Below are 144,179 nucleotides of genomic sequence, written 5' to 3' on the forward strand. Positions count from 1 at the left end.
AAATGGTCTCAATAAAACCTGACCATTTTAACCTCGGTGAGCATAGGACTTATTGTGGGACAGTTGTATTACACTGCATTAGATTTAGTTAGGTGTACCTAATAAACTGCCAACTGAGAGTAAAGTGCATACAAGCAGCTTGATGTTTTCATTAACATAACCAACTCTTCACGTGGCTGACATTTGTGTGTGTTGCCGTAGACTGACCCAAACCTGTGAGCACCTTCGCTATCACTAGTTCATTTACAATTTGCATTTCATAATTAATCTTAGTCAACCTTTAATTAACACCGGCCTTGTTCTTGGTTATTAATTTGTGCATTAACCTGTGGAAAGTAGTTCACAAAGTCCTCAAATGCTGTCCGGTACGAAGACAGTGCTGTTTTTTTCTTCTAAAGCACCAAGAACTTACTGTGTTTTTTGTTTTGTTTTTTCCACTGGCTTATACACTCCAATAGGAATAGGTTTATTATAACTCTGCACACCCAGGGTCACTCCCAAACCCCCAGCTCCTGATGAAGAATGTTGTTACCTCCAATAAAAAAATAAGTGCATACATTTACCAGTCAATTAGAGTTTATTAGAGGTGCTGCAGTAAAACACTGACATCTTGATAATACGATTTTAACCTCATCGACCAAACACGCAATTCATCCCTTTCAGCAGCTTCACATGCTGAACTAGACCTCACAGCAATTTCCTGATGAGCCTGTGATTGTAATACAAAGATGCTTTACTACTAAATTATTTGTGTTTATAATGCAATATTTTTTGATAAATTCCACAACTGCCAAAATGAGCCAGTTCAGTAGTTTGAGGTTAATGTATTCATTAAAATATTTCAGTGTCAAAAATGAAGAGAAATAAAGACTGATGAATGTGGATCATCTTAATTTGTCTGGAAATATGCAGTAATAAAGCCCAGAGCTTAGATAAAATCTCTATAATTTCTGCCTTTTATTTCTGTGGTATTTCCTTCTTTATGTAGAGTTACTGAAGTCCAGTGTGTCTAGATAATGACGTGTGTTGATTTATGCAAAAACCTTTTATTTAATTCTCATGTAAAAAATTATTATTATATTATTTCATACCTTGTGTTTTCAAGACCTTCTTTTTCAGAGAGACGCTAAGACCCAGCAATCACCAAGTGACAGTGGCAACAGCCTGAATCCTGGCTCCAGGGATGGCGATGTCTGACTGTCGGTCAGTTCACCACTTTGGTCCAGACTGAGATATTTTGCAACTACACAGTGGAGTATAATGACAGTTTGTGCACACATTCATGTCCCTCAGGATGATTCATACTCCCTTTTGTGATCCCCTTTTCTCTGGACAGAATCGCATCTGCTGTTCCCCGCTGCTTCCAGTCTTATTCTAAGCTAGACTAAACCCTTGCAGACTTCAGAGTATACCACTCTCTGATAAGGTTTGTAAGCTGTAACTAATGGATTTATTAATGCTTAAAAGAGCTATTTGTTTAAATTTGTAATACTGCCAGTAACAGCAAGTCAAAAATAAGCCCTTTTCTCCCTTTACTTCGTTCTTTCTTCAGGGTTTGGTAAACACTCTTGTGTATTCAGGTGTAAAATACACTCATTGGCTCATCAAACATAATCAGTGATTAATTCACAGGGAGCTTGAGAGGCCTTTTTTGTTGTTTCTTACTTTAATTTTAATTTAATTAAATAAAATGTTTTTTAGTCTGCCTTTTTCTCAAATAGTCTCTCAAACCTCTCTTTTGTGTCGTTATAATTACCAATAAACAAGCCAATGTCAAGATCACAAAATAATTTTCTCTCTCATCTCTCATCATAGAATTAAGCAAACAAATATATTTACCCATGTCTGCTCTTGGTTTCTGTATAGACTTGAAGCCTTCAGCTTTATTATGTTACTTAATGTTGGACATACTTTGTTCTTCAGTCGAAGACCTTGTACAATGTTATTTCTGTCTGAATGCAGCTACTCATCTATTGACAGGCTGCCTCAGTTAATAATTATGTAGCTGTGTGTAACATGAAGGTATTTCAGACCCTGACACACACCTAAGTAGCATGTAGTCAGTCTGTGCTGTATTATATTGTATGTATTATCAACTTTTTGAAAGGCATCTGAGAAAGCAGAGGGACAAATGGTGTGTGGATTCAAAGCTTGTCTATACTTTGATATTGTATGATTATGCAGAAGTTCATTCCCCACTTTATTTGATCTTTAAATGAAAGCATGCTTAAGCAAAATGATCTTGTGATTGAGGTTAACTTCACCAATCCTCCTGCTCTGACAGATATTTTACTTGCTATGTGACCCCTTCTACGCTGCAATGCAATACAACAAATAGTCGCTATGAGCCCAAATACTGCACGTCCTTGTATTTCTGTTTGCCTTTCTTCTTCTTTTTTTAAATTTTCATGACAAGAATCTCTGCAGGTAAAGAGTACCACCTCTTGTGCCACCAACATCCCAGAAAAGTGTTTTCATGTTTGAGAAAGTTGATTAGAGGTTAATAAAGTGCAGACTTTACTCTGTAGTGCACAGTACAGTGTCTGTCAAAACCCTTCGCTGAGCCTCCAGCCAGGCAGATCATTTTTCTTTTCACATTTATTGTGTCTTCAGAAAAAAAAAAAATCTTGGACACCTCCTTGCAGATCCTCGGAAGTTTGGATAGCACTGCAAAACTCCTTATCATGGTCAGTTCAAGAGGGAACAACCCCCTGAATCTGACAATTCGAAAGTCTGAAATGGGAACTAAACAACTGTAGTAATGTAACAAAATGCTAACGTCAGCATGTTAGTGTGATCGCTGCTAACATTCTGGTTTACCATCTTAGCATGCTAGCGTTTGCTAAGAAGCAAGTCACACAAAGTACAGCTGAGGTTTATGGGAATATTACTTGGTTTTCAGGGATTTGGTTGTAGACAAAAGGATGAAAAATCAGGGAATTACAACTTAATGTCTGCTCCAAATGTCATGGCAATCCATCCAATGGTTGTTCAGATATTTCACTTAAAGCTTAAAATGTGGAGGTCATGGTGCTAGAGGAAAAGTCAGTCATTGGGATTCACCCACTGGGGACCATGACTGTCTGAACATTAATTTGTGCAGAACCCCCCCGTTAGTTGTTAAGTAAGGAGTGGACATCACAGCTCCAACAGTCTTGTCACTGTCTTGTATTAGCTGGTCCACTCGTTTGACCCAAACTGAAATATCTTGACAATTGTGTGATGCATTGCCATAAAATTTTTGTTCATGCATTCATGGTCCCCATCAGATGAATCCTAATGACTTAGGTATTTCCCACACTTTCTCCACTTCCTCCAGCAGTTGCAGAGTGAAACATGTCCACAGCTGTTGGTTGGTTTGCCATGAAATCTGATGCAGACATTTGTTATCTCTGGAGACTTTGGTGATCCCCTGACTTCTCCTGTGACTACTGGCCCTCCACCGCAGCTCAGCAAGGAAACACTGCCTGGTGTAAAGAGGTAACTTTGTACTAAACAGGCTATAACTTTGGAAGACACTCACTGCTAACCTTCAGCTACACTTTGACATGTATTTTTACACAAAACTTGGGCTCTAGATTTCATCCCCATCACTTACACTAGTAGCATTAAAAGGGGATTTCTGTACAGGCAGGTATGAACAGGAGGAACAATTACAGCCTTCTCTCTATTTGCATATATGGGCATGAGACTATAATTCTGATCACCAGTACTGTTTTGCTCTCAGTATCTTCTATAGTCCACAGGAATTGAATAGATTAGATTTACTTTGTTTCTCATTAGCACTTTGGATCAAAAAAATTGAGTTAATCTAAAAAAAATTCAGTAGGTTTCCCCTCTAAAAGGTTCAGTTAAAGCACAATTAACAATATAGGCTAGAGGATTAAATTAATATGATATTTTTAAACAATCTTAGCTGTATTTTCTGGTGGGGTATACATGGTGTTTGTAAAAATCATTGCTAAGACATTTAGTAAGGTTCTCATTCAGCTCCTACTGTTAAGTCACGATTGTGTATCACATTATAAAGCTGACATGATAACCTGACTGTTAACACACCTGCCAATCAGATGGGGTTGATTTAACTAACCTGCAGCCCACAGGGAGCAGTGACGATCAGTCAGTCCAGCGGTGTTGTGACAGCTCTGCCTGCTCTGCCTGCCACAAATGTTTTCTGTGGCATGTAAATTGTAGCATCAGATGATCTATGGCTGTGCTTGATGTGACCTATAGCGATAATATGTCTGGAATGAAATTTTTGATGCTCCATGATCTCATCTGGCGGGCCTCTCACCGCGGATATTGACCGCGCATTGTTTGGAGATGCGTCTTCATTTATGACAGTCCGGGACGTTCATATTCCCAAATTCCCACCGAGCTGCGTCTCTGCTTTTGTGTCGGCCGATGACCTTTTTCCACAGCAGTCCGACTTGATTAGCACATCAGGCGGGACAATGAGTGGCCGCCCTGTACACAGCCATTACCCAGATCCCTTTATCAATGTCCTGTAATTAAAATGTCACCGTTTAATTTTCGAGCCATCGTTTTCCTCTCGGCGGAATCTTTCCTCCAATAAAAAGTGCAATCGAAAATGCTCTTTTCACTGGAAACAAAAAAGGGATATGGGGAAAGCGTTTAAGTGAGCCAAGCAGCGAGGGATCAATAGGCCCTTTAGTCCAAGAGGAGGATTGATTGGTCTCTAAAATGGGATTTATAGGGGTCATGGTTTTATAGGGTGCTGATACAACTGTTAATTATAAAACATTTGGCCTCAATTGCTGCTGTTATTAAACCTGCCCTGATTGAAGCGGGCTTGATTTATTTTTCCCACATCATATGACAAAATGCAAGTGTTTGGGAAATAAACCTTTAAACAATACGAAGATTGTATTCCTGCAGGGGAATATGATAATACTTCAGCTTTGGACTCAAATCAACCATGAAGCTTCGTTTTTTAATATGGAAACGGTTTATTGTTTGCTGCACGGGACGTTTATGATTTGACAAAAGCTTACACACATTTTTTTTCTCATTATTTATAGGCTATGTGTTTGCATTGGACAATAATACAATGAGTGATGTGACGGTGATTAAACAAGAGGTTTGTACTTGATCTCCAGTTGCAATCAATCAATAAAAAAATCAAGTGTAAAGACAAAACAGGGATAAAATATATGTTAAAGTGCCTTATCCACATATAAACATCATTACTGCCATGTTGGTAGGGTTTTTACAATTATGATACAGCCAAAATATTTGTAGAATAGGTAAAGCAAGGCAAGTGTATTTGATTAACACCTTTTATACAAAGTGTTTATAACAAGATAGAGAAATTCGAGTAACAAAAAAACTGTTAAAATAGAAAAAACGCCCTGACATTGAGCAGACAGAAAAACTCTTTTACAAGTAAAAGTCATTCAGTCAAATGTTTATTTAAACAAGTGATATGTGCTCAAGTTTCCTCAGAGGGGATATGGAAATAATCTTTTTTATCTTCACTCTGGGGGATTTTCATGCTTTCAAATCAGTTTGAGGCATGAAAATGGAAAAGACGAAATAAAATAAAAGCAGGGAAATGAAAATACTCAGGGTTCATAAGAGGCAGGACAGGAGAACTTCCCATGTGATGTCCTGTAAACTGAATTTATGGGTTTAGTCACATTTTATTATGACTTCAGTCTGTCTCTAGACATTTAGATGTCGATGTCCACACAGTCTTCACTGTTCTGAGACAAAAACGAGTAAAGCTCTACGTCTAAAATGAAAACCAAACGTTTATTAAAAGTTATTTCCAATTAAATAAATCAACCGTCGCATCCACCGCCTCTTAAATAATCCATCAGGCCTGGGTTCACCTGGTGAGTTGGGACTCCTAATGACTTAAACCTGAAGCGCATTAATATTTCAGGTTAAAGGTTTGTTTAAACAATCGAGCGCATATCAATGAGGCCCGGGTAATTTGTATCCAACGGTAACAATAAAGAGCTCGCCTAAAATTACCGCTGAAATGTCTAATTAAAAACTCCTCGCTGCTGATCCAGCCACGTCAGCTCACGTTTCCCCCGGAATAAGCAGCGACAATGGCTGCATTCAAGTCGGCGGTCTAAATAATTAAAAAGAGAGAAATAATTACAGTATAAAATTGTAATTATTGGCGGGGGCTGCAGGGGAAGCCTCTTGATGGTGAAAGAGGAGAGGATGCGCTTAGGATCAGGTTCAGCATCAATATTGCAGGGAGGTAAAACTGGCGAGCTCAGGCTGCACTCAGGTTGGTTGATGATGCCTTATACACACTCATCTCACACTCTTCATACACACTTCACACACTGTCCTCACACACACTCACATCAGCCCGAGTGGATGAAGTGTATCCTGGTTTATTTATCTGCAGTGGTGTCACTTTATGTATGATTAACTGTTCGATTGTTTGGTTTCTCTTGGATTTTTCTACATATTATGTAAACCTCGTGCGTACTTGCAGAGTTTGAGGGCAGGGCCGGTCTGAGATTTTTTGGGGGGGTCCACAATGACGTTTTGCTCACTGGCTCCTCTAAACTCCCCCACCCCCACCCAAACAAATACGCTACTCTCACTGTAACCACCCGAGTATTACTTCTTTAAAGTTTATCACTGGTACGTGCTGCTATTTTCTTAGTGTCAACATATCCCATGAAAAGACCAAAACAGACAATGCTTTAGTTCATCTCTCAATATTTTCAGACTTGCTTTCAGTTTATGTGCAGCACTCTGCTCCAAGCAGGTCACAAATATATAGTTAAAGGTTGTGTGATGTGATGTGTGTGATGTGTGAGTATTTCAGTTCTGACTTGTTGTTAAAGATGTCCCTGTACTGTGTTGCAGATATCTACTGAGCTAGCCCTGTCCCGTCTCATCTCGAAATACCACTTTGTACCTCAAGAGGCGACAGTGAGTCACCAGCTTGCCTTCAATCCGTCATGAGAGGGTGAAGAATTGGAGCTGCCCTGGGGCAAGAAGCCACGTTCAGCAGCAAAGGAAAGAATATGAGTCAACATTGGCATCGTTTTCTATCACTGGAGGCAGATTGGTGAGTAAAGGCATGCAGCTGAACTCACAGTATTTCTTCTAGACTGGTAAGTAAACAGCTGTTAATGCTAACAATGGCTATGTAGCGATAGCAAAAATGCAAATTTAGCACCTTTAATGTTTAGAAAAAGCTTAGTGATTCCCTAAAACAGCTGGGCACTTAAGTTTTTAGCAAATGTCACTCAAACAGTAGTAAATACTGAATCTGATGAGGAGTATTTACAGCAGGGGATTAATACACATTTTGTGCGCTGTGAGTCTTTACAGCAGTAGGATAAGCTAAATGAACTATGTTCAAGAAGGAATATGTCACCCAGTGCAACGTGTAGCTAACTGATGTGTTTTTAATGGCTTCTGGGCACACACCTATAGAAGAACAAACAATTTATCAGGCAAAGTGGGAGAAGAACAAAGTCATACAAAAGAAGTGAACTCCAGCACACTTTCAGCTCTATTGTCACAGACCTTCAGCAGGCATTAGGCATTTCCGATGGTGATACTGTCTCAAGGTTTGACGACCCCTTTGATTGTTTGATGCCGTCTGTGGCTTGAGTTTGAACATATTATTTCATATGATGAGACTGATGCCTGACAATGGTCGATGGCCAAAACATTACTTTGAGTAAATAAGGTTCTGACAGTACTTTTTAAATTTTTATTCATATATTCTAACTTTCACAATAGAAACACTAAAACGCACATGGGGCAGGAAGTGTACATAAAAACATGCTTCACCAAGATCCATGTGATATCAAGGGATGGCGCCACTTTCAAGGATGTTTTGCATGTCATGTCTACACGTTTTAAGCTTTCCACGTCATTTAACACTGTTAAGTCCCACACATCATTTTTAAGATCACAGTTTGGGTTAAAATAAGTATATTAGAGAATGTCCATTGTCATGGTTAAAAGAAATAACTTTGACTGTCAGTTTGAAACAGGAAACAAACAGCGGTCTCTTGTGTTTACGATTTATGATTTATCCATTGCGACCTCCACCCTGCACAGACTTTGTCACTTTGTAACAATGTCACCTGTCTTGCTTGGTTCCCGTCATAATTACTATGGCCACTAGAGGGCGCGGTAGTTAAGACAGGAGCAGACGTCGTGTAAAAATTAAACGTAGCTGTAGGTCGTAATAAACTGCTTGCACAAACAATGTTTCTGGAATTTGGTTGTTTATCAATTGACATGAACACTGACACCAATATATCTGCAATAAACTGATATCAGCCCAGTTGATTCATTAGTCTGGCTCTAAACAACATTCAGTGAAAGGGTGAAGAAGAGGCAAAGCTGGATTACCAAACAGCCAACTCCCCAGGTGCACCAGAAGCCCCAGGTTCAGTCCATATCCTTTGTGTTTACATGATTTGACTGAATTTGAAGTTAAACATGAACTATGACAGGTCGTCCATCTTGTAGCCTTGTCTGCTTCAAAATTTAGTTTTAAGACCTGATTTGTTTTGGTATATGGTTGTTTTATCAAATTACTTTAGTTCTTCTCTGTCTCGCGTAATTAACACAGAGATATCTTTGGCAGTATTATACCATCACATACAAACTGTAAGTAATACATCTGACAGTTATTTTTTTTGATTGATTGTTAGGTGTAAAAAATGTCAGAGAATAATGATTTTAAAAAATTTCCTTAAACCCGAATGATTATATATCCATTTTTTGGCAATTCTATCAAAGTTGTGATCTATTTTTATGTCAGTCACCTCATTTATTAATCATCTTATCATTTTATCTTTGGAGCTCTGGTTTGTCTCTGGGTATAAATGTCATTGTACATTATAGTTGAACTGTTATCTATTGTGGGGGCCCAATTACACATTTTTGTTGCGAGGCCCTCCAGGACTTTAATCCGGCCATGAAGAGAGGGAGAAGATTTCTTTTAAGTGGGAGCTTGTAAACTGATTGAGTGAAAAGGAAAGGCTGGGGTCCTATTTGAAGGTGTGACTGTCCATCAGACTCTTACCAATTCATGGTTCTGTAGCGTCTATGTATAAGTGTGACTGCTTTTTACCTTCTCCTCCCTCCTCCTCACTTTGCATCACAGATTTCCTCCTGTTCATTTCCAAACAGTGTGTGTTTCTGTCGTCCACCTGCTGCAGGTATCGACACTTCTATGTCTACAGGACAGACGGGACATTATAGCTTGGTTAAGCCATCGATCTGGTTATTAATAATAAATTAAGGTCTTCCAGGCAACCAATGGGCTTGACTATCACTGCTTACACCCCTGTTTTTTTCTCTTTTTTCCCTTTTGCATTTACAGATTATTGGGCTCTCTCTGTGCCTGTGTGTGTGCCTGCGTGGGTGCGTGTGTGTGTGGCCTGAGGCATCATCATCAGCTCATCCCAGATTTACTTGCATTTTCAGGCGTCTGAGCAGAAAACAATTTAAAATGCCTCAAAATTATCTAAAGTACAAACAAAAGCCCCCAAATCCAAACCGTCTCCTTTTCCCCTTTTAGCTTTTTCTCTTTCTTTTGTCCTTTATTTCTTCCTTTCTTACTTCTCTTTTTAACGCTGAGGCCTCAGATTGATTTGCGTGGCCGGTGTGGAAGCCTAACAGATGGTCGTGTAACTTGATAAATGAGCTCGGGCCTTTTGTCATTCTTGTTGCCCTCCAAAGTGCCACTCGCTCTGCCTCTGTTTGTCAGTTCGCTCCTGCTGCGGTGGAAATAATCCTTAATACACATTGTGCATGATCAGTTAGACCAGTAGTGGTTCCCAATGTGGGGTCCCGGGGCCCCCTAGAGGGTCCATCCTTGACCAGGTCCAGGAGCGGGGTCACATTTACTATCACTGTTATAATTTCACTCTAAATATTTTTGTTATCTTTTGTCAGATTTTTTTGATTATGTTTTGCTGCTTTTCTTAATTCTATGTAAAAACAAATGGATCAAAATGGTTCTCCATTTGGGGTGAGCATGCGCCTAATTGGGCGTGATATTTTTGTTTCTGATCATGTTTGTGCGTCAAAGCTGCATAATTGTAAATTAAAACCGGTGTGTAGTAGCTCCGCACGTCGTTGTGAGTGTGTGTGTGTGAGAGAGAGAGAGAGAGAGAGAGAGAGAGAGGGCGAGGGAGGGGGGAGAGGGAGACAGAGAGAGAGAGAGAGAGAGGGAGAGGAAGAGAGAGAGAGATGCCATGTGCTTCCTGTCTACACGCCATTCACCTCCCCGGGCTCCAACAGGATGGAGGTCCTGTCTGCTGCTGCCTGCACTGACATAAACTGAAATAAAGACTCCAGCTCAGAGTTTGTACTCTCAGACCAGTTTGTCTTTGCCATCGTCCCTCTCTGGACTCACCGGGCCTGAATTTACGTCTGTTTATATTTATATTGTTTATCATTTTCTCCATCCGAAATCCCGCTGGAGTGTGTCGTCTTTTTAGGAGAGAAAGGTATGTATTTTTTATTGATAATAATTCAGCAGGAAGTCGTGCTTATTTTTGCTATATTTATTTACTTTTGTCTTTTTTCGCGTGCAAAATTTGATCATAACCTGACGCATATATGTTATCAATCAGTATAAAATAGTTCTAGTTATTCACATCAGTTATTTAGGTGAATCGTCAAAGCGGGCTGTTTACATGTATTTTAGCGGCCTCGGTAATGTCAGTGACTGGAGGCAAAAAGTAAGTATGCGCAGGTGAACGTGAGATAGGCCTCCTTCAACCTAATTTCGAGCAACTGGCTGAGGTTAATCTGCGCAGAAGCTTTAATTATATATAGGGCTAGTCTTTTATTAACAATGCGAAGACGCACGCTTGGATCTGTGTAATTATCGGGAAAGCAGCTTAGAGTTGTTCTTTTCCTCTCTGCTAAGCGCATTGGCGCAGCTCAGGCTGCATTTTCCTTCTGTCCTTATCCGCGCATAAGGATCTTATGTGACTCTTAAGTAGTTGCCCCATAAGTGCTGAGCCGATTTGAAGATAAGAGGAGCAGCGGATCCACCTCCGCGCAGGAACCCGGATAACCTGAGAGTAGAAGGACGAATACACGGAGGAATGAAGTGATACCAGATATGAATAAACAACACGACTGATTTCTCAATATAACCTCCTCTAAAAGCCTGATGTTAGTTATATTCGGCCATCTATTTAAAAATCATATTATTATTATTATTATTATTATTATTATTGAATGAATAGCAACATTAATGGGCATACTTCTATAAATATCACTGCTTAATAATAATAATAATAATAACATAAAAAAATAATTTGAGGTTATTATCTCAATTTGCCTCATTTTTAGAAAAATAATGTTTTCCTAATACGATGTGATTTGACTTAAATATTTTGGAATTACATTATTATATATATTTTTTTTACACATATTATGGGTGTTTTCTTTCTCTGTTGTCTGTAGAAGCAATTTTTATTCCCACAGACTGAATAATTTCACGAAGCTGCAGTTAAAGTACATTGTGCTTTTATGAGGTGTCAAATAGGCCTCCGGTTCACTCCAGTTTTGTGTTTGACTGACAGGCTTCCAGGAATGGAGTCGATGCCCGGACAGCTTCGAGACGCGGGACGAGACGCCAGCTCTTCCCCGAGTTCAAAACCTGACGCACAGAGTTTCTCCGGCCCCAGCTCCCTCAAACCAAACCAAGTGAGTGAGACCTCCCTGTACGGGGTACCCATCGTATCTCTGGTCATAGACGGTAAGGAGAGACTCTGCCTGGCGCAGATTTCCAACACCCTGCTGAAAAACTACAGCTACAACGAGATACACAATCGCCGGGTCGCTCTGGGCATCACCTGTGTGCAGTGCACCCCCGTCCAGCTGGAGCTCCTGCGGCGTGCCGGGGCCATGCCCATCTCCTCCAGGCGCTGCGGCATGATCACCAAACGGGAGGCCGAAAGGCTCTGCAAGTCGTTCCTGGGAGCGCACAGCCCCCCAAAGCTGCCAGAAAATTTCGCATTTGATGTGTCTCATGATTGCGCCTGGGGCTGCAGAGGCAGCTTCATACCCGCCAGGTACAACAGCTCCAGAGCAAAGTGCATCAAGTGCAGCTTATGCAACATGTATTTCTCCCCAAATAAATTCATTTTCCACTCCCATCGCACCCCAGAGTCCAAGTATCTGCAGCCAGACGCGGCCAACTTTAATTCATGGAGACGCCACCTGAAACTGACAGAAAAAAAAACATCTGATGACATAAACCACGCGTGGGAGGATGTAAAGGCCATGTTCAACGGGGGGAGCAGAAAGAGGACTCTGCCCATGAACGGGTCCGGAATTTCCCCGTCTATGAAATCACAGGCCTCGTCCAGCCTGGCCCAAACCAGTTCCCCTGAGATCCCTCTCAAAACTTTGCGGTGCGACGAGGAACAGGGGAATAGCAACCTGAGTTTGGCGGGCGGCGCGCGCAGCTACCCAGTCATCCCAGTGCCGAGCAAGAGCTTTGGCATGCTTCAGAAAATCCCCCCTCCTCTGTTCCCCCACCACCCCTATGGCTTCCCCAGCTATGGGCTGTGTCAGAAAAAGAGCGACGGTGTGCCTGATGCGAACAAAACCAACGTTTCCGGTGTGTTTTGGCCTGGCGCAAAGGAAACCCTCTACCCCGCCTTCCCCATGTTTTGGCCTACACCTGGCGGCCTCCCCATGCCGCCCTACCCGGGCTCTCCACCCAAACCTCCTCCTGAGCTGCCAGGCGTCCGGCAGGGCGAGCTCGACTTATCGGACCAAAGCGACCGAGGCGCAAACACACCCAAAGACACCAACCACCACCCTCACCATCAGCAGGACGGCGGAGAGCGCTGTCCCAGCTCCCACTCCTCCTCCACCAGGAATGACGAGGACAAATCCGGGGACGAGACCTCCCAGAGGAAAATCAGCTACATTTCGGCCTTCAGACCCGTGGTCAAAGACGCAGAGACCATCGCCAAACTCTACGGCAACCGGGACAGCTACGGCGTGCGTCCTGGCTACCTGTCCCCGGATTTTATCAGCGAGAGCTCCAGTTACAGATCGATATCACCGGACAGGGACAGCGTGGTGGACGACGACGACCCGGACGTGGATGTGGAGTCGAACCGGGGACTGGACGAGGAGGAGCCAATCAGGATCTCTCCGGGAGGGGACCACCGTGACTCCCCTGTGCCGGACCGGGTCTCCTCGGGTGCTGAGGAGAGCCAGGAGCAGCCTGACGCCTCCAGCCCCGGAGCAGCAGCAGCAGCAGCAGCATCACCGGAGGACTCAGCGCACACTGGGTCATCATCAGATGAGGACAGACAGATGCGTAATGGCTCTCCTCTTCATGAAGTAAGATTAGATTAAATGAAACTTTAATGATCCCCGTGGGGGAAGTTGAATTGTCGCAGTGGTGGAGAATATGATAAGAGTTTATAGAAGAGAGGAGGCCGATAAAAATGTAATCAAGATCAAGTGGCCTGGAATTAAAAATATCCAGATGTAGATATGTGATCGGCATATTTTACAAATCTTAATAAGTATAAGGGTTGATAGGGGGGCTTAGTGTTTGGAGAAAGTGTCCTGCCGATGTGCCGTTGAGCAAGGCAACAAGGCCGCCGTTTACCTCTGAAAGACCAATCCATTTTAATTTGTACTAATGTATCACAGATTTTGCAGTTTTCAATCAGGGTAATTAAAGAATAACACCCTAATTTATCCCGGTTTATTTTCTGATGTATTCCCAATGAAATGCTTCCCCTGTGTTTCTGCTCACATCAGTGTTTCTAAAAGCAAATCCCTCCACGTTTCTTTTAGGAATCAGCTCCACATCTTCAGGACAAATTGCAGGGGCTCCTGGTTTTTGAAGAACCGAGGCCTCAATTATGTGAAGAACTGCGGTAAATGACATATAATTGGCACGCGTTATTAAACACGATTGTCTGCTTCGCTTTTGCAGGTGTACGCTCATGAAAGGGAAAAGGAGCCATCGTCGTTTGGGTCCAAACAATCGAGCAGCCCTCGCAGATCCAACGGTAATTGTTCAGCCACTTTATGGTATATGGATATTCATGCAAATTGGGGCGTCGTCGTCTCTTTTAACTAAAAATGTTTGCGCATGTTTGCTGTGTTTAGGAGCTCATCACGTGTCTGAGATACAGAACCAGCGCACTGCAGCATCATATCAGGAGCAGAAGGACAGACAAGGTTTTTAATTATTCTTTATTCTTTTTCTTTAATTTGTTTTTTTTGTTTGTTTGTTTGTTTGTTTTTTTAAATCCACATTCTATCTCTTTTAGCTGCTTTCCTGTATTTCTACAGACTCCTTTTACAGCACCACAGTCATATAAATTACTTAATTGTGGGTTAAATAATGTGTCTTATTGTTTTCGTGCAGCCGATGGAGCTTTACGCATCGACATCAGCGTGCATGAAAGAGATCTGGAGAACATGGCGAAAGGTAAGAGGAGGTTTTCAGGATCAAAAGGGAATAAAAGAGAAGAAAAAGTGTAGCAGGTGATATTAATTATCATCAGACATTATTCCCGTTTTGATAATTCGGACAGATGTAGCACCAGCCAACAGATACATGTTTACACAGCAGCTAAACAGCGGACAGGGCCCGGTTACCACATTTAATTAAGACCGATATTTATCTATTATTTTTGAATGTAAGAAATTTAATTGAATTTAATTTAATAGCCACTTAATTTGCCGATAAAGATAAATTTCTAGATTTATAACCCCAAGTTTAACTCGCTCCTTTGTAGAGAATTGTTTATATAAATTGTTAAATTAACAATTATACAAATATTAAACCTTTTTTCCGCCTCATTTCAAATGCAACGAAATGCCCACGGCCGGCCAGAGATGACGTGCCAAAATCTGAATGTGAATTTACATTTTGTGGGCCTAAAGTGTTTCCATAGTTGTTAACCACTTAATCACGAGATGTGGGAGTTTTGACTTATTATTGTAAGAGGAAATCGTTTAGAGGCTATTAATATTTTAAGGAACAGAGCCATAACCCCGAGGCACGGCAGCTAATTATTTTACAACGCTTGGAAAAACCCTGGGACTCCATTATTATCGTCTCAACCTCCAGGCGATGCATGGCAATTACTGTGGCAGCGAGCGAGAGCAAAGCAGTGAAACGGTTGTTATCAAGGATGTAAACGCACCTGAAGTCGGTTTACTGGGCTGACATAAATCTTAATGTGCAGAAATTCAAAATACATCATAGTAAGTGGAATCAAATTGATATGAGGTAGATGAGGATAGAGAAGAAAGATGTTTTTGTTGTTGTCGTTGTTGTTGTTGTTGTTGTTGTTGTTTTGCAATTTTTAAAAATATATTTTTTTGTTGATTTTGGTGTTTTCTTGCATTAAATTCTCATCCCTGCTGCTTATTCAGAAGCACCATGTGTGTTACATGTGGTATGTTCCAGTGTTTCAGGGTGAATAATAATATTTCCTTGCGGCAGATGAAAATAATTTGGTGCTGAAACTGGCACATTTTGGCTTTTTTCTGTTTTACAGAGGAATTGCAGAAGCAGCTTGTGGAGCAAATGGAACTGAGGAAAAAGTTGGAGAGAGAATTCCAGCATTTAAAAGGTAGGACCAATGTGAGTCTGGTTGTATTTTGTGAGTCAGAGTCACAGAGAGACGTGTGCTTGCATCTTTGTTTGGAATCTTAAACCCTCTGCCTGCAGCCTAGATTTTAGGGAGAAGTGTGAGCCATTTTGTCCTTTGAATCCAGGAATGTGTGTTTAAATTTACCTCCACAATGTCAGAGAGTGTCCATCTGATGTGGCCTTCGGTACTCTTCAGATAATTTTCAGGATCAAATGAAGCGTGAGCTGTCCTACAGAGAGGAAATGGTCCAGCAGCTGCAGATTGTTCGAGGTTGGTCTCTTTCTAAACTTTGTGCCTTCATAGATTCTGACTGTAAAGCAGATGTAGATCAATGCTCTTTAAGTTTATGGGAAGAAAAAAAAATCAAGCCACAAAAAAACGTTTAAATAACATGGGCCGTATCAATCAATCTGAACCCACATGCTTCTACACTAAAAAAGAAAGGAAAAGTGACACTTGCATATTGAAATATTGGCGATTTGTGTCCAGCCTTTTTCCTGTAAACTCCATATTTTTTTCCTCCTGCAGCTGAGTAAATTATTAGATATCAAAAGGTGAAACTGAAACCACACTGTTTTGTATGCAAAGGTTATTTTCTCCTAAATCATGCTCTGGAAAATTGAATAGACAGACCATTATGTTGTGCTGTATCAGTTACATGCAGTAGACAGCAACTAATGCCACCCGTTAAAGGATTGGTTTAATGTTACAGTAGTTTAAATACAGGGTTCAAGTACACAGAGGGGTCACTCTAAATACCATAGGGGCAAACGGCATACATTACACTCCTCCGCTTCATATGCTACACAGCAGCTCACTTTTTCTTTTTTTCCTTTTATTTACCTTTTTTATTTTTTTACTATTTTTATTCATTTTTTTTTTTTGATAGACACTTTGTGCAGCGAGTTGGATCAAGAGAGAAAGGCTCGTTATGCAATACAGCAGAAGTTAAAAGGTAATTTTATCTGGTCCAAAAAAGGAACATGAATACATGTGTTTTTTTTGCCTACAAACATAAATATGCAAGTGCTACTTTTTTAAAATTAAACATCTCATGTGATCAGTGTGATCAATGTTTACAGTAAGACACCATTAAAGGATAGGTTCACATTTTTTTCAGTCTTAAAGCAATACTCTCATGCCCAAATGAACATTGAAAGCACTGTTGGTCTCTGTAATTGTTCATACTGGCTCTAAGGAGATCCCTGCTTGAAGTAATTTCAGTGTAAGTGATGGGAAAATCCACAGTCCTAGTTCTGCGCAAAAAATTCTAAGTTCAGCCAAAGCTAAATTTAGGCTTCAGCAGTGTGAAGCCTTTTGAATCAATTGTCTATCTAAGTTTTTTAAGTTTTTTTGGTTACTCACCCTCCACCATGGCTCAGCAAGGAAGGAAACACACTCTGCGTTTTTCAGTTTGCACATAAAAACCCTGATTGTAAACACAGAATATAAAATAGAAAACCTGAACTATCCCAAAAGAGTTTTTATGCTGAGGGGGGAAAGTTGGTCATCAGTTTATCAAGTTTATCATTAAAAGCCAAGTACAGTGGAAACACACTCAATGAATAAATTGTGATATATTTGAAGCCTGTGACTTAAAGTCCACCAAAGAGACAACAAATAGCAGCAGATGAAAACATCACTATGTGTAGCATGATGGGGAGACTGTAACCATTCTGAAATTAATATATGAAACAAACATAATTGCTGTAAATGAAATATATTTTCTACATTGTTTTTACTGTCTGAGGTTTCATTGATGCTCTTTTAATGCATCATCTCATTGCATCCTCTTCCTCTGTGGTGGTTTAATTATGGCACTGAAGAGAGAGTTAGCGTTTATCTCGATTAACCAGCTTCTAAAATTGGCACAATAGTGGTGGATGGAAACACAGTTTGGTGAAACTATATTTGGATGGAAACCTGGTTTATGAAAACACAAAGAGGAAATTCCGTCCATCCATTCATTAGTTACACTACTTATCCTGAGGGCTGGGCTGGAGCCAGCCCCAGCTGAGATTTGGCGAGAGGTGTGTGGAGTACATCCCAGACAGGTCATCAGCTTTTCACAAGGCTCAAAGAGGAAATTTTGTACTAAAGAGGCTCTTAACTTTGAAGATACCTCACATGTGTGGCTCAGACTGCTGAAGTGGATTTTCTCCCCCATCACTTATACTGAAATCATGAGATCTCATATGGACAGAAAGAACAATCAAGGTTGGATTTCTAACAGCACAGGTGCCCCAGATCCCCAGGGGCCCCAAAAAGCCCCAGGTTTATTCCATTTAATTTGACTCTACATCATTCAGCTATATTCAGATTTGTCAGAAATTTGAGGTAGAATTTCAGCTATGACTGGTCCTCCATCCTCCATCTTGTGACCCAGGTCATGTAGATGTTCCCTGTGTCAAAATCTAGTTTTAAGACAATTTAGTTTATGCTTTGATTTTTTTCAGTGTGTCAAGATATTAAAATTTACAGGTAAAGGTCGTATTATTCTCTGATGGAAAAACTCTAAGACTGTAACCAACAATTATTTTCATTATCAATGTATCTGACTGATATTTTCTTTAGTAATCAGTGACTTGTCAAGTGGATTAAATGGCCCGTCATTATTTCTTGAAGCTCCTCTTAATATAGTCAAATTTCTTGTTTTGACAGACCAAAAGTCAAAACCCAAACATGTTGAATTTACTGTCATAGAAAACTGGGAAACTAGCAAGTTTTTAAATTTGGCATTTTTGCTAAAAACAAACAAACAAACAAACAAACAAACAAAAACCCTACTTTTCTGCCAGTGAACATTCTATTAGTCAACTAATCAATCAGTCAGCCGCTGGCTGGTGTCTGGGTGCCACATATAGGTGGGGGCCCAAAATCAAATTTTTGCCCCAGGGCCCCCAAATAGATTAAACCAGCCATGGAAAATGTGAACCTATCCTTTGATAACGTTTAGGGAAAAAAATAACCACCTCACAGCTGATTAATTCAAGAATAATTAATGTGAATGTTACCTGCGTTTGACTGCATGTCCTCACTGATGGACCCGTTCCTCCCCAGAAGCTCATGACGCCCTTCACCATTTCTCCTGCAAGATGCTCACCCCACGTCAGTGTACCGGAGCATGCACCTTCAAACCCCCACTGCTGCCTCCTTAGTGCCCGGCACGACCCTGCACCTGAACCCCAACACAGCCAAAAAAAAGGAAAAAATAAAACACAGACACACACAAACACACACAGGTATGCCTCGAGAGCTCTCATGTATTCACCTCCCACCTGTAACCCAAGGATTACTAACCTGCTGTGTAGATACACTACTGATTTTTAGCACTTGTGTGAATACGTTGAGGCCTTGGAGAAGATTTTTGGCAGCGACGTCCTCTCAAAAAAACAAAAACAAAACCATGAACTCTTGAGTAAAAAAGGTCAGGATTTACTTAAACATGGAATTCATTTTATGTTGTGAATCAAAGAATTGTTAATCTGAAGCTGCAAAGCTGAAACCAAGGAGTCTGTCTGAATCAAAGCCGTCTGCTCTTTAGCTATTCTGAAAAGAAGAAAAAAAAAAACAACACTATATACATATACATATATATATCATGTGACAATGTGCAATGGCTTGTATAATTGTGATATTTAAGTTCAATATGTATCTCATTATTTAGCTTTTGTTGCTTGTTTGAATATCTTGAGTTTTTACATATATTTGTTATATATCTGTCTTTGGTTTAATTTATTATTTAGATTATTTGTAACACTGCATCTGTTGTTAAGCACTTTAAATGGGCAACATTTCTGAATTTGACCATGCCGTCCGATACCAAATTCTTTGATCCAGAACAGAAGGATCTATTTTTGTTTTAAATGGAGCACATTATTGTGAGCACTTACTTCAACAGCCGTTCAGGTTTGACATTGACACAATAAAACACTCTCTCTCTTACTGAGCTGTGTAGTCGCACAGACTTTGAAGTGATAATTAAAAAACAAGTCTTGAGCCATTTATAGATATCATGTACAGTTTAGAGTATTTTAACACAAATCTGATCCCATAATTTTCTCTGTTTCAGGGTTTTTTCTATCATTACATGCATCTGTGAGTCACAGCAGACAAAACCAAAACTTTTTCCTATCATCTGATGGTCTTTTTTATAAAGAGGAAGACTCTGTATGAAATATGTGTAAACTGCCATTCACACAGCTGCATTTCATTTTCTCTCTTTTGTTGAATTTGGTTTGTAATTTAAAAAAAACACAAAGAGGAGTTTTAAAATAAATGAATCCTGGTTTCTGACACAGTCTACCCATAAGTTTGCCATTTATGTATGTACCCATGTCAATATTAATAAAACATGAAAGCCTCTTTCTGCTTTTATAGCCTTCATTTTTTTGTTTCTTTTACTGGGGTGAGCCTGACACCTACTGGCATCCATACAGCATAACTCCTCATGAGATGGATCATATTTCCTCTTATTGTATTTGAGTTCAACATGATCTCTTTCATTAGGCGGCTACATCAGTGCATGACATGTCCAGTCAACTTATAATGTTTGACGTCGACTCAGGGGAGCAGGCTGATCTAATAGTGAAATCTAATTCTTCTGATGGGAGGACTAATAGATATTGATTACATGGCTCTCGGTCCCTGGATGCTTCATACTAAGACAGATACTCGCATAATGTCGCTGACACACAATGAATGTTAATTTTCTGTGAACGTAATTGCCCTCCATGGCAAAGACAGTTCTTTTTGAATGCTAACAAGGCCTGTAAAGCTGAACTGAACTGAAGCACTGTGGTAGTGATTGGCTGCTTTACTGTATTTTTATTTAGATGTTAAACATCACGCAAAACCTGATTTAAGTTGATATGTGTTGACAAGCACGGATGGATTATGTGACAATGGGGCCCTGGGCACAGATGTGCGCTACCACCCCCACACAGATTGAAAGACACACAAAACTACACAGCCATGTGTGTGGTACCATTGTGATAATTTTGAATCTCCTTTTAGTTGATTTTGTAGTCTTTGAAGTCATTTTGCATTTGTAGATATTTTATGTCTGTGTCATTATTTTGCATCTTTTTGTAATAGTTTTTATATCTTTACAGTTGTTTTGCACCTCGTTTTTTCTTTTATGTCTCCTTTTAGTTGTTTTGTATCTCCTTGTAGTCATTTTATGTCTCTTTTTGGTTGCTTTCCTTCTGTTTGCGGTGGTTTTGCATCTTATTGAGGGTATTTTGCTTCACTTTGTAATTTAGAGTCTCTTTGTGGTGGTTCTGTGTCTCTTTCTGTTTATTTTGTGACTTTTTCTGGTTGTTTTGTGTCTCTTTGTGGTTGTCTTGTGTCTCTTTGTGGTTGTCTTGTGTCTCTTTGTGGAGGCTTTCAGCCTCTTTTTAATTGTTTTATGGCCAGCTGACACCTTGAGTCCCTGGGCATGTGCCCTACAGGCCCATTCAGTGATCCATCCATGGTGACAAGTGGAGAGAAATATTTCTTTAACAAGGTGATTTTAGGCTTCTCTAAAACCTTCCAAAGTTAAACTGCAAAGTGAGTTTGTTGTGAGTTTAAGGACAGAAGGCCTGAAAGCTGCTGACTACTGGCATGATAAATTATTTCATTATAATTTCATAATTATTCAACTTTAAAATTTAAAGTAGGACTTAAGGGGCTCATTCAAATTGCGCCCCGTGTTCCCACATTGCTCCATGGTGCATGTACTGTTTATGACACATGGGTAATAAACTACATACATATATCAGAAAATTTATAAATATTACCACAACTTATACTGTTGTTGTTTTGCCTGGTAAACCTTATTTCATACCTTAAGAAATAAAGATATATAAAACAAAGGTAACTGACAAAATAAATAAGTAATTAAAAATTAACAAATAATATGAATTAAAGAGAAGGTGCTGAGCAGAACAATATTTCAAGTGACAAAACAATGAACAAAATACAAATACTTTCTTTACTTGTAGGTCATTTTACATGATGCATACAATACCCCCACTCCCCACACCCCCTTCTTCTTTCTCTCTTTGCAACTTACTGCTTTGTGGCATTATAGGATGTTTATATTTCTTTTCCATCAATGTATTCAACCACCTTTATTTGTTGGACATTTAAATTGCTGGAAGAAGTACACATAGGAACACATAAAAGTCTAGGACTAAAAAATAAAAGTAGAGACATATTGGTACCAAAAGTAAATATTTTATGTATAATTGCCATGTCTGCGGTATTTAATCATAGTTAATTAATTAATTAATTTTAAATTTGTGTAATTTAATCTATAACAATGCATCTTTCTCTATAAACCAATTATATGTTAAAATGAAGAACCAAAATCTGGAGTAACTTAAATAAATGTACTAAAGTTAAAGTTTCTTTCCATGACTGGGATTAGCCACTCTTTATTCATGCATTTTATTCATAAATGGCATGCAAAAAGTGAGGGGGTCTGAATACATTCTGATACCGCTGTATATTGATATATTGATAGCACAATACAGTGCTGTAATAGAGGATTTTATACACTTCGCTCACTCCTAGTATCGTTTGACATGTTCATGGAATAATCTGCTCAGTTTCCACACTGTGTGCATTTAAATGAGCAAACAAACATTAAATCCATGCACTGTAATATCAAACATTTTAAAAGGATAATGTTTTATCTTCCCGTTGGACATATTGTCTCACAGTATTTGCAGTCTGGGCCACTGATTAATCATTTGCTTGTATAAACATGTGTGGTCAGCATACACCTGTCCCATCACTGGTCATCAACAATACAACAGATGGCAGCAATACATAATGATATAATAAAACCTCTGTGATTCTCTCTGTATGAAACAAGCAGCAGAACTAGTTTGTCAATAGATTCTTTGTATGTACCTTGAGGGAACGAACATTTTCTGATAATGGATGTGGGCATAAAGCCTAATGTGTTTGGTGTAATCGAGGATTTTTGTTCAGAATGGAAGATTAAAACCATTACGCTAAGCAAAGATGTGATCACTTGGGAACAAACAGGCTTTGTGCAGGCTGCAGTTTAGGACAAAACACTGAGGTGGCTCTGGAGCTTTCAATTCAGTTCATGTTATTTTGGATTCTTCTTCATTTGAAATGATAGGGCGCCACCTACTGGCCAAGCCAGCACTATATCTTTCACCTGGCTTTAAATTGCCCCTGTCACTATCTTTTGCTTGGGACAGCTTTCTTTCCTGATTATACTCTGTGCTCTCCAACACAGAAATGTTTTCTCATTGGAATAAAAGAGCAAAAGTCCAAGTCTTGACCAAATGACACATAACCACTGAGCATGTCTAGTGCTTGATTTTATTACTGTTTATTTATTTATTTATTCCTTTAGTTTACCCTTACGTCCCATTGAGAAAAAAAAAAAAACACTCACATGAGTGATCTGGCAAAGATAGCAGCCATACAAGCTCACAACATATTACAATGCAATATATCACATATACAATATCTGCTGATGAAATCTGCTGTCAGGAGTTGTGAGAGATTGATTAACAAAGATGAGCTAAAATCAGCTATCAGAGGCTGAAAGATCCTAACACTCAACAGTTCACTGTTTATGATGGATCCTTTTGTTTGACCCTACCCCACACTTTAAGTTCCCAGTTTCTAACACTGTTTTCTGTTGTTAAAGAAATGCACTGTCTCGGCTCAAATTGAGTTTTGTTTTGTCTTTTGCAGTTCCCTCCAGAGCCACAAATCATTAGACAACTGTTTTCACAGGCTGATTAGTTCTCCCCATCGTAAGTAAACTGACCTTGATGTGTGAAATACAAGTTACCACAGAAAAAAGAAAGAAAAACCTCTATGGAGCCAATCAAAATGTACTCAATACTTCTCAGAGTACATACCAGTCGTGATGCTTTCACTCATCTTGTTCTCTGAGCACTGATTCTCCCAGAACTCAGGTCTTCATCAGCAATATGCAGCTTTGAGAAACTCTTTTTATTATTAGGACTGCAGGAGATTATTCAGCTCACCACAAATATTTAGGAAATCAGACTTTTTGATATAGGTATGCCAAAAATTGCTATGACACCCAAACTTTCATGTACAACTATCTCTGCTTTTCCTTTCCAACTCATTTTTGGAAATAATATCAAAAGAAAAATAAGGGCGAGGTTGTTTTTGTATGCTGAGGTGATTTATACTTCCCTAGTCTAAACACAGTTTTTTATATTTTCAAGATTTTAGGGATAACATTAATATAAACAATTGTAACTCAAGTTAAGAGCCAGATGGTATTACATTACATGAAAATATGATTCACACAAGAAAATAAAACATGCTTGTACTATGTGTGTGTGTGTGTGTGTGTGTGTGTGTGATGCTCTGAATGTCATTTCTGGGAATTTCTCAAGGAGAGTCAGACATCAGGGTACAAGTGCAGCAGCTTTTAAACTGTGTGTTGTGCAAGTGTGACACCACCTGAGTCTGGACTGTGAGACTTGTTCTTGTCATAAATTCTGTGGTTAATTAGTTTGTACATCATCCTTCTGCTGAAAGCAATGTCTAAAAGTAACTTTAAGAGCAACTCTAAAGTTTTCAAATGATTGATCACATGCATGCTCAGAGAGGGAATAGTCAATCAGACATACAGATTTGACATATTGTACGTCTTTTTAAAAAAGTCCCCACAGTTTATTCAGTGGTATGTTGTATGAAACATATATAATCACACTTTAAAAAGTTCATTTTATATGTGAATCTCCAGAAGTACTTAACACACGAAATGAACAACAATTTAATTTATTCATAATGAATGAACATATGAACAGGTATGAAACAATAGAAATTTGGAGAAAAAAAGAAAAGAAAAAATGGTGCAAAGCAGTGGTTGTTATAGGCTCTGTTTCTGTACTGCAGCTTTTAACCTACTCTGGACACCTCTGGAGCGCTACAAAATTTAAGAACAAAACAACTTATGTTATCATGCAGCTCTAGGGGCCTTTAGACATGCAATGGGATTGATTGGGGAGATCACAATAGTGAAAAAATATGTACAAAATACCACAAGCCTCTCTATTCAGGAGCAAAATCTCCAATTTATCTACCTCTTGGACATATTGTTTCTTTAGATAATCCACAGAAGTCAGTGGTAGAAGTTTTAATAGGGATTTTTCCAGTAGAAAATAGTTTGACTCAGAACTATCAACAGTGATCTTTGGTTTATCCAAAGTAACCTGGGTGCTGTTTCTCCAATGAGATGCTGCTGTTTGAATTTTAAATATAACTTTTCATTGCTCTGAGCAGCAACAAAGTCCCAACTTCACTGAGTTTGCATAATGGGACACATTTATTGTATCACTTCCTTCTACTTACAGCAAAATGTAAATAATTTTTTGAGAGCAACTCACATGGTTTGAACCTCTGATAAATGTCAGAAAATAAAAGAAAAGAGTGGTTTAACATCCTAATCAAATGCTTAAATGCAAATAACAGACTAAAACTACTCTTTTATTTTGAACTATACTGTTATAGCCAACTGAAGAGACCTCTGGAGCTCAGTTAAATGTATGAGTATTTTTAAGAAGTAGTAGATACATTAAGAAAAAAGCAGATAAAGAAGAAGTTTGATAAATAGATTAATTAACAATAGTTAATTAGTTTATGGTTTGTTTTTACCCACATAACAAACTTTGGTTTGTTAGTGGTGTTAAAAGCAAATAATTTTTACTCTTATCTTTCAAAGGTTTTTACTTTCAGCCGTTTGATAAATATAGACCTTGAATGGAAGATCCATTAAAACCCCAGAGAGTAGACCTCAATTTAAGAGTGAGCGATTATTCACTTATTCTTTTCTGTGCCATTATACATCACTCTGCAGCTGCTGTTTCCTCTCGTTCCTGAACGCACCACGGCCGCTCTGTGCGCGTTCACGCGACGCTCTGCGCGTCCCAGTCATGTGACAACACCACACCACGCCTGCGCAAAGAAATACAAGATGGCGGAGAGTGCGGAACTGAAGGTAAGGCGCAGCCTGAAATCATCTTAAATTTACTCGGTTGCCGAACGTTTAATTGTCAAGTCACACAGCGGCTCAGTGATTTAAGCTTCCGGGGGCTGAGATGGTGTCAGATTTTGTGTTTTATCGCTCAAACGCCGAAGGAACTTTGTTGAATCCTCCAGCGCCAGCGCTTGCAGGAGCATGTTTATGTTGATGTTGGTTTGTGTGAACGGACCGTTTTCTTCAGCACACCCGCTGCTGGCGGGGCGGGATTCACTTTAAAACCATCCTCTGCATCTTGTTTTAACTTGAGGGCAGCGGGGTCACCTCACGGCTTCGCGGTTACCGCCTCTGGTCGCTTTGCTTCTTGAGATTTTCATGAGAAATAACGTTAGCTCCGGGGCGTTTGTCGCGCAAACGGGGCACCAGACTGTCAGTCGGTTTGAATCTGACAGCGGCTTCATGTGTGTTGGTTCATGCTTGAAAACGCGCCTCCCGGACTTGGTTAATCAATATTCTAATCATTATTGTTATTATTATCGTAAAGTTGATATCGATATCAGCACATCGTGTCCGAGCAGAGGCAGAGTCCAGAGTCTGCAGCTAAAGTAACGTTACCTGTTGATAGTCGCATGATAAAAACACGCAGCTTCATGTGAAGGTTAAATCAGCAAGGTGTTGATGTTTTCAGGACTGGGTCACAGAGCCCAGACCCCCAGGTTTAATCTACATCATTTGGGTCAACATAATTAATTACTTGCAAGTTGGTTTAATAATTGCACCATTGAGGAACAAGACTCGAGACCGCTCCATATCCTAAGGAGCTACAGATTCATCCATCTAGATTTATTTTAGCAGTTTGATTTGTCACACAAATGTGTGAAAGTATTCGCCCCACAAAAGTACACTATCAGCTGAGGCTGCTCCTGCATATTATATATTATATAATATTATATATTATATTATATATCTTAGTGCAGGGGGTCTGGATGTACAGGACTTAATGGGGAGGTGGAGGCAAGAGAGCAGTAGGTGGGGGTGCAAAAATGTGCACCCTGATGCCCCCTGTTCCGTTGCATCGTAAACATAGTGTTGGCATGGTAGGCACACTGAAGCCGTATTTTAATTTAACTTTGCAAAGCAGAGAGTTGGAGACTGTGTAGCAATTATTGATCACAGTCTTGGGCTATTTTTAGACCTTTCCCCGGTGTGTTGCTGTGGATCTATACATGCTCCTTTGTGCCAGCTGCTGTTCAGCTACACAGAGCGTAATGAACAGATTTTTAGCCAGACCCTCTGCCGCTTTTGAAAAGCCAGATGTGGTCTTACTATATAACCTACCAGTGCCTGTAGATATTATGGGATTTCTGTGATTAATGACAGATTCTGTTCTTTGTGGAGAGATGGTCACACCTTCTCTAACCTGGCCTGCTCTTTTTTATTTTAATAATGTAATATGTTGAATACTTGGAGGGCAGGGCTGCACCTGATGTTCACTTTCATTGTCAAATAATCTGCAAATTATTTTCAAGATCTGCACGGTGTCAGGAAAAAAATAGATATGCCCCAAAACTCAAGTTGACATCTATAAATTCCTTGTTTAGTCAGAAACCCAAAGAGACATTTGGTTTATTATCACATAAAGAATAACTTTTAACAAAACTAGGTGCTGTTTGATTGTCTGTCATTAGTTGATAAACAGAAAATTTATCTGCAACTACTGTGATCATCAGCTTATCATTAAAGCAGGTTTAAGCTTCTAAAATGTGATGATATGCTGTTCTTCTTCTTTATATCTCATTTTAAAATAAATGTGCTTATGTGTGACGTTTAAACAAGAAATCTGAATCCATCATCTTGGCCTTCAGGAAATTATAGCAGTACATTTCACTATTTTCTGACATTTTATAGCGAAACCAATTAATCAAGAAACTTATCGGTAGATTAATCAACAGTAAAGATAATCATTAGTTGCAGCCCAAGTTTCAACTCTGTTCTTGGAATGTAGATCAAACAAAAAGGTACTCCTCGTTATGTTTTATGAATTCATAGGTTACTAGATCGACTGAATGATAAAAAATAATAATCAATAACATTATCAGCAGTTGTAGCCCTAATCTGGCTGATTTTTGTGGGAGGTTAAAATGAAAAATGGTGGTGATTTCTTGTCTGCACAACCATGAAAGACTTTTATCCCATGTGTGTTAGTGTTAAACTCACGCCCTGGTGTTGACGCTACGCTAATGTACAATTCAAGGAAGCTTTTATAGATACATTGATGGTTTATTTCAGTTTTATAGTCCCAGCATCTGTGTTAGGCACTGTAGACAGAACTGACAAAGTGGCCTGAGGCTTTTGTTTAGAATCCAAACAACTGTGGTTTGGTTTAGCAGTGATTTACGGGTGACTGATTTGGCTCTTGCTAACCTGCTGTAAGTGTTTTTACAGGAGCCTATAACTTATGAATTCCTGTGGGCAAAACTGGCTAAACGAACAAACTAAATGAAGGTAGCAAAGAAACTGACAGAGGCGTGATCTGGACCACACACGGAAAGACGTGGCCTAGAAGTGGGACAACGCTAGAGCTGCAACTAATGATTATTTTCATAGTCAATTTATCGCTTGGTCTATAAAATGTCAGAAAATGGTAGAGAATGCTGGTTAGAATTTTTTAAAGCCCAAGCTGATATTCTCAAATGCCTGTGTTGTCCAATAGATAGGGCCAACTGACAAAAACCATCCAAAATCATTTTTTTACTGTCACACAAATAATCCTCAAAATTAGGAAACTGAAACAAGGGATTTACTTTTTACTTCATCATCAATCATTATTATCAAAAATAAATTGGTTACTGTCAAATTCAGCTTTAGTCTAAAACCCAAAGATATTAAGTTTATAATAATTAAACAGGACAGAAACAGGACCAAATTCTTGTTACTTAATAAACCAAATAACTAAAATGGTTTAAATCAGACTCATTTTGTCTTTTTCTTCTTTGATCGAAAATGTGAAAAAAATCATTTCATATTTGACATTTTTAACATTTGTTAATCTTGCAAATGAAAAAGCTTAATGTCCAGATGAGAATTTTATGAGTTAAACAGAAAATGTTTGAACTAGGTTGAAGTCAGTTTGCCTCAAACCCCAGTTTAAACCTTCACACAAACTATTTTTAGGTTTCTAGAGTAGGACAAGGAGACGTTTTAAGACTTGTCAACCTTTTTCAGGCAGCAGTTGAGACCTTTGACAATCAACAGTGTTAATAGACTGTTTAATTACATTTTGTTGCATTAATGTATGCAAGCAAAGCTCAGGACTTTTGGGAGTCACTGTGCCAAGAAACACAGTTAATACTGATGCTGCAACAATGGATTACTGCTAAAAAAAACCAGACATGTTTATAGGAGCCATGTTCATCTACTCCCCGTCCTTTGCACTTTGTTATGAGAATATACATTGGAAGAGGTATTGAATAATTAAATACGCCCCTGTAACTGTGGCGCATGATTTTTTTAAACTGCTGTTTCACACCTGACATAAAGATGTGTGTTATTTTGATGAATGAATTTGTCTCTTCTGTCCCTATGCACCATGTGGGGCTTTTGTCAGCTGCCATAAGGGGCAGAGAGCACTAAAGTGTCTGTGATATCGAGCACTGGGCTGGATGCAAACATAGAACAGTGACAGCGTGTGGCAGGAGTTATCAGTCCACCACAAAGAGAGAGCTGAGAAGCTGTGGATGCAGAGAATATTAATGAAAAGGAAAGGTACATGACTAAGACAACAGAAACATTACAAAAACATCCAGCTTCAGTAACATGATAGTTTGGTCCTACCTGCTTTATTTTTTTGGTTTCATTATGAATACTTGTCCTCCGAACAACATCAGTAAGTTTAGCCAAAGATTATTTTTATTACACATTTATCTGCTTGTCATTTTCTTTATTAATCGTTTGGTTAATAAAATGTCAGAAAATAGTGAAAAATACCCATCACAGTCTCTGTAACAAAGCCCTAGGTGTCGTCTTTAGATGGCTTGTTTTATTTTAACAGTCCAAAACCCAAAGATTTTCAGTCTGCCAAAAAAAAGCAGCAAATCCTCATGATTTAGAGATGAGCACTGGGGAAACGTTTTTGCTTGAAACAATAAATCGATTATCAAAATAGTTTCTGAATAATTTTTCTGTTGATTGACTTATCATGTCAGCTGTAATATACTGCATATTGGTTTGCATTACTGCATTTTTTTCCTGGTTGCCTCAGGCTGTATATTATTATAGCTACTGAACTGCTGCATAAATCTGTGATGCAGATGCCCCAGACAAAAATCTGTGCATGTGAAAGCCTCTGATGTTGCCAGGCCCCCAAATGTGTCTTGTTGCATTGCATTTTGTTTCACAGGAATCCCAATCTGCCCCAGCTTCTTTGAACTGTCTTCTCTTCTTCTTCGGAGCCGCTGCAGCAGCAACCTGGCAATACAAATAACTGTCTGTGCGCTGGCGGCTTATAGGTGGAGACAGTCTATTTGTAGAGCCTGTGGCTAGGTTAATCCCTAATGATACAGGCCCTCGTCTCTGCTCTCCCTACATCCTTTCAGCACCTACCTATTTTCTCTTATTGTTGTTGTCATTATCGCTGCAGTTAATTTTTGGTTTAAAGAGAATTAGACATTCATGTGGAAATTACCAGTGCATGATAACTGTTCTTATCGGTTGGTGTATTTAAAGCTTGTGTGCATGTACAGATGTTCACGTGTGCTTTCGAGCTCATAGGTGAATAAGAGAGGCATCTCACAGCGACACCTCAGACAGAAAAGTACTGAAAATCTGCTGCCAGATACAGAGATAACAAATATACTTTGTCAGTTCAGGCTGCGTGATATATGTTCTGCATGACCAGCCCAGTCAAAACCAGGGTTTAAAAGCTCCATTACTGTCAGATATTTTGTCCTGTGAGAGCTCATGTCGTCTCTAGTCATTGACTTTTTAAGCTGAGCTTTTCTTAACTCCTGCGGTGATTTTGTTACATGGCCCTGTTGCCGTGGAAACCTGTCACATTTGAGATGGACATCATGGGTAGGTAGCAGTTTGAAACTCAATTGTGTGTTTCCAACTGGAAGAGAAAGGACAGACATTTCATTGGCCTCCCTCTTGGCAGATTTGTAAGGCTTTTTTAGTGGAATATTTGGGAGATTTTGGTGTGAATCAGAAGAGATAATCAAATAAAAAACGTCTTGTGGAAAGCCTGTCATCACAAAATATTTCTTTATCCTTCTGCGGGATTTAGGAGTCTGGTGTTTTTGTCAGACCCTCCCCTTGAAGTTCATAAATCTCTCCACCAGAGGCATGCAGGCTTTGTGCAACATCTGTGCAAAGTTTGGTTATACTGTCACTCTTGTAATTTGTGACTCATAATTCACTTATGATTTGCAGCAATGTGGTGTGAGGTTTTGTGTGTGACATGCTTCAACATCAGCTGCCGTTTTCCAATAAATCTCAAGCCTGAGCTTTCACGTCCCATTACCTTGGTGCAGTCATTGTGTTAGGCATCATGTGGCCAGTAACACCTGATAGCACCTGCACCACAGGTTACACAAATAGAAACAGTAATTTGAAGAGAATTTGGGGCATCTTGGCTGCATACATTTGCAAGTTAATGAGGGGAAACTTCTGCTTTCAAGTACAGATTTCATATTTATGGTTGCTGTTCACTATGTGAAAATAAGTATGGAAACATTTTCCAATTTACAAATAGTCAATCAGACTGGTGGCTCTTGATAAAGTAAACACACGCTATGGCAGTGATTTAAGGTGCTGTATGAGATGTGTATTCTGGGTTGTTTGGCCAGATGCAGCTGTCTTCTAACAGGTAAAAGACACAAGGAAACAACAAGGATTAAGGAGAAATGCTGTCTTATTTTGAGCAACACGTACAACAAATACAACGAACAAATACACATACCACAGGTTTCCTTTTTTAGTTGAAAATTGAATTTATTATCTGGCTCCGCCATTGGATAAAAAGAAAGACATTTGTTCTTTGCATATGCTCAGGTGTTTTTCTTTCTTGGCAAATGGCTTCCTCTATTTTGTCTGCTTAATGTCATATCATGACACCTGCAGCCCCACAGCCTTTTGTCTCAGGTGATAATGAAGTGATTCTGAATCTTGGGGAGAATGAAGTCGGTTGGTAGAGATGTTTCTGTTGAGTCCTGAGCAGTGAGCTTGAAGGGTTAATTGCTAATAATAGAAGTGAACGCATGCCGTAGCCTCTCCAGTGACCTGTAACCTGAGGGACCACAGCTTAAGACACCGATTCACCAAACACTCCTCATTCTTTAGGAAGTAGCTGGCTGTGAGCAGAAATCCCTCAACGTTTTTAAGAAAACAGCTTTGTTTGGTTTGCTTTGAAGGACGAAATGAAAGGAAAATGTTGTGATGGTCCAGTGTGTCACCTGTGGAATCATGGCCTTGTTTGATTGATTCTGCATTTGAGTGTTTATTGTCCCATAAACACATTCTGGGAAGTAATCAGCTCTATGTAATGCCAGCAGGTCTCTGTAGGGAAGCAAACAAAGAGTAGCTGTGGATATCACTAATAGTTATTTTTATTATTTATTCATCAGCCAGTTGGTTGATTATCAGTTTAGTCAGTGAAATGTCAAAAATAATTGCACAAGCCAATCAAAATTAATCAAAACACAGCATGTCTCTCACAATACTGCTAACCTTGAGTAGTTGGTCTGTTTTGCTAGATTAAAAAAGAAAAGGTTTATAGAAAAATATGCCTATAATCAGCACTGGTATGGAAATATTTCAAATAATACCCAGCCATAAATGACAGTGTCAACACTAGCGTTTAATTGTCAAGTCACAATAGATACAGATAAATTCATAGACAGCTACTTAAGTCTTTCCAAAGGTAATAAAGGCATCCAGTAGATTCAATACAGACAGTACAAACTAGTGCAAACCAAATAAGTTAAGTAATAACAACTAAAGTCATAGTGAGGCAAGAGGAACTAATAACAGTCAAATGAAGATATGACTAATGATAAAATAATAAGCAATAATGAGTAATAACAAGCATGCAGAACATGTCATGATGATAAGTTGATTTTGGCTTAAGGTTATAAGAACAGGACTAAAAATATCAGAACAAAAAAAACAGGAATATTTGATCAGCAGACACAGAACATATACTTATGTACACACACTGCAAACATACAGATACTTCCACATAATTTAAAAATGATGTCAACAATGTACGTAATGAATAAATGCAACAGAAAGACTCCAAAAAAAGAAATTTAGTTGACCAAAGCTATAGCTTATCACAAAAAACATTTGTACACACTACACAGTCCAGACAATAATCAAACAATTATTTATGTTTATACATACACATGGCAACAGATACGCTATACATATTTTCACGCTTGGATACTGTATCAGAACATCATATCACAAGATGTAATTTATCATTGGCATAAATTGAGATGGGATATCACACAGTGGCACTCAGTGGCCACTTTATAAGATTGACTTGTATCTGATGCAACGCTGTGCAAATGCTTTGCTGAAGCATCTGTCTTTACAAAGCTCATAAAGTTTAGTTTTTGTTGACATTTTCAGAAATGTGTTAATTCAGTTGTATGTCTATTAGTGATGTCTTGTTGTTTCTGGTTGTTTCTAAATTATAGTTCACCACCACAGGGGGGGACAGAATATTAGAAACACCTCTGAATATAATGCAGTCCAGTACAACACCATCACTATGACCTCAGTGCTGGAGCATATGATTTAATTCATGCTTTTATGACAGTATCTGCAAAACTGCATCATATAAATAGACTTTATGGCAGAGCAGTTGTATACATTAGATTGCAGCTGTGCCTGTATAAAGTGGCCACTTGGTGTAGATAATAATATAAAATGACAGGGTGCACTAGTGATAAGCAGATGAGACATGATAAACTAACCACTTAAATGGGAACCGGACATGAATGTGCCAGTGGAAGTCATGCAAATACAGGTTGAGTGTAGATACGTCGCCATTTACTGTACATTGCTGCATCACGTTGACTGATGTCAGATCTCCATTTCTTTGCAGTTCTATTACCCAAAATGTACCATCATGTTGAAACACCATTTCAGTCAATCATTATTGTCTCAGAGGCAAAGTATTTCCAGGAATGACTTTTATAATTTTCAGTAGAGGTGGTGAAACTGTCGCAGGCTCTGCAGCAGCCTGTCACCTGCTACACAGTTTGTTACTAATCAGACCAACACTGTAATGTCAAAAGAAAAGGTACTGAGCTTTTGTAACATACCTAACAATCAAATATCAATAAATAGAGTAGGCAAAATATTGAGCTCATCTTCATATTCAACTTTTTAAATCTAATATTCATTTAATCGGGCAGTCTCATCAAAATTAAGATCTCTAGTCCAAGAGAGACCTGAGAACAAAAAACAGTCACAAGAACACAAAACAGAATTCAGAACAACTACCATGTGATACACAGAACAATGATGAGTGTGAAGTGTGAAGCATAGTGCATTATTATAACATGCTTGTTAAGGTGACAGTGCCAACATAGACAGTACAATAAATCAGGTAATTAAAAAATATAATAACTACTAATAATAATTTATTATGGTTTTTAATAATTTGATATTTTCAAATGTGACTTAAATCATGACTCTGCAGGTCATTGGGGATTAAAACGTTTTAAATTTAACTCAGAACCAGACCTAACCAAGTATCAGATTTGATGGGTTTGTAGCCATCCCCAGTAAAATGACAACAGGCACCAGTAGAAAACAAGAAAGGTAAAAGAGACTGTAATTTTAATTTAACAACATGGGGAAAGCCACTAAACAAAGCAGTGAGGTGTGATGTGTGTTTTTGTTCATAGCTTTCTCTGCACTGTGTATCATAATTTCGGCAAAAACAAACTGCAGCACATTTTTCCCATCATGCAGCTGTAGTGAGATGTGGAGTGAAGCAGAAATTGAATCGGGAGACTTCATTCAGCACAGACCAGCCTGGTGTACCTCGGCTGCCTTGTTTCTCTGAATGAAGCTCAGGACGAGACCATGGTAACGCAGCTGCAGTTCCCAGGCAGTGCTGAGATGTAGCCCAACATCAGAGAGGCCACTCTAATGATAAAAGTCATCTGTGTTCTCTGCTCTACCAGCAACATGTTTGCTGCACAGCCTGCAGTCTCAAGCCACTGCCTCTACTATTCCCCTTCATCTCTGTGTCTGCCGACCTCCACCAAGTCTCCAGGAATTAAAGGGAGCAGAGGGCGAGTGCAGCCTACCAGTGCCAACCCACTCATTCATTTTCTCACCAGAACAGTGCAGCGGGATTTTGGTGTCTAATGTCGTCCTTCTCAACCTTTTAGCTTCCGTTCCTTCCTTTCTTCAACACAGGAGTGAGGTTTTTGGCAATCTAAATGATGTTTTGCCTCCGCTCAGTTACCATCGCACTTCTTTGTCTGAGTTTTCCTGCCAACTGTCTTTGTCCTCATGTGTGGCGGCAGAACTGTGTTGTTTGGTCGCTGCAAGCAGCAGGTACCTGCACTGCTTTGGCACCAGATTACAAACCCCCCCATGTTGTCACAACTTTGTGCCATTCATCCCTGAAAGAGACGGGTTTCAAATATACTGTCTGCTTGTGGCAAGCTGGGACTAGAGCTCTGTATCCTCAGGTGCGGTGGCACAGCATTTAACATACTAATGATTAAAAGAGAAATCATTCAGAGCTCAGTCCAGCTGGGCTGTGTGAGCTGATCCTGCTTGGGGGAGGAATGGCCGGATCCATATTTTTGTCCCAAACTCAGTCTTTTGTTTGATCCACAATACGCACTGTGCTTCTGATACCACAGAGGCAGGAGGGAGAGAACAACGGGCGGAGGTATTTCAGAGTTAAGCCTGAGTCAGAGAAGCTGGAAGGCTAAGAGGAGGGGGGATGGGAGGACAGAGAGGGGTGGAGGATGGGGAGGGAGCTGGCACTCAGTACAGAGCCCTCTAGCTGAGAGTGGGAGCTTTATATAATGGCCAGGTAGTGTGCATGCTCCCCCCACCCCCCATCCCATCCGCCTACACAACCTCCACACACCCACACACAAATGCACACATCCTGCAGAACCTTTGCAGAAACTGCTCAGCACAACATTATTAGCTTCACCATCTCCTAGTCTCTTGGGACTCAAAAGAACTGCATTACTGTTCACCTCCTCAAAACCAAGTAAAGTGCAGTAGATTTTTTTAGCTCTGCCAGCAAACGTGTGGAGCTCAAAGGGAAAATGTGCTGGGTGTTTAAAGCCGCTACTTTGGTCTTGTTAGGTGTAATGGTCAGCATAGCCTCACGGGGACACTGGCAGATGATTTTGACTTTTACTGTACCCTAGTCAGTCTGACACTGTGGCACAGGTGATGTGTCATTTACCCCAAAACATACTGAGGAGAGAGCAGGAGAGAAACAGTTCAGCGATTTTCTTGTATGTGTCCATGACCAAGTTACTTGTTTCTAACACAGACCAATAAGACAAAATCCTGATAAAAACCTAAAACTGGACTCCATTTTTACTATTTTGGGTTTACTGGAGAGCACTTATTGATCAAAATTTATGAATAGGGGCTTGGTATCATACTTGATACTTTTATGCTATCAATTACAGAGCAGTGAAAACTGCCAAGTACAAGCTGGAATCCAATCAGACAATCAGTGTTGATCTGAGGCTAAGTTTTGTAAATGAAGAAAATGTGTTTATATTCCACAAATAAAGGAACTGCTAAATGTTTTTGTAGTGGTTGCTTCACTCAGGTGTAGTACACTAATGTCAGAAAATTTAAACTATACTCATTCCTACATCTGAACCTACAACATATACAAAGAAAATATTGTTTATAGTTGAAAAATACCAGAAACCGTCTCATGGAGTTACAGTTTGAGTGTTGTAGATAACTAATTACAATTTTAGCCCTATAAAAAAATCAGCATCCTCATATCAGGAAACACAGTGATGGAAACATGGAGGTTTCACCGCACTTTAAGATGACTGTCAACACTTTCTGACTAATCTGTGAAGGTTGAAAAAAATGTAAAATGATGAAATTGGTGAAAGCTGCAAGTTGTCATAACCAAGGTGTGGTCTAGAGACTCCTTTTTCACCACGTTACTGTTCAGTGTCGTCATCAGTGGAAGAAAATATTTATGGTGTACTGTGTCACCTCAGGCAGTGGGAAATAAGCTAGCCTTAATTTATCTCCATATGCGGGCTAAATTTGTACGAGGCCATTTCAATCTTGCAACCAAGGATTTTTTTAAGCAAAAGTGGAGTTCATTATCATTATCCAAAATCTATTCATCCATGATCTCTCTCAGGCCTGTGAAAAGGAAGGTTTTTAGCTTCTTTGCAGGTTTATTCACATGTAGGAGATTGTCATTGTGTGTAAACCATTTGATGCTCATGTGACTGAATGGTACATTTGAGGTTCTGCACATACACCACCAGCCATGCAATCTCTGCGAGGTGAATGATCTCTTGTGTTGTGTGTGTGTGAACATGTTGTCCTTTGCATGCTAACTCTTTGTGTGCCAGATCTGTGGCATGCATGCACTTTGTCTTTGCAACTGTCCTCTGCGTGTGTGCTCAGTTGAACTGAAGCACCTCTCATGATAACCGTGTTATCATTTGTGTGTGTGTGTATATTGTACATACGTGAATTTCCTGTTTGCGTTAGTTTCTGGTAATTTCCCCCTTTAAAATTTTAAAGCAGATTGTGTGAGATTAAATTTAAGATGAATAATAGAAAAATGATATGGTTCATTTCACACCAGAAAAGCACAGGTGTAAACAAAATAAATGATGGCTGGATTGCATTTAGCTGCTTCAGTTTCAGGATAGTTGTATAGGCTGGCTTAATAACAACTGTAAGCAACAGCACATGTACAAAAAAAAATATATTTAATCTTTTTTTAAAATGGGATTCAAATATTTAAAATAATTTTTTTAATATGTATATTTGATATTAATGTACTGCTGTTTCTTACTGACATATAGGTCTGTTTTAATAAGACCTGCAACAGTTACCCAATGAATTGATTAGATTAACAAAATCTAAAAAAAAAAATTACCAGCACCAACTTTGGTGTCCAGTTAATTGTTTTGAGTCATTATTTAGGAAGAATTACCATAGTGTAAATATCTTCTGTGATAGTAAACTTAATATCTCTATATCTCTGTCGGTGGCACAAACCGCAGCATTTGAATATGTCAACTTGGGTTTTGGGAAATTGTTGTTTTTCTCCATTTTCTGACATGACATGATTGTATCACATAATTTCTGCAGATTTGTCATCTGCACACTTACAGTCCACTGAAGTTCACACAACTCATTGTCAGTGTTCAGCTGGCCAGTTTTGGTGAAGCTGTGCCCTCTGCAGATTCAGATTTCTGTTCTTGGCTGACAGGAGTGGAACCTGACCTGGTCTTCTGCTGTTGTAGATGTGCATGGAGATGCTTTTCTGCTCACTACAGTTGTAAAGAGTGGTTATCTGCCTTACCATAGCCTCTCTGTCAGCTCCAACTAGTCTGGCCACTCTCCTCTGACCTCTCTCAACAACAAGGCGTTTCCATCCGAGAGGCTGCTACTCCCTGGTTGTTTTTTTTTGTTTTTTGCACCATTCTGAGTAAACTCTAGAGACTGTTGTGCATTTTAAAAAATCCCACAAGATCAGCAGTTTCAGAAATACTCAAACCAGCCCGTTTGGGACCAACGATCATGCCACAGTCAAGGTCACTGAGATCACTTTTTTCCCCCCCATTCTGACGTTTGAAGTGAACATTAACTTAAGCTCCTGACCTGTATTTGCACAGCTTTTTTCACTGCAGTTCTGCCACGTGATTGGCTGATTGGATAATTGCATGAATAAGCAGGTGTACAGGTGTTCCTAATAAAATGCTCAGTAAGTTATATTTGCAGAGCCAGCATATTGTTTGAGCTCTAGCCAGAAACCTTTTCAGGTGATGTGGAAAAATAAAAAAGCCAATAAACTACTTAGCTCAAAAAAGGGGTAAAAAAAAAAGAACAGAAAATAATAAACAACAGCAGAAAAATAATGAAACCTGTATACTGTCCCTAAAATAACAAGGGAAATAAGATGAATACTGAAAAATAAATCCTAACAGAAGTGAAAGTGAGAGTAGTATCCTTTCTGAGAAACTAGACGCACTTTGCAGTTGTGCGGGCCTGCGTTTCTCCTGACAGATAAAATAGTCCATTGAGGGCGGCTCGGCCACTAGCCAGTTCCAACCTGTCCCTCCTCATCAAACAGGCCTCCGTGCTGCCTGTTTCCTTTCATTATGGTTCCACTGCAGTCGACTGCTCTGAGCTGTAACACAGCAACGCTAACAGGTGTGTGTTTACGGTAGAGGTTAGGGTCATTTGGGGTGCGTGTGTGTGAGTGTTTGTGAGAATGTGAGAGACCGAGCCTGCAGGAGTTGGTTTGCATGTTTCAGTAATCTGTGTGTGCATATGGGTGTTTTAATAACATCTAAGCCTCTGACAGATGCAGTAGTGTCACTCTGAATCTCTCTGTCTCTGTCTCCCTGTGCCTGATAACACATAGGAATGGAAACAAGCTATATTTAGCTTAGTGCTCTGTTTTTAGAATTTAAAATTACTGTAATAGAGTTGTGAAGTGGGAGGTGTTATTTCAGGTGTCCTGGAGTAAAAGTCTGATGAATATTTTGCAAAGACGATGTTGGATTACTGACATTTGGAGTGGACATGAAACTCCCAGTTGAACCATCAGTACAAAATATGAGGAACTGTGTTAGAATATATCTGGTTCTTGATTTAAAAAGTAAAAAGAGAGGCTTAACCACAACTCCCAAGATGCATTTTAGTAAAAACAAAACAAAAAATAAAACAAAAAAACCTTCAATTACTAATCTTATAATGCTGTTGCGTGTGGTGCTAGCAGCAAGTGGATGCTAAACACTTTGTATGGACTAGAGCTGCTACAATTAATCATTCTCTGCTTCCAGCTTCTCAAATATAAGAATCAGCAGCTTTTTCTGCTTTGCTGTAGCAATCCCAAACTGTGGTCAGGTGCATCATGTTTGCTTTAATTATCCTTGAGACGTGTCTAGAACTCGATTGGAGTCCATCTGCTGCAAATTGAATTGATTGCTCATAGTTTAGAAAGGTCCCACACTCAGGTTGACCACTGTGATAAATGATAATTTTAATGTAATGAGGCATGGATCAGGACAAGGGTGTAACACCTTTTCTAAAGCTTTGAGTGGTCCTAGGAATACAGTGGCCCCAATAACTGTGAAATGGAAGATGTTAGAAGCACCAGGACTGGCCATGTAGCTCCACTGAATAACCAGCAGGAAGGGCTTGGACAGAAACCCAACAGAGCTTCAGACGTCCTCCTCAGAGATGGGAGTACCTGCCAGAAGGATGACCATCTCAGCAGCTCTCCATCAATTAGGTCTGAAGATGGCAGATGGCATTTAAAGGACTCTCTGAAAGCATGAGGAAAAATATTTTATGGTTGGTTGAGTCAAAAATCGAACCCTTTGGGCAGAACCCCAAACACTTTGTCTGATGAAAACCAGGCACTGCTTATCACCTGGCTAATAGCATTAGCATGCAGCTAAGCGCAGAGAGGTCCTTGAAGAAGAGTGCTCGGGAGACAGGGGTGACAGTTCACCTTTGATGACCTTGCAGCCAGGAAATGTCTGAGTGGCCTTAGGACAGTCAGAGACTTGGCCCAGTCAAAGCCCAAGTTTAAACCCCATATAACATCTGTAGAGAGATGACGATGGCAGCTGGTACACGCTTATCATTTAATCTGACGGAGCTTCAAAGGATCTGCAGGGAGGAATGGGATGAACTGCCCAGATCCAGGTGTGCAAAGCTTGTAGAGACTTGTCCAAGAAGACTCTTAACTGTAATTGCTGCCAAAGGGTCTGAAGACTCTCTGTAAATGAGGTTTCTCTCACCTTTGTTTTCAATAAATTTGCAAAAATCTTAAAAATGTTCACTTAGTCATTATGCGTTATTGCATCAAATGAGATCTTCAAACAAACAGTTCAGAAAAGACTGGGGAGAGTAAACAAAAAAGCCAGCAGTTTCAGTCAGTTTGGTTTCAGATTCTGGATCAGTTTTGGTTTGATGATTTTGGCAGCTGCAGTGAGATGTTTTCTTCCCAGCTACAGTGACAAACCATTCTGAATTTGTTACAGCTCTGATTTGTGCCGCTGACTTGTTTATTCTCCATAGCAGCAGTAGGTTAGGCCTGTGGATATCTAATTTACAATAATGACACCTCTCTAAAACTGTTTTTTATCATCCTGATGGTCGTAACATAAAGATAGAAAATGGCTGTGTGTCTAGTTTCTCCCAGTGTCTGTCACCATCGAATGCTTTATCAGCTTGGATGTGCTTTTACTTATTTAGAAAATATGTTGTATAAATTATAAAGTGCTTAGCACTATTTATTTTTTCATAGTAAAAAGTTTCCAACAGTGCAGTGTTAGCAGCTTGACCAGTACAGAAATCATCTTGATAATGTGCCCATCTAAGCTGCCCCCCCCTCCCATCCTCCCTCATCCTCCCTCCTCCTCCCTCCTGTGTTTTCACTGGAGCTGTGGAGAATTTCATTTGGTCTGGAGGCTCAGCTGCTCTCCCTCTCTCTCTCTCTCTCCCCATCCCCCATACCCCATACCCCATCATCTCATTCCTCCATCCATCACGCTCACCAGCTCTGGACATAGAAAATTATTACCCTGCACACCGCTCCCCAGTCTGACAGGAATATACAGGGTATCTGCAGGTCTTGAAAATTCTTTAAAAGCATTGAATTCAGTTTCCACAAAAAAGCCCTCAGAGGGGCTTAAAAAGTCTTAAATTTAACTCTGTGAACTCGGTGACACATTGGAAGGGACAAGACTGTAGTCACCATCATTTTAGTCAAGCTCGAAGTGAACAGACAGCGTCCACAGTAAACTGGTTAATTATATAAAAGCCGTTTAGCAGTTCCTCCACACTCTGTTTTTGTAAAGGTCTTTGTTTACCCTGAAACACAAAAACAACAGGATGCTGCTAAATGTCTCTTCTTCCTCTTTCTCTTTCGGTCAGAAACTGCATCACAGACAGATCAGATGAAGAGAGGGATAGACACAGCCTGGTTACTCGGCTGGGTCTAAGCTTGTTAAATCTCCATTCTTTCCCCTCCTCCTCCTGGTTTTCTATTGTTAAACAACTGCATCGGTATAAAATAGTGACTTGATCACACTACAGAGGTGCAACCTGTGATTGGCATTGTTGATATTTAACAGAGAGGTTCCCTAACTTTAATGCCACACAACTCTTACCATTTCTGAGCAGTCTCTTTTTTTTTTTTTTTGAAAAGCTCTGTGTTGGATTAACAAGAGACATGAGGCTAAAACAGAGAGAAAAACATGCATCTTCAGATTTTCTGGCTTCATGTGGATGTGGTCTTGGAAACATAGATATCCAATTTTCCAAAAATGGATGAAATCAGGAACAGACTATGAGAAAGCAAATATATTGGTTATTTGTTAGGGGTGTAACCGTACACAAAACTAATGATTTGGTATCTATATTCATAATAGATAAAACTATTAGCGTCAACAGTGCGACTTCAGATAAGATAAGATAAGATAATCCTTTATTAGTCCCACAATGGGGAAATTTTACAAGAGTAGTGTGAGTTAACACATTGTACAAGATTAATAAAAAGCACAGTGTCTGCCCAGCTTTGAGGGCAAACCCTACAATGAGATGGGAATCTATCTTTTAGAACATTTTTGCCGTTAGAATTTGTAAGTGACCACATGCCAGTGCATCCAGTGGCCCAACATTTGTTTTCTCAAGTCTTAGTTATGTTTTCAAAAGAAAAAGGAACATTTCTCCACAAACATGAGACAGAACTGCAACCAAAAAGCTGAGAACAGCTAAAACAGAGCTTTGATAGGACTTTTATGAATTACTTGTGTGCTAGGTAGTTGTCACTATGGGGCTGACCAGATGCATTTAAAGATCATGTCAGTGTGTTTTTTGTCTTTGTGAGAAGCGATGCTTTACTGAGAGCGCCGTACATTTTCCTGTTTACTGCTCTGCCAGTGGAGATGAACAGGAGTTTTATTTTGATCCTGTTCCATCTGTTCTTGCTCAAAACGTTTTGGAAAGATTGGCTGTGTTGACTTTTGGTCAAAATCCAACATTTGGAGCTGTCATGCCTTCACAGCTGCACAGAGTTGATGGGGCCACCTGCTCCACTTTGTGCCATGTCATTTCACCTGCAGGTAGCATGGTTACAAAAATTAATACCTTCATACCTTTGTTACTTGTATATTTAGCATATTTTCAGAAATTCAGTTTACAATAGAATAATCCATCTTAAGGTAACCACATTTACATTTACATAGGTAAGTCTTCAGTCAAGCAGTGAAGGAAAAATGTCAGAAAAGTCTAAAAACCTAGTTCAGGCCTGACAGTCCAGGTGGAGTGAGCATCCCTTATCAAATCCATGACCGTAGTTTCTTTAGGGGTAACAATTGTAAAACCTTTTTTAAAAAAATCAGTTACAGTGGTTTTGAGGTTTGTGTTTGACTTCTCAGCAATATTCAGCGCCACAACCTCCACCTGGAGAGTGCCCGCACCATCAGGAAGTACTACATCAGCAGGGAATTTTTGGAGGGGGGAAAAACTGCGGCCCAGGAACCAAAACTGGAACTTGATTCCCGCGGTTGAAAAGTAGACAACATTCCAGAGTTCCCCAAAAGTTTACCTGAAAAATTCCTGCATTGAAAAAGGCCATGAATAAATGTAAAAAAAGGGCCTGAGCCTTGAGATGGCAGGAGTAGTAATTGTTTCTCTGTCTGTCTCTTTCTTGGTTTTAATTGAATTAATTGAAGTAAATTGAGATTCATTTATTTCCAGGGCTGTGAATTAGAGACAGTGCTGCTGAAACACAAGATGCTTCAACACTTTTGATTACAGTCATAACCATGAGCTCCTCTGAAAGGTAACTCCTTAACTTTTACATCCAAAAAGTCAGAATTATTATAAGAGACACTGAACCTAAGTTACAGAGGTACAAACATGGTAGAAACATTTTTTGCCTTGTCTATTTCGTTGGCTGTAAGACTGGTAGTAGTACCTTTTTTGTTGGAAAATAATTGGAGCCAAATCCACAAGTCTGAACGAACTCTGTGTAAATAGCTGCTGCAGTGATATAGGGATCCTAAACTGCTGTGCACAGATAGAATCAGGGGGTTTAGAGCTTTCAAACAACTTGTGAAGTTTGTGTCAAGACTGAGTCCAGCACAAAGACACACCTGAATTAGCACTACCAAACCCAAAGGGTTCTACCGTGGTTACTGAAGTTGAAGAGTTAAAGAGGCATCGTCATTTTAAAGATTTGACATATATCCTATGTCTATGAGTCTTTAAATTTGTGGTGATAAACGTGCATGTGCAAAAATTTACTTTCCAATCATGCAAATGCATTAGGGTTAGAGGATGTTGTCCAGTTATGTTGTCCACCTCTGTCAGGATGTAGCTTCTTCCTAAATGACAACAGTAAAATGTGAAGCGACATTTCTTTGCACAGTTTTGGTATTTCTTTTTTCTTTCTCTCTCTCTCTGTTTTTTCAAAATGAGTTTTGGTGCAGTGGTTTACTTGCCTGAAGCAATTTGATCGTTCTGGGTTTTTGTGGTTTTCAGTTTTAGCACCATGTGTTGATGAAAATGTTGTTTTTGGGGCCTTTCCATTCTGACGAGAATATCACTGCGGTGGACACAGTGAATCCTCATCTGTTCTCATGGACAAAAATTGTCACATTTAAATATACTTTTATTGGCGTAAAGTGTCTCAGGATGGTAAATTTAAGGCTAAAATTTCTGCCTTGGCTTACAAAAAGCCACACTGGTCTGCATGCTGTGTGTGTTTGTGTGTAAGAACTCCACTGTTCCCACTAGCTATTCTCTTTGTGCTGTATCCTCTCTCCCTCTTTTCACCCTCCTTCCTTTGTTGCAGCTTCCCTTTGCACCTACATGTCAAGTTGTTTCAGTAAAACAATACAATGGAGCACATTCTCACACAGTGAGGCTTTTGTTGAAACTGGGCTTTTCAGTGCAGTCTGAGCTCCGATGGTGTGATGCTGATTTTTTGTGTTTTCAGAATTGAGCAAAACTGTAAGTTCTAACTTATGATGTTGAAATTATTTTCACCGTGCTGTCTTCAGGAGATCAGTGAGCAACATCTGCCATCAGTGGCTTTAATCAGCGTCACGACTGAACCAACCAGTAATTCAGGTCAGTTGTCTCATCAGGACACTGCTTCATTGTAAGTACAGGAGGATTTGTTGTAGTAGCACAACTGCATATTGTAGCCAAATTAATTAGCAAATAAGTGCTGCAAATAACTGATTAATCTGTTAAATCCAAGGTGACATCTTGAAATTAGCTTGTTATGTCTGACCAACAGCACAAAACTCAACTATATTTAGTTTCTAATGATATAAAACATAGAAAAGCAGAAATTCTCAGACTGTAGAAGCTGAAATCAGAAACTGTTTGGCAGTTTTTGCCTGAACAGGTAAGCAATTATCATAGTAGTTAGTGACTAATTTCATGGTAGCCAACTCATTAATTAGTTTGTCAACTAATTAATTAGTTGACAATATGAGAAGACACAAACTCATTTTTTATTTCACAGTTACAACACATGTACATCACAAAGTTATTGTTCTGTTTCAAGTTAGGACAAGTAGTAGTTTTTCTTGTCCTCCAGCTATGTCAAAGTATGTCATGTGATTATTTTCGTCCAATCATGATTGAATGATTACACCTGCAGTAAAAGGTAGGCTAGTTTAATTGGCTCAAGATGAATAATAACCCTGAGATTGCTAAGGGGCAGCCTATGTCTGTAACTTTTCGAAACCAGCAGTACGACATTCACACTCACATCACACTGTGATTGGTCAGCAATTCATTTGTTCCATGTTGTTCACTTAATTGTCTTTCATCTCTCTGAAGCCGACAGAACATGAATTTGTATTTTTGTCCAATCCGTCTTTGACTTGTTTGTCGTCTTCTGCTGCAAGGAACTCCAAAAGGTTTAGCTCTGTCTCTTCATGTTTGAAGAACAGCGCCTTCCTCTCTGATCTGATCTGGTGCCGTAGATTCCCATATTCTGGTCGTAGACAGTAAATTTTAGGGTGAAAAAAAAATACATGTCCTGCCAAATAAATCACTCTGCAAACAAAAGCTGGGAACAACCTTTTATTCAATGGTTGTTGACCAGGGAAGATGGAGGAGTCTGGGGGCCACCTGTCCGGGGTGTGGAGAATGATTGACTGATGGAGGGGAGGACAGAGGAGATAGTGAGAGCAGTGAGCTGTTCATCCATTTCTCCTCCAACACCACCCGCTCCACTGTTTTCTCTCCTCTATTTGTTTTCCCTCTTTTTTTTTGGTGAAGCCAGAGGAATGCTACACATCCGCAGTATGGTGTGTGTGTGTGTGTGTTTTTGTGTGAGCCAGGGTTTGTGCTTGTGTGTGTTTGTCTCTCTTTTGTGAGTGTTTGCTTTGTGAGAGAGAGTGGGTGGGTGGGGGTGTTGGCATGTGTGTTTGTGTTTGTGTTAAGGTGTGTGTGTGTGCATGTGTGTGTGAGAAATGATGGGCAGTCGGTGTCATCATTTTTTCACATCCCCCTCTTCTCTTCCACATGCATATTTCATGGAACTGGTCATTTATGTCGCCAACAGGAGAGTTCCTTGGCCAAAACCAATACACTGCACTCTGTGTGTGTGTGTGTATGTGTGTGTGTGTGTGTGTGTGTGTTATTGTTTGCGTCCCTGTGTGCTGTTCAAGTCCAGGGATACTAAACAGAAAAATACTGAATTATCAACATTGTTATTCTATTAGAAAATATCTTTAAATGTTGGGGATCCATAAACAGGCAGCTGCTGCCTTCATGCTGCACCTGTGATTGAGCTTCGTCGTCCTGCTGTAGGAACCATCTGTGTTTGACTGATGTGTTTTTATAACTGCGGTGTGGTTCAGACTGAAGTCATCAGAATTACATTCACATATGGGTGTCCACCTCCCTACCCCCCCACCCCCCGAATCTGCCTTTACCATATGTCTCTAGTGCCAAAGGACAAGGACATGTCTGTGTCCTGACTGGTAATTACGTCTGGATTTTATACACTTGTTAATACCTATGTGCGTGTGTGTTTACTTGTATTACTCATGTTGTGGAAGACATATATCTGTTAACATGGTCACATTATGGGGATTTGACTTTGTTTTTGGGGGCAAGAAGAAGGTTAGGGTAAGTGTCAGGCAAGTAGTGGTTAGGGTTGTGGTGCTAATGCAGGTGAGGAGGTATCAAATGGGGTCATCACAAATTATGCCGCATTGTGGGGGAAAAAAAAGCTTAATCTGGTTAAGCTTTTTCGGCAGCGTAGCATAACATCAAGCACTGGCCAGTCACATACATGCAAGTGCATATTGTGTGGTGAACGTTGTATTTCTGCTGTTTACTTCAAGTTGTCACAACAGTCATCAGCTGTTGTGATAACTTTCCAGAGTTGTAAAATCCTGTCTGTGAGGAACCACAAACCACTGTGCTGTGTTTTGGTGTCTAAAAAAGCTGTTAAAACACATAAATCTGTTCCTCCGACTGGACTTATGGAATCATACTTCATTGTCCCACCACCTTGGTAGGCGAATGAAACAACAGGCTCCCGCCAACACAGCCCCTCACGTGGATTTAACGCAGGGCAAATGTCTGTGTGAATGAAGCCAAAGTCTCCAGGAAATGTAAGCCAATGTCATGTCCCCTTAAGTGATGGAGACACAACTGTGTGTGTGCATGGCTATGCATATGTGGCAGCTGTACACAAGATGCAGTGTTTGGTGTGTAAACAGCAGCCTCTGCTCTGTCACATTGAGAAGTGTGAAGCTCTGCTGGAGCCCAGATAGTCTAAAACGGTCCTTTGCATGCAGTAACTGAACAACCCCATAAACTGGGCTATCCTGTAACCTGAACTTATTGTGAGTACAGCTGAAACAGTTAGGCACTTAATCAGTCAGTCAACAGACAGAAAATTAATCTGCAGTTGTACTGAAAATCATATATCAGTTCATGGTGTTAATAATTTTTTAAGCAAAATATCCCAAACATTTACTGGTTCCAACTTCTGAGGTGTGAGTATTTGGTAGCTTTCTCATTTCCCTGTAATAGTAAGCTGAATAAGTTTAACTAAAGCTGAAACAATTAGTTGATTAATTGATTAATTCATAGACTGATAATAGAATAATGATTTAGTCATTTTTAAGCAAAAATGACAATATTTGCTGATTCCATCTTATCGAATCTGAGGATTTTATCCTTTTCTTTATCAAACACGACAGTAAAATGAATATCTTTGTTTGTTAGAGTTGGTCAAACGTGGTTCAGAGATTAATCAAGAAAACAACATGTATCTGTAGATGAATCAACTGTGAAAATAATCATTAGTTGCAGCCTTAATTGTAAGACATTTGAAGACATCACCTTTTTCATTTGATTGTGCTTGTTGTTAATTTGTTTCTCATGTTATACAAAAACTATTTAGGAGTCTCTAATTTCACTATTTGTTTTATACAGAAGAATAGATATATACTTTTATTACTCTTGATGTCACATAATCCTAAAAAGCATCTCATCTAAATGAACATATTAGAGAACAGAGCCATGGCTTGTTTTGCTGAACATTTCACTGCAAGATGTTTTGGATGGCTTTAGATGGTTCAACTGTTGTGCTGCTGTTTGAAGCACATAATTGGTTTGCTGCACTTATGGGCACTGAAAGCTAGAAGTGCAGAAGTGGAGCAGGTTTTACAGTAAACTGCGACACATAGGGGTTTCACTTCCTTTCCAAACTACTCTCAATACGTCACTTATATTGATACAACACAGGTCTGTGGTTGGACTAGCACAAGAGGTTTCTGTAACACCTGGGCCACTCAGATAGAAAATGAAAGTAGTTTTGATATTATTTTTGGTTGTTTAACACTTACAGCAAAGTAGGGCAGCAGTAGAATAAGCCTTAGTTCTGTCCTGCAAAAAAGATCATGAAAGAGTGCTAGGAGAAAGTAAAACAAAAGCTAATAAGTGAGGAAAAGGCTATTTCCTTCCAAAATGACATATGCTAATTTTGATATGTGGATCTGATATGCATTTTCAGATAATTATGCAGTAACGTTATTGTTTGTATTGTGCCTGTTTTGTGTTTTCATTTTTCAAGTTTAAAAAGCCGCTGGTATGGTTAGGTCACAAAAAATTGCCCACAGCAGTCATTTTAAATGTCAATTGAATGCAGAACCCCAGAATAAGCCAAGAAGAATGTACCTCATTATAAGACACAAACTCAAGGCGGAAAGGTTTAATCCTTTTTGTGGATACTATACCAGACATATTCTGTACATAACCGTAATAACTACCGTGTTTATGTATAATTGATTAGCCTAACGGTAACTGACGCACTGGGTGCTAACAGCCCTGTGTGTGCTTTGTCATTTAAGGGGCGTCTGTTTGTGTGCCGTCTGTGATTTTTTTTTTCATCCCTGCTCTCTCATTAAGGAGATGAAGGCAGGAGGTTTGTCTAAAACATGCTTACAAATTTAACTAGTGGGCGTGTGTGTTAGTTAAAAGAAAGACAAAGCTGGTGCTAGTGTGCATATACAAGATTGGCTTTCTTTAAGGTCTGTCCCATAGCTATAATAGGCCATATACTGCCCACATGGTTAATAGATGCTAGTGATTGATGATAGATAAAAGAGCTTGTGTATTACTATTCTGTTCTGTTTTTTGTTTGCTCGACTCTTTATCTTTGTGTCAATCAAAGAACAATGGAAAAAATAATAATATTAAAGTATTGGTCTCTTTGGTCTGTCGGTCTTCTTTTATATGTTGCTCAAACACACTAAGACTGTAATCACTGTATGTAGCTGTTAGTAACAAAAATGCCTCTGATTCGCTTCTAAGAAATTCCATTCTTTCATTTTAATTCAAGAAAGTTGTGCTCTCTTTGCTTTCACCATGAGTGATTATTAAATTCTGAAAAAATAACAAAGTTTCCTGATCTCAGGTTCATTCCCCTCAAGGCCAGCTCTTTAATGGTTTTGAACAAAGATGTTTAGTTTTTCATTATTTCTAATGTATAAGTGCTGTTGTATTTCTGTATGTAAATCTTAATTTGCCTCTCTAAGTTCTTTTGTTTTAGGTTTTATATTTTGCTTTGCAGCCACTGAGATTATGACTTACTTTGCTTTTCTTAGTTGTGTTTTACATACATTTAGACAATTGGTCTGGTTAGACGAAGAGCTGCTAGTGCTTCTAAGTGTAGTTTTGGCCAACCTGAAGCTGAACTTAAAGTCAGTGCTTTTTTCCCATGCTCTCACTGCTGCTACTCCATCCCACTGCCTCCTGGGAGGTATTGCCTCGGCCTCACATCGAGCCTGGCGTTGAGCCGGTGAAAATCCTTTTGTTGGTTAAAGTTGTTTCTCATTCCAACACAGATGAAAACTTAATGTATCGAGTGCACTGCTTCCCAATGTCAGCGGTGTCTGTAGTATTGGGATGGTGCTGATCCAGCTGACAGGTTCTCAGACTCAGGTTAGACAGTCAAACTGTTTTTGAACTGAGACTTTCATTGTATGCACTGCTATGGAATGAAATGCTGCCAGGAGGAAAATGACCGTGTGAGTGTAGTTTTTAAAACATCCGTGAGGGAAATTGCCAGCTGTGCTGAACTAAGGTAACTTAATGTACGGAGATACTCAGTTCTGCCTTTGTCTGTATTGAGAGGCAGCACACCAGCATCAAGCCTAATAAAGACAGAAAATATTGATGCAGATATATCAAATAATGCATTTAAAATTCGATCCATCCATTTCTTTTCATGTCTGGCCACTGGCAAAGAGACTAGCAGAGCAGCCAAATGTCTTCCTCTACAGTAACTTCCCCCTGATTGTCCCTGGAAAACTCCCAAGTGTATTCACATAAAGTAGTAGATGGTTTCTGGCCTCTCATAAATCTGTGGTTCTGTCAAGATATATACTCTGCACTGATAGGATAGTTGTTTTCTGATGTGGCCACTGTCCTATGCACAAGGAAGTTTTTAATTTCCTGTTGTGCAGTTTGTTTTCTAAGTATAGAAAAGCTTTATTTTTTTCTCTTTTTTTAACATGATATATTTGTTGACACAGTTTTAATACAATGATGATGCCAGAGCAGGTAAAATGGATGGACGTCAGGGTCCTGGTACTGGTCCTTGGTACATACATACCGTTTTGTATCAGTCATGAAAAACTGATATTGGCATTGCATCTAAAGAGTTGATTTCTGATCCTCTTTCTCATCCCCTCTCCCATCCCAGCAAATGGTGATGAGCCTGCGGGTGTCGGAGCTGCAGGTGCTGCTGGGCTATGCTGGGCGCAACAAGCACGGACGCAAACATGAGCTGCTTACCAAGGCACTGCATCTGCTGAAGGCTGGCTGCAGCCCCGCCGTGCACATGAAGATCAAAGAGCTGTACCGACGACGCTTTCCAGCCAAAATGGTATCCCACTCAGAGCTGGCGTTGCCCGGACCACACCACCCAGCCACAGCTGGAGTGGTCGGAGGAGGGGGCGCCGCGCTTCCCGCAGGCCTGACACAGCTGGCGTATGAGGGTCATGCTGGTCACGGCGGAGCCCCATCGCCTGCTGCCTTACTGCCCCTCTCACTGCTCGGCCCTGGGAAACATGAGCTGACTGGGCTGACACACCACCTGCCCACCTCAGCCACGCTGCATCCGGTCCACCCAGATGTCAAGCTCCAGAGGCTCCCTTTCTATGACATGCTGGACGAACTCATCAAGCCCACCAGTCTAGGTGAGGAAATGTGTGTGTGAGTGTGTTTTTTATATGAGAGGTGGTGTTGGGTTTAAGGGAAATGATGGTAGATGGATACATTTAATCATTCTATATACACAATATTTGGACTGTATATCTTCACACTTTAAGTAGCGTATGTACATTTAAAGTGGATATAATAGAGATTTTTGTAATAGACAAGTTGTTTTAGTTCACTCATCTAGCTGGTCAACACTGTGGTGCATTTAGTAGCTAAAGTGCCAGATATTTTCACTCAGGAGTTGGAGTGACCAAAAGCAGAGCTAAAAGAGAGTGAATCTTTGATTTATTTAGCCAGTTGGCCAGAAACACAACATCAAACTGTTTGCTAACAAGTTCTCCATATCCACTTAAAATGTTTTAAAACTGTATGTAAATGTTGTGGTCACAACTTGTGTCAGCTGCCCTGAAGTGGCAACAAAAATATTACAAGTTTAAGCAATGAATGAGGTGTGTCCCCCGCTGAGCTAAAAGTGAGAAATTTATGTCAAGTAATAATTCAGTCAAAATGGTACATTTTTCAGAGTGATACCTGTTCTCTCTAGCAGATCATGTTACACAATATCAAGAATTGCGCCTCCTAAAATTCTCCCAATAAACTTTAATTTGTATCATATCAATAATTTAAGCTCATCAACGTTATAGTTCTGAATCAGAACCATCAGTATGTAGATCAAGTGGCCTGTGAAAAATGTAGTTGGCTGAATTGAGCGTGTTAGATTTAATCAACATTTAGTTAAAAGTAAATATTGGATCTAGTCTATTGGTTAAAATACATACCATATAAAATACATGCCATACACATAATTACATGTCATCTCACTCGCTCTCTCTCTCCATTTGTTTCCTTCCTATATCTTTATCATGAAACTATTCAATACATGTGAAAATGCCAAATAAAAAGATGTGAATTATGTGCAAGGTTATTCTCATACTAATAATCATGGCAGTAGTCACAGAAAACATTGACATTTGTATTTCCTCTGTTGTGTAAAAGGGCTTCCTGCCAGTCCTGGTGTTGTGCTGCCAGCTAATGTGATGACAGTTCACAGAGAAGTTAGTGCAAAAATATCATTTGCACATTTCTCTCGAGAGTTCAGAGTCGGCAGGGACCACAGTTGGTTCCCAAGAGGCATAAGCAAAAAATATTCATTTGGTGCCTTATCCATCATTCATCCAAGTAAAAGCTGAAGAATTTGTCTTTGCCGATTCTCCTGTACTGCTTCAAATACTTAACCTGACAGTGGTTGTTCTTGCTCAGCTGTTGATCTCCATTAATGATCAAGAAAGTCTGCAGTTAGTCACAAGCTTGAAACCAGTATATAAAAAATATATTATATAAAGTATATAAATAATATATTTTTTTTTGTGCATCTGAAGATAATTTTGAGAAACATTCAGTCACTGGATAGGGTCTCAGCATACATTATAGGTGAAAAATGGCACTTATTTGGATATTTATGTCGACTGCAATGCTGTAATTTGTTTGGGTAGGTTGAGCACTGCTGCTACATGATGAATTGTTTGCATATATTTCTAGCTATAAGACCAATTTTGCATCAGTGTGGAGCCAATGAATAGAAATGAATCACTGCATGTAGACCAAATGACAACATATGTTGGCTGTGTTGTATTTATCTATCCAAAGCCTCGTGTCTCCTAGGATACTGCATTAGTGAACGATGAGAGTACAGGTACTTATTATGTTTGAGGGAAATTGTCCTTCCAAGTACAGTAGCTGTGTCTCTGTTGCACTGCTGAGAAAACATTTGTGCACCGGTTCTTCACAACACCATCACATCTCTATTGCCTCAACAAAACTCAGCTTTGCTCCCATATTGGCTTTCATTACATACATGTGCAGTCTCTTTGATATTATGCCGAGAGTTTGAAGTTAATAAACTTGGTGGTATTTCTGTTTCAGACAATTGAAAATTGTAAGTCAGCACTGTCATCATCACTGTCAAAATGGCGACCACTGAGCTCCCTCTTCATGTGGGGGAAGAGTTAGTAGTCTGAGGGTTTAAATCTACGTTTGGCAAATGACTGCACAAACACTGATCCATTTTCTCAGACAATGGTGACTTGAAATTTTCAGTTACCCAAAAAATATATACCACAAAGGTTATTAACTTCAAACTTTCAGCATTTAATCACACTAAGTTGAACTGCACATGCATGTAATGAGAGCTGTTTAACTCAGCTTTTTCTACCATAGGCCATGAACTTACCATTCACCCTTTGTGTTGTTTTAGACAAAAACTGATTACAGGTAAACCAGGTAATAATGTTGTCAGAAAAACAAACTTAGAGAACCAGATAACTTGGTTTTCCTCTATACCATTACATTTTCATGACAAGTCTGCAATCAGTTTAAGTTTGGAAATAAAACATCCCTTCAGGTATAATTTATCAAGACTTGAAGAGTCAAACCTCTGCTAATCTGCTTGATAAGGGCAGTGAGTGTGGCTTGATTAGATTTCATAGCACCATAAACAAACAACCCGCCAACTGCCATCGTTTGCATTGAAATATTACAAAATCTTGGTTGTTGCACAGATGTATGTGACATCATGTCTTTCCAGCTGTGCCCCACCCACTTCAAACCAGTGAGAAGAAGGCAGACAAACACGCAAATACACAAATCTTTCATGTAAAATAGCTTCTAACTTTGTTAGAAAAAAGTGTGTCCATGTAAGACACCACCACAGAGAGTATAAGAAGCTGATAGAGAAAATAATCCAAATATCCAGAATCTAATTTCATGAAGACACAGCGTTTAAGTATCATGTCTTGTACCCAGTCTGCCCTTTAATTTACTACTTATTAAAAGTCTTTTAATCTTGGCTTTATCTTGGTCAGATTTGTCATTATATTAGCTGTGCATCCAGCAGCCAGCCTGCATTTAACATAATAACACTCTTTGGGCTCTGGGATATATTGCAAATATATGGAAATGTCTAGATTTTCTTACATTAGCATTTTAATGGAGTAAGAGACCATCTCGTGATTAATTTGCCTGCAGATGCATGTACAAACACAGTGCCTGCAGCTCTGTCATCACACCATCTTTCTCCTCTTCCCTCTCCCATTCTCACTCTATCCATTTCCTGCACATTTCCCTTCCTTCTCTCCCTCCCTCCCTCCTTCTTTCATCCTCTCTCTGTCTCCATGGCCATCCTCGGTTAACATTTGCATGCAAAGTGATGAAATCACACAGGCATACACCTGTGCCCGCAGAACACACCCTCCCCTCATTTGAATCACATCATTCTCTCTCTCTCTTACACACACACACATACGGCTGCGCATACAGTACTTTCAAAACACAAACGCACTTTCCGATAAATAATGCATGTTGATCGTATTGCTCTCAGAGAGGCAGTGAGAGTGAAAGGATGAGTGAGAGGAAGTAAAACCCAGAGGAAGATGGTGCACATTATTACACCAAACTGAATTTGCTTCAAAAAATGAAACTCAGCTGCAGCTAGAGGGTGATGACCCTCTTTATTCTAATAATAATGGAGGGCAGTAATGAAACCACTTGATTAATTGTGATTCCTTCCTCGTTGGCAGACTATAAGATTCTCTTTTTGCTGTTGCTTTAAGACAGTCTCCTCACTCCCTGACCACACTGTTTCACAGACTCTGTCTCCTCTCTACTTGTTTACTTCTCTCTGATCTTCTGATTACTGTTCAATCCCTCTCTCCCTCTCTTTTTTCTCTCTCTCTCCCCCACATTGTTGTTGCTTCTCCTGTTGACTCGCCTCCTGTTTCTTTCTCCCTCGCTCTCTCTTTTTTTTGTCTGACTCCCTTCCCCCCACTTGCTTGCTCCTCTCTTGGTTTGTTAGTTGTTGTTTTTTTCTCTGGAGAAAGCTGATTTGTTGGCTTTGTATATGCTTAACCAGGATTCTAACAGGATTTTTAGAGTAGCACATGTGCATGACAGACTTTCGACAGTGCAGTGAAAAGAAAGATTATGATTTATTCTGTGTGTCCTTCGTCTAAAATTGGAATAGATAAATTTTCACAGCTGAACTGGAAGTTGTTTGTAAAATTCAGACCCACATGGAAATTGACAGCATAAAAGAAAAAAAGAGACTAATAAGAAATGGCAATGACTGCCAACAAAACAGTACAGTAGAAGACATTACAACATAGGACAAGGGTAGGTTTATGCCGTCATTAAAGGGGGCAAAATGTGATTGTTATTTAAACAGTTTCTTCAACATGCATATTCTTCTCATGTTGGAAAAAAAATAAAAAAGTTTTGGATTCTTTTGTTTAAAAGCTTTGGATGCTTTTTATTGCCGTCTGGTTGCAGATGCAGGATTTTAAAATAGAAGAGAGTTAGTTTTGTCCCTTCTGCCAGAGCAGCCTTAAACAAACTGCATCACTGACACTGCTGTTCACATCCAGACTCATCTGTGTGTGTGTGTGTGTGGGTGTGGGTGTGGATGTGTATGTGCATGGGTGTGGGTGTGGGTATGTGTGTCTATGTTTTTGTGTAAATATCTGTATGTGAAAAGAAATCTCCTCTTGGGAAAATAAAAGCTTATCTACCTATTTCAGGCAGTAAATTATTGTCTTTATGCACCATCTGTACTATTTTAAGATTTACTAAGTCCCTAAGTTTTCAAGCCTTTAATTGAATAAGTAGTGGGTTTGTTGGTTCTTGGTAAGCAGTTTTGTCTGTATGAAAACTGGACTTGCATTGCATTTCCCAGCACTCTCCCACACAATAATGTATGGAAGTATGCTGTAAGTGAAGATTATAAGGTGTGTAATGTAGCTTGATTTAAAAAAGCCTTGCCTGCACAGTAAGAAGAAAATTATGTGCTCTTTCAGTACAGATCCAGTCCTCTCACTGCGGCATTAGTCCAAATGCTAAAAACCCTTAAAGCTGCAGCAGCTTATATAACTAATAAACTTAAAATATGACAGCTTTGGTTCACAAATACGATAAAAGGAGTTAGAAAGAAATGTGGTTACTGATCAGCTTCGTGTACGTTCAGATCTCCACTAACTGAGAAATTGCAGTTCATGTAAACAAGTTCTTTGATTTCCTGCCTTAACCTGATTCCTCACAGTAACCTGGTTTCTTGTGTGCATGTAAATGTAGTTATTATCTCTCTCACACCATCCTCACTCACTCCACCCCCCCACCCCCCACCCCTTCTCTTCTCCCTCCCCATCATTATCCCTCCCTCCCCCTGCCTCCTGTGCAGTCTCGTGCTTTCTGCTCTGAGTCTTATCAGTCTGTGTGGATAAAGGTTAGTTGGGTCACAGTCCAGCCCTGGCAGTATAAACTGGGCAACTGTCAGGCTACTCTTTTATTACCACTCTCATCTCCATCATTATCCATCCTCCATAGAGAACTATGCCCCTCTACTCATTATGGATGTCATTGTGGTGCACATGCATTATACATGATTTAATCACCATATCTCTGGGAAAAAAGATGCAAGCCCATTTTGCGTTTGATGAGCGTTTCGTGCATAATGGCTTGTTACATGGGAAGATTGCTGTGATACTCATACATTGGGGGGAAATAATGTGCAAAAAAATGCCAGTTTAATCAAGTGTTTCAAACATTGCTTCCTTCGAAGATGAGTCACTCCGTGATTTCATTGTTATTTACTGAATCTCGAAAATCTTGCTGAAAACTAGACGTTAGGATTTCTTTGTTCTGATTTTTTTTTTTTTTTTTTTTTTTTTGGCAGCCTATTCAGACAGTAGGTCACAGTCATATTTGCATTCAGTGTTTTTTCAAAGCCCCAGAAAAAATACCCTGTTCATCTTCAGCAGTATGTACAGTGTACTTTGGTGGCAGGACATGAATCATGTCAGCATGGTGCCATCTGCCTGCTGCTGCAGTTACTGTGAACATGATAACTTATTAACTAAAATAATACAGGTAGTATAATCAGTTTCCAGTGTTTTCCACAGGTTGAGAATTTTACTGGTGGGTGGTGCTGGATGTGACTTATCTGCATGCAGAGATTCATGCAGAGGTTGGGGGAGGTGGGGGTGTAACACAGGTTGTTTTCTGTAGCTACGATTTACAGATGTCCCCTAAACACCTCACTTGCCGACTATGGGTAGACCCTAGCTCACCAGCTTCGCAGAGAAGCCTCAAATCCCCACTCAGTTACTTAAGTGTTCTCAGCTAAAAAAAATCACATGAAAAAATGTAATTAATTATTTAATGGTGATATTTGCATAACTAGTTTGTCCCATATACCATATTGATTATAGTACATGGGACTATGGGAAATTGGAAAGCTCAAGAGCCTCTCATACTGCCACAAAATGATTGAATGATTTGATTTGAGCATGTTTAATACTCAGTGTCTTTAACAACTCTTAAATTTCAAAAGCTGAATTCATCTTTCTTGCTTGTACAAGATTTAGAAGTGGTACTTTCTAATCTTCACATGTAACTAGCAGTAACATGATATAAAGCACAACCACAGAGGTGTGTATTTGTTCTGTTTTTATAGGCATTTGTTTTTGTCCTGTAGTAGTTTGTCAGTGAATGTATTGTAAAATGTGTGAGACAGATATTCCATGTGTTTGGATTCAGGATACATTTATACAAAATATGAGAAGGGTAAGTTACACAGTCATTGTTTCTGAACACACGTACACACATATATCATCACCATGTTGCCGACATTTGAAGACTCATTTACGATATCACATTCCACCAAACCTATAGGTCTCCATTTACCTCAGAAAATGATTACAGAACCACTGTATGTTCCGGCATTCACACTGGTATTCATCCAGTACAACATAGCGCACAAAGGTTCACAAACAACTAGTCTCATAATGTAGCACCAGCTTAAACTTCCACTTGTTCATGGTACAGTTTCAATGTTGAATCTCCATTAGGGTTTGGCACATGTCCACTTTTCCTTCCTTCCTGTCCCTGGCATTGTCTGATATGTCTTATTTTATATGATAATGTTTTCAGTGAATTAGACCAAAAAGAAAAAAGAGACCCAGGCCATTATTTAATATAGGTTGTCCCTAGAGACAGGCCTTTATCTCTAATTACACATATTTTATAATTCTATATTCTGCTTCCTGATCTGCTCCCCTTTACTTTGTTAGTCAGCTGGTACCAGTGTTTCATTTCGAATCTGTGGTTCAGAAGCAGAAACTCCTTCACTTCCCATTAAGGATTCTAATGTGAAAGCATCTGTAGGAAGTGCTGAGATTAACTACCAGCAGCCTAATGTCAAGAAAGACAGGAGGAGTACAATCAATCTCAAATTAATGAATCACTGAGAGAGAACAGCAGATAGGTGACCTATTACTGTTAAGTTTGATAAAAAGATCAAATCAGCTGCGTCATCCCTCCTCCTCCATGCAAGAGGTACTAGGCAACAGTAAACATCAGACCAATCACTGACGAATACACACTTTTGTTTTGATTATTTGATTTTATTTTTGGCCACAAAGCGCCAAACTAAAACTAGTAGGATGTTGGTGTGATTTTTTTTCTCTGTGTTCAAGTCCTCATGAGGGCAGATAATCAGTCCTTGAGCAACCACTCAGTGCAAATGAGTTGTCCTGTACATCTTGTCTCACCCTTGTCCTCAGTGAATCAGAAAAGATAGTATATCACATACATTATCAGCTGTGAATGACATGAACATCCACAGAATAGAAACCAATAAAGCACCTCTTCGCTCAACATCACAACAACGACTGGAGGTTTACCAGCACATACCCTGACCTCAGAATGATCCAGAGCAAAATCTTTTTCTCGCTGTAAACAGCTCAGCCTCCTCACAACAAATGAACATCAACAAAAGGAGCCCCGGCTGCTCAGAACTGTAAACACACTGCACAAAATGGCTTCCATCTCTCAGAGCCTATTAAACCAGCATTATTTACTTCGAAGCAGAGTTGGTGCATCATCGTCATCGTCCCCACTAGCTGCCTGAGAGACCCAAACCCTGATTGTAACTCTTTTATCTGACTTTAAACATAAGCAACACTGTTATCCTCTGTTAAACATTTAGCGTTGCTCTTGGTGTGTTTCATGATATGCTCATGTAGGCGTGGCATATTTTGCATTAAGCCAGCTCAAGAGATGTTGTGAAATGCCTGCCGCATTATATACATTGATAGGGATAGCAGGGCCAGCTGCCAGACTGAGAAAATTAAATACTGGCGTTAGCAGTCCTGTAAGCACACTGGAATGCCTTAATGAGCCCTGTCAATATGTAACTGTATAACGCCCTTATGGAGATACTAAAGGGTAATCACTGCAGTTGGGGGGAGAGGAAGTTAACACTTCTGGAAAGTTTTCAGTTGTCAGTGTGGGTGCAACACCCAGATCTGACCTTTTGTTGCAGATCCTTCTAGCACTGTAGTTTTGAATTTGACTGATGCTGAAAGGGTTTTTGTCTTTGTTCAGCCCGTGAATGTTGCCCTATGTTGTGTTTGTGCGTGTATATGTGGCTGTCTTTCTGTGTGTGTGCCTGTGCGTGTGTGTGCCTGCGGTGTACCAAACAGAGAAAAAGTAGCAACACCACTAACAAGTTAATAAACTCCAGCTGGGCTTTGTTGTGCTGGAGAAAGGCTATAGAGCTGAGCACATTCTCTGTAGCTTAGCTCACACATCTTCTCTTCAAACCAGAACTAAACCCAGAACCAGAAAGGGTTTTCTAGGTTTTTGCTTACTATAGAGTCACAATCAGCACTGTGAGAATATTCATATGTTTCATACTAGTAGGCGTCAATAGCCACCTGTGGGCTTGTCTGTAGTTTCCCCCATATTTCCACTATGAAATACTATAATGCAGCTGAGTTTCGGTGTAGATGTAGGAGAAAATGTAGAAAAATTTCTCTGTAATGTAACGAGTGCCTTGAGACCAGATGTGACCAAACTGGCTCATAAAAACAGTTATGTGCACACATAAATGTGTAGGGCACAAGAACTTGTTTTATCTCTCAGATTAAAGTTTTTTTCAGTGTGTGTAGAGAATTTATGTCAGACCTCAAAATGAAGATGACAAGCATTTTGTTTCCTTCGTCCCTATGTGGCCAGTAATGATAGTCTGTGGTTGCCTTCATTCATCACTTAAGTATCAGAGTTTTCCCCTACAGCGTCTTCTTTCTTAACTGAGATTGACAAAATCGTACTACTTCAAAACTGTATGTAACTGTATGTAAGTGATAGTGGCTTCTGAAATGTTTAAAGGTGTCTTTGTCTAATGCACACTCAGTTTCCACTTTAGAAGTTACACCCAGCTGAAACCAATGCAGTCTAATACAGCAGCCCTGTAATAAATCCTATTTTAATCAGTGTAGTAATGTTCAGTCTTGATCAAAGCATCTTTGGAGAGGTTTTTCGTTTTAAATCCTGAGTTTTTGGTGTTAGCATTTCCCACACACAGGCTCTACTTGGCCAGCTTTCCCAGGTCAATAAAATCACTCAGTTTCACCTTATTTCACTCCTTTCAAACTACCTAAACTAACGAGTTCTGTGTGCTGCAGTAACTAGAGGCTCCTCTGTGCGCAGCTGCCTAGCTTCCATGTACCCATAGCCTAAATCTGAGGCGTTTAGGGAACATTGGTAAATTGTAGTATCTACTGATTGTCTGCATGCGAGGCGTTTAGAGGACATCTGTAAATTGCAGCTGCAGAAAATGATCTGGGTTACACTAAACCCTTCTAAACTGTATGAGTGTCTGCATGCACATGGAACACAGCACTACCCACCACCACAAGGAAATACTGAATTGCATTGTGTTATACTGACAGCCGTTTCTACTATTTTGTCCTCCCCATTTCTATCAGTTAGAGTAAAATAATTATTAGAAACACTACTCAGTATAACCACATACAATTTAACAGCACTACAAACTTGGGCTGCAACTCACGAGTATTTTCACTATCGATTAACAATTATTTGCTCTAATTTAGGAGGACAAAACCTCTCAGTGTAGTTTTTATATATGATACCTAAAAACTGCAGCTGACACTACACTCTGGGTTGTCCTTATGTTATGTATTCACTGCAAACATCAACCCATTAGAGGTAATTTTGCCATCTGTTACCCTTCCCACCATCTGTCTTTCCAACACATGCATTTTACATGCTAAAATAATGTGAATGCCGTATAGTGGCAGGTACAGCAGGGGTCTGAAACACTCAAACCATCTCCCTTGAAGGACAGAGAGTCTGCAGGTTTTCATGCCATACAGTCACTGAACCATGGCTCCTTCTCAGTGTGCACTCTTAGGTTCCTGATAATGCGTATAACAATTCCTGACAGATAAGTCAAGGTTTGTAAACAGCTGGGTTTATTTTAAACAGTCCATCACAGCCTGCAAAGAAGTGTGTCCTTATTTTCAACTCAGATCACGTCAAGACAACTTGGAAAGAACTTTTTCTTTTTCATAAACTCTGTAATATCCACTTTATACCCGTAGAAATGTCACCTCAGTTCACCTCCTTTACTCTGGCGGCTGCACCTTAAACCAGACAGCGAAGTGTCATCAGCTGTGATTTAGTTTAGTTAGCATGAGCTCTCCGTACTCCATGATACATGCTTGGAGATCTACGCTGATAGAAGCTCTTATTTATTTATTGTAATTAGGCTTGTGTCTCAAAATTAATGTCCCAGTGATTTATTAATGTTCATATTCTAATAAGCACCACTAAGCAGAAATAAGATTACATGCAGTGGCAGAAATGTGCTTAATAACAGTAATTACAATTCTGCTCACAGCATCATTAATTTAGTCTTCTCTCAGTGGAGTGAAGTAGAGACTTCATTTATTGAAATTACTCTGTATGTGATGTAGTCAACTTAATTCTGGTAAAAAGCAAAAAATTTTAGATTTTTGACTTGTGCAACACTTTTAAAACAGAAGGAGAAATGACTTAAACAAGGAGCATCAGAAGAAGTTATTTTGTATTTCAAACCTTAACCATTTTATTTTCCTAACCTTTGGCTTTCACTGTTAAATATTATATTTATATCTGTCTATTTATTTCATGTTATGACAAACTTTCGGGAAGATTCTCAGTTCATTTTCCTCTCACACAGAGGATAAGTTGCATAGTCACACACATACACACATATATCGTCAACATGTTGCCAACATTTGCAGACTCATTTACAAAATCACATTCCACCAAATCTGTTGGCCTCTTGCTGTCATCCCTTTATCTCAGAAAGTGATCACAGAACCACTGTTTGTTCTGGCAATCACATTCACCCAGCAACACGGAGGTTCACAAAGCACCAGTCTCATAATGTAGCAGCAGTTTAAATCCTGAACTTCCAGTCATTCATGCTATAGTTTCAATGTATATTGACTCCATTTAGAGTTTTGCACATGTCAACTTTTCCTTCTGAAACAATTTTCATGTGCAGCATGGCAAATTGTAAACTGTGTAGGGTAGCACCATAAAGTCTTTGGCGGTTACAAGCCAAAGAAAAACACATTTTTGGCCATAACTTTAGAATTTCAACCAGTAATTATGACAAAGGTTCAGACAAATGAGAAAATTATTATTTTTAGGATGACATCATAATGTCCTGCAAAAACACTTTTCTGGACATCATTCAACACCATAACTCAGGAACAGACAGGCAGATTGTGATACATGTGCATATTTCCTACAACTTGACTTGTTGATGGACGCAAACAACCACAATGCGGCAATTCTAGTTACTTTGGTTTTTGTGTGGATTAAACAAATAAGATCTAACATGTTGATTAATGGGCTTTAGAAAAGCCGTTTCCCTCTGTTTCCAGTCTTTATGCTCACAATCTGCCGGCTGTAGCTTCATATCTAACTCACAAATATTAGAGTGTTATTAATCATCTCATCTGACTCTCTGCAAGAAAGCAAAAAGGCTCATTTACCAAAACTATTCCTCTAAATGTTGTCCAGCATAAGCAGCCATACAAGATCTTTGTCTAAATAAAATAAAGTATACATTCTGCAACATTATGATTTAAATGAGATCCTGTCTAGTCATGAACAGGTTTCATTTCTGAGTATTTAAAGGCAGGTTTCAGTACTTTACAGTTTTCAATGCTTAAGACTTCTGCCACAGAAAAGCATCTGTCGGTACCAGAAAAATATTATGGTCCCATATTTAGCCTCAGTTTTAATATCACAATGTGTCAGACAAAGAAAAACATCATAAAGTTAAAGTCAAACACTGTGTATCTTAAACCATTAGAGTTAAAGAAACAGCCATGTGTGCACATGGGGGTAAAAGTAACTGTGTGTGTGTGTGTGAGTGTGTGTGAGTGTGATAGCGAGAGGAAGACATCAATCAAAGCTCATTTCAACCCTTCTCATATCTCTCCTAACCACACACATTGAAACACCAGAAACAAATCCACTGCCACTGAGTGAGAGAGAGTGAGTTATAGAGTGATGGAGAGAGAGAGAGAGAGAGAGAGAGAGAGAGAGAGCAAGCAAGGACAGAGTGAGAGAGCAGTTTCTATTTATAGTCGATGTGCCCGGAGAGGAGGAAGACTGTTGTTCGAAAGCACACTCAGTGCATATGATTTTGTTCTGCAGTACATAGGCTGCCACTCAGCAGATACAGGAACAGAAACATACAATAAATACATGGTACACAAATTATATACCATGTGGGTGGTAAGATGGTTCATTGCTGTGAAAATAAATGCCTGTTTGAAAGGCTGATGAGAGGAGGAACATGATTGGCCCAGTAGTCATCCACAGGAACTGTAGACTTTGTCCCCCTCAACACCCCACGTGGAAAGAAATTACCTCTGTGTGCTTTATCCTGCTGAGTGTGTGTGTGTGTGTGTTTTTGCATATGCATGTCTGATCATGCCTGCACAGCTGTCACTCACTGACAGTTCAATGTTGCCTCAAGTAATTAAAGCAACAATCATGATTCATGATAGGTAATGCTTTAACTCATCATCCCCTCTGATTTACACAGCCTTAAGGCCAAAAGATTTCCACTGAGATACAGTAATTATGTTTCACAAAATGTGACATACACACAAAGGGCATAAAATATCACAGTGTTGTAACGGTGGTTATGATTTGTAATACTTACTCACCAGTGTGAAAAGCACTCTGGTGGTGAAGACTAAAAGTTTTTGCTCAGTGGAGAAAATTTTAGCTGGTTTCAGCTTAGAAACAAAACCTTTTCCTTCAGTATTTTGTGCAACTCTTTCTTTGTTACACCCCTCATTGTTACTGCAAGTCTACAAATATTTGCAAATTTGGCAGTAAAATGATGTGGCATGAATGACTCCAGTTGGTGGACAGGAGTTTGCGTGTATGTACGTTATATGATTTTTTTTCCCCCTTCACAGATGAAACTATCAATATGCTTTGCTTTGCATGCTAGCACTACATTTGCTAAAATGAGGAAGGAGAGACTTATTATAGATAGTATACTTTACTGTTTGAACTGATTTTGGAGGTTCATTATTAACCTTACTTATATTTTTTGTCAAATGCATAAAATGTTGTTCATCAAAAATAGTTCCAGTACATACCTCATACTAAAATTAGGTATTCTATTTCCAGTCAGGTCTTTATGCTATGCTAAGCTAAGTTAATCGCCTCCCACCTGCGGCTTCATACTAAGTGCACAGACGTGAGAGTGGTGTGGATTTTTTCATCTAACTTTTAGAGAGAAAGTAAACGAGCATATTTCCCCAAAATGTTGAGATTTGAAGCCTTGTACCTCGTTGTTTCAGGCTAACCTCCTGCTAACATGTACACACAAACTTTTCTCTCCTCTGTGAACCTGCTGTCTCTTTAATGGGGGCTGGATTAGTGGCACCAGTTATTCCCAGCACCTGTGGGTGGGCCTATAAATAGAGCTCACACACATACATTTTCCTCCTTGTCTTCACCTCTGTGTGAGGTGATGTGGTTTTGACGTCCAGGTGTTTTTTAGCTTTTGAAAATTTCATGCAAACAAGGTGCAAGAGATGCCCACTGATACACTGCCGTGCTTACCCTTCTTCGCCTTTTCTCTCTATATTTTACTCTTTTTTTGTGCCTCAAAACAGTGGTTTACTGTACTTCACTGTATATCATATTGCTCTGTCTTATTTGCAGAGGTTTGGTCTTCCTGATCTCGGTGTCTGAGGGTCACTAATTTTTTTTTTTTTTAAACTGGCATGGATTTTGTCACTGTTAAAATTTGTAATATAAAAGTTGGGAGGGAGAGCATTTTCCTCTTATTTTCCTGGTTATTAACAATTTTTCTCCTTCCTTCCTCTTTCTCTCTCTTCTCTGCAGCTTCAGACAACAGCCAGCGGTTTCAGGAGACATGTTTCGCCTTTGCATTAACACCACAGCAAGTCCAGCAGATCAGCAGCTCAATGTAAGGCCGCTCTGTCAGTGCAGGATGCTGAATGGTTTATGAATAAGTCATAAGTGTACATGGTTTCTGCAGATGTGTGGTGATTAACTTGTGTCTGTACCCAAAGGGACATCTCGGGGACCAAATGTGACTTCTCAGTTCAAGTCCAGTTGCGGTTTTGCCTGTCAGAGACAAGCTGTCCTCAGGAAGACCATTTCCCACCCAATCTGTGTGTGAAAGTCAACGGGAAGCCATGTAACCTGCCGGTGAGGAGCTCTGAATTAACCATACAATCAGCCAGCAAAACGTGCTGCCTTTTTTGTGACGCTGGACGTGAAAACTTTAAACCTCGAAACCTGTTTCTAATATCCATTTCCATTATCCAGGGTTATCTTCCTCCAACCAAAAACGGTGTAGAGCCCAAGCGGCCCAGCCGGCCCATCAACATTACCTCACTGGTCAGGTTGTCCACCACAGTCCCCAATACCATTGTGGTGTCGTGGACCGCTGAGATTGGAAGGGTAAGAACCAAAGCCTTACGCAACTGGAGCTTAAAGAAGTCGTTGAGTTCATAAAAATCCTTGTTAATCCTGAGTAAGATGCCAGTTTTTTGCAGAAGGTTCAGATTTGATTTGTTTGCGTCTGTGTGACTTAAAGCACTCTTCCATTACACTGTATATACTAACTTTAAATTCAACCTTGACCAATTGCCAACACTTCTTGTGTTGTTAAATGGTTATGTGTGCAATGTATGCAAGGGTGTGGGGTGCAGTCTGAAGCCTAGGAAGTGGAATTTCCACCACACTGGGGTCTTGCAGCCAAAAATCTTACACAAGCATTAAATCATCAAAAAAAAAAAGTCAGAAAGAATAAATGCAGAACCTCAGGGAAAGGCCATCCATATGACCTTGAGTTGTCAAAATGCAGGCTGAGTGATGGCTGAGGGCACAGTTATTGATAAAATCAGCTTTTAATGAAACAAATAAATCAGTTAATTTGACTTGAAATAGGCCTGACACACCATCTGCAGACAGGCAGTAGAGGGCAGTAAAGGAACCATCTCACAACTGAAGTACATATTTACAATCCAGTTCTTTTATATTATATATTATATATATATCCAAGTTCTTATTTCCTTCTGTTGCCCCTCACACATAACTGAGCATACATTAGCAGTAGTAGTGGGATTGACTCTGGTGAAGTTATCATAAGTAATACTGTTCAAAGAGTGTCTCTATAGCTCGCCCACAATCTCAGACTAGAAAACTGTCTCTTTGTGGGATTTTAAGTGTCACATTCCTAATTATGTTATCGTATGAATTCCTGTGTGTCCACAGAGTTACTCCATGGCAGTGTACCTGGTGAAGCAGCAGTCGTCCACAGTGTTGTTACAGAGACTACGGGCAAAAGGCATCAGAAACCCAGACCACTCCAGGGCACTCAGTAAGGACTGTCATGCGGTGATGCCAGATCTGTATCAGGGCTAATATTGACCTTATGAAGTGAATGTATCATTCAGTCACAGAAAGGTGCTCAATTTGTTGCTCTGCAGCAGTCTCTGCCTTCATGTTATCATACATAAAAAGGGTGATGTATACATATTTTTCTGAAGATCTAGAATCAATATCAGCTCATGCCCTGAGATTAGGTATTGGGACAAAAAATTGTTGCATCATATTCACCACTATGAATCTGACTTACCTGTGTGTCTATGGCCTTCGAAACCCAACTCAGATATTGGCTTCACAAACAGCTTGTTCGTATGTGTATTAGCCTCATAATTTTTCTTCTTTTTCATCAAGTATATATTGAATGCATGTGATGTCTCGACTGATGAGCAAATTTAAAGAAGATGGTGTTTTCTGCTCCATAACTTTTTATCTTGGGTGGGAATGAATAATACTTTCAAGGTATGAAACTCTGTTATGAGTTAGAAAGCCTTACTTTAGTCTTTCTTGATAAGGTTTTCACCCAGTCAGATGGCTGCATTGTGTCCCATTTCAAATGAGGAAGCGTTGTATTATGAATCACAATATGTTATTATGTATCCATCTGCATATATTTTATAAGGTAAGGGAAGTGGAATAACAGGATTCAAGTGCAGAGGGGATTTGGTCAGCCCCATACAGCATGAGAAGCGTCATTCTTGACCTTGGTTTGAAATAAGTATTAAAGGCATTGCAGTCGGAAATGAGAAATTGAGTCTGTAAGAAGAAATTCAGCCACTGACGTGTTTGTGTGTGTGTGTGTGTGTGTGTGTGTGTGTGCGCGTGTGTGTGTGTGTGTGTGTGTGTTTTGCCTCTGTTCCTCAGTCAAAGAGAAGCTAACAGCAGACCCAGACAGCGAAATAGCCACGACCAGCCTTCGAGTGTCGCTGCTCTGCCCGGTAAACATACTCCCCGCTCTTTATGAATTTAAGGCAGTGTTTAGAGACACAATCATGCCCAAACATGTCTGTCCATTCTTTTGTTTTTCTCCTCATCTTTGTGTGTGACTCAACATGTCTTCATGCACATAACTCCTGGCTGTATGCATGATCCTCCTTCTCAACCCCTATCATGTGTCTTTTCCATGTGGGTTTGGAATGCTTATGATATTTATGCCTCCCGTATACCTGCTATCCCTGTTGTATGTGTCATCTTCGTGCCCTGACTACATGTCTGTGCACATTGTGCAGCTGGGGAAGATGCGGCTGATGATCCCATGCCGGGCACTGACATGCTCGCACCTGCAGTGCTTTGATGCTACACTCTACATCCAGATGAATGAGAAGAAGCCCACCTGGGTTTGTCCTGTCTGTGACAAGAAGGCCCCCTATGAACACCTCATCATCGACGGGTAACTTACCTGACCATCACCTACAGATGACCTGTGTAACCTCTAAGAAAACAGTGCAAACAAAGTTCAGGAAAAAAGCAAATAGTAACCTGAACATGGTTACTATTAATATTAATAACTTGAGCAGTTATTTCCTCCAGTCAACCCTAGTTTTTGAGCATGAAAAACCTTTAAAGGAGTAGTTTGTCATTTTGGGAAATTTTCTTTCTTGCTCAGAGTCAACAGATAACGTTCTGTGAAAACCATAATGTCTTTTTTTTATGGATTTAACAGCTGATATATAACATGTTAGTCAGTGAGTCTTTGAGTTGATGTTAGGTGGATTTTGTCACCTTTGCACAGAATAGCTCTGTCCCTCTGTTTCTGTTGCTAACCACCTGCTGGCTGTAGCCTAATTTTCACAAAAATGGGAGTGGTTTCAATCTTCTTATTCAATTCTGAAAAAGAGTGCAAGTTAGCTCATTGGATGAGAAACCAAGTCCCCCAAAGGAGGAACAAAGCAGTGAAATAAGCAGTTCGCCATATAAGTTTATTCCTAATCTTGTAAAAAATAGTTTGACAAAAAAAAATCTCAACTCAGGGTCTTCTCTCTACCTTTTAACTGAAGCCTTCAGTTTTATCTTGTAAGCTTTTAGTCTCAGTACAGTAAGTGGGCCATGGGCCAACTGCGCCTGTCTGTAACTGATTTATATACAGTCATCTCAAAATCTAGTGTTTCACAGAAACAAGAAAAATGTATATGAACATCCTGTAGGCTCTGAAGAAAGGTGGCTCCTAAAAGTTTAAAAGTCAGCTTGGATGCACAGCAGAAATTCTGGGTCACTTAGAAAATGTGTCAGAAATGTTCATTAAAACCTTTTAGTCTACTTTAGTCAGTCTTCTCAGTCTACATTTTTTTGTGTTTCCATGAAGTTCTATGCAGAGAGACCTTTACAGCACAGTGTTGAGTGGGTTTCCTGTCTCAGAGTATATAGTGGAAGGTCTTTTGTTTTAAAAAAAATGCCAGTTTCTGGGCATCTGTGTACATTTTGGATGGGTTTGAATATGACGTGTGTGTTTGCTCTTAGGCTTTTCGTGGAGATCCTCAACAGCTGCATGGACTGTGATGAGATCCAGTTTAAGGAGGATGGCAGCTGGGCCCCCATGAGGTCTAAAAAGGAAGTGCAGGAGGTTTCCTCTGCTTCCTATAACAACGGGCTGGATGGTGAGAGGGGGCATAAGGGATGAATGGGGGGCATGGTGGGATAAGAAACACAAAGGTTTAAATGAAAAGGCATGAAGGCTGGAAGTAATAAAATCAGGATTTAAGAGACATGGCAAGAATAGAGAAGGTGCATTTATATCCCCTCCCACTATGCATTGTCTGTTAATTTGGTGAAGCATCAATCATATACCTCTGAGTAAACTGCCTGTCTCCATAGTAACAAACATGCTGTATCTCATATTAGACCAGTGTGTGTGCATTTGAGCATTCTTTGTTTTTAAAGATCATAAACATGTCTGTCACTGCTGCTGTCCAGGTTCGTGTCGGACGTCCACAGGCTCAGATCAGCGGAGCTCCTCGTCGTCCAGCCACGGTGGTGGCGACAGCAGCAACAGCAAGAAAGTGGAGGTGATCGACTTGACGCTGGACAGCTCCTCGGACGACGAAGGGCAGGACTCACCGCCCCCGCCGCTGCCACCACTGCCTCCCCCAGCCAAAAGAGCGTGTCCCTCCATGTCCCCGACCTCGCCACCTATCATCAACAAAGGGTCAGACATAAACTGCTATTTCACCTCCACACTCGGTTTCATTAAATGTAGAAGTGAGGCTCATTTTAGCTGCTTGCATGGGTAGTCATGTATCTAGATGTTAAATGATTCATGAGTTTTGCACTCAAACACTAAAGTGTGTTTTACTATTCCACATCAACAGCACTCACAGTCAACAGCTGAGAGTGCTGACTGAAAATCATTTGTGTCTTAACTCATTTTTGAAAGTTAGAATTGATGTATAGATCTACACTTGGGTGACTTTCCAAAACAACAAAGCTAAATCTGTTCCATTTTCATCACAAGCAGAGAATTAGCATTTAGCCATTTGTAATTCCACATGTATATAAACTGTCAAAATACAATTAAATGCCTGCCAAACCTCTCAGGATCAGGAAGGTTTGGTTAACTTTCAGCAAAGAAAAACATACCATATTTGAATCCAGGCCCCTTGAAACTTTAACAGCCACATTTTCTGTCAAATTAAAATTCATTATGTGTGTCTGTGTAGAAACTGCTGCTGCTGTTTCATTTGGCTTTAATGAGTCCTGACTGTTATTGTTCAGAGATTTGTGTTTCAAGCTCAGTGGAGTAGACAGCCAGCCCTGTGTCTTACCGGATAAATATGACATGGAATAAAAAGCCTAATTATAAATTAAATGGTTTTGTTACCTCTTCATCTCTAAAACTCTTCCTCTGTTTCTGCCTTCAGAGTGTTGAACCTGCACCACCAGGCCTCTCCTGTGAGCCGTACTCCCAGCATGCCAGCGATGGACACCAGCTACATCCCTCCTGTCCCTCCACTTATCCAAGACTACAGACCCTACTACCACACCCCCAATGACCTGTCAGGTAATGACAAACATGCACTGACTCACAATTATTAGGAATGAATTAAAAGTAATATAACATTCATATACATAATACATTTATTTAAAACTGGCTGTATTTACTTCATCCTTTAACAAGCAGCCCCATCTTTACATTAATAATAACAGAAATACCTGTCTGTATAATACAATATAATTCTTCAGCACCCAAATGTAGCCTCCAAAACACCATAATGTTGAATTAACACCTCTGTAAAACAATTTCAACACAAACTGAACAGGATTTACCGCACAACTGTTGTGCATTAGTTTTAGCTAGGTGTATCTAATAAACTGCCAACTGATGGTGCATGTCTTGTAGACTTACATATACATATAAAAGTCATAAATATCATTACAGTGGCTTCATAAAGGGTCAGAACAAGCAGATAAATAAAGTGTGATAAAGTCATACCATGTGGAAAACGTATTATTAAGGAACTCTGCTTTAATCAGAAACATTTAAGAGGTCAAAGACAACAGACTTTTATTCTCACTTAGTTTTTCTCTTATTTTTTATAAAATTCTTCTGGTAGAGAATACTATTAGACTTCTCCAACAGTATAATATGCCTCCAGCTTTTATTAACTTAAAAACATTTATGTATTTGCGTCTGTGATGTTGACTTTTGTTGATATTTTGCATTTTTTTCTTGTATTTTTATTGAGCAAAACAGATGATAATGAATCAGTTGTTGCTTAGTTTAACAACTGTAATTCTGTATACACAGAATATTCAGTCAGTACATAGAGGAAGAAAGAAAATAAAACTGTAACATCAGGAACCAGAACAAGGAAAAAAGACGAAGGGGAAAACAGGGGGAAAGGCAAGGAGGAGTCTAGATAATCCTGCCACGTCAACCTAACACACCCAGATCCTGCACACATGTTCACTCACTTTAAAAGCTTTCACTTTTATGTGATACTGTGAAATGTTACAAAGGTGTAGAAAGTTTCTCTCCAAGATGTTTAATTAATGAGATGTTGCCAAAGTCTGGTAGACTGAGAGAGTTTGTTTTCCGAAGCACATCCAGTCCTCTCAAAATGGTTGGCACAATAGTTTTTTTCTAATATATAAGAATTGATTGAATTTTTTTTATGCTGAAAGGAGTTTCTGCGATGAAATAATATTCACTGTTAATTCAGAGAAGCCAAAGATGATAAGTAGTGTCCAATTCTAGATTAGAGGCAGTGACTATCAACAACACCAGACAGAAACGGTTGAATTTTAGGACGCTGGATGAAGCTACACCTTAATGTTCTTCATCTCTCTGGACAGATTTTGTGTAGTTAAATGTCAGAATAGCAGAGTCTTATGTAATATCTTAGATTGAATTGAACATTGCTTTTTTTGTTGTTCTTATTCACCACTGACTCTGCCTGTACTTGATTTCCAGAACTGAACTTCTTCTCTTTTCTTCAAGGCGACAATCATCAGGTACGTACAGTGAGTCACATTATATGGAGATGCTGAATTCAAAAGATAAATCACTTTCTGTTTGTAAAACTTTCTGAACACCCTTTAAGGGTTAATGTACAAACACTGTACAATATAGGAGACAAACAAACGTCATCGCCAAGGTCAGAGAAGAGTCTCAAAGGAGGTGCAGATTTTATAATTGATAGTTTTCTTGGAAACAAAGCTGAGGAATATGACTGGCTCTTTGCCTAAAAACTAATATTAACCAATTGGCAAGAAGCCAGGAACTGTCCACACCCTAAATTAAACTGACCACATGCATTAGATACATCACAACTGGTCTCTGCTTAGTGATAACACAGAACATCTGGTTTATCTTTGACATCCCTCAGCTACTCTTCCCCTCAAAGTATAGAAACATAAATGACTATATGATAAACAAATGATTCAGGCTAATTTTACTTTCTCAGCTTACAAGAAGAAACAAAAACAAAGCAAAAGCTGCACACCTAGCATAACAAAAAAAAAAAACAGAAATGTGACAGAAAATCCCCCATGCAGAGAAAGAAATTTGAATTCTAGTATTTTCTCATAAAATGTTACACAACCTGCTGGTACACAGTGTACCAGTGTACGATGCCTACTAGGTACAGGCTGTAGTCTTTATGGGCTATTTAAAGAGACACACGAGTGAGACATTTGACAAACAATGCTTGTCACCCCACAGTTACTGGTGGGTGGAATTCACTGAGGCAGTCAAACATAGATACAGACATCTCTTTATTTCTGATATCCTCATCTTTCATTCTGCTGTTATTTGAGATTAACGTTTAAAATGGTTGGTTCTTTCAAATTAATAAAATCATTTTACTCTCTATCTACAATACCCAGCTGTTCATTAAAAACAATTAAATAGCAACTACATTTCTAGAATCGGTGCCCTTGTTTATATGGTTTTCATTGGAACTTATAGCTCTAATGAAGAGTTTAGGCAGCATTTTCTGTGGTTTAACAGTGACATTGCCTCTGGAAGCGCTCCTATTGAATTTTTTAAATGTAATTTTTTTGATGCTGCAAGCAGAGCACCACTAAAGAGTGGAGGCAGAAATCAAAGATGGGGATCTTGATGCCACTGGAGGTTAATAAATATATGATTTTTTTGTAATTTGGGCCAACAGACTCTAAAACAGGGTCATCTTCACTTTTCCTTTAAATAGCTTATCTCAAAACAAAATAGGAATTACTAGCCGCACTGCTGGTTTCTTCATGCCCTGTTTTTAGTCCAGTGTTTGGAAAACCAGGGCCACGTTCACATAGTATCTTATCTTTGATGCTAAATAGAACAAAAAGTTCCTTCCTCAGACTTTCCTCTTTAGACCTGCTCACAAAGCTGCTGAGAGGAACTTATAAGAGATAAGAGAAGGGTGGGGTTCACCCTGTTTCTATGGATGACATCAGTTGTCACAAGTAACTTTACTCAGTATCTTCACAGTGACTGGGTGACAGATGACAATTCTATGTGAATGAATGTGAAATAAGATATTCATCAATACACTTTGTCTGAAAAACATTAACACGTGTTACAAACTAAAGATTTTGCTTATTTAATTATTGCAGGTGGTTTAATGTTCAGAGTTGTGAACTGTTAAATAAATTTGATATTGGCCTGAATAACACACTTTGGTTTGATGAAGAGAGTAGATGATAAGATGAATAACTAGTGCACAGCTGTGAAAACCGTCTTGTCTGGTGTTACTAATTGTATTGGTGCAGTGAGTAGATAGTAATTAACTCTGCCACAATCCTAATATGCTTTTAAAAATTAATTAATGTTCCATTTTTACAAAATCTGGTGCAGTCAGACTCCTTACCTGCAGCAGTCCTGTAGAGTACCTCTGACTTCTCCCAGACTTAGGAACTACTATAGCTAAAATGCTCTGTGAATTACTCTTAAGGCACCTTTTGACTCTATGACAACAGCAACTGTGTAAGTTTACTTACTGGATGTCACACTCTATATGATGGGCCTAATAAAATCCTGGTTTGCGGTCTGTGTCGGACTGTACAGTGTTAGTTTGTGCAGTGCAATGTAAACAGAAAAAGCATATAACAGCAGATACGTGTCATCAGCTCACATCTTCAGTCTATTCTGCTCTGATCTCTTCAAGATGCAGTAAAACAATAAACAAGCGTTGGCCCTCCATGAATCAAAAAAACACAATAGAGGATGAGAAGAGAGAGAAAGAGAGTGTGGACCCTGACAAAACTGGCCAGTGTTCAGCATCGTACTGTATCATGTTGTATTCTGATTGGTTGGGCTGCAGACACATTGTGCAAATTTGCTCGCAAATTTCTGACACTGAATTTTGCCCCAGGCTCTCTTTGGTCGTCAAAATTCCAAATTTGCTGTCGATTAATGGGTCTCACAGTGGACCAGTGTTGAAGACTGACAACCACAGATTTGACCGTTTTTCTTTCACAACTTTTAACTGTTGTCTCAGACATCCAAACAATATCAGAGTAAAGGGGTCTAGAGACTAAAAATCTGACATCCCCTTGATTTCTGGAGTTTCTCAAAACTCAAAAGCCAGTCAAGGAAGACTGACTCAAAAGCCAGTCAAGGGCCTCTTTGAGTATTAGGATGTCTTGTGAATACGACTCCCTCCCAACTAACACCTCACCCTTCTCATGTTCCTCCATGGTTCAGCATTACAACATGGTGATGGCAGCGGCAGCCGCTGCCTCAGCCTCAGACGACCATGAGCTGCTGCTCAACCGCTTCCTGCCCTACAGCACCACCTCCTCCTCTGCCTCCCAGCTGTTCCTTGACCAGTCAGGAGCTTCGTCGGCCGCTTCACTGACCGCGCCGACCAACGGGGCGAGCAGCTCAGGCAGCAGCAGCAGTCTGGTCTCGTCCGGCAGCCTCCGCGACACTCACTCGACACACTCGTCTTCACACTCGGGCTCACACTCGTCACACGCGCACCCCGGAGTGGTGGCCAGCCGGAGCAGCACTGAAGCAGCAGTGGCAGCTATTTATGGGGGGATACCTGACGTTATATCGTTGGACTGACTCAAGAAGAGTCGAGACTGTTCTTTGGGTCCAGCTACGATCCAGTAACGAACCCAATCACAAACTTGTCTGACTGCAGGGTAAAGTTTTGATCCAGAAACTAGACTGGCCCCAGGTCATTGAACTCCAAACATTTGTGGAGTCATAATGACAAGACTGCCTCGAGAAGAGTGTTAATATTATGAGAGGTTAACAGGCCTGAGGGTTCTCTTCACTCAACTGACCTGAGGACAGTACAGAGTCATCACTGAAAAAAGGGGTCAGCAGTGGACATCGTGTTGGTAGAGGACTGACTTCAGATCAGAAACCTGTCCAGCGTGTGAACCCACGTCACTGCTACAGTGGTACCAACCTGGCACAAATAGCAAAGACATTACCTAAGCAAAAACACAAAGGAGGACGGCTCTTTTTTTTTTTTTTAACAAAAACGAGGAGTGGCACCATGTACAGAGAACAAAATATATTTTCCTCTTTTACTTTTGTATGTTAAATCAGAACATTTTCAGTCTAGTGAGCTGCTTCTATCGCTGTTTTAAAATTGACGACTGAGGGTTCTGTTTTTTTGTTTTTCTCAACAAAAGCTTATACATATGCCTGTTGCCATGTGGTTTTCTTTTTCCTCTCTTTTAGCTCTATCCTGTTTAAATTTTCCATTTGCATTTCTCCAGTATAAACTTCAATCCTCTGTCCCTCTTCTCTTTTCTCTCTCGCTTGAGCTCATTTTTTAATTCATGGTGTTTTATTTCTCTATCCAGTGACAATAACTTCTCAGATGCTGAATTTTACAGTTTAGTCATGTACTAATAATTTTATTATGCTTTTAAGTTATGTATGATATTTAAACAGTTATAAATATATATATATATAAATAAATATATATATATATATATATGCATTCCCTTTGACCTTCAGGTTAATGCTGTGGGGAGTGTGTAGATGAAAATTAGCCATTTCTGGTTTTTCATTTTTCACTCCTTGATTTCCAGCTCCTTTTTAAGACTCTGGCAGCGTACAGCATTTAGAGATGGAGTCTTTTAGACTATTTATACCTTTGCCAGTTTCAAGTTTTGAGCTGGAAGAGTTCTTTTGCTTTTTTGGTTTGTTTGTTTTCTTTTTTTTTTTTGCACAATGCCAAAAAATAATATATGGTACCTATGAAAATGATCACAGTAATCAGTGTGTTTTCAGTCAAATGTCCAGCTCGCGGTTGTTCAGACACTTTGCTGTGTCCTTTTGTCTCTTGTCTTAGTTTCATCTCTTTTTTTCTCCTTTTTTTCTTGACTGTTAAAAAGTAAATGTGATGGAGGTCAAATTGTTAAAACAGCGTCAGGCTTTTTAAAGAGACAGGCGTCCTTGACATGTGCCACAGCTCCACTGGGGGCGAGTGACCCAAGTTTTCAACTAGTGCCTGTTTGTGTGCATGCTTCACAGCGTGTTTGGGATAGTTTAGGATAGATGAGTTTTCAAAAAGAATGTCTTAAATGGTCACACCACAACCTCTGGCCCATCTCTGTCTGAGGAGTTTTGTGAGGATTTGACTGATATCTTTATCTGTCTGGGGAGTTATCTTTGGGAGAGACTGTTGTGGAAGAGCATGGAATAGTGTGAGCAGGCTGTTCAGTGCCACTGTGAAAGTGGGTGATCTGAGCATGCCAGGTTCAACTGGGCACAGAGCCAGGTGGTTTAAAAATACATGACCTGTCTGGAATTCTAGGAGATAGTTGGCGTACGATGGTGGAAATGTCAAAGCGAGGCAGAGGTTTCAGGATACCCTTGATGTTGTTGCCATTCAGCTGGAAACGCAGTGTTTGCTCATGAATGTATTGTACAATTTTAAGAGTGGACTCACTTCTTGTTCTTTGCCTCTATTACATTATCCCTCAGTCTGTTCACAGTACTGGTGACACGAAGTAGCCCCGGTACACCTCCTGCCCCGTCAACCCCCCGTCCCTCCTCCAGGCTGTGTGTCCTTGAAACTTTCCCAGAGTCCCCTCTTATCAGTCTTTCCACGATCTTCCACTTTCCTGGCTTCCAAGACAGGCAGCTCACTTCAAAGCTTAATTATCCCCGCCACAATGAGATAATCACCTCTGACAGCAACCCCCTTCACCTAATATCTCCTGTCCTGTCCTCCAGCAACTAACTGGGAGACAACCTAAAATGACCCCCCAGTTCTCCTTCCCTCCCTCCTCTTGGCATCTTTAACTTTATCCCCTGTTCTCCTCATGGGAACCAACCCCGGCTCTCAAACTGACTCAATCATTTGCCGGAACAAGTCTTGTGTATTTCCTTGTGTTGTGCAGTATTTTATTTATTTTGTATTCTTATTTCTATATATTATATTTTTACAAATTGTTCGATTTCCACAAGTGAGTGTGTGAGTCAGCTGTTGTGACATGGTTTTATTTAATATGCGTTTTATTATTCTATGCCAGCAGCGCTATTTTTCAAAAAAGGTATTGTTTAGTTGTTCGTCATGGAAATATCAGTGTGTATTGTCTTGGGAGCTGACTTAACACGTAATAGTAAGGGCACGAAACACATGCTTAATTAATACATGTGTGACTCACAATGATATAATGTGTGAATTAATTCAGCATGTATTATGAATTCCTTTCACCCACCATCAAGGAATGATTGAGTCACTGCAAATTTATGTGATTAATCAACACTTCATGGATCATCAGTTAATGATTAACTCACACTTACAACATATATTCATTTATATGCCACCAAATTAGCAAGAATCCAGTATAGAAAGAGCAGTTCTAGTTCTTAAAGGAACATGAGGCTGTTTTTTAGTAAACTGGTAGTCGGATGCAAACATGAACATGTTGCTGCATGATCCAACAGTCAACGGAAATAATCTGCATGCTCACCGTCCTGAATAGGTATGGTGATGGTGCTCGTTTGGTGGGGAGCAGAAAAGTTCAAAGACGAGGAAAGAGCCAGGGCACTCCTCTAGCAAAAACCTAAAAAGCTTTATTCAGAGGGCTTTTTTCATCGTGAAATTCTTAAAAACATAAACTACATAAAAACATAAACTATACAGCTGAGTAACAACCCATGAGTAGCAGCACAAACAGCCTTCATCAGGATGTAGCTCCCAGCACATAGTTTCCCATGTAGTAGATACACGGTAACACCTGAGCAGAAAACAAATGAATTCATGGGTGAGAAATACAAAGTATAACCATTCGTGGTCCCCTGGGGGTGAACTATGGTGATCCCCTACTAGCATGGCTGGAAACTCTGCAGTCTCTCTCACTTCACAACATAAACAACAGTCTCTTTCAACTTCTTTCAATGGCAAAAACAAAATTATATTGTTAAAATTAGGAAAAAAAATCACCTGCTAGCTTGTAAATGTGACAAATAGAAAGACTAGTGGGTCATGCAGCAACATGCAGATGTTTGTACCTGACTGAGTTTGATATAAAACAACTTCACACGTCAATTAGAACCAGAAATGTTCTGCTTTCAGAGGAACTGGTTAAATACGTGGGTCTGTTTTTGAATTTTCTGAATACCTTTATGGTTTGACAAAAACCCCTTAAACTAAATAAACCAGTTTGAAACCCATCAGATTAGCAAAAAATTCAAGGTCACAGAGCGAAAAACTTATCAGAAAACATGTTTCTAAGCTTACGAAAAGACGTTTTGGAGATGAACGTTGTACACAGAACAGCAATGTTATATAACTGGGTCCCAGTTAATTTGGTAACAAATGAAATATGTATGATGTAGCTTTGAGTTAATGTTCATTAAGTGATAATCTAAGTGTTAACTAATTACATAAACATATGTGTTTGTGCCTTTATTGTAAAGTGTCACCACGACTTTCTGATGAAGACGTTGATCCCTTAGTTTCCATCATGTTAGTATGAATATTAATCACCAGTATTTGGATAGTTGATAAGGTAGTCACATTTGATTGTGATTTTATTTATTTGAACTTCTTCTTTCCTCACACTTTTCATGCATCAGATTACAGTTACGCACATGAAGTGAGAGAACAGACCGTTGTGAATGTGTTCCTGTTGAAGTGCTGTACGTACTGGGGTCTATATGGGATTATCAAAAAAGTCAAGTGTCCACAGCTCCCTCCTGTGGTTTCCAGTTGGGGAGAAGAAAGTCATTGTTGAGTTGGGTTTTCTTTCTTTCTATCTCTAAAAAAAGATGGCCCTTTTTGTTAGAAAATGCCAGATCACATGCAGGGATGGACAAGCACAGGGCTGTTGTCATCTCAGTCCCTCTCAGCTTCAGTCACACATACGTGCAACGTTCACACCTGTGAACAGTCTGTTTTTTTTTTTTTTTTTTTGTTTTTTTTTTTGCTTCAGCAGCAGGTTATGTATTTGCCAGTTTGAAAACTGCGTGAGGACGCCGAGACAAAACAGATGCCTGCACAGAATGAAGTGAATGGAATGAGGCCACTTTTATCAGTAGTTACTCATAATGGTGTTTTCAAGAGTGCCACAGGCGACCTCAGCGAGCAGTTCAACTCTGGTTGTCACGATGTCTCACCTTAGATAAAAGGGAAAAGTCAACAATGTGTATATTATTGTGTCTGTATGGAAACCTGAAAACTGAAAAGTTCAGATCCAAAACGTGGGTGTTTCATGTCCGTTTGTATGCTTTTTGTGTGTCAATTCAGAGCGAGAGAATAAATTAATTTATATATTTTTTAGAAAATGAAAGCTGTACTATTATTAAAAAAATGGACTGTGGCCAATAAAGAGTCTCACACAACTGAAATAATCTCAAAGTCAGACTCGAGTCGACATCTGCACTCACTGCCTTAAAACATTCACAGGTTCTGTTTCACAGCTCCAATCCGAGAAAAATCATAAAAAGGCTTTTTCAAGGAGGGAAAGGAGAAGACAGTGTACAGTAGACCCTTGTCAGTTTGTACAAATATACCAAGTGAAAAAAATATTTATTACCTGCATTGGAAGAAATTGTTTACTTATTGAATGTTACCTGTTTATGTAGGAAAGTTTAGATGTAATAAAATGCATTCTGTTATCTCTGTGTGTTGCTGTGAGTTTAATCTCTGATGCAGTTTTGACATTTTACCAGTCTGTTACACTTAGAATTGAACACTGGGTGGGAGCAGAGAGTCGTTTTGGTTAACTTTCTCCCTTGCTGTCATGGTGCGAAACCAATTACACGCGCTTTGTCAACTCAAGGCCGGTGTTTTACTGGCTGCGACACAAGCTGTACTTAACATGAACATCTGAAGTTATTAATTAAGATGTTAATTTTTGGATTAAAAATGATGGGGACGCCTCTTCGCTCCGTTACACACAAGACTGATGGACGCATCAAACCTAATGTTCCGCCAATAAACACCTCAACCCCACCCCCGGACTGAGTGAATGAAGGGCGGGGGTTGGAGCATTCCTTTCATACTGTCAGAGCAGTGATGTTGGATGATTATGCGTCTTGGAGGAGAGAGGAGAGTGGATGACAGGACAGGAGGGTGGAGTGGCATCATGTATTTAACACTGATGTAACTCTCCAAGATCCAGCTCTGACTTGGCAGAAATGTTTTTGTCCAACTTGTAGACTGCACACTGGAGTCCAGATTATCTTAAAGTGTCTGTGAACTGCTGACACTATGAATGAGGAAAATGAAAGCGTCTATCTGAACAGGTCACTGACGGGGATGGACCGCTTCAGCAACCTGGAGGATATCGACGTGACAGCTGATGGGAGCCCGGTTCTAAGGTTCCTCATCTGCATCGTGTATCTGGTGGTCTGCGCCGCGGGTCTGATAGGCAACCTCCTGGTCCTCTTCTTCATCAGGGTCAAAAAGGAGAGGAAGAAGTCCAGGGTGAACTTCTTCGTTCTCAACTTGGCAGTGACGGACCTGCAGTTCGTTCTCACTCTGCCCTTCTGGGCGGTGGACACCGCGCTGGACTTCAGCTGGCCGTTTGGAGACGCCATGTGCAAAATTATTCTCTCGATCACGGTGATGAACATGTACGCCAGCGTGTTTTTTCTCACCGCCATGAGCGTGACCCGCTACTGGTCGGTGGCCTCTGCTCTGAAGAACAGAACCGCGCAGAAGTCATGTTCCGCCAAATGGATCTGCGCAATTATCTGGACACTGGCGACTCTGGCGACTGCGCCGACGTCGATTTACTCAACTGTCAGTAACGTAACCGGGGAAAAACTGTGTTTGCTGAGGTTCCCGGGTGGTCAGTACTGGTTAGCGGTTTATCACATACAGAAAATACTTGTGGGTTTTGTGTTGCCAATGTCCATCGTGTCCATCAGCTATATCATGCTGCTGCGTTTCATCCGAAACCGGAGTATGAAAACGAGCAACCCCAAACGGAGATCCCAGGTCACAAAATCTATCACCATCGTCGTGCTGTCCTTCTTCCTGTGCTGGATGCCAAACCATGCTATCACCTTGTGGAGTGTGCTGGTCAAGCTGAACGTTGCGAACTGGGACAAAGCGTATTACATAGTCCACACATATGTGTTCCCACTGACCGTCTGTCTGGCGCACACCAACAGCTGCCTGAATCCCATTATTTACTGCCTCATGAGGAAGGAGTTCAGGAACAAACTGAGGGGTCTGATTAACAGAGGATAGGAGTTTTTTGAGCGCTGTGAATGATTTGACAGAGCGCGAAATGTGTTGACCAACAGTGACCAAGACGCACCAGGTGCGCACGGCAAAAAAGGCGTGGAGTAAGAGAGGAGTCCCCCAGAGAGCACAAACAGGACAGGCAACATCATGTCGAGAGTATTAACTCGATTGTGCTCATGGAAAATGTAACTTTAATCAGCGCTTCTTGTCTTTAACGTCTTGCGTAATGTGTCTTAATTTCTATAGAGCACCCGTGGCTACTGGTCTATGGGTCCGTGCACACCAGCTGCTAATTGTGCGTAAAAAATAGTACATGTGTGATCACTGTAGCATTGTTCGTTAAATATCCATTAGGATTGATGTACCTCCAGTCCACAGTCTAAGTGACTGCGTGCGTCACTTAGACTGTGGAGTGGCGGTTACCTGCTCATTAGTGCGGTCGCCTTATAATTCAATAACTGACGAGTGGACGCGTGCTTTCTACATCCATATGTGAATGTCTAAGCGAATAATGTAACCATTGTGCAATAGGTGTATTAAGTACGGCTACAAACATCACCTCGCCACAAATGGTGGCAAATGGTGAGGAAGACACAGCGAGCAAAAATTAATAGCCAAATTGCTGAGAATATTACTGTTGTAAATACGCAAAAAGAAAAATAAATAAACTGTATCCACTATGTGTGACAGTAAAAAATGTGCCGAAGTTTTCACGTATCAGTTTTCCTCATGAATAATTACTGACTGTCAAATTGAGACAGATGATGAGATTTTATCAGCAGGTGTAATATTGTGTTGATCTGAAAGACAGTGAGCCCAGTGGCGTAGCAAGTCAGCGCCAGGCCCCAATGTAAGACAGTAAAAGGGGGCCCTACCCATCACAATATATCATATCCCAGAATTCCAAGTGAGTACCTTTGCACATTGTGAACTTCAAATCGTCCATTTAATCCTTATTTAAACTGAATTTAGAAATGTAGAATAGAGGCATGAGTCTGATGACTTGGCTTACAGAGCAATATAAATACTTACTGCTTGTGTAAGTGTAGTTGCCCTATGTATACTGTAGGCTCCGTGGTAAAGATGCTTATGTTCTTTTGCTATGATAGTGGCAAGCTGAAATTAATTGATAAAAAAGGGCCCCTACTCCAAATTCGTCAGATCCCAGTCTGATCCAGCATCTGTGGGACCTGCCAAATATTGTGTAGATTCCCTTTGGGCCACGAAAACAGCTCTGACCTATCAGGGCATGGACACAGGACCTCTGGGGGTGTCCAGTGATGTATTGCATCGGAACAGTGGCAGCGGATTCTTTGGGTCCTGTGGGTTGTGTGCTGGGGCCTTGACCGTCTGGCTGGTTCCAATGCATCCTACAAATGCTGGATCACATTGGCATCCTTGGAGCTTGGAGGCCAGGTCAACACCTTGGGCTCTTGGTCTTGCTCCTCGAAACATCCCTGTCTGATGTGTGGCGCATGTCAAGTAATGTCCAGGTGAATGCCAGGAGCTAAGGTTTCTGAGCAGAGAATTGCACCATAATGAGATGTTATTCAATAAATTATGTTAACTTCAACTGTCAGTGGTTTTAATGTTATAGCTGATCAGTGCATATGGTAGTAAAGCCTGAGTGAGCCAGCTATGTATAAAACAGGACAGGTCTTTACCATTGAGTCAGATTAACGACCTGCTGACTGAATAGGCTCAACTGTGCAAACCAGACAAATGAAATAGACTTTGTAATGGATTTTTATGCTCATCGCCAAAAACACTCTTAACCTCCTGAGAACCAAGGGAAAAAAGTGTCTTACAATTTCTGTTTTTTTGTGATTTCCTATCTATTTGGGCCAAAAAAACACCTTACAATTTAAATTTTTTTAAATATATTTTTTATTTAAATTTCACAGCATGTCCATTGTAGAGGACAACAGGACGATATCTGTGTGAAAATAGAACTAAATTTAGAAAACAAGAAAAAAGGAGCAGATTATATCTTTGGCTTGGAAGGGTAACTCCAAATACTTAAGAAAAATAAAGGTGAACAAAATGTCCATTATAAAGGACATAAATGAATGGGCCGGGTCTCAGGAGGATATAATTACTCATAAGAAAAGAGTGACTGCATCCACAAGCACTGCATGAGACACGTGCACAAAGGCCTCACTGAATAGGTTAGTGAGCTGCAGCACACATGCACACACAGCCGGGGTGTCATTAGCACGCATTTACATCCGAAACCAGGCTCTATTTTTCTGAACTAAACAGCCTTTAAGTATTCAAAGGCACCATCAACTTGATTTGTGTTGTATTTGGATGTATTGATGTGGATTTTCATTTTTTATGTGTGTATTTATTTACTTATTTAAGATTTTATTGTTTGATTTTAGGTTGTATACCTGTTTGCCATGTAAATAAATGGATCAGATGTATTTAAAAATCCAATAAAATAAATGGAATAGAAAAAACAAAAAAGTTCATCAGTCAGTAAAACCGTTGCATTTGAAATGCTTTAAATGTATTACTTAAAACAGTCCATATTCTTCTTTTCCCACCCTTACAACTGAAACACTAGTTCCTCTTTCATGCTTTTGGGGAAACATCAAGTCATTTATGACAGAAAAAAAACGCCCCTATGAATAAATCTTATTACAGTTGTGTCACCATGACATTGACTTACCTTAATTTCCTGGAGACTTCCCCTTACCTGACTATATATATACAGTATATATATGTGTGTGTGTGTGTGTGTGTGTGTGTGTGTGTGTGTGTGTGTGTGTGTGTGTGTAGTCAGTTATACCTGAGTATCTAAAGAAGTTGTACTGGTACTTGAGTGCATTATCTTAGTACTTCTTTCACCAGTGATAACAAAGTTGGACAATGTGTGTCTTAGGTAAGTCTCAACACTTTGAGGTAATAAAGTTGGGATTAAAAGGCAGGAGAAGCACCAGAGAAATGTTGTCTATTTCACCAAGGATATCAATACAATTGTGTGAAATATTGTCCAGTATGAAGTCCTGCAGTTCAATTTTCTGCCAATCTTTTTTTTTTTTTTTTTTTTTTAATCTTTTGACATTTTGATGTGTCACCTTAGTTCCTCTGATCTTTGCTGGTGCTTTAATCATGAGGATGTACTGTAGGTCTTATAAAGGTCATCTTATGGCTCTTAGCAGAATTATCACAATGTTGACATTTTGGAGGAAGCATGGTTGTTAAGAGCACCAAAGCACACTGAAATTGTGTATCTGCCCACTTTGCACCTGAGAAAATCAAAGTGAAGAAAAAAATCTTCAGAGGAAAAAACAAGGACTGAGTCAATTTCTGTAAAAACAGGCCTATAATCAACCCCAGTCATTCACGCCAGTTATAGATATAGAAATACAACTAAAATTGCTGCTGCTATTTCATGCTCTTATTGCTGTAATGAACCTGAACCTGGAAAAAACAATACAAGGATCATAGCCAGGGAAAAGACAGGAAACAGCCTCCTAGTCATGCCAGCAGTGTTAAAATACATTCCATTTGTTCCTTTACAAGTTTATGACACTTTATCTCGTCCTCTGTTTGATACCTATGATACCTATCATTAATTACTGATGAATACAAATACAATTTTACAGATGTGGCTGCTCGAGGTGGAGATAGTTTTATATGCTTAATATACAGTTTTATATACTTAACACATTTTATATACATTTAGGTAGTGCAGTCCAGTGGTTCCCATCCCAGGGGTCGGGCTCCCTCAAAAGGTCTGAAAACAAATCTCAGAGGGTTGTGAGAACTTAACACATTTAAAATGTTATCTATTTTGAAACCATCTGAGAAGTTTGTTGGAATTATTAACAACTCATGGACAAGGACACGTGACAAGGAGCCCCAGCTAGACACTGATAAGCTAACAAGGTTGGGAACCACTGGTTTAATCTTCAGCAATATATTGTATTTTATTTTATTATGTTTTTTAAAATGTAAAATAATAATTCAAAAAAGTAAATATAACTCTTAGATACATGGAATAAAAGGTGCAACCTTTTTCAAGAGGCAGAAAATGGAAATGGAAGTAAAGGGTGAGCATCTAGATGTACTGATTTTTATCATTTTGAATTTATTCCACAGCGGTACCACAGAAAAGGAGACAGGTTGTGGTCATGCAGACAGTAAGTTTTCTTGGAAACAGAGGTAGTTTTAAACAGGTAAGAGGCCAGTATGAAAAGGGAAAAAAAACTGACTGCATCCTGTTGACATCAGGGTGAAGTGGTCAATATGCAACTCACTTACAGTATGGCTCAGTGACAACATTTATGTTATATTACTCACCTATTTCAGACTCAGAGCATCTGTATGCTGAGTTAATCAACAGTAACAGAGAGAAAAGAGCGAGCGGCTGGAGCACAATTACCTGCTCAATCGCAGGCTATACAAACTGTGAAACCACAGGCATTCAACTTAGTTGACACCCATGACACCCAAGTTGACACCCATTTTCCAGGTGGCACTTTGATTATAAAAATGTTTCACTCCTTTCTGTCCCTTGTGTACTGCTCATAGACTGTATGTTTCTTGATATTACTAGAAATGCACTGATTCTGATTAGTTTATTTGATGTTAAAAAAAAAAAACAAAAGCAGAAGAAGAGTAATTCGTGGAAAACAGGTGTTTGGAAACAAAATGTAAGCATGTCATTCACAAAAGGTCATGGGTTTCTCATAGCTTTATCTGAGTGGCACCAGTTCAATAAATGCCTTGAAGATATTTTTCTTGATATTGTATTATGATTACTCATGTGGTCCCTCATCAAGAATAACTCAATAAATGTATATTTTCCATTTTAACTTGAAAAGATGTTTATTTACTCTTTGAAGGGTGATTTATTATGACGCTGTTGCCTGCCTGTTCCTCTGGGAACAACATTTGCAGTAGTGGGTTTTTCAGCATGTTGCACTAATACTGTATCAGTCCATCACAGGACATTGAATCAATACTTTATCTCCTAGTTGCTACAGTGGTCTTCATTCTAACTACACATCTTGGTATTCCAAGTCATTCCCTGTTGGCTTTTTAAAGAGACAATGACATAAGCATTTGGATCTTAAAGCAGCCTGTCATTCTGCAGCGCAGAGATTCTCAGACAAAAACTGACCATTTGATCCATTTGGTGGTCTGTCAGTTCTATTAAAAACACAAGACAAATGCAATTTGCTCCAATTCACATTACAACACGGCAACTCACTGGTTAATTGATTCATGAGAAATTTGTGACCTAAAAATCAGGCTGAGAAACCATTTATAAATGTGGTGCAGAGACTCTAAAAAAATGTCCCTTTTCGGTCTGTTTCTCAACAACGTAGCTGAGTTTATAAAGCTAAAAGACTTTTGGAAGGAGCTGATCTTACACTCATTCATAACTTCATATTAAAATCACTTTCTTCTTGCCTAAGTCAAGTGTCACTATTCATGCATGGAAAGGTTTCTCATACCAGAGCGGTTGCTAGTTGGTGGCTATTAGAAACAGTTAAAAGGTGTATTCAGTCATCCAAACAAACATCCAAACAATTACTTGACAAAACAGAATCAGGGTAAAAACATCAGGAAAGATAAAACTGAGTGCACTGATATGTATAGTCATGTGTATGTATTGTACATGACTGTGTTAACCTTGACATCTAGGTGTGATAGTGTTTGTGTGTGTGTGTGTGTGTGTGTGTGTGTGAGAGAGAGAGAGAGAGAGAGAGAGAGAGAGAGAGAGAGAGAGAGAGAGAGAGAGAGAGAGACCTCAAGTATGAATGCAGTACGTAAGAATACATTTGAGGAGGGAATCCAGCAATCAAATGACACGTTGTTCAGTAGCACCAGTATTTTTGTTGGTGTTTAAGCCATTGTTTTGCTGGTGTATATTCCAGGTAATATTCCAGGTTTCGATTCTAGTTTTAAATCTGTTTTGGTTTTTTTGGTTTTTTTACTGTTTGGCAATATTTGTTACTACGTTATCAAATAAACACAAAATATTGTTTTTAATGTCTTCAATGAGACATATAACATTGGAAATACAACATCGTATAAAATAACATTGTATGTTCTTTATTCAGTGATACCAGATTATATCAGTGTGAGCAAGCAATAATAATAATAATAATAATATAAAAGACAATTTAGTTTATAAAGATGAATAAAATAACAATAAATAGATTTCTTTGTGTTTAAAATTCAAACTGCACATCGAACAAAAGAAGATTTTGTTTTTTCGAGTTTCAGGAGGAGCCCCTGAACGCGGCGCAGCACCGAGGCTTCGCGGTCAGGTGACCGAGCAGCAGGCAGGCCAGTCGCGGCTTCTCCTTCGCTTTGGCTCCAATGTCGGAGGTGTTTGTACCCGGAAGAAATGGACTCTGGCAATGCACGAATTTGATCACTCAGACATCCGATCAGCTGAGTCTGTGAATGGCGCCAAAACAGGACCCTAAACCTAAATTTCAAGAAGGTTAGTGCAGAAAAACCGCACGGATGAATCTCTGTAAGGGGGGCGGGTTTGTTGTTGTTGTTCCTATTGCTGCTGTAGCTCGACAATAGTGGTCTCCAGGGAGGGACATAGAGCCCTTATAACTGCACATACACGCGGAGAATTCATTTTAAACACACCCAAAATTGTCGCATATTAAAGCCCATCACCTTATCACAAAGCTTAATGTGTAAATCAGACGTTAACGTTAGGCTAACGGCTAGCTAGCCTTATGCTAAGTGTAACAGCCTGTGCATCATGGTGTGTCCTCACTTTTGTTTTTCCCTCCTCCAGGTGAAAGAGTCCTGTGCTTTCATGGGCCACTGCTCTATGAGGCAAAGGTGTGTTTGAGTTCTGAATATGTGTGTGTGTGTGTGTGTCTATGTGTGTTATGAGTAAATTATTAACTGCAAAACAAATGTCAGCCGACGACTGACACGGGCCTGTGTGTTGTCTTGTTTTACAGTGTGTAAAGATCAACATAAAGGATAAGCAGATTAAATACTTCATTCATTACAGCGGATGGAACAAAAAGTGAGCAGCTTGGTTTAGATACAGTTTGATTTTATGTCTGTTTCTCAGTGCTTTACCCCACATCCCCTATTGTGTTCATTGTCACTGTTAGTGTGTGTGTTTTGTTTCAGCTGGGATGAATGGGTTCCTGAAAGCAGAGTTCTCAAATATGTGGACAGCAACCTTGCAAAACAAAAAGAGCTTCAAAAGGCCAATCAGTAAGTTTCCCTTTGTGTGCACAGAGAGAGTTAAGATGATAAATAAGTATTTTTGTGAGATCTCTGTTACCAAGAAGTCCCTGATTGTTTTTTTTTTCCTCAGATAACTTCAACAATAACAAAAGAATATATAATTTGCACTTTGTCAATTAAATGTAGATCGTGACTTTACAATTAGTTGCTTTATTAATATATCTATTTATGTAATGCTCACTTCTCCTAATTTTTTGCTCCTCAGGGACCATTATGTTGAGGGAAAGATGAGGGGTTTAGCACCAAGTAAGAAGATTGCTGCTGTGCAGCAGAAAAATGTTGATCTGTAAGTCTCCACCTTGTTTTCCCACCACTAAAAATTCAACATATTATAAACACAGCATTTAAGTTGATATAATGTTGGCCTCCATTCAATGTACTCACTGTGCTGGGGGACCTCACATGGTACTATTATCACTCACAATGTCTTTTTTCTTTCTCAGGAAAGTGAAAAAGGCAAAACAGAAGAGTAAGTAAAATGTTTCTACCTGACAAGTTAATAGTAGCTTTGAGCTGCATCTTGGTTATACCACCCAAAATCACACATTCACACAAAGGACAGTTTGTATAGTCGCTGGAATGGGACAGGTGTTGTTAAATATTACAACAAAATGTTCATGGGCCTATCAGTTAATGATATTAGATGATGTTTCTACTTGTCATTTTGAGTATTCCGGCACTGAGACATATATAATAAAGTTACATGATGTATTTTCACATTAACCACTTACCACTACCACTAACCACTATATTTTGCCTTTTAACTATCGTGTGCTCTGTGGTGTAAATTAGTTTGGAGTCACACTGAATATGTAAAAGAGATATTAATAATTCCCAGCAGTGGACTGAATCTACAGAAAGTGTTTCATAATTGACACATCCTCTTACCTTTTCCAGATAGTTTTGTCAGCTGTAAATGCAGAACATGTAATGACTTGTTGTTTACCTGCTCATCCATTATGCCTAAAAGCAAAGTTTCATTTTGGGGAACTTAACATGGATCTGTTCAGTACAAGAAGAAGCTTTTATTAAACCCATTAATCTTCATTTCTACATGATTTCTAAGATGTAATTTGTGTCTTGTTTAGCCCCAGGGCCGGGTGAAGGGACCAGCAGCGGAGAAACACCGCAGGGACCACGGAAGAAGAGGGCTCGGGTCGATCCCACTGTGGAGAGTGTATGTGTCATCAGTTATTGTTAAACCCAGTGGACTCACAAAAAACATACCTTCCTAATTATATAGTTTCAATAGTTGATAGCATGGTATTTTATTTATACCTAAAGCTTATGGCTAAAGGAGCCATTTGGCCACTAGGCTTCTGTACAGTTGTAGACTGAAATCACAATCAAGAGATACTTTTATAAAACCGCAGACTAAACATCCTGAGGTGTGAGTAGAGTGGGAAAATATTGATATGTCTGGTTAAAAATATCCTGAAAGTGTCCAAATGACTGCCATTTTAAATGAAAGGTAGTTTAAAAAAAAAGGACAGACAGAAAGAAAAACATCCCAGTTATTTTTCATCTCACCCAGCTCATGAAGTTGGTTGAGGAGCTATTCATGCATGAATGTTACCGCTGTCCCCTGTAGGTCCAACATTAGATGACATCTGAGTGCTCTTTCACCAGACTTCTTTCTAGTGTTTTTGTGGTGTGGTCTTAGAGAGAAGAACAATTTTGTTTGCTTCAGAAAGCAAAGAAACAGCAGAAAACTTTGGCATGATCCATCAAGTAGTAGAGGAAATCATGACCATATGACCTCTTTGTTGAAGGGGTCACAAGGTCTGCACAATCCAAGCGCTTGATATAATTCAGTTGTATTAAAAGAAATGTAAATGCAATGGAGAAAATTTACTGATCAGCCACAGGATTAAATACACTTCCTAATATTGTGTAGGTCCCCTTTGTGCCACAAGCACAGTTGTGACCAGTTAGGTCTGCTTGGTTTACAACAATGTTTAGGTGGGTGGCATGTGTCAGAGTAACATCCAGAGGAATGCCAAGATCCAAGGTTTCAGTGTTTGATCAGTGTTGATCCCCTGATCTGTGAGTGCTTTTAACATTGTGGCTGGTTGGTGTCTCTGAGAAATGAGAAAATATTAGTATAGTCAGAATGTGTATGTATACCAGCACTTGACAAATACCAGTAAGAACTCTATCAGGCAGTAACCTTGCACATTGAAAGGCCCTCGCTCATCTTTATTCTCTGCACTTTCATTCTGCTTACTTTCATTCTTAGAAAATTCCTGGGAAAATCATACAGGTGCAGTGCATGTTCTTGTTTGTGTCTTTGTGAAGAGATAAATGTAAGGCATTGATGCTCCTTCCCACCAACTGAAATGACCAACAAAGAAAAGGAAACTATAGATGTGTGTGTGTGTTTGTGTGTCCAGGAGGAGATGTTCACCAACCGTGTGGAGGTTAAAGTGAAGATCCCCGAAGAGCTGAAGCCCTGGCTGGTGGACGACTGGGACCTCATCACCCGACAGAAACAGGTGAAAAAATACATGCACATACACACACACACACAAACACACACACACACACACACACACACACACACACACACACACACACAAACCATAACAAGCTCATATGTTTGTAAAGAAACCAAAAGAAATTTTGTTTATCTTAAAAAGTCATGGATGTCCTGTCTTTAAAATAACCCCTTTAACAACTATTTTGAATCACTGTATCAAGACCACTGTCAATCCTCAACTCTTTTGTCAGCAAATTCTTAAATCTTTTTAAATTGCAGATTTATTTCTTATATCATTTATTGTTCAGTGTCAGATCTGTTATACTTTGACATGATACCACAGCAAAGGGGACAATTATGCTTAAAAATGACCCTCAAAGTGAGAAAAATTGATGTTTTGTAAATGTTACTGACTAAGTCAAAGCTTTCTGTTGCTTACAGTTATTTCATTTGCCTGCTAAGAAGAATGTAGAGACCGTCTTGGAGGACTATGCTAACTACAAGAAATCAAAAGGAAACTCTGACAATAAGTAAGAATACACAGCCTAATTCCCCTCAAATGGTGTGAAAGTAGAGAAATGTTGGTATTATGTGTTAATCTGCTCAGCTTCACCGCATATGTTCGCCTCATCAAGCTAACAGTCGCATTCTTCTCCACCCTTGTCCTTGAGGTCATTCTGTGGACTGAATTACAGGCACTTTAGACACAATCTTGTACAATTTACCCAGCATGATGTCACATACTTAGCATTGCTGTAATACATCTATAATTTCCAAGTATTTAAATGATCATAAGGCATTTTCCACATTTTAGCCAATTCACAGCAAATTATATATGCCACTGGCCATTTTCTGCTGGTAGAGATTCTAAATGTCTACTTGATCACAATTTGATTGTACTCACTTTAGAAGATGGTGAAAATCAACTCGCTAAGTTTGGATAAATGCAAAAGCATGCAATGAAAACCATACATATGTTTATGTATGTTCTATGTTTTATGTATGTACAGTAGCAAAGTCAGACAGATTTGACAGTGTTTGCAAGATTGGTGCATTCATGTACTTTCTTATGAATCAGATGAATAGTTTTTCTTCTTAGTGGATAGCAGGTCTGATTTTCATAAGGAAAAGGGCACTCATATTCAATTACTTCTTGTTTCTCCTCTGGGTCTGATGTCATTATCATAGTTTGTGACTTCAGTCACTGATATTTCCACGTTTCTTTCCTACACTAGACAGGCTGACTTTCAACTGTTTAAATTGCATCACAGCACAACGAAAACATAACTTTGATATGAATAAACCCAAGCATGATGTTCCCTATGTCAAGCAAGTTTTCAAATCTACTGCATACAACTGATGATTATTTAAAGCTGCCACGTCTATAGTCTCCATGGAAGCCCTTTCCAGAGAAATATGTGACTTTTCCTCTCTCTGCTCACTTAGGGAGTACGCAGTAAACGAAGTGGTGGCAGGGATTCGGGAATACTTCAACGTCATGCTGGGCACGCAGCTGCTTTACAAGTTTGAGAGGCCACAGTATGCTGAGATTCTGGCTGAACATCCTGACATGCCAATGTCTCAGGTTTATGGAGCTCCACACTTGCTGCGCCTATTTGGTAGGGATACTGGACACAGTGAAACGTACATTTGACACTGCCACATACACATTTGACACTGCCACAGGCACAGGAGACACAGGTGTTACAGGAGCGACTGAATAGATGTTTTTCTCTGGAGTGTTTTGGCACAATTTAAATTGATTGTTAGAAAGATTCTTCTACAGGTACAGTAGCTGTGGGAATGAACACGGTGTCATGGTTCTCATCTGTGTCTTTGTCAGAAAATGTAAGATGTTCACTATAGAAACTTGAACACTTTGAGGCTAAGGAGAGACACTGCTGTCCAAACATTCACAGAAATAATCACCATTGTAAAATATGTCTACGTTGAACCAATATCTAGGAGCTTGAAGTACAGAAACTCGTAGAGTACAGAGAGAATACATTTTCAGTAAGGGTTGTGAAATTAAGTAGTGTTAGTATTAGTTTCCACTATTTTGCCCAATGTCAGAGAAGCTTAAAAAAATAAAAGATTAATTGATAATAAAAAATAGTAGTCTCAACTATCACACCAGTATTGTTGTGGTGATTGAAATTACACACCTACAGTTTAAAAAAATGCAAATATATATGATTCATTTTTCTGACGTTGATACTTGGTTTATTGATAATTGCTGTTGCTTTTATTTTACAAGATTACTCACCTTATCTGAATAATGATCTCAGTGAAGACTAATGGCTTTCCATATACAAGTCTAACAGGTGTCAAGCAAAACAAAACAGCAGGACAAAAACTGATTATCATTTGAGGGTATAATAATATAATGAAATATTATATAGCTAATTTCCTGTATTTCCCAGTAGTGGTGGAGTTTATATCACTGTTGCAGTGTAGAAATACAGACTATTTCATCCATATTTTCTTCCCTGAGCACTGATTTTTTTGTTGTCTTTAAAGTAAAAACCACCACAGTGGATTTACAGTGTTGGGGTATGACATGTCATTTATTATAATTTGTACTCAGATTGTCTCAAAGTATTTTCCATTTTATGGAGCGTTTTTACATTTGTGTTGGGTTAAAAGAATTCAGCCCTGAACCTCCGTCAGCTTGCGGTCTCCTGCATTTTTCCTCACGTATATTGCTCCCCCAACAGTTCGTATTGGAGCCATGCTGGCCTACACGCCACTGGACGAGAAGAGTCTGGCTTTACTGCTCAGTTACCTCCAAGATTTCCTCAAGTAAGGTTTAACTCCCACCACACCACCACAGACTCCATGTCATGTTTGACCCAATTCTCAAATGTCATGCAACATTCACATTCGTATTAGTTCAGCCAGGCTTGTTGCAAATCCTCAAAACATAAGCCACGAAATTGCATTTTTCTGCTCTGGAAAATATTTTTGCTGAGACTGACAGCACACTCAGCAGCATTTTATGGCAGATAGATATAACATTTAGATGCTTTACTCCATTCAAATTTCGCAGATGATTTGTGTGTGATGTTTGATTCTTTTTGATAAATTATGTAAAATCTAAACCAAAACAAAAACAGAGCCTGTGCCTATCCTAGTCCTGCAAGGCAGACATACTTTTACTGACTAAAGTAAATGAGGTTCTCAAGTGGTTGAATCATGCCATAACATAACATTTAGGTATATAATTTGTATTGAATTTTCAGAAATTTCTCAGGCTACTTCACAAGGTGTATGTATGTCAGAAACACAGTGACAAATAGATAATAGTAATTGTGCTTGTGCACAAGCTCCCAGGGAGAAAAAGCACTGCACTACCAAGATTTTTAAATTTATTTATTCATTCATTTATTAATGTATTAATTCAGTATGGAATTCAAGTCATTTCAGCTGTGGCACCAGATTAGACAATGGTAAATGGTAAACATACAGAGGTCTTCTTCTCTTTAGTAATTACACTCCTATGTCAGTCAGGAAAGGATTATCTTATCTTAACACCTCACCTTTATCCAGCCACAGTATCGTAATTTCCTTCATTTTCAAAATTTTTCTTATTCCATATAAATGAAAGAAAACATTTCATTATTTTTTTAAAACAGGCTTTATATGTTTTGTTACTGTCCACTCCCCAGTGGATTACTGTGTGTGAGCTCTGCAGATTGATTCTGAATTTCCTGTGAAGAGCAATTTCTTGTCCTGTCACATCTTCTGTTTATCCAGACAAACCTTGTTTAAAATCCAAATGGATGAGACTCCTGTCTAATTTGGCAGAATAGTGGGCTGAGTTATAAGTTTCCACAACTTTTCTCTCTGGAGACAAACAGCCTCCACAATCTTATCTCAGAGTAAAAAATAGTTTGATGTATTTTAGATATTTGTTGATAATTGGATAACAAGTGGGACTCAACAACCACTGGAGGAACATATTTGTCGCAGCTTTCAGCAATAACCATTTCTGTCTTGCCCCACAATGACAAACAATCTTACGTTTCCCCCAGGTACCTAGTGAAGAATTCATCCACCCTCTTCAGCGCCAGTGACTATGAGGTCGCACCCCCTGAGTACCACCGCAAGGCTGTGTGAGAGCTCTCAGCACGCAGCGCTGCTATTGAGGCACGACATCCCCCTCTCCCAGACCACATGTAAAATAACCATTACTACCCTTTTGAGTGCAGACTTCGATGAGATTTTTCACTTGAACTGATGTGCATCCCCCACAACGGTCTCAGGAGCATGTCACAGTTGAGAAGTCAAAAAATTTGAGGAAACCTTTTTTTTTTTATTAAATCGTTCTCCCTTTGTCCCTTTTTCTCTCACTTCTTTGAAATGACACAAGAAAAAAAAGTTTCTCTGTTGAAACGTTACTGTTTCCACAAGCAGCTCTATGGTGTTTTTGTGCATTCCATCCGATAGATATTTGTTACTGTTGCATGTGTGTATTTATTAGCACTTCTTCTGCCACATGAGATGCAATTTAATGCTGGTTCACGTTGTCAGCACACTGCAGTTAATGTTTTTGTATCTCTATCTTGTGTATTTGTATCAATTTGTAAAGAAAATATGTTTCTACACAATCTCTACTTTGTTTACTGTGGTAAATTATTCAGTGTTATCACTGCTCTTTCAAGATGCATTTTACAAAGTGTTACTGAGGTTTCTAAGCTGAAAAATAATGGAGGGATGGCTCACAGTGGCAACAAGACACAACTCCCAACTGTACTTGATCACATTAGACATCAAAGACTTGCACTATAGAATATGGTTTGATATTCATCTGACGAGACAGTGAGTGAAAAACATCCATCTTTCATACATGCGTGTTCAGCTCATGAAAAATATAAAACTCTGCAAGTGCCTAGTGTGTAAATGAGCAGTGATCAAGGTAATTCTCAAGACTGAAATGTAAAATCCAGCATGCCCACAATATGCATTTAGTGGAGTAGAAGTATAAAAAAGCATGAAATAGAAATACAAGTCCCTAAGCTACAATACAAGTTGCTCAAGACTGTATTTAAAGTATTTGACTAGATGTACATAGTGACATTCCACTACAGGTATTTATAAAGATTATTTAGATCACAATGGATTTACTATATACAAATTTAAGAAAAACTGTGTTTCCAGTGACATTCAGTGCACTAAATCCTATCCCAAAAAGAGTTTCCTCCATGTTCTCAATAAACCATTTCATAGGAATTGCATGGCTAGGCAACAGTTTGGGTCCAACTTCAAAAACACAAACACTGCAACAGAAACACAACATGAACTTAGATCAATTTTTTATAGCTTGTGGTTTTTACTTAGGTAGCTACAGTGTCCCTTTGATATTACTGGTTGTATTTTGTGAGAACAGCAGCAGCACCCATTTAGTTATTTCAGCCATAGCTTTACACATTCACACCTGGAAGCTGAACAGTCTGATCTGCTGTCCACTGAGCAGCTCCACTGGAGCAGCTGAGGTTAAGGGCCTTGCTCTAGGGCACCACAGTGGTGGCAATGAAGGAGGGGCAAGTGCTGTTTTTTTAAACTTTCCCAACCTAGACTCATCCTGCCGGTCCAGAGATGGAACCAGTGACCTCCCACCCAATAATGATACAGTTGTGTGCAGAAGTTTGGCTACCCCTTAGGCAAATAATTTGTTTCCAAATAATTTATCTCACTAACTCATTCATGTCTCTTTAAAGAGGCACTTACCTTTCACACAGTATTAAAAATCTAATTAGTCATTACATTGAATCATACATGATACAAATTTACATCCATTTAGATTATTTATGTCTCAAACATGTTACACCAAACATGGCCACACTGTGGGTATAATGAGATAATACTCTTGACATTCATCCAGACACAAACCTCTGGGCTGCGGACTCTGATTTATACAGAACCATTAGTATCACGAGGTCAGCATGTTTTTGTGCCTCCAGCCTGGACTGACAGATCGGCAGTGGTGGCTCCATGGTAACTCCATGGTAACGCAGTTGCCGTGGAGTCATAGACAAAGACAGAAATGCATTTGATGGCCAGTAGGATTTAGTTAAACATTTCTTCAGAGTAAACAATACCACATATTAGAAGACAGGAGGAGACCAGGGGTTAGTAAGAAACAAAAACAATATCCAGTAGACCCAGACATTTGATAGCCTGTTAAACATCTGTTAACTGACAGTCATTCAATATTAAGTTTGTAGAAAACTTTTACATTGAGGGATTGCCCGACTTTGACTGCTTTATGCAGTGGTGTATGCAGGTTTTTTTTTTCTTCCTTAAATTAAAGTAGCAATACCACAGAGTAGAAATACACTTTCTACTTTTACTCTGCAGTAAAAGTACCATATTTAAAATTCTACCTAAGTAAAAGTATTAGCATCAAAACATACTTAAAGCATAAAAATAATTAACAAGTTGTAAAATAAGTATTTATTTGCAGTGTGACCCATTTCAATAATGTATAATATTGGATAATAATTGTGCATTAATGTGTCACTTTAATGATGCAGCTGGTAAAGGTGTGGCTATTTTTAAGTACTTTATATTACTACTGGGTAGCTTGTGAAATTACCCCCCAGGATCAATAAAATTGTGTCTTAACTTATCTTAAGCTATAATAATACATAATCATTTATTTTTTGATTGTATTTAGTGTTATCAATCTAAATCTGAAGTAACTAAAGTTACTAAATAAAGTGGAGTGTAAGTATAAAACAGTAGAAAATTGATTGTAGAAAATAGTGTTAAAATGAATTGAGAGCTCTAGCCCATACTTAGAGACCACAAGGGGGCAGCTTTTTCTCCCCAAAACTCAAAGTCCACCTGTTGTTTTAACCTACTTTCTGGTTGATCAATGCTTTTGTAGGCCCTGTTGGTGACACAGTTTAACTGCTATGATTATATTAACATAGCAGGACACAAAGCATAAAGCAAATGTTAGTAAACTCATCCACTGTTGGTTTCCCATGTTGGTGTGGCTATGTGCAGTGGCAGAATATGTTTTCCTAAAACAGCATTTACACCATACCTTAAGGCTTAATGTTTCATTAATCTGTTGAATTTCAAATCAGTATAATCCTGAATCAATCATACATTTTAAACTCTGCCCTATTAAGAATTGATTTGTTCTTTTGCATGTCTTGGTTACTCAGTACATCCAAGTAAAAGTAGTGATACCACAGTCTAGTCTGCTTTCAAAATGTTACTTTCATTATGCAGAATGACCCATTTCAGAATAATGTACCGGATTATAGCTATTGATGAAATAATGATTTTCAATCATTTTAATCGCTTTATATACTGCTAGGTAAGTATCTTGTCATTTTGATGTCTCTTAACCCATAATAATACATCATAAACTTTTTATTGATTATATCTTCTATAAATCTATATCTTCTAAGTATAAAGTAGCAGAAAATGGAAATACTCAAGTTAAGTACAAGTATTTCAAAACTTTACTTAAGTATAGTACTTGCGTAAATGTACTTTCACTTTCCACAGCTGTTGGCACAAGGTAACCAAATATAATAAATGAAATTTAAACCAAACTTTATATAAAATTCTATCTGATGTCCAAAATAATCTTTACTATGAATATTTTATTTATGTTTAAAGAGACTTCAGAGCATCTTACGTCAATGGATGAATGAACAATTTCTGTTCCGGTCCTAGATCAAGCGTGAGCTGGAAAACCAATTTTCAGTTGTAAATGTTGTGAATATTATCATGTGTAATGTCAGATTATTGCTCTGCCCTGTTCTGGCCTATTCCATGTTGATTCTGTATTGATGTATTTTATACATTAGTGTAGGTAAGCTTAATGGTCTTGTATTGGAAAAAATATATATATATACTGTACATACTGTACTGTGAACAACATAATAGTCTCATTATCATCTCATGCAATTTTCTCACCAATGGATATTTTTTTATGCAAGATGTTTGTTGAAAATAATATATAAAAACATGTTTATTCTAGGAAGGAGATAGCTAGTTTTGAAATTGTTTATTTATAGCAGGAAATGTAGATATAGAGTATGAGACATATCCAAATAATAGATAACTCTCAAAATATTCACTCAACAAGCAGCACTGCTTGCAGATAGATATGAGTGTCTATATTAGTTATGAATGCAGATAGAGATAACAGTTCATTTTTTGGGGGGTTTATTTGAGGATGTAGACAGATACTTGTCTATTCTAGGGAGCAATATTCTAGGGAGCAAAGTAAATAATTCAGCTGCTTCAATGATGTAAAAGTAGCAATAACACAGTGTAAAAACAAATCATTAAATGTCTCACACTTAACATTTCAAGCAATAGTAAAAGTAAGGAAACATTCAAATAAATTGTACCTAATCAGATTTTTTTTAACATATAGCAAAATATAACTTATATATGAACACACTTGGGTAAAAAGGGACATTTCCTTTAGAGAACTGGGCTCGAGTGCTGAGCATAAAGTTACTATACCCTAGATTTGCGCATTACTACCAGGCTTCATGACACATGAAAAACAGGTTATTTAAGTATATATTAAGATAATTTTCATCACCTGTGTTAATAAGAAATGGGCAGTTAGGAAAAGTTCATACTGAAATTTATAAAGTTAATAACAGACAGTGTTCTTACTCCAGGTTGTCTATGGTTCTATAGACATTTTTTCAGGTGTTTCGGTCCTCAGGTAAGCCTGACGTCACGCCAGGTTTTCCTGTCCTGTCCCAGGATGTCTCCAACTTCTCTCAACGGCACTTTACCAGGAAGTCCCGCCCCTAGCGTTGATGATTGGATCAAAAGAGAGCCACACCGCACATATGCCAGCCTGATTGGCTCAACGGGCTGTCACTCAAAACGCGGTCATAGTGTGCGGTTAGGCGTCAGGTGAAACTCGCTCTGTAAGGAAAAAGGGGACCGATGAAAGTTACTTCGTTTGAACTTTCTGGAAAGTTTTTTGCCCTATTTATGAACGTATTCGCCAAAGGAAACTTTTAACAACAAGAAGCAACGCGTTACACGATGAAGAGCCTAAAGTATCGATTGAAAAAGCACGAAGTCACCATCACAGTAAGTTGAATACTGTTGTTTTTTGTTCTGTATTGACTTAGTTTTGCTAATATCAACGTCTCCAACGGTTGAATTAGTTGTGTGTTGACTAACGAGGCTAATGCCAGACGTTGCTTTTACCACCGGGGAGGGGGTTATTGTTTGTAACACCCCTCTCCCACCCCCCTGTTCTCACCAACCTCGTTAACCGCGGGCGTGTTCCCACGGTTGCTCCGGTTTGGCTGGAAAATACACCGCCAGCAAGTTTTCGGCACCTGCACGTTTCTGGTGGATGTGACCTGTAGCAGGTTTCTCGCACTGCATGCACTCAGTTCCAGCTTTTTTTTAAATGAGCGGGCCTAAATCTAAAGCAGCTGACTGTGTTGTTGTTATTCACAAAGCGTGGCAGACGAGAGAGCTCCGCAAATCAGTGCGCCCAAAGTGCCGGGCAGTTCTCCTGGTTGTTATCATCGAGGACACCCATAATCTCAGCAACGCTGTGCTGTTTTTTTGACCGAGGTTTCTTTTGTGTCCGATCTGGACTCTAGGAATAACCCCATGACCACTAACAGCTGCCTGTGAGATGTTTGGTCTCATGTGGTGGCATGTAACTAAGTATATTTACTTAAGTACAAATTTGAGCTACTTGTAATTTATATAACTATCTCCATTTCATGGTACTTCACAGGTTGACACCACCACATTTCAGAGGGAAATATGATTTTGCTGCTCTACATTTATTTTATCTACATTATGTGATGATTTTTCTTCCTCTCCTTCTAACTGTTGTAATTATTGGCATTTATTTTTTGATAATTTTGAGGTTTAGGCTATTGGATAAGACAAGATATGGAGGCATCACTTTGGGCTCTCATAGTATATCTCAGCAGATGATTTCACAATGAAAATAATCCTTAGCAGTGAATTACTGCTTACACATGAGTGTATGAGTAATAGTAATCTAATTATATGACACACAATAGCAATCTAATTATACGACACATAATATCCACAGGGTCCATTTTCTTCAAATTGAGTACATTTAGTAGTTTAAGTTTTAATCATTATATTTACATTTAATCAGGAAAGATTTTAATTGCAGGAGAGTGAAAACATCCTCTGATGTAGTCTAATAAACAGTTCTGCATTAAATGAATGTTGTAATGATCTATTTATTTGAAACTGAGCTTTTTAAAAAATTGTTGAATAAAGTTTGTGATCACTTTTGAGGCTGTTGAAATGCACTGTGTTACATTGAGAAGTGTTTCTAATATTTTGTCCACCCCAATTATTTGAGTATGGGATTAAATATGAGAAACATTTCTCAGTATAATGTACCACAAACTATGACTGCAACTTTCATTATTGATTAATCTGCCAGTTATTTTCTAGATTAATTGTTTTGTATATAAAATGTGAAAATAGTAAAAACAATGCCATTTGTAATTTCACAGAGCCCAAGATGGTTTCTACATATTTCTTGTTTCATCCGACCATCAGTCCAAAACCCAAACATGTTCAGTTTACTATCGCATGTTACAAGGAAGAGCACCACATTCTCAAATTCAAGAATCACAAACATTTTTGCTTTAAAATGACTTAAATGACAGATTGATTATCAAAATTCTTGACTAATTGTTTAATCCTCTCAGTCCACAAACTGCTGCCTCAAAAATGACCACAAAGTTAAATCAGCTCCTCTCTTTTAACAAGAACTGATTATAACCTTCCTGAAGGTCAGATTTATTGCAGTGCTGTTGTATTAAATATTAAATTGGTCTAGTTTTAGTGAAGTGTACCTAATAAACCGACAACTAAGTGTATATCCTTACTTAAAAGAAATGCAGTAATTTTGAAAAAAAAGTTAGTCATCAACACTCCAATGGCACCATGGATACACAGGACATTTCAGGAATGTGAATAACACTGCATAATTAGTCGCACAGTATAGAATATCCATTACATCTATGCTTTTCTGCTAACTTGAATAATTCCATTATAGGATATAGGGTGGAATTAAGTCTTCACAATCAAGCTATGGCCCTTGAACTTTGCTTAATAGTTAGTCATTACAGTTCTGCACAGTCCAACATCTAGTGGTGTCCACTTTGCGTTTGGCTACTAGCAGTCACCATGAGAAAGACAGAAAGCCAGAGGAGACGTGTGTGTGGGGTAAACTATATGGCCCCTTTTTTCAGGAAGGAGAAGGAAAAAAAAAACAACACAAGCACACAAAGCCTTGCAGGAATAAGATAGTATTATATCCACACTGATAATTGTCAGCTGTTCACAGAAGCAGAGGTACCTATTTAAAATCCAAGCAAAAAAAGCTTGATTTTTACCCTGCAGTGTTTTCTGTACCATTTGTTTAAAAACTACCCCAGGGAGAGCCGGAGATAAGCTGTGTGGAGGAAACAGGCATGACATTTACACAGGTCTAACTGATGATTTCAGAACATTCCCACTGCATTCCTCTGTGCAAAGGGAAAGAGAAAGATGACAGGACCCTCAGAGACATCACTGTAGGTCCAAGATCCTTGTACAATAAATGCATTTTAAGACATACTGTACCTCAATCCTGATTCATGTGCTGCCAAAGTTAACAGGCATAGTTATCATTCATTTCAAGCCATCACCAGCTGATCCAGTTATTCTGAAACCTTTGATGTTTATAAAACATAAATAAATCATATCTGTCAACAAGGCATTAGACTGACAGCATCAAACCCTATTGTAAATGTTTTAGATGCATGCTTTCCTCATTGCTGCACAATGCTGGGGACATGAACTCACTTGCTCCTTCCTAGTGGGGTGACTAATAATTAAGAAAAATACATCAACATTTTCCAAGTGGGAGAGGCAAAGGGGAATTCAAAGGAAACTTGCTTTTAGTGTGTGAACAACAAACAGTAATGGAATTCAGGCCAGAGAAAACACATCAGCTGAGGAAACAGTATCTTCTTCCACTTCTTGCACAGTGTTAAAATTACAAACCATTCTTTTAGTGTTTTTTAGCAAAAGAGCCATAAACTTCCTCTTCACGTTGGAGTTGACTTTGTTTTTGAGGCATGCTTGCTTTATTCTATTCTGTCATTACTCTCCAATCACATTATGTGTAACAAGTGTTGACAATAACTTATTTCAGCCAAGGAATGCTAACTATGCTGCCAAACCACTTAAAGTAGCTGGAACCCGAAGCTGACCAGGATTCAAAATGCCAACACATTCTCTTAATACCAGCTGTAGATTAAAGGCAGGATGAGGTCTGTAGGTTTGGCTCAGGTTTGCACCGGGCCAGGCTCCAGTTTCTGTCAGTCTTTTGTGTAGGAGAGCATATTTCTGCTAGGAGTGATGAATTCCAAGGCTTCTCATGACAAGCATTGTCATGCATAATTACCCTACTCTCACAATGGACAGAAGACAAGGACTCATGTTTTTTTTTAAAGTTTGACAAAGAAAGAAAATACATCTAGGGCTTTAATTAATGATCATTTCCATTGCCATTCATCAAATGATTATATTTTTAATCAATCACTTCATGTATAAACTGTCAGCCCAATGTGATGTTTTCAGATATCTCCTACTGTCTAACCAACAATCCAAAAATACCTGGTTCATAATAATAAAACAGAGAAAAGCAGCAAATCCTCACAGTTAGGAAATAAATGAAAACACTCTCTAGTTTCAGCCTTCCTAAGAAATTACTCACAACGATTAATCAGTCATCAGAACAGTTGCAGATCTATTTTCTGTCTATCCATTAATTCACTAATCATCATAGCCGTTAAGTATGGCAGTAGAAGACTTATTTGTTGTAATTGTCATTGGCAATTATTGTCATTTATTTTTTGATAATTTTGAGGTTTAGCTGTAAAATGCACAAAACTCAACCAATTTTAGATTTTGATCAGTTTTATCATAGATTTTGGCAGCAAATAACATCATTGCTGTATTCCTGAAGATAAAATTGGGATCGGGTGTCTCAATCTGGTTGGATTAACATTCTTCACAAACCTTAGCTTGCAATAAACTCAGATTTCCAAAGCAAATATGTTGAAAACATTTCAGTTTTAGCAGAGATTGATGGTTGTCCAGAATTGAATCTACAGAGACAGTGAGCAGAGAGTTTTAGTTCCTAAAGGAGAATAAGAGAAACTGGATTTCCTGGTTAGTTTTGAGATTAGCGTAAACTCTCTCTCTCTCTCTCTCTCTCACACACACACACACACACACACACACACACACACACACACTGTCATTGCCTGTTGTCACAGCAAACATCTGGGGAAGCTGGGGAACTCAGCTAAAACCACTCTGTTGTGCAAATGACTTGGTTTATGTTATCTCAGTGAGAGAGGTAAAGGAGAAAACATTCTGTCCAGCCTGGACCTGTCATTCATCTATTCTGCAGCCCACATGAAATGAGGTCTTTCTGAGCCAGATTCATCCATGTCCTTGCCAGACCACAATGAGAGAAGGAAAATTGTGTGGCTTTGTGAGAGCTGAGGTGTTTTCACAGTATTTTTCTTGTTCTCAGGATCCAATTCTCAAGCGCTTAAACATTCTGCTCACTGGAACATGAACAGGGGCTCTTGACATGAGATGTTCTGTATCGTTTCTTTTGTGGCGTATTAATTCACTATTGTGTGTATTATGGTGATGTTTAGATGTCCAGTCTTCTGTAACACTGATTTACTTTCAGGTGGGCCATGGTCAAGGAACAGGTGATCCATTTTTGGTGTGGATCTGAATCTAGCTGTGGTTTCACAAATGTTTGAAAGGATTTCTTAATATTGCAAGGTAGTGACCTTCCCAGATAAGAATAAGATCGCTGTGCCGAGTGAATGTTCAGGATAACACACTCTGAACCATACTCTGCTTAGCTGCAATACTCCATCTGCTCATAAGCTGTTTAGTATTGTAAACAAAACACTCTGCTGGAGGGACTATTGTGTGTGTATACAAAACAGTGTTTCCAGAAGTGGGTTTTACTTGTACTTTGCACATGAATGCACACACACACTCAAGCATAAAGGCCCACTGTTGAGCAGTGAGGCATTTCTCAGTAACATGTTACAGTAATGATGAAATTCAGTAATTACATTGCAGTTACTAATCCCAGTAACACACTATTATTTTGATATTTTGACAGTTTGAAGCGACATAGCTTCGCCTGTTGCCAAGGTAATTAACATCCATGTCAGTATTCCAATGCTTAATTTTTAAAAATGATTATTATACATGCATTGACACAAAAATCCCTAATAGGCCATGAAATAAGAAATAGAAATCTAACATTAGTCATCATGCATCAACATTATATTCCAGTCATGGACATTTAATCATAGAGATAGTTTTGTTTCATGTAGTCACATTACTTGCACTTAAACTGAGACGATGACACGTGACCATGTGACAGGCTTACAAGTTACAACTACACTAGCAAGATGTGGAAAATAGTCAAGTTTCTGGAATAACTGCCAAATTTGAGACGATGATCCACAAAAAGGAAAACTGGCCAATCACTCATCTACAAGCAGGTTGGCAAATCACCTAACAACTGTAAGTTGATAACAGCTGTGATGAATGTGATGAAGGACCTTCATTTACCATGTATTTAATTTGCAGAAACAGACATTCTTTCCAACTTTATCCATCAACAGTTCATCGGTTGATCTTCCTGAAAATCTATTATATTATAATATATCTCAATATCTTAACATTGAGTTACACATTATGTCTGTACTGCCAGCCCCTAAAAACCAAAGTATAATAATTTTATATATCTGAAATCATTTAGCAATATCAGACCTTCAATACATTTATTGAGCATGGAATATTGTTGTTCTTGTTCAGTATTTGGATAAATGTTGGGAATGTGTGTGGTGGATTATAAGAAGTTAGGAGTGGGCTGAAATGAAAGTTATTCAGCGCCACACCTCATGTAGACTGCTGGTATTTGGGTTAATCATCAAAGACATGATGTGCAGCACTCCCTGTGGTACAAAAATACCCTTATTTATACCTGCTGATGGTAATGGTGTGTGATAACTCATGTGACTCACATAATAATCTGATGCTGCCCAACAGTCAGAGAAAGGCCTTTTTTTTGTTGTATAGCAGTTCTGTGACAGTTACCTGCTATCTATGTCTAAGTCCATGAATGTATGCACAATCTGTGAATTGAATGTTCGAAAATCAGATTAACTAAATCTAACAAAGAGGTAAGGCATTATTCAGAACATATATTCATATTCACAAGACTGCTTCTGTGTCCAGTGTGATCAATAGCTGAAGGCCTCTCTCCACTTTATATTATAGTGTTATTTTTCTCACATACCTGATTTTTCTGTTATCATGCTATTGCAACGTGTAATATCTTCTGTGCAAACATCAGTGAAGTAGTTTTATTTCAGCTGATCTTTTTACAGCTTGAAGCACAGGGAGCTTGTTTACTGCATTGACATGGTTTGCGCCCGACCTTTGTGTTGCACACCAACATGCAGCTTGTGTCAAAGATTGTGTATTGTTTTGACTTTATCAGACGTGGTTCTTCCCAGTTTCAGCTATCATCATATCCAAGTAAAAAATAAATCAAATTATGTTGAAATCAGAATGAAGTTTCTAAAAAACAGTAAGTTGTTGTAACTTAGAATGTATTGTGTGATGCTTTGTCATAATACTTAAGTCCTTAAATGACATTTTAGAGGCACAGTTGAATTGGGGTGATTTAATAAACAATGGCATTCAATAATCCAGCTGATGTTCCACATATCTCTCAGCCATTATGCTCACCTTGTCTATGAGCATGATCACATTAACACGATAAGTATGGTGATTCCATGATTGCACCTTATTCTTATTTCCACCTTGACTATATTATAAATGTAGTATTAGTGTGCATGTAAAACAGTTATTGTGCAGAAATAATCAGGAATCCATACCTCTGTAACTTGAGTTTTTATTGTTCATTGTTTTCCTTGCATACCTCCAGGTAGTTCAGTGTAAAAGATTAGTAGTATTGGAGACTGTTGCCATCACTACTTCTGAAGAAAATAGGGATTTAATGTCTTACTCAGGGGTCCGATTGAACCCAGATAATTCAGGTAAAGAACAGGGTATTTTCCTGGAAAACTCACTTCACTACTGAGGAAAAATATGTGGTTTGGTGTTGAGATAAGTTAATGGAGGTAAACTGCCTTTCCCTCTGCTTCTCCCTTACACTTTATGTATTGTAACACACTGCTTTTTATCTCATAATATCAACTGCAGAATTTGATTTGTTCTTTTTTCTTTTTGTAATATTCTGTCATCAGTCCTCTATAACTGTTCAGTATTTTTGTACATGACTCAGTTTGTAACTTAATTGTAGTTGTCATTGTGCCACTCTTAAGGGTAACAGTTTAGAGTGGCAAAACTGTCATTTTTACACATCAGCATAATTGTTACTTAAATAAATGGACCATAAAACTTGAAAGTAGGAGACACCAAGTCCAACTGGCCAGACATTTGCTTTTGTGGTTAAATGCCTTGGTTCTGTTTTTATATACTGCCACAATTATATTTCATTATCATTTAAGTAATTTTTCAGGCAAAAAATATCCAACTATCTCTGATTCCAGCTTCTCATTGGTGAGGGTGTGCTGCTTTTCTCTGTCATATGTAATTTTAAACTAATATATTTTGCAGTACTGGTCATATAAACCAGAAAAATTTGAAATTTTCTAATCATTTTCTGGCATTTTATGGACTAAATGATTTATTGGTTAATAACTGGCAGATTAATTGATACAAAAGTGATCATTAGTTGCAGCCCTTATTAGATCCATAATCATAAAACTATTGGTTTCAGATATGTTTATATCGTTAAGATTATTACCTTCAGACATGTTTATATCATTAAGATTATTACATGTTAGGTGTTATGCCTAACCACCTTGGTAGCCAGGCATATTCTGCTAAATCTGCCTATAACTGATAATCATTGCCTCAATTACTGCTTTCAAGAAGTAGCTTCTCACATGAGTTTTGGATATTACTTGCCTCGGGTTGACTTCGCCTGCCTGCAACTGTGAAGCGCCCATGTCCACACCACGTTTGGTCAATTAGCAGTGAGGCTGGTCACCCTTTTTTTTTTTTTTTTGAGAAACAAACGGACACCTAATTCAAATCAAAGTGGAGCCTAATTAATTTTGAATGTGATCCTTGTAGGGTATCACAGTAATGAAGATAATTTCAAAGACAGACAAAGGCTGATCATCAAAGCTAGTTGTTTGGTTTGGGGAGCTTTCATCAGTGATGAATTGAGCACTCATGAAATGAGAAGCTTCTCTAACGCACACTGTAATGATTCTCCAAATGCATGGTTCAGTTCAGACCTTGATTTTTGAGCTTTTAAATGTTCCCACACTGCTGATTTGAATGAGCCTGGTGGGGGGGATGTGAAATCTCAGGGCAATTATTGATCTTGAGCTAATTAAACTAGCCTAACTTTTTTTAGCACTCCATCATGAGTCAGTTCCTTCTTCCTGTACCTTGATACAAAATTGTGGACGTTTGTATGGCAGTTTCGGTCTCAGTTTCAGAACAGTTACACCCCTTGCAAAGATGCAGCAAAGTGAAATGAAAGGTGTTAATCAAGGATAATGCATTCATTCAGGTGTTTGCTGCCTCACCAGTACAGCCAGCCTTGTCCTTGACTGCTTATTATATTACAGCTTTAAGCAGCATGTAACTCAGCCTCTATGACTACAAGGCTAGTAATTAAATCTGTATCAAAAATCAATGCTGATTTTGCTGCTCAGGGGTCTTTAGGCTCATCAGTCTGTCTGTCTCAGGCTTGTCCTTTTTTTTTGCTCACACATGGTGCATCATCACCTCTCTTAAAGGTGTTTTATTACTACACTACTATGTTTTTTGGACTGGAAGATTTGGGACTCAGAGTTCTCTTTCATTTGTTAGGGCAGTTTGATGTCTGTATATTTTTCTGCTTCTTTGTCCTCTGATCACACCCAGTCTTTCTTCTGTCGTCTCCTTCAGTAAGCATGCCCCTTCAGGATGAAATGTAAGAGCCTCCCTCCCGTCAAAGTGGTGTTATTTTACAAAATAGAAAGCAGGGCTGGGAGGTGTTGATTATGGCATAGCAGGATAGAGGAGCCAGATGCAGTTGGAATGTATTGTTTGGAAGCTGAAACGACTCTAATTTCAAGGTTGTTTTTAACAAAAAAAGGGCAGGATATGGGTGAGGGGAGAAGGGAACATGATGGCTCTAAACCTTTGGCAGTGATCACTATCTGCTGTTAGTTGTCTCTGTATTTAGAGATAAGATTTTGAAGTTGCTAAAAAGGTCCTCAGACTGTTCTGACAGTGTTTGATACTCAAGTGAAGCAAAATAATGACATTAATGTTGTAGGAAGAGAAATTTGTGTTTTCTGGAAAGTTAACTTATTTTTTTATTGTATTTATTTATTTATTTATTTTTTTTTGGGTTGCCACCAAGTATGTCACAAGCTGCCTATAAATGGGTCTTTATAAATGGGTTTTTTCCCAATGGGTTTTTGTGTAGTTAAAAAATCAGATTTTTTTAAAATGATGTAACAAGACGGCAAGATCTTAACTTGAACAACACTTGTGTGTCTCAATTGAATTGATAAGATACAGAATTCGAAGCCTTTTGAGCTTTAATTGGTATTTTGCAAGTTGTAGAATGAGTGAAGTGAATTTTATCTGTTTTGTTTTTAGACACACATACACTGCTACCACTATTAGCCTAGTAAGCTCTTATCTTAATCATCCTTGCAAGCCACAAACCTTCAATCAATCAAGGATTTGGAAAGTCTGTTTTAATGTGTCCTTTGTAGCTGCTTTTGTGGTATCAGACAAGCTTAAAACTTTGTGTTTAACAAAGCTACAAATGTAGTCCTTATAATGTTCTTATAATCAAAACCCACAGGGGTTTTTGTGTGTAATCAAAACTGAAACCATAACAAAAACAAATTATTTTTCATTTTATCTCTCACCTGTCTGCTATCACACACTGAGCTTTTAAAAACTCATAGGCTACTGCAGCTCTTTGGAGAATTCTGTAATGGTCCACACTGTGATTTCAACCCCAGGACTGTACACGACTAGCTTCCAGTTTACAATAAATCCTGTTAGAAAAGTACAGCAGTAAAGGATAAACAGTTCTATCCTATCAGCAATGAGATCCATTTGTTGTGTCTGGCTGCACCAGTGTCCACAATGCAGAGATAAAGATTAACAGATAATTTCATCTTTGTGAAATGTTTTTAAAATGAAAATTAAATTAATGAATGAAATTGAAATTGAAATGAACAACATGTCTGCCACTTAGCCAATGACAACAGTAATCTTAAAAGAAATAAAGTCAGTCGAATTTCTGCCACATTATAGACATGTTTCACCTAAGTAGCAGCTGAACAAAATATCCGCTAAAACATAATCACTATTTTCAAAACTGCAGTGTGACAGAAAGATGAGAAGTATGTTGATTTACAGAAATAAACATCACCTTGCTGTGGGAACTTGTGAGTTTTGCAGTCTACTGAACCCCTGAGGAGTCATTCTCAAGCTGTTAAGTAGCCTTTAAGGCTCTGGGTACCCACTGAACATTATCAAGTAGAAGCCTATTTTAGCAAGTTTTTGGCTCCAACTTGGAGAACCCCAGCAGGCGTTCTTGCTCCTCTACTGATGGCGTGTGAGTAGGTTTGGGACTTGAAAAATCCTCTTTTCCTCCCTCATTCCCTCCCACATTTTAAAAGTATGCATTTTGTTTGCTTTTTGGATTTGACTTGGTATAGACTGAATGTTTCATTTGAGTTAATTCTAGGTCAGACTACAAGGCTGTTCAAATCTCCTCTGAAAAGTGACTGTCAGACTAAATTACTGGTCTGCTTGCTGCCCTGTCAGGATGATGTTCATAATATACAATGGAGCAAAGACTGCTGTCACACATGAATACAAGGGATCAAACAGTACCCAATTTTGTCATTCAGAAACATTTTCCCATTTATCCAAAACTATGAACTGTACAGTTAGAAAGTTGCTGTGTTGTCTCTGACTTCATGGCACAGAAGCTAAAGATTTCATCTCCAAAATACACAATCCATCCACATTGTCCTTTTGTATGTTCTGAGATGTACCTCTATACCCGTACATCTGTAGAAATACTGTTGCTGCCTACAGATGAGCTTTTAAATCGTATGACAGAAATGACAGCTGTCAGTTCAAGTAAATCAGTAACACTAATGCCAGTAACTGGCAATCAAACTAACTATCTCGTTATAAATTTGTACTGTAAATAGACACAAAATTGACCTTTGAAAAATTGACGGCTTGATGGTGGTTTAAGACGAAAACTTGTGTCCAAAATGAAAATAGTTCATCCTATTAGGAACATGTATGAGCTCAGCATTGTCACAGCAATCTTCCCCTTAGATTTTTGATTGTTTCATGGGCTGCAAGTTACAACTATTTTCGTCACAGATTAATCTGATGATTATTTAAATTGATGAAGTCCAAGGTGACATGCATAAATGTTTTGTCAGACCAACAGTCCAAAGCCCAGAGATATTGATGTTTACTAATATATGACAAAGAAAAGGATCAATTAATTCTCAGCTCTGAAGTCGCAGCTCTAGTTGCAGCTCCATCTGGAAAGTCGCCAGATGGTGCAAAACTCTTGAGTCTGCACAGTCATTAAGAGACCATGAACACCTGTATCCGATTTCATGGTAGTCTGGCCAGAAGTTGTTTATATTTTTTTTGGACCAAGTGATCATCAGAGATCTCCCCTCTCTTTTGCTTATTTTTCTTTTTATCTGCATTTTTAAAAGTAGTTTTTACATATTTGTTCATGCAGTAATTTTATTTCTATTGACTGTAGGAGGCAAATTGTCAGACAGGATCAGCAGAAGTTTGTTTTAGGCTGAACGTTGTGTTGGCTGTATAGTAGGTGGTAGCCTGACGGTCTGTGTTTTTAGGATTATCGTCTGGCTCCATGGGGGCAGCCATGAGGTCATCTCAGCAGTGTTACCCATGCGTACCCATGCTGCTCCAGTGACACACAGAGTGAGCTCTCTGCTCTTCTCAGGCTAACAGCCTCAACAGTGTGTGTGCTTTTGTTTGTATCCTGATTGTTTGTCATGTGTGAGGTTGGGGAATCACGCATTCAGCTGGACTGTGTATAAACTGTGTGTGTGTGTGTGTGTGTGTGTGTGTGTCAGTGATGGAGAGATTACAAATTGTGGAGGGGGGTTGGCATGTGACAGGGGGCTGAGCTTATTGACTTACTTTGGGTGGGCTGCAGTTGGCACACACACACACACACACACACACACATATGTACAGTCAGGCATGCTGAGCAACAGGAGCACAAAGATTCTGCTGATGAGCGACAAACTGCTGTGAAATGGCTCAGACTAAGCCTCATCAAGCTGTGCTCTGTGTGTTTTTGTATGCGTCTGTCTTTCTGCAGATTAGACAAGTGTCTCTGCTTTATCTGAAGAATGAAGTATGAAGTTGGGCAATTTTGATACTTTTTCTAGAAGTCACGGTGCTCTCTGTTGTACAGAAAAAGACAGTGTGAGATAGTAAGTGGTGGAGCCAAGTTGTGCCTTCATTTTCAGCACCACCGGTGGTGCAAGTGTAGTCAGCAGGCTAAAGGTTTTCACTGGACAAATAGATAAATCTTACCTGACAATTCTCAGTCTTTTCAAGCTTCGAGACTCTTTGTTATCGATTGTTTGAAAGTTTTTTTTTTTTTTGTTTGTTTTTTTTTACAATTGGCAACCCACATTTCTCCATGCTGAGCTCACTTTTTCAAAACTTTTTACACAGTCATCTCTGCCGACATTCAGCTCAGCATAGCCATTACTCTTGCATCCAAAGTGCACTACTGCAACCAAAACACCAACAGCATTTGTCTTCCAACAGTAAAACTTTGTCACTCAGAACACACTGACCTAAAAAACACTAACAACAGGGGCAGTGTTATGGATCACGTAGGGCTGTACCTGACTTGGAACAGAATTTTGTCAGTCAATTTGGATTTGGCTGTTCAATATGAAGATTTGCTTGTCTTTCATTCAGACATTTAGTTGGCACTGGGTCATATAGCTAAATTACGAAATCCTACAGCGGCACCGAATGTCTCTTCTGCCAGGCTGCTGACAGCCTTGTCCGATGGTTTTAATTTGTTATAACACCAGTAGTTTCCTCTTGAGCTGTGCGACACCAGATAGTGCGAGGCAAGGCAGTGTGACTTGTTTCTGTGGCCGTTCCAATACTCTTAACTCCGGTGTCACACAGCTAAAGTGGAAACTACTGGTGTTATGGCTCTGCCCTTCATTTCACTCATATCTCTGATTCCATCACAGTTAGTTTTGTGGTGTGGTCCTCCTCATTACTGCATCATTGACTTTTGGGCCTAGGATCATTGTCTTTGAATTAGCTTTATTTGCTTTTATTTTGCTTATTAATTAAAAACGCTGCAATATGACTCAGTAGGCTAGAGTGCACAAAATTAAACTAAAGTATTTCCAGTAATGCATTATAAAACTATATATATTCAGTATACATGTAATTCATGTGACTGGTGATCCGTACAGGGTGTACCCAATGACAGCTGGAATAGCCCCCCCGCGGACCTTAACGGATAAGTGGTATAGATAATGGATGGATGGATGGATGTAATTTCTGTGTGGAGTAGTTACAGGTACAGAAATACATCAGTGCAAGTCAACCCAGTCCTCTGCATTTGGCCACAAGTACTCATCCACATGACGCTGTATGTCGTCTCTTCAGTACACCTGGAAGAGAATTTCTGTGCAGCCTGATCCACCTCCATGAAGAGTTCCTCTGTAAGGTTGAGGAATGTGAAGTCTGGTGGAAGGGAAGTGACACAAGAGAACCAAGCAAACGTCAGTCTAATTTGCAGTAATAGTAATTTTGTGTTTATATTAGATTTAGAACTTAGATTTAATGGAAAATAATATGTAAATGTGTGGTCTTTCAATGCATTTTGTGGCAAAGCAATGACAAGTGGTCCACAGTTCAGTTGAGGCTAATTTCTCTTGTACTTTGAAAAAATGAACTGAGCGTATAATCTCACACTGCGTTAGCATTTGAAAAAGAAACTGCATGCTGTGTCATATTAGTTGTTGAGAGCTAGAATAATGAAGTTATTATTAATTAATGTTCAATATTAAAACTAGTCCATGAAAACTAACAGCTTTAACAACACTTGTCTGACAGCATTACTTGCTGTCAGGTCAGTTGCATTAAGCCAGAATACGAATACCCTATTCCTCTAAAACTGCACACTGTGTTTTCACAGCCTAAATGGTCTGGTAAGTTTGTCTCTAAAGCCTTTTTGGCAGCCATTTATAAATATGACATCTTGCATAGATCTGCTCACTAGTGCATGATGTGAAAAAGAAAGCAAAATACCAGTAACTGGATTTTATTTACTACAGGTATTTGGATGTTGTGGTGGAAATTTAGTGTTTGTGTCAAAGTATTAAGAAAAGCATCTACCCTACTCCTGTTTGCATTTCTTGCTAGAATTAAAAAAGTACATTCAGAGTTACCCTCTATTTTTATTAATCAGTCTGTTTCAGTTCAATCAGTTTGTTTTGTACTATTGCTGTCTTGCTTTCAGATACTGTATGTATATGGAAGGTAGACATCTTTATTGTGGCAGCCTTGACTTTGTTTAGTGCATGGGCTGCATCATGTTTTTGTTGTTGATTAGAAAGAGAAGTGATGTGTGTAAGTGTAAGCCTCCTGCTTTTTCTAAAGGTTCACATGTATTAAATGCTTTTTGAGATCTGGAAGGAGATTTTTACAGGAAGTCGTGCTTACTCACAACTTGGTAATAGAAAAGAATAGGTGGAGCTTTTGAGTCGTCAAAGGGGCAAGTTACAACCTGCTTTTTATGTACCTGTGCTTTTTCTTACACCATCGGTGTGGGATTGAGTTGCTTTTCTTGAATCTCAACAGCAGCTCAAATGTCATTTTCTACATTTTAATTCTTTTTTTAAAATTTGTATTACATACATATATGTCTGTATATAGTTTACATTTACTCATCAGATGTGTTTTATATGGAATATGTTTTCTGATATTTCAGTGTGTTTCATAACCAGTGGCATGATTTATTATAGTGGCTGTAGACATTTTGTAACCTCTGACTATAAAGTGATTTGTTACCACACAGCAAATGAAAGTTGTATTATGGCATTGAGCAACCACTGTTGAAGACATTCCATAAGACTATAAAAGATAGCATGTTTTTATGAAGTCTAGTTCATTGACCATCCCTCTAGTCACATTCCTTGCCCTGCCTGTGTGTGCATGATGACTTGTAAGTGCTGGCCAAACAAGCATCACCACCAGTATTTGCACCCAAGTAGCAGCATGCCCCAAGAGCTCCTCATTTAACCAAATACAGGCATGTAAGACAAAGACTCCTGTGGTGTTTTCCCTAATACTGCCTCTGGATTTTCCTGAGGTGAGATCAAAACGGCAGCTTTCATTCTTCACAATACTTGCTCAAGACTCATAACACCAAAGTATATCTGTCACATGTATAAAATCAGGTGATAGAAAGCTCTGATTCTCCTCCTTTTTAACATGTATTCCCTCATTGTTTCTCATGACACTGACAATGCTGATTTTAATGGTCTTTGAAGTATAGTAACTCTTTAAGAAAATCAGTACTGTGTTTCTGCATTAGAGACCAAAACAATTCTTTGCTAGCTGTTTGGAAATCATTTCACAGCCCTACAGCTCTCTGTCTACCACACATTATCTCCACATCATCAGACCAGCTTGAATAATATCAGCCATACCAACAGCGATCCACTGCCAAAACTCATAACCCAGTTTGTTTTTAATTGTCCCGCTGGGGGACGTTGTTATTTCAATGATGGCTATTAAAATGTGTCAGCTAAGCCACTGACATTTTGCAGGAAATGAATATTTTAACATCATACAAAAGCCACAGAACTGGAGCCTTCATAATAATTCCAGGAATTTTTGTTCTGAATTGTTGATTTATTTCTTTTAAGATGGCAACAGAATTCTGTGAAACATTTGGTTGTTTTTAAAAAAAAAACAAAAAACTATAATTAGAAAAAGCATTTTGAAAGCATATTCAGGAATATTGTGTGAAGAAGGCAAAGTGTCTACATCCACTCCAATAGAGGCTCTGTGAGGCTGTGCTTTGTCACAGCAGTGCTGAGGTAAATGCTGTTAACATGCTCACAATCAGTACATTTACATGCACCCTAATATTCCACTATCATTACGATATTTGATATCGGCCATGTAAACAGCATGTTCTGTTTGGATTTTTGGAATTTGGCCTTATTCCAAATTTAGAAATTTCCAATTAAGATGTGGGATATATTGAAATTATTCAGGTTTCAGGAGCATTCTTTCGATATGTTTACAGCGCACTTGAAATAAGGATCTTAGTTGGGGTTTTTATATCAGTTTGCGTCTCACAGCATCTTGCCTGTTTACAGTAAGCTTTGTTTTCTCTACACAAACCAACCAGTCAACAGTTTGCAGGCCAGAGGTAGAAACGCATGCCAGTGTTTACCCTGTTCATCACCAGTTTAGCCTGTTAACATGCTAACATGCTAATCATCACTAAACACAAAGTGCAGCTGTGGCTGATGGGAATGTCAGTAGTTAAGCATGTATTTGGACATAAACCAAAATATCACATGAACACCAAAGTGATGTTTCATTGTCTAGGTACCATGAATGCTTGTACAAAATTCTGACCAACATCCCTAAAAATGGGATACAGTTTATTTTGGTTTCTTAATTTGAGTACCATCTTATTGGTGTTTTCTTTCTATCTGTGTCTTCTGTGAAGTCTTTCCTCTGAGAGCCCTTTGAAGATGTGGGTTTTCTCTCTTTTGATGTAAGACTATTCTTTTCACACAATTGTTAAAATAAGCTTTAAAGGTCTGATAAACACATAATGGCACATTTATCATCCTCCAAATTTATTTGGGATAAAGGTGGTAGAGATAAGAAAGAATTACTGTAAGAAAGGTTTTGTTCAGATTCAATAATGGACATCAGTTTTTTCAGATGTCAGCATTTGATAATGGACTGGTCTGATCTATCGCTCATGAATGACAGAAACTATATTATGGCCTTCCTGTTTTTCATGATCCTGTGGTGAGTCTTGACTGGGGAGTTGGCAGGGGCAAAGTTCACAGGGTTTGGGCAACTGGAAAGCTGATCTCCTGCCCTGGCAGTCGGTGTCGGAAGTAGAAGAAAATAGCAAGGACAGGCTTTGCCCTCAGGGGTCATAACTCATCTAAAATGGTGTGACCCAGCAGCCGGACAGACAAGTTTCCATTTTGAATCAACTGGCAGCACAAGTGAGGATATCTTGAGGGGGTCAAATGTCCTGTAATACCACTTAACCACATTTTATTGTGTTTTATTGTTTCCAACAAACTCAGGATTAACTTTGCTATTGCAAAGCAGACCTGTGGTATATTTTTTTTATCTGTTTTTAAGGGCAGTCTGTTTTAGGCAGATTTACACACTTATTCTACTCTGTGGGAGGTATTCAGCGCATTAGAATTTTTTTAGTGTCTTTGTCTTATTCATGCTTTTCAACAACCTTGTCTTGGTATAGGAGGGGATTCTAAAAAAGTCAGTTTGTGTTTTATATTTAAATTAGGTCAATTTGTAGAGATTTTTTTTTACTTACAGATTAGTTTTCTGTTAGTCATGGCTCATGGAAACCCAATTAATGCACATTTACTGAGATTCATTGTTGTAAAAACAATAAAACACAAAAAACGACCCAGCCTTTAAAGCCCTCTCATAGGCACTTATTACTAATCGCATAATGGTGCATTCTTGGGTGTTACTGCAGTGTCAGAGAACAAAGGCAAATCTCCAAGGATGAGTGTGCAACTCCTGCAAGTATTTACAGAATACATGTTGCTAACAGTGAAAACAAAGCTGCAGAGAGGAGAGAGCACAGTTTGATATGGGAACCATGCTAACCCTTTTAGGGCAGCATAAAGTAGCTCGACTGAGATATGAATAATGCAAAGAGACAAGGGATTGGAAGTATCAACACTGAAGATGATCACTGGTCATCCTTTCCTCTGTTTCCCAGGTTACAAATAGTCGCTTTTCTGTTGAACCACCACCAGAGGGCGTGTCTGTCTGTCCTGCATCTAGTGTGTTTAGCAGCTAGCAGATATGCTGCCAGTGCCTCATGTACAAACCAAAAACAGAGTGCCTCTTTGCTCTGGACACCTGGTCTGAACCATCAGTGGGGTCTTGGCCCAATTCATGGGGGACTTTCATTCTGAGGCGTTGACTTACCTGCCCCACGACAGACTGACTGCAAGTGCTCTGTATCTTATCACTTTCTCACCTCTCCACTTGCTGTTGGACAAATTTGTTCGTCTCACGTATTCTCTCTCTTTCTCCCCTCCTCCACTCTTTCTGTCTCTGCCCCTGAGGGGTTTCACTTACATTCTACATGCCCAGACAGTTGCACAGTTCATCACTTCATGTGACTAATGGGAGTGCTAATCAGAAGTTAGTTAATTAAAAGCAGTGGACATTTTTCAGTTTTTCCCACTTAATTAATAATAGCTGCTGTCCATTTCTCCACAGCACCCGGAACAACTGACTCAATAAAACAATAAAATATTTTATTTGTAACCAATCACTAAGAGCATACCCCCCTCTTTCTTTCATGTTCATTTTGTCCAATGGATAGCCACTCCGACCAGCAGTGTTTGCTCATTGTTTGTTATTTAATTCTCCTTCTTGGGTAACAGCTGTGACTCGCATAATTTCTAGAGATTTCTGTGGCACCGTTTCTGGTATTTGAGCTTGCTCTTAAGGTACTCATTAACACTGATGCAGCTAGTTTTGGCTTTTCACTGCCAGGGTATATTGCACTAATAAATCAACTTGTCACTGAGACATTTGCACAGCAAGCAGCTATTTTAATGTCACCAACAGGTATCTCTGAGGATAAAAGATAAAAATACAGTGCAAATGATTGGTGTCAAGTTTGGACCTCTTCATAAACTAGAAGTAAAGATTTTGTGCTTAGTGTTGAAAAGTGATATGACTGGTCACAACATCTGATTTCTGAGGGCGTTTTCTCACCTTTGGTTTGGTTTTTGGTTTTTACATGGTATTTGTATACCTACTTCAGCTTCTTGCAAGAAGAAGCTGTGTCTTTTTGTACATGAAAAATTCAAAATGATTAGGTTTACTGTTATTTGTTGTGGTGTGATATTGTGGTGACTATTACATTTAATGGTGGCCTTACATGGCAATCATTTTAGTTTTATTTTGAATTAAAGCAAATACTTTTGTTATTTTGATCCTGCTTGGCCTAAAAAAAAACACTTGTTGAGAACACTAGTCTGTTTGACATAGTCTTTTATATTAACATAATGATTACTTTAAGTAGCCATGCTAGCAGCAGCAATGTTAGTCTGTCAGGTGGTCCACCCCTATGATTCAGACTGACTACTGGACAGGTAGCTGTGACATTTGTACAGACAGTCATGGTCACAATATGATAAATCCTAGAGGTTTTAATGATCTCCTGACTTTACCTGAGGTTACATTTTTATTATTATTATTTGTCCAATACTTTCATTTATGACCCGCAAAACGAATGGCCAGTAAGCCTCAGTTGTACTTCGGTTGTAGTGCTAATTAGCAAGTTTCAGCATGATGACACTCTAAAGTAAGACGGTGGATATGGTAAACATTACACCAGCATATGCATGTTGCATTTAACTGTAAACAGCACTGCTGCCTCACAGGGCATGGATGTAATATTTTTATTTCTTCTATCACTACCTCACTGCAAATACAAATGATAATGCTGTGTGAACAGAAGATAATACATTACTACATACTATAGGAAAGTTAAAAAAAATGATTAAAATGGCAAGACGTGACTTAAATTAGATCGTAAGAGCATGTTTTGTCATTTGTAGTTCTGAGAATCCAGACGTGGACATTAAAGGATGGGTTCACGTTAGTTTCTCTTAGTTTAACAATTTTAGTTTTAGAGTAAAAGTTACAGGTCACTATGATGATTACACTTGTCTTCCTCCTGTCCATACTGGCCGTGAAATTACCTCTTTCAAAATCTGCAGTCCTGGTTCTGCACAAAAATGCATTTTCTCCAAGTTTCCTTGAGACTAAGATCAGGGTTTAGAAATCAAAATTGGTAAAAAGGTTGGAGTTAAGTTTGCAAGGGGTGTCTTAGTGTCCAGTATAAACAGCAGTAGTAACATTTTGAACCTGTCCTTCAGGCAAATTGAATGTGAAAGCACCTTTTCTCTCTCACTTTTACCATCTTTTCATCTCAAATTTAAAGAAGTAAAGATACAAAATAAGTACTGCAAAAGTTCAGTGCTTCCATGTACCCATCTTCTTCTCCTATAAAATGTCAGTGGCTTACATTTCATGACATAATGTCTCTTCACAGATGTCTCGGACGATCACGATCATTCTCATAGGCATCATCTCAATGAAACCACATCAGTAACTGCAGCTTGGCATTGGACACGACTATCAATTAACATATTGGTGTATAGCTTTATGTTCTGGTCTCGGCTTCAGCCTCTTATCATATGACCAGTTAGATATTTCCTGCTGGTGACTTCATCTGTGAGGACATTGGAGACCCATTAGTCTGGCCAGGGGCTTAGTGAGGCAGGAAACTGAGGTGTTGGAAAGAGTTACAGCCTGTAGAAAGTGATGGAAAACCTGAACTGAAGATGACAAGAGTCTGCAACTGAAGTATTACCAGACACCCCAGAATAATCTGTGTGGACAGGTAGAGGCCTAACCTGGCTCATTCAGTGTCAGCTGATGTTTTGTCCCAGAGATCACCGTGTTAAAATAGAAACTTAATGTGTGTAATGTGTTTGTTTCAGTTGCACGCAACTAGGGTTGAATATTGTTTCAGCATCAACATTGAAATGTAAATAGTCACACTCACACTGCAGAGAATGCAGTGTAATCAGGAGAAAGTGCAAGTCCAAACAAGTTTGTGTTCCTTTTGCCTCTTAGTGCTTGCATTTTGTGCATAAACTAAGCATTTTACAAATGTTTTTACTTCTTTGCATTGTGTGCTTCATCTCCTTTTTATAGCCACACTAGTGACATGGCTCAAGGGATGTTGCGGTTAGTTAGTAGGTCCAATGCTTTGGTAGAGACTGAAATATCAACAATTTCATCCAGATAATCCAGATAATCATGATGGCCATTGCAGGAATCCTGACCATGATAATAAAGTTGACATTTTTTTTTGTTTTGAGTGAAATATCTACATCTCACTATTGAACGGATTGCCATGAAATTGTGGAATTGTAAGAACTTGGTAATTAATAACTTTCCATCCAGCATCATCATCAGTCTTTTGGTTTATGGCCAAATACTTGCAGAATTAGATAATCCTAAAATAATCCTTTATTAGTCCCACAGCGGGGAAATTTACAATTACTGATATTCCTATCATCCCTCCTTAAATCAGCACATAGCATTGTCATTGTGACCATGTTATAATGCAGATTAGCTCAGATGGAGTACAGCCTTGCAGAGCCGATAACATGGCTGTTGGCTCCTAATCTTGTTCCAGTGTTTTGAGTCGAGGAATCAAGGAAACTTTTCCACTGATTCTGATTCACTGACACATTCACATCAAGTGCCCAGAAGATGATTTGTTCAGTGCACAATCACATTGAAAATAGACTAAAAAGCAATTAATGTAGATTTTTGCATCCAACTTAGAAATTAGTTTTAAAAAAGTCAAAAGCAGCAATCAAAAATTTTCCATCTGGTATTTATTATCTTAGTTTTAAAAAAACACTACATGAAGCAAGAGCTGGTGCCTTTTCTCTACAGAGGGAAAAAAAGATATGGTTAATATGGTTAAAAGTTTAAACTTAAAAATCACAATGTTTTTTACCCAGTATCTTTTAGCCCAATGTGTGTGTTAAATGTTGTTTAGTTACGCAATTTAAAATAAATTTAAGATGCATTCATCTGCCTGAATATTCTTGTTATTTCAGCAGGGTCTTGTTCCAGCATATGAAAGTAAAGTAGGGGGGTCACTGACATCATATTGACGCCATGATATGAAAGGAGATATGATCATGTGTTATTGTCATCACCTTTTGTGGTCTTAAGTCAGTACAGTACATGTTTAGATCATTTGAGAGCTCTGAGTAAACAGCAAAAGGGTATCATATCCACAAAACATTTCTCAATACACCCAGACATAGTATAGAGCAATATTTTCTAATGACACAAACAATAAACATCACTACTATGATGTTGGATTGTGTCAGTTAATGACCAGCTCTCCTTCAAAGTGAGTGACTACTGCAGTGGCAACTCTAGCTTGCTAACAGCCCTATTATTAACCAGTACATAAACAGATTCCCAAACAAATACACACACACACACACACACACACACACACACAGTAGCACACCCGTGTGAGATATTTACGTGACCGATGTACAGTATGCTGCGTGGCTAGGTGCCATTTTGGCGCCTTTGTCTCCATGCAAGGGTGAGCAGCTTTCGTAAGTTGACACCTACTTCTTCATATGACATATCATGTGGAGGAGGTCTTTTTGCATGTTTGTGGATATCAGTGCCGCTCTGTTAACGCCAGTCTGGCAGCAGACAGTAACAGAAGCCTGCAAGGAGCTGATGCAGTGTGTAAATTGAACGGGTGCCCCTGTACCTCCTCTGCAATTCCTCAGAGTGCTGTCTCTGTACCTGTTTTCCTGTGATGTTTTACCTCATGAAAGTGAAAGTTGTGCTTTTGCAGTGTTTACCATGCAGGCATCAGTGTAAATGAAGAGGCAGTGTAGTTGTAGTTTATGCTGGGGCTGTAGTTTTAGACAGCTGGTTGTAAAAGGTTGACATCTAACCTTGCCACAGTGCAGCTAGGATCAGGGGGGCTTTGGAGCCACACCACTCTCTTTAGATGGATGGGTTAACGGCAGCCTTTGCCCCAGTGGTGTCCCACGAGGGTCAGTGCCAAGACCACTTCAAATGTGCAAACCATAATCCCCCTCTGACATTAATATTTTCAGATGGAGGCAAGCGGGGAGCATGGTGGGTGGTGGCAATGTAAGCAAGGTCTTTTTGGCTGGCCTTGTTTCATGCTGGCAGTGGTGATAGACACTATCGCCATTACTCATGGTGCAGGCATGTCCAGAATGTATTCTTAGCCCCTGTCTTCCTATCAGTCACTACAGAAAGGTTGGAGGGTCAAAAAATAAAGAGGTAACCAGTCTGCAGGGCTGTCTGCACCACCGCTGTTTACCAGGGAGGGGGTGGTATTTTAAACCTGGGAGAGCTCACATATTTACCCCACTGAGCCTGACTGACCTTGCCATTTGGAGGGGTGAAGACGCTGGAGACCACTGATAGAGAGGAGGCGAAGAGAGAAGCTCTTCAGTTACTACTTGCTAAACGAGTAGCTTGCAGCTCTTGCAGAGAAAAAACAATCCAGAGAAGGAGAAGAAGACTAAAAACAAAAGAAGACTGAGTTAAACAGAGGGCTTGAGGATAAAGGCAAGAACAGTGGGAAAGACACTTTGGGGAGGCAAGAGGTAGCCAGGCTGAGCTGACTTTTACCCAGAGGAGGAGTTGCAGTTGCCGGCCAGGGCAGGTCCCAGGGCTGGCAGGGCAGGCCCTTCTGCTTCTCCACCTCCATTCCTTCCTCCTCTCTTACTCCTCCTTTTCTTCCCTTTAACCATCAACAACAAACTGCTGTGCAGTGATGAACTTACAGGCAGAGCCCATGAGCAACACAGGAATGCTTAGAAAATCCTGCCAACTAAACTTTTCTGCTTCAAGTGAGGGAAACTCCAGAGGCTGAGCCTTCTATACGAGGACCTCCACTGCAGTAGAGACTATCATCCTTTTGTTTTCTCATCCATTTTTTTGCTGCACTCACTGGTTGAGTGCACTTAGAAACGGAGGGGATTTTTTTATACACTTTTGTTTTTCTCAGTTGTGCTTTTTTAAAACCGGAACAGTGGCAACCTTTTCAGTAGCACGGTGCAAGGACCAGCTCCACTCACCCAAGATGAGCCGCTGGCTGAAATGCACCTCCATGCACTTTGTAGGTATTCGCTGTCTGTAATTTTCAGTTTGTCACCAAAAGCTATTTGCTACATTACGTTTCTGTTTCCTCTGTTCTTATGCTTTTATTGCAAGTTGAATTACCTGAAAGTTGTGCTTTAACAAAGTGGTAATGCAGTGAAGAAATTCCTCCCCAGGCAAATTATCATCTTCAGTTTGGTGACTGATTAACTGGTTCATAACTACACTATATTGTATGTGCTGTCAAAGTGATGTACGTAAAGTATTATTATTTTATTTTGGTCCATTGCTGTTTTGTACGCACAGACTGTGTTTGAATCTTAGTTAATGGTTTTTAATTTGTGTCTGTTTTCTCTGTTCATTTTTTAACCTTCAGGACTAAGCTACCCACTTAAATGTGCTTCCCAGAAACCTTAAGATTGCACTGTTCCCATGCTTTTTAGCCATCACTCATGGGGGACTCAGGGAAACTGTATTACAGCACATTCTTGGCACATTCTGCATTAAGTTCAGTTTATTATTGTTCCACAAAAGGAAAAAAATTCATTGCCATAATTGTTATTTTTATGTCAGCAATGGACTTTGTATTTATCATGGTTGGATTTATTGGTCATCTCAAAGAACAGGAAACTAAATCATGGGTATTTCTCTCTATTATTAATTTCAGCATGCATTGGATAAAATATTTGTTGATAAAGTATTTGTTTTGGGACATACTGTCAAATATAGTGTATGTCTGATTGTTAACTATCATCCTTGTCAGAACACAGACTGGAACAAGTATGATGATCGGCTGATGAAGGCAGTGGAACGTGGCGAGGTGGACAAGGTGGCCGCTGTTCTCAGCAAGAAGGGCATCATCCCCACCAAGCTTGATGTGGAAGGACGCTCTGCGTGAGTAAACACAGACACACACATCTAGACACACACATTCATCTTCAGTGTGTTGTCATACAAGTCAAAGAGATATGAAGAGATGTCTTCATCTACTGTGCCTTTTTGAATATTTGCAAATCTAAAAATGCTGAGCATCACATTATGGAGGTCTCCCCATTCTTCTGACCCTGTTTCTTAGATAAAACATGTAGATGGCAATTCCTTTACAATTACGTCACTCTTACTCCAAATAGTTTTACCTTTCACCCCTTTAATGACATCAATCCCAAGTTTACAAATCCCAAAACCTCTCCAGATTTCCCATGGCCACATGTTTCTTCATTAAACCTTGATCCAGCTGCACTGCATATGAAAGGCACTGCAGTTGCTTGTTATTATGTGTCCCTTTTTATACCCAGAAATTTCCCTTTTAGTGTCCATCTGACTGGAGGTCGGTGTGGGAGTTGGTATAAAGAATGTTTGTGGCCAGTGAAGGCTTGACCACATTGGCTGAAGGCTGTTTATGTAGTCCCCACAGGAAATGACTCCCTACAAACTCAAATCAGATCCACTTCTTGCAACACCAAGTAATACATTTAGGCCCAGCTGCAGGCCATTATTATGATCATTATGAGGATCGTATATTCTATTTATCATTGGGAATTTATTAGTGAGAACTTCAGGTTTATGGTTTGTTTGTTTTTATTTTTTTATTTGCTTTGCAAAGGGCAGGATTTACACCCTTCATGAGGTGAACAGGGTGAACAGAAAGATAGGATATGAAGAAATGAATGAATGTGTCAAGAAAAGTAGGTCAGCCTAACTCAAATATATACAAGGAATTTACTAATGTTGCATCTTGACCATTCAAGACCACACAGATATTTCAGGTATCTCATACAGACCTTTATTTTGGAAAACAATGCACTGAGCTATTTAAAAAAGCAGGTACTTTGTTTTCTTCCTAATTTTAACCAGATTCCAACACCAGCATTTTGGGAGTTCAGGCGCCCTCACTTTAATCCCAGATATATGAAGAAGTCACTGGTGTCTGGCCTGTGCTTTAGGTTTATTTTGACAAAGGCTTTGTTAAAGCATATAACTATGGAGCACCAGATCCCAGAAGCAAAGGTGCTGAGTATTTTCAGCACCAGTGTGTGAAATTGGCACCACTGCACAGACCAGTGATTGTATACATGCAGGCATGTAAATAAACAGAATTAAACGCACACAACCTGTTAAATGCCTGGTCTCATAATAAGGTGCTAAAATTTGTCAGAACTAAATTCAGAACTGCGGCTGCCAATTTTGCAATGACAGACTGTAGAGGTTGTTCTACCCTAAACACAGTCACACTCATCATTAAGTGTTCCCCTGCAGAGAAGATAAACTAGTTAAACATAAAATCAGTACATCACCTTAACTGGACATTTTTGGAAAGAGGTCATGCTTTTGCCAAGTCTGCCCAAAACAAAAGTGAGCCACAAACGCAACTCAGCAAGTCTGCTTATAGTTCAGTGGGCCACACACAGACCAACATGTGTCTATATCATTCTGGCCAACAAAGGAATGTCGAATGGCGATCCCTTGTAATCATGGACCTCTGTGGGGAAACTAATTACAAACTGTTACCCCTGATATATAATTTGGTGTGCCTTGGATTAGCCTTGCTGTGTTCAGCTAATGAATTCAGCTGTAACTGTTCTATCACGGCTCCCAGCTGAGTAAACAGTCTACATCTCTGCTGTGGCATTAGCTGGCTCCCAGTGAGGTAAGACCACCAATTACACCTGCTCATTCTGTGCAGTTGTGATAGCTAGCTGACGAGGGCTTAGCAGCAAAAGAAGTCCACATAACGGCACACCACTCAAGACAGTTGCTTGCTTGGCCCTGCAGCATGAAACTAGTGCTGACTTAAGATACTGCTGCGTGCCCATTGTTTATCAGGATTAGCAGCAATGAATTTTGTGCTCAAGTGTCTTTTAATAATAACAACAGCAAGCTGGGAGTTACACAGTTGGATCTGTGTGATGTTCAGCTTGATCTTATGACAGATTAAGAACGGACTCAGGATATGCAGTTTTTTTTTCTTGAACATGTATTTCCTAAATACTAAACAGTCCTTGATATTATGTTGTTATCTAACAAAATTCAGCTGACAAAGACAATGTTGCACAGCATTGATCCATCCATCCATCCATCCATCCCAGTCAATACCATGATTAAATTTAGGATTAAAGTGGTGTCACATTGGTGCATTTATGTGCTCATGGGAAGGTCTGACAACTACAAAACATTAATGGATTTACATACTGTGGAGGAACAACAAAGTCAAAAAGATCAGCAATCACAAACTTTAATGTAAAGGATTATGGGGATTGATTTGGTTTCTTTAAAACTGTGCTGTTACAGTTTTTGTCCTCTAGGGCGTAAAAGATGTTCAAAACAAGATGATGGACACAACACTTAAACATTTGGATGTCTACAATCCTTTTTCTGACCACCTGATGAATTAATGTCCATTACTCACTCCCAGCAACTCCAAAAACTCTAGACTTTTTAAAACATTGAGCAGAAATGATGGAGCGAGTTTGACAGAAATAAGTAAGGGGAAATATATACACTAGTGTAGTTGTATGTAGTGATAAAAAGATGCTTGTAATGCAGCTAAAACATTTATTTTGAATACAAAACAGATTTTATACTCTCAGGTTGAGATAAAACCCAGTTTAAATGTAAAGTACATGCTTTAGTGAAGCTGTCAGGCAGTATAAATACTTATCTGTGTTAGAACAAGAAAGTATTTGACACTGCAGCAGCCTCAGTATTTTGACTTTTGTGTCTTTAGAGACACACCTATATACTATACTATCATATATGGTTCAGCTACCAGCATATAGTCTCTGGTTTACTCTTCCCTGTCCACTCTTCTAAAAATAGCAACTGTATCCTGTAGACTGTCAACCTGAATGCTGCCCAAGGAGCAGGTGTGAAGATGAAATAACATAGCTGAATGTCCCCTCTTAAAGCCAGAACCATTACTCTCCAGCAGGGCAGGCAGAATATATTTCCACAGAGTTCATTTTTTTAAAAGATATTTTATATTGTTTTCTGGCGGGTTTCTCAGTTTTTGTTGCCAGCCTTAGTTTTTGTTGCCAGCCTTAGTTTTGCTGACGACAGTTTGTTTGATCTGAGGCATATAGTCACAATGTAATTGCAAATACATGATTTTTCAGTGTAAAACATTTGTCATTCCTTGTTCATCACAAAGTCATGAAAATCAACTAACCCAGTTAAATATTGCAATTGCGTACGTATTTTTGTCTCTGTTCAGAGGCGTTCCCCCAGTTACTTTCTGGAGAGTTCTGTGGCTCATGAACTTGACAAATCACTCATGTCCCAGCTAACTTGGATAGCTCTGGTCTGCTTCCTGTCTGCTGTTTGCCCCGAGAGGTCAGGACCCTCCACTGCTCCCCAGAGAACCAGCATCTCTTGGCCATCAACACGGCTTTTAATACCCACACCAGCGTTGAGGTGACAGCCTAGCTGTCTCCTTGGCAGATATCTCGGGGTTAGTGTATAAACAGGTTCATGTGGCTCGATGGGCGACAGACTGAGATAGGTTTTCACACAAGTGCTTTGCAGACCTTCACAGTTAGTGGCAGCACTGCTGCTGTGGGTTAAATCAGAGAAGGGGAGCAGGAATGTTTCCAGTCAAAAGTGATGATTAAAGACATGTTGGCCAACACGTGTGGTGGGAAACTGTTTAATTGAGAAGGCTATTACCAAGGGAATTTGCAGACTTTGTGGCAGTCAAACATGAATACAAATTTGATTAAACAATCACATTTCAAGGTTCATGTAGTAGCTGTTCTGGAGGTTTTAACTGAATCACATGATCCTTGTTAGCAGATGGAGTTTCCCTGGTTGTTATAGAAATGCAGACAATCAGTTTTAAGGACTTTTCATCCATGTTAGCTTAGTTAGTTTCAGCTGCTGATTCCAAGTTGCTATTGCCAACTCATAAATAAAAATGTTTCGATAAGTGATTTGACTAAAGGCTCATATTGTTTGGCCATTTAGGTTTATCACATTATGCAAACTAGACAGTGCACAGAGACGCAAAACTGTCATGAATATTGACATTGTGTAATAGTAAGATAATTCTTAAACTTGAGCTCTTATCAATATCAACATTTCCTAAATTTGAATAGGGCCAAAGGTGGTGCCTTCACTGACAAAAAACAGAAAGCAAAAAATTTAACTGTTGTACATGTGCAACCTTGTTTTTAGTCTATAAATTTAGTTTTAATTGTTTGATGGTGTTCATATATAAAACAGCAGGATACAATAAGAAGCTGATACAGTAGGAAAATGCTGTTTGTGTAGCTCTTGGTTGCTCTGGAGTCGTTACTGGCCCTGTGGTTTCTTATTATTCGCCTCGAGAATGCTGATCTTGCTGATGGAGAGGAGCCAGGCATCCGTTTGCAATCTCTGCCTGGTCCTTAAGTTTCACCCTCACCCCCTTCTCTTTACACCCTAACACCTATTTTTCACTTACCCTTCACTACTCTCTGCTGTCTACACTTTGCCATCTCCCTCCATCTCATGCTGTGTTTCCTCTCTTAAATCTTCTTGTTTTCCAGGTTTCATTTGGCTGCAACACGAGGACATTTAGACTGTCTCAATCTCATCCTGGGACACAATGTTGATGTCACTGCGACTGATGCCACAGGTGAGATAATGTTTGGTCCACACTCACACTATCAGTGACAGTAGATTTAATACTATAAACACCTTGTATAACATAATACAATTTAATTACACCACAAACATTTAACACTTTACTTGGTAAACAACCAGAGAAGCAGTTCTACCTACAGCAAGTCTGATTTCATCACAACATTTTCACATTATCAGTTAAGGCAGGTTATAAGGTACTCATTGCACGTGGCACAAGGAAGGAGATGAGGATGTGTTGGGCAGAAAATTGCTTTTATTAGTGGTTTATTTATATTAGCCTACCACAGAGTGCTGCTCAGCAGCAAATGTGTTCATTTCCTTCACTATGGCAGCATAAATCTGGGTGTGAGATTAGGCTGAGTAGTGACCAAGAGACTTGAACTGATCCATCCCTGTTTTCAGTGTAGACAAAAGGGTTAGGAAGCGAGGCAAAGACGGAAGCAACAAATTACACTCACTCTTGGTGCAGTAATGAAGTGGCTTCCTGAACTAATTTGACTAAAAAAAGCTATTGTATGAAACTTGAGCCGGGTGAGGGTGAAAATCCTTGTCACTGGACTAGCAAATCCTACTGGTTGGCTGGGAATATGTTATGGTCACACTGCAGTGGCAGGACTGTAAGGGGATTGGTCACTTAGAATTGGGAGAATTAATTCTGTGATACATGAAAACAAATGAGTAAAATGGCGCATATAATGTATAATATTTCTGTATTAAGTAACACATTTCCATGGAGATCCGTTGTAACTGAGGTAATCACTTACTGTACATACTCTCTATTCAGATAACACAAATGCCTGTTTTGCAATAAAACTTTGGCTTTTTAGCATCAGCAGAAATGCTGCTTGTATAGTTGTAAGCAAACAAAAATTATGTTTATATCAGTTGTGCATCCTTGTGGTCTAATAACCTTGTGGTCTAGGACTGTGTAGATAAACACAAAACACACATAGAGAAATAGCTCCATAGTACTACTACAGGTCAAAATTGATAAATGATAATTGTGGCATTTGGCTATAAAAATACATACATGCAAACCCTATATTGTGAATGCACTTAATTTTCTGCTTTATCACTTTCAGGTAAAAACGCTCTTCACCTTGCTTCAAGAAATGGACACTCTCTGTGTGTACAGAAACTCTTGCAGGTAAAAAGCAGTTTGTCCCCACTATGTTGCTCTATATTTGTATGACTAATACAGTATTGTGATATATTTTTTGTCAGTCATATTGGTGTGTTATGTATCTACACACTCTACTGCATGTACTGTATGTTCCACAGAGCAGCTTCTCAGTCACTGGCCAGTCAGGGCAGTTTCCCTTTCAGCTCCTTTAAATAATTATTGCCAAACAGCTCTGGCAGCTGAGCCCACTCCGTATCGGCCAACAGTAGGCCATGTTGAGTCACCATGCCTCTCTTGAGGATTTATGTGTTTACAATGAGGGGGCTACCTCTGCAATATAGTGCTCTCATAACGTTGTAGCCCTTCCCCCCCGCGCCCATTTCTCTCATGGCAGTGATCTAACAGAGGTCGTGGCTGTTGGCAGGGGGTTGTCAGTGGTGTTGACAAGCCTTCCCTCCTGCAAACCTGCCGTCCATGCCTGGTGCCGTCATCACACCAGACATAGCAGCTGGACGCCAACACCCACCACCCCCACCCGCTCCACTATCTCCCTCCGTCAGCCCAAACCCTGAAGGTATAGGGTATCCCCCCCTCCGACCCTCCATGCTCTATTGCCAGCTCCCATTGCCGCTCCACCGCCTCCACCCCCCAAGCTTTGTCATTTGAGCGTGCTGCTAATTTTTGGCCCTTGTTGCTAGAGAGAGTTGGGTTTTTATAGTGGGGGACCAGAGCTCGCTGGCAAGCTTACCCAGCAACATCAGGCCCCTGTTAGCATTAAGTCCTCAAGGCTTTCATAGCAGGCCCTCATCACCACAGTGCTACCAGTCACTGGTGTCCAACCAGCTGACTGGCTGTGTAGAGATGTCACAAGCATATCAGCACAGCACCACTTAAACTAATATGACCTGCCTGCTGTAAACTCTCAGGTTCCACTGCTGGAAAGTAGAAATAAATGATTTTGAGACATTTTCTTTTACATTCTTTAAAAAGAATTACTTACATCCAGGTGTAGAGGTTTGAGGTGAGACAGCCAATGATCTTTCCATATTCCTTTTATTATATCATGACTTTGAATTACTGAAAATCCAGGCTCATGTCAAACACTCAACAATCAAATTAAGCTAACTTGATTATCCACTTAGAGAAGATCATATTTGGCCTATTGAATTGGCTACATAATGCAGAGAACCAGTTAGTGGTGACTCAATGGCATCATATCCACAAACTTTATTATTTACTTGGCAAAAATTACAATTGAATCCTTTTAGTGTTTTGCAGAATGACTCTGTGCCATCATTCTATACTATATGCAGTTTTGATTACTGATTGCAATTACTGATTCTCCTTACATATGTGTTTTCTTAGCACTGGTTTCTCAGCTGGATTTAGGTTCCCCCACCCACCTACCATCATCCTGTCTGTTAAAATTTCATTAATTATTTTCACAACTGTTGTTTAAAAAACCTAATTCAAGTGGGGCTCCCTAGCTATATTATAAATGTTGTAATTTATTATTTACAGATATATATTATTTGTTAGTAGTGATATTTAAGCATCAATAAAACAGTTTACTTCACTTGGTTCTGTTGTGCCAACCTGTGTTTATGTTATCTTACAGCACAACTGTCCAGTTGGAAATGTGGACCTTCAAGGAAGAACAGCTCTGCATGATGCTGGTAAGACTCTGCTCTAGTACTGACTCAACTGTAGTACTGACCTACTCTACTATACTACTGACTGACTGTACTGTGTGTACACTGCCATACAGTGCTGCTGACTCTACTCAACACTACTTTAGTACCGACTCGACTCTACTGTGGTGTAGTGTGTAGTTATACTCTAAAACAGACTACACTCCACTCCACTGTACGCTAGCACTGATTGTACTCTACTGTAGTATCATGCTGTCTCTAATGTACTCTAGTACTGACTGTATACTTTTCCACTGACTCCACTCTGCTCACTACTCTTGTACTGACTTCATTCTACTCCAGTCTTAACTCTGCTCCACTTTAAACTACTTACACTTCATGAGGACTTTACTCAACTCTACTCTAGTCCTTACACTACCCTACTCAACTCTGAATGTTATTGTCAATTATACATGTTACACAAAAATTCCAGTATAATAGCTCCCTTTGATTTTAAAAACAGTCCTTGTTTTACTGCTCATTTTTCAACATATAAACCCAGGTCCACGTCATCACTTGACCTGAGTTGATGTCTATGTGTTTCTGTGGTAAATGGGTTGAAATGATTGCAGCTGTGTGCTCTTTTTCTCCACAGTCATGGCAGGCTGCTCATCCAGCGTGAAACTTCTCTGTGACAGCGGGGCTTCTGTGAATGCCAGTGATTTTGTGAGAATTAATATTGCACTTGATTTCACACAGTGTGTTTTAATGGCTCCTCTTCTAAGACATTTTTTTCATTTTCCCTGTGTTTAGTTGTCATTGTAGACCGAGATCAATCTGCTAGCTCTATAAAAGCTTCTACCTTGTTAGTGGCTGACTGACCTTACATAACTGCATGTCAGAACAGTTAGAGGAAACAAAATGGTATTCACTAAATCTTTAGTTAGTTCACATGAATGAGCACTCTCTATATTCTTAATTACTCTGGACCTTTTTTCCCTTTGAGTTGAGCGATAAATTGACTGTTGGGATTGGACTGGGGACTTTATTGTGTTATAACAGTGTGATTTTGTGTACACGTGTATTCACATGTCTGTCTTTGATTTTTTTCTCCAGGATGGCAGGACACCTTTGGTGCTGGCAACCCAGATGTGTCATTCACGCATCTGTCAGCTGCTGCTGGAGCGAGGGGCTGATATCACCGTACGGGACAAGCAAAACAAGTAAGACACGTCACCCCTCATGGTGTTTGTCTTGAGTACGGTTGGCAAATGTCAATTTTAATAATTGGAAATCTGCTGTGTCCTCACAATTTTCTTGTAGAGACAGTAGTGACAGTCTTCCTGACATTAACATCAAATCACAGAGGATACTATAAAATGTCAGCTATGAACATTTTATGCAAGAAAAGGTTTTTCTTAACGGCTGTTTACCTTAATTATGTTGTAACAGGGACTATACAAACCTTTTAACAAAACCTTGTTTAGACAAGTGATAAATACTTGTAAGAATAGAAAAGGGAGCAATCATTTTGAAAAGGGAGACACTGACAGTTACAACAGAAATAAAATGCAACTGTACATCTGTACAATACATTTGCATATTTGCTGTCAAACAGAAAACATCAACTCGGCATGTCTGGCCAACAAGGCATACTATAGTCCTGAAATCTTGGAAACTTTTTTCTGTAGTGCCTGAGAATGTCTTTCATTTCTAATATTACATTTTACATCAAATGTATAACACAAGTTTGCCTACATGTTTATTGTGGTTTCTCAGCAGCAGACAGAGTCCTTTTTAAAATGTAATTTAAAAAAACAACTAGATGTGGTGACAAAAACAGGACAAATCAGTTCAGCTACTACAGAACACAGTAATTAAACAAAATGCCGGATGAATTGTTGTTTTTGCCAGGTTTTGATTTGAGAGAATAACATAATTGTGCATGTTCTTGCTCATTAACTGTCTTCATTGCCCCCCATCAGGACGGCACTGATTCTGGGCTGTGAGTATGGCTGTAAGGACGCAGTGGAGGTGTTGCTGAAAAGTGGCGCTGACGTGAAGACAGTTGACGGAGTGGGTCACGATGCCTTTCACTACGCTCGCCTCAGCAAGAACCCGGAGCTTGTGGCAATGGTCAAAAGTTACCTCGACAAAGCCACCAGAGGTAGATGGCAAAACACCACCAGACTGATTAGACCAAAATACCAAAAAAAAAAAAAAAACGCCCAAAAATAGCCGATTCCCTGATACCCTTGTCTTTACATTTCCATTAATTTGTTAACGTATTTTTACACTGTTTTAGATTTACTGTAGAACATAGAATTATTATTGTTGCAGAAATATTGTTGCCCCATTCTGCATGGATTTTTATTTTCTAATCTTTATGTCACTTTTTCAACAGTTCTCTTCTTTCAGTATCTCCTAATATCTTTTGCCATAGTCTTGATTTTAACAATTATTTCCTGAATGCACATCTTTCACTGTTCGTCTTTCACATAACCAGTTTTTGTCAAATCTTGATAACATATGGGTGAAAAAATTAAATCTGAACTTGCTGTCCTCTTTTTTTTTACAGATAAAGAGGCTGCAAAGATTGAACAGTGGAAGCGACAGGTAATCTTGCAGCATTCACTTTACTGGCTCACATCATCCATTAAATCTCACCTATAGTGAGGAGAAGCTGTTATTCTCCACACTGCTTTGCATATTTTAGAAGACCCCTGATGTATACAAGATGGGAATAGTAGTGAAATGACATTCTCTAGCCATTTTGTCTCCACAATCTCTTTGTTAAAGATGACATAAATTCATGTTGCTTGCATCTTGGAGCCAATCTTGACTTTAATAAGCCAGAATCCTTCCTGTCCTAAATTCAAATGCCACAACACTTTGAAGCGTGTGTTGCAAGAACACCCTCAAGAATCTGCATTTTCTTCTTACTGTTTCACATTTCAAATCATTTTTCTTTGACTTGGTGTTGTGCTGTACAATCTTTTCATTGGTCAGAGCCAATAGGGTACTCACTGTCACTCAGTTGTACATGACTGCCATCTAGTGATTGTAGGTGAGAGTTGTGCCATACTCTTTCCGAGTCCTTGCTTGTAAAAAAGATCATGTCTCATCCTCAGCATTCAGTGGACAGATCAGAGGCAACTGAGACTAGCAGAAGGGATCAGATCATACATGTAAGTGCTGTTTAACTTCAGCCTCCCTGTTTAACACAAATACACATTAACTCTGTTTCTTAACACTCACAAGCAACTCATGACATTCAAAGTTTGTGTTTGAATCATTGGCATTCTAAATTAAGATCTATCAAGACATCTGCAGCCATGAAGTGATTAGAAATTATTAGCTTTTTGTGCATTCAGTAGACTTTCATTGGTTTAAAGAGGCTACAACCCATTTTTTATTCTAACAGTGCACCATGGAACAATGTTAAAACAGTGTAAAGGAAAGCGATCGCTTTCAGTGATAAGATAAGATAATCCTTTATTAGTCCCACAATGGGGAAATTTACATGAATATCCAAAAGAGTTATCACATAAATCTACAACTCCAATTGACTAGAGTTTTGTAGTTTTTGTAGTTTTGCTTTCTTTAAATGAAAGCCATTGTTGTTCCATCACTACTGGATGTATTAGCCATATCAGCTTCAAAGATGATGATATGTCCATTCAGTGCTTACAGTTTGTTTCAGCTCCCCCAAGTGGCCAAAAAAAACATTATCTCAGTTGTAAGTTTGAAAGCTTTAAACTTGTATGTGTGGATTATGTTTTTCAGGACCTGGAGAGGCAGAATGAGACCCTGCAGGAAAGTCTCAGGAAGTACCACCAGGAGCAGAGAACCCTGTTAGATAAGGTCAACATGCTACAGCAACAGCTCACACAGGTAAATGATACACCAATATAACACAAGCTACTGAGCCAGACAAAACATGCTTCTCTTTTACTACTGGCTTATTTATTTACCACGGTTTTCAGTGGATGGGTAGATCTGAGGGTCCTTTTAGAAATTTAGTTGTCAAATATAAGGAAATAAAATAACAAAAGCTGCGATGAGTCATGCTCTCTTAGCCAAATATCATAATCCCAGGTTCTGCCAAGATTATAAAGGTAATTGATTTGGGAAAATTTTATATATATTTTTAAACACAGGTTTCTTTCAGAGGAGGCAAAGCAGGCTTTTAGCACTGCTTATGTAAAAGATTAATTACTTATTGTAAAATGCTGCATTCAATAAGCATAATGGATACCTCAGTATTGGCAGCAAGAACAATTTTTATTCACAGTAGAGCAAGGAAATTCACTAAAATGAATTGTGTATTGTCAATTATTAATCTCTCAACTGACTGTCTATATGATTTCTTTTTCTTTTTCTCTTTCTTTGTTTCATCTGCAGGAAAAAATGACAGTGGAAGACACTCAGAAAGAGGTAAGAACCAGAAATTTTCTCCTGGTCATAACAATGCTATGCTACAACCAATTTGTTGTTATTATGCATTTGCCCAACTAAAGTCATGTGAGGGCAACGGCCATGAATGCAGTGTGCAAACAGTTTGATCACCTCTGGATAGCAAATATAACAGCAAATAAAAGACTGGGAAAGATTTTGGAGAATGTTGTTGGTGTTGTAAATGAAAGAAAGGACAAAAGGTAATGATAGCACAGTTTGAAATGCCACTCAGTTGTGACTCAGTAGCACTGAATAACATCCCACCAGGTCCCCACATTCAGTAATCAAGGCCAAGTGCTGTAGGTGTTCAATTTAGCAATTTTCCAAAATACATTTTAAAAAATGTTTGTTCCACTGTCTTAAAATTGTTGTGAAACTAGAGAGAATGTCATAACTGGTCAAAAATAAAAAAATAAAAAATAAAATAAACTATTGCTTATACAGAACTAAATTAATGTAAAAATTTAAAAATCTACATTTTTGCTGTGAAGCTGCAACTGTATATAAAGAAACAGCAACTGAAAGTTTAAATTTGGACAAATGTGTAATGTAAGTAAATGCAGTGTAAGTGAAATGATGGTTAGCAGAGACTCCTGTATCACACACCAGATGTTTTTTTTTTATCTAGTTCTGGTTTGGATGAAAAGAACCTGGTATGTGAAACATGTCACCATATCTTATACTCTGCTGCCTTAAAAGTTTTGACATTAGCTGCACTTTCCTACTAGGCGTATATTTTTGAAGCACCTATAGTAGTGACAAAAGCACATACTGTAGAGTTCACACTAATAGTTCACACTGTCTAAGTTTTTAAAAAGTTCTTAACTAATGGTGTGTGGCAGGCATACTGAAGATTTCTCACATGTAAAAAGATGTAAAAATATTTTTGATTTGTATGAGATTTAAATGTATTCTTTAATATTTTTAGCTGTTTGTATTCCTTTTGATAAATTATATAAATAAACTGTTCCTGGAAGTGAACCCAGACCTCCACTGTATACTGTTACCACTACTCATTCATCAGTCATTTATTAATCTTAACGTGTCTAGTTCCTCTTGCTTGACTCACTCACCTCTTTGCTTTTCTTTTTATTGTACAGAAGGAGCAGTTGAAAGTGTTGCTCAGCACCAAAGAAAGAGAGGAGGGTGCTCGAGGCCCGGAGACTGTCAAGGTCCAACTCCGGAGTACTTTGGTATGTATGTACATATATGATTTCTACTTTGAAGCTGTAATCCTCAAGGAAATCAGTGCACTTAAGCGTTTTTGATTATTATTGAGACTTAATACATAGAGTATATTTGGTGTTGTTGCCCTGAGAATTCAGGATTCATATCTGAAGTCTGAAAGTCTGAAATAAAGTTCTGTGTTAGAATGCTTACACTTGGTTGCCAGTTTAGTAGGAACACTTTGCTAAAACTGATCTGCCTTTTGCAGCAAATCTTGCTTTCATGAAGGTTATAATGCTCAGTTTTTGTTGAAACTGAAAGCAGGATTTGTTACAAAATCATTGTTTTGACCTGTGTTCATTTTAGTAAGGTATATCTAATGAACTGGAAAATTTGTATAATAAATGTAATGACCATTGCAGTAGGGTTTTTTTTTTTTTAACATAAATCTGTCTTCCTTAAACATTCTGTAAATTGTTAGAAGTTTGTTTTAAGTCTAAACAATCTGAGTTCAGACGTCAAATGTTTATGTATCTGTATGAATTCACAGGGGGACTATTCTGGACAGTCTGTTATCAAAGGTTAGTTTCCCTCCATTTCTGGAATCATGAAGAAAATTTGCTACCCTTATTTCATACTTCATTAGCAGATTATGAGCTGTTTATAAAATGTTGTTTGTACACTGGTCTCTTGCAGGCAAAGAAAACATTTTGGTCAAACAAGCTCACAGCCTGGATTCTGATCAGGTATGTTTTTTATCTGTTTCTCATGATTTACAAATGTCTAAAATACAGTGTTAATAGTTTATATCTAAGCAGTCTGTGTCAGCTGTTTTTAAATTTTAGATCTTGATGGCTGAATAATATTTCTGAAGAATATTATGACTCATTCACTCAGTCTTCTCTAAAAACTAAGTCTGTATTGACAAATAAGGGGAAAGAAAAGCTGAGGCGACAGATAAAGCAATACTACCATGTATTTTTGAGTGAAGTAGCTAGTTTTCCATAAAGATGACAAATAATGGTTTTGTCATATTTGGTCTGTATTTGGTACCAATATGTTTTTCCTCTTTCTCTGTAGATGATCCAGAATCCTGCCATGTCACGTTCACTGTCCAGACCTCCTGAGAAGAGTCAGCCAGCTGTAGGCTGGGACCTCTCTGGTGAACTGGATGCACTCCGACATGAACTTGAGGCAGTTAAGAAAAGACAACAGGCAGCAGAAGAAGAGACGGCACGGCTTCAGTCTGCCCTGAACCGAAAAAACAGAGAGTGCCAAGAACTGGTTCAGAGCAGAGACACCATCCAGAGACAGGCTGACCAGCAGGTGCAAGAACTCGAGGATGCCTTGGGAGATGTCCAGAAGAGGATGCTGGACTCTGAGTGTAAAGTCAAACAGCTGCAAGCCCATGTAGTCGCAGTGAAGGAACACTTAGGAGGCCAGACGACAGAGGAACTGCGTGCCCAGCTTCAGGATATGAAGGCCAAGTATGAAGGTGCTTCAGCTGAAGTGGGTCGTGTTCGTAACCGCCTCAAACAGAGCGAGAAGGCCCTGGAGGAATACAAGTCAAGTGAAAGCCAGCTAGCAGCTGAGGCAGAAAGGCTGAACCAAGACATGGGAGCTCTGACTGCAGAACGTGATGAGCTTGCAGAAACTCTTTTAGAAATGGAAACCCAATTGAAGGAGACCCAGACTAAACATGGTAACATGGTACCTGCTGAGAAATTTGACAACATGAAAAACCTGCTGACCAATGCAGTTGATGAGAAGGAACGACAGCTCGCTGAGCTGAGGGAAGATTACGATCGTGTGCTGGAAGAGGTGGCAGACCTCCATCGGAAACTGGACTGTCCATCATCCCAGGGAGGATCATCTGCTGAGGAGCAACAGAGGATACGGCAGGCTCTTGAAGAGCAGAATGCCTCACTGAAAAGGAAACTAGTGGATGTAACTGCCAAAAGCCAGGCTCTAATTCAGGAGGTTGAGGAGAGTGAGGAGGAAAGAGATATACTACGAGATCAGCTGGATGAGCTCAACAGCAGGATTGAGATTGACTTTATACCCATAAAGAACCATGAGGAAGCTCGAAGGAGCATGGTAACCGCTTTGGAGGAGCTGGAGGACAAACTGGTGGAAGCCAGTGAACGTTATGGAAAAGCAGAGGGCCAAGTTCAGCAGCTTCAAACGGAGAGGGCCACGCTGCAGGAGAATATCAGGAGTCTGCAAAGTGCCAGCGAGAGACACCAGAGTGAAATGGAAGATCTGAGGTCTCAGAATGTCGATCTGATGAAGAAACTAGAGCTGTTGCAGAAGAGATGTGAAGACAGAGACAAAGAGTGTGTGCAGCTGACCACGCAGAGCCAGACTCTGAAACAGAGCCTGGAGGGAGAGTATGTTCCCAGGCAGCAGCACGAGCAAGTGATGGTGGAGTTAAGCTCCACCTTAGAAAGTGTTAAAGCCGAGATGTTGAAGTTGGAGACCAAGGGAAAAGAAAGTGGGGAAGAATTGAAGAATGTGAAAGAAGAAAATGATAAGTTGAAACAAGAGTTGGAAAAAGTTCTGTTGGAGAAGAGAAAAGACTATGTACGGATAGAGGACCACAAAGCAATTACAGACAGACTGAATGCTGCTGTGGTTGAGGCGGAGAATAGAGCAAAAGAAGTGTCAGCAAAGTATGTGTTGGCCCAGGAGGAAACTGTAAAGCTTACTCAAGAATTGGAGGCCCAGAAGAAAGAACTTGATACCATACAGGAGGCTATTCAGTCTAAATTTATCCCACTGACAGCAGCTGAGGAGAAAGAACACTCTTACAGTTCCCAGGTGAAGGAGATGACAGTTAAGCTGTTGGAAATGGAAGAGAAGTATAACAAAGAAAGGTCGGCTGGAGAGAGCGACAAACAGGAGAAAGAGAAACTGAAACTTGAGATTGAAGCTGTTCAACAAAGGCTAGACACTGCTCTAGTTGCCAGTGAAAAGCACAAGGAAGTGGAGGAAGAGTTCATGGGTAAATTTGAGGAACTGACTCAGAAGTTGGTCAACTTAGAGCAGCAGCACAAGGAGGTTACACTTCAGAATGCTGATCTTCATGAGCAGAACACCCTCTGGAACACTCAGATCCAGAATCTCCAGGAACGTCTGAAATCAGAGCTGACTCGAATAGCAACATATGACACGGAGCTTAAAGCCCTCCACGACGCCATGCAGCAAACCCAGGCCGACTGCAAGAAAGCAAGAGAGGCTCAGCAGGAGGAGGCCCAGAAGGTCTGTGCCTTACAGAAACAGCTGCAGGAACACCGCGAGGATCAGGCTTCTCTGCTGCAACAACACATCAAGGCTAAAGAAGCCCTCGAGGCTGAAGTCACTAAGCTTCAAATGGCTCTCCGCGAAGAGGAGGAGAACAATGCCCAGAGGGCTGAAGATGTGTCTGCCCTACAGTCTGAGCTCCTTCAAGCCACACAGGCTCTCGAGGAAATTCGCTACAAGGAAGACCAAATGAACCAGCTGACGAAGGAGAAGCAGCAGATGGAGGAGGAGGTCTCCAACCTGAGCAACAAGCTGCTGAGCTTAGCTGACGAGTGTGAAGAAGCCCATCAGGAAGCTACACGAGCAAGGGAGGGTGAGAGCAAGGCCAGGGCAGAGATGGAGGCTGTCCAGGAGAAAGGACATGCCATTGAAAGAGAAATTAGGGAGTTGAAGGAGAGATACGATGAGTCGCTCAGCACCATCTGTGATCTTCAGAGGAGGATTCAAACATCGGCTCAGCAGACTGAAGCTAAAGACAAGAAGGTAGCAAAAAAATGACATTTTAACAGACATTGCAGCGCTCAGTCAGTGTGTTTTGATGTAGCTAAATGTAATTGCTATAGGTTAAAAATATAATAATCCACTATTGAAAAGTATTTCTGTATATTTTGACTCTAAATGAAGAAAATCAGATTTTTCAAATATTTGTTTCTGTTTCTATCTAGGGACTAGAGTCTTTTGAAAAATGTATTAACATAATATTAACATAAATATTTGTGTGTGTGTGTGTGACAGATCACAGAGCTGCTAACAGACGTTGAGCGATTGAAGCAAGCACTGAACGGTCTGTCCCAGCTGGCATATACGAGCAACGCACCCAATAAGAGACAGACGCAGCACATCGACACACTCCAAGCCCAGATCAAGAGCCTGCAGCAGCAGCTGGCTGTGAGTGGACACACAATATATATTGAAATATGCATTACAGAAGAGTACATAAACACATTCATATTCTGCTTTACATTCAGTCAAATTTATTGTGCATTTACTGTCTTTCTGAAAACTGAGCCAATGATAAGTTCTTAATTTTTACGCATTTTACATAATGATAATAAACATTTTCTTGGCAAACTGATACAGTAACATTTTAATCTCATAATCCTGAATCTCCACTCACTAGTCAAAGAGTGCACTGCAGTGCAACTTGTGTTACATTAGCATACCATACAAACATACAAATAGCATAACATACAAATACAACATAAAGTGACTGATTCCTAATATTGATTGTTCCATTTCTAGAAATGTTCTGCTCCTTTCATTTAACCTATAACTAAGGAAGAAACTGGGTTCTGTTCTGATCATAACGTTTAGTTGTAGCTGGAAGATTTCTAATAATGCTATAATTCAGTGAC

At 39.2% G+C, this 144,179-nt stretch overlaps 5 protein-coding genes across 11 annotated transcripts in view; all 5 read left to right on the forward strand.

The window, feature by feature from the left end:
- Positions 1-10,002: 10,002 nt before the first annotated feature.
- On the forward strand, positions 10,003-19,991 carry skor1a (SKI family transcriptional corepressor 1a). 3 transcript variants are annotated; one of them, XM_018683534.2, is made up of 9 exons: positions 10,003-10,481; positions 11,571-13,350; positions 13,958-14,033; positions 14,134-14,205; positions 14,396-14,458; positions 15,537-15,611; positions 15,828-15,902; positions 16,522-16,587; positions 18,693-19,991. In XM_018683534.2, exons 2-9 carry the CDS (start codon positions 11,581-11,583, stop codon positions 18,788-18,790), a joined length of 2,295 nt encoding a protein of 764 aa, XP_018539050.1. In that variant the 5' UTR covers positions 10,003-10,481; positions 11,571-11,580; the 3' UTR covers positions 18,791-19,991. The 3 variants fall into 3 exon arrangements, with proteins under 3 accessions (XP_018539050.1, XP_018539055.1, XP_018539052.1); XM_018683539.2 differs by lacking the exon at positions 16,522-16,587 and having other exon boundaries at positions 18,696-19,991; XM_018683536.2 differs by lacking the exon at positions 10,003-10,481 and having other exon boundaries at positions 11,554-13,350.
- A 5,605-nt stretch (positions 19,992-25,596) lies between these two features.
- On the forward strand, positions 25,597-80,962 carry LOC108887872 (E3 SUMO-protein ligase PIAS1). Its single transcript, XM_018683532.1, has 13 exons — positions 25,597-25,647; positions 51,116-51,611; positions 65,920-66,004; positions 66,111-66,249; positions 66,370-66,504; positions 67,321-67,426; positions 68,296-68,369; positions 68,661-68,821; positions 69,889-70,025; positions 70,342-70,573; positions 71,286-71,425; positions 72,839-72,879; positions 75,569-80,962. Exons 1-13 carry the CDS (start codon positions 25,624-25,626, stop codon positions 75,932-75,934), a joined length of 2,136 nt encoding a protein of 711 aa, XP_018539048.1. The 5' UTR covers positions 25,597-25,623; the 3' UTR covers positions 75,935-80,962.
- A 97-nt stretch (positions 80,963-81,059) lies between these two features.
- LOC108887873 (relaxin-3 receptor 1-like) lies at positions 81,060-85,010 on the forward strand. Its single transcript, XM_018683533.2, has one exon. It carries the CDS (start codon positions 81,558-81,560, stop codon positions 82,542-82,544), a length of 987 nt encoding a protein of 328 aa, XP_018539049.1. The 5' UTR covers positions 81,060-81,557; the 3' UTR covers positions 82,545-85,010.
- Positions 85,011-88,815: 3,805 nt separating this feature from the next.
- On the forward strand, positions 88,816-96,887 carry LOC108887870 (mortality factor 4-like protein 1). 3 transcript variants are annotated; one of them, XM_018683531.2, is made up of 12 exons: positions 88,816-89,010; positions 89,323-89,369; positions 89,495-89,562; positions 89,673-89,759; positions 89,998-90,078; positions 90,236-90,261; positions 90,881-90,969; positions 92,186-92,287; positions 92,713-92,801; positions 93,718-93,890; positions 94,989-95,073; positions 96,306-96,887. In XM_018683531.2, the coding sequence occupies exons 1-12, from the start codon at positions 88,971-88,973 to the stop codon at positions 96,388-96,390; spliced, it is 972 nt and encodes a 323-aa protein (XP_018539047.1). In that variant the 5' UTR covers positions 88,816-88,970; the 3' UTR covers positions 96,391-96,887. The 3 variants fall into 3 exon arrangements, with proteins under 3 accessions (XP_018539047.1, XP_050930847.1, XP_050930848.1); XM_051074890.1 differs by lacking the exon at positions 89,495-89,562 and having other exon boundaries at positions 88,817-89,010; XM_051074891.1 differs by lacking the exon at positions 88,816-89,010 and having other exon boundaries at positions 89,317-89,369; positions 89,654-89,759.
- A 4,244-nt stretch (positions 96,888-101,131) lies between these two features.
- Positions 101,132-144,179, forward strand: part of uacab (uveal autoantigen with coiled-coil domains and ankyrin repeats b) — a 47,161-nt gene continuing 4,113 nt past the window's right edge. Inside the window, exons 1-17 of one of the 3 annotated variants that reach the window (XM_018683527.2) lie at positions 101,132-101,361; positions 126,287-126,417; positions 131,046-131,134; positions 132,225-132,289; positions 133,884-133,941; positions 134,552-134,622; positions 135,013-135,119; positions 135,882-136,063; positions 136,475-136,512; positions 137,028-137,084; positions 137,683-137,790; positions 138,301-138,333; positions 139,455-139,547; positions 140,072-140,102; positions 140,218-140,267; positions 140,602-143,307; positions 143,560-143,712. In XM_018683527.2, coding sequence (XP_018539043.1) covers positions 101,314-101,361; positions 126,287-126,417; positions 131,046-131,134; positions 132,225-132,289; positions 133,884-133,941; positions 134,552-134,622; positions 135,013-135,119; positions 135,882-136,063; positions 136,475-136,512; positions 137,028-137,084; positions 137,683-137,790; positions 138,301-138,333; positions 139,455-139,547; positions 140,072-140,102; positions 140,218-140,267; positions 140,602-143,307; positions 143,560-143,712 — 4,020 coding nt within the window. In that variant the 5' untranslated portion in view covers positions 101,132-101,313. Of the gene's footprint in view, positions 101,362-124,779; positions 125,543-126,286; positions 126,418-131,045; positions 131,135-132,224; positions 132,290-133,883; positions 133,942-134,551; positions 134,623-135,012; positions 135,120-135,881; positions 136,064-136,474; positions 136,513-137,027; positions 137,085-137,682; positions 137,791-138,300; positions 138,334-139,454; positions 139,548-140,071; positions 140,103-140,217; positions 140,268-140,601; positions 143,308-143,559; positions 143,713-144,179 lie in introns of those variants that run through there. The other 2 variants (XM_018683528.2, XM_018683529.2) reach the window with 2 other exon arrangements.

Source organism: Lates calcarifer, linkage group LG2 (assembly GCF_001640805.2).
Source record: "Lates calcarifer isolate ASB-BC8 linkage group LG2, TLL_Latcal_v3, whole genome shotgun sequence".
Classification (NCBI taxonomy): Eukaryota; Metazoa; Chordata; class Actinopteri; family Centropomidae; genus Lates; species Lates calcarifer.

Excerpts from the sequence above, each read along its gene's own strand:
- LOC108887873 (XM_018683533.2), top strand. The coding sequence starts at position 81,558 with ATGAATGAGGAAAATGAAAGCGTCTATCTGAACAGGTCACTGACGGGG.
- LOC108887872 (XM_018683532.1), top strand. The coding sequence starts at position 25,624 with ATGGCGGAGAGTGCGGAACTGAAG. Across the intron at positions 25,648-51,115 it reads CGGAGAGTGCGGAACTGAAG|CAAATGGTGATGAGCCTGCG; the intron begins GTAAGGCGCAGC and ends CTCCCATCCCAG. Across the intron at positions 66,250-66,369 it reads GGAAGCCATGTAACCTGCCG|GGTTATCTTCCTCCAACCAA; the intron begins GTGAGGAGCTCT and ends TCCATTATCCAG.
- skor1a (XM_018683534.2), top strand. The coding sequence starts at position 11,581 with ATGGAGTCGATGCCCGGACAGCTTCGAGACGCGGGACGAGACGCCAGC. Across the intron at positions 14,206-14,395 it reads GGAGCAGAAGGACAGACAAG|CCGATGGAGCTTTACGCATC; the intron begins GTTTTTAATTAT and ends GTTTTCGTGCAG. Across the intron at positions 15,612-15,827 it reads AGAATTCCAGCATTTAAAAG|ATAATTTTCAGGATCAAATG; the intron begins GTAGGACCAATG and ends GGTACTCTTCAG.
- LOC108887870 (XM_018683531.2), top strand. The coding sequence starts at position 88,971 with ATGGCGCCAAAACAGGACCCTAAACCTAAATTTCAAGAAG. Across the intron at positions 89,563-89,672 it reads TACAGCGGATGGAACAAAAA|CTGGGATGAATGGGTTCCTG; the intron begins GTGAGCAGCTTG and ends GTTTTGTTTCAG. Across the intron at positions 90,970-92,185 it reads TCGATCCCACTGTGGAGAGT|GAGGAGATGTTCACCAACCG; the intron begins GTATGTGTCATC and ends TTGTGTGTCCAG.